This window comes from Papaver somniferum, unplaced genomic scaffold (assembly GCF_003573695.1).
Source record: "Papaver somniferum cultivar HN1 unplaced genomic scaffold, ASM357369v1 unplaced-scaffold_132, whole genome shotgun sequence".
Classification (NCBI taxonomy): domain Eukaryota; kingdom Viridiplantae; phylum Streptophyta; class Magnoliopsida; order Ranunculales; family Papaveraceae; genus Papaver; species Papaver somniferum.
The window spans coordinates 20,045,009-20,152,904 of NW_020622381.1; the positions used below are offsets into that span (position 1 = coordinate 20,045,009).

Below are 107,896 nucleotides of genomic sequence, written 5' to 3' on the forward strand. Positions count from 1 at the left end.
TATAGTGGGATTATCTCATGGATAGAAGGTCGTGATGTAACCGTGAGTTTGTCCAAATGCTTGTTAACAAACGGTGCGTATGATTTTTATGTTTGTCATCGTTACTTTCCTAGCAATTTTAGTCGCCACTCAAAAGAAATTAAGGGTCAACAATAAAACAAAACCCAAACCTAAATTATATTCACCCCTTATGTCGCATATTTTGTAATGGCAAAATTGCTCTTCAACAATCGGGAGATAACTACACATTCGGTAGTTTGAGTAGGATACGGGTGATAAAAATTTTTTTGAGGAATTCTTTTTCATTTTTTGAGCTTTTTTTTTCTTTTTCTTTTGAGTTTTTCGAACTTTGATACAACCATAATTGGTAGTAAAGTGTGTTACTTTAACTTCCGAATGTATATTGGCCCCAAAAGGAGATTTTGTCAAAATCCTTTAATTTTCGAACATTGGTACAACCATAATCGGTAGTAAAGTGAGTTACTTTAACTTCCGAATGTATATTGGCCCCAAAATGAGATTTTGCCAAAATCCTTTAATTTTCGAACTTTGATACCACCATAATCGGTAGTAAATTGTGTTACTTTAACCTCCAAATATATTCAATTTTCGAATTTTAGTACTACCATAATCGGCATTAAATTTAACTTCCGAATGTATATTGGCCCCAAAACGAGATTTTGTCAAAATCCTTTAATTTTCGAACTTTGGTACAACCATAATCGGCAGTAAAATGTGTTACTTTAACTTCCGAATGTATATTGGCCCCAAAATGAGTTTTTGCCAAAATCCTTTAATTTTCGAACTTTGGTACCACCATAATCGGTAGTAAATTGTGTTACTTTAACCTCCGAATATATTCAATTTTTGAATTTGTGGTACTACCATAATCGGTAGTAAATTGGTGTTAATTTAACTTCCGAATATATATTGTCCTTAAAATGAGTTTTTGCCAAAATCCTTCAATTTTCGAATTTTGGTACTGCCATAATCGGTAGTAAATTATGTACACTATCTACCGATTGTGTTTAATTTTAAGTACAGAAAATTTGAAGCAGTAGCAGGAACATAATCGGTAGATAACAAACAATTTACCTACCGATTATGTTCCTGCTACTGCAAATCTTAGAAAATTTTCCGATCAAATTTTTGATTTTAAGCAATCAAATCATAATTTTGGATCACAACTACTATCATTTATCTGTTTTGTTTGTTTAACTCGGTTTTTTTTATATATATGTTCTAAGTTTCAACTTTAAGGTTAATGAATTTTGGGTTTTAATTTTAAACAATCAATCATAAAATTTGTTTGATCGACGATCTTGAGTTTCAATCAAAATTAAAACGATGAAAAAAATAATCAATGGTAGAAAAGAGAAAAAGAAGAGGAATGATATGATTATGAAAATAAAGGATATAGGTTTAGATTTAGTATAAATGTGAAGGATAATATAGACAATTTCTATTTTAAGACACCCCTTAACCTCCTTCAATGGATGGGAATAAAAAGGTGGCCCCTAATTCCTTTTGAGTGGCCCCTAAAAATGGTAGGATTACTTTGGGGTATCCACTGCAGTACAATTTGTATGTATTTCTTGAGTTGTTAATTAGCTATTTGTGTTACAAGGCCTCCGGCCCATGGATGTGCGGCCCAACTAGATTCTTAGGGTTGTATATAAAGGAAACTATGTAATGCTTGTACTCTAATCTCCTAATAAGATTGTTCTTCTACTTCCTCTTATCTTTCTCTGTTTCACCTATAATTTCCATTACAAAACGTTATCATGCACGAAGCTATACCGCTGAGCTATGGGATCGATTGATTTTTTTTCTTTTGCTACATGGATGATTTCCATCAACGGTGGAATCAAACAAGCTAAGTTGAATTTTTTTCTTTTGTTTCATATTTTTGATTTTGACATATATATTGGGTATATTAAATCTGCATCGAAAATTAATTTAATCAGGACTTAGGGATTATTTTGATTATTATTTTGGTATCGTGTATCTACCCACTTCGATTAATCTTTGATTGATTAGAAATAATCAATAATTATTTTGATTTAATCGTTTTGTAATCACAGGAATTACTTTGATTATTATAATATATATAATATATAGTGTATCATAATTTTCGTACTGCGCATGTACTAATGGTCGTTTGTATTTTTTTGGGATTTGTTTGTGCTTGCCAATCAAATCAGATGTAGATTGGTGGAAAACGTGAGGAAGAAAACCCGTCAGGTCGTCTGTGGGAAAAGATGGGAAGGAGGAGACCCGTCACCTGCCCGGACCCGTTAGCCAAATCCGAACTCGTTAGCCCAAACCGAACCTGTCAAGGTCCAACTGCTGTCCTGTTCTATTCCGTTCCGGGTCCAGCTGCTGTCCTGTCCTGTTCCGTTCCGGGTCCAGCTGTTGTCCTGTTCCGTTCTGTTCCGGGTCCAGCTGTTGTCCTGTCCTGTCCCGTTCCAGGTCCAGCTGTTGTCCTGTCCTGTCCCGTTCCAGGTCCAGCTGCTGTCCTTTTTCGTTCTTTTTCATGGGTAGGGACATACATGACCAAGACCGTTCCGGTTTCGCACATGTACAGGGGGAATCAAAGCACGGTTTTGTATATGCACTGTACAATGGGAACTAAAGCTCGGCTTGAGGTACGTGATTAATGTTAATGTGGGTTTTAATATTAAATATTTGTTAGGCTTATTTATTTTTAGAACACGTTTTGTTCTGTTTTTCCTCCTTCCTTAAGATAAGTCCACATCATATAAACGGTCAATTTAAATTATGACTGTTGATCTCGTTTATTAAAATTTTGGTTAATGTTATTCAGTTCTCTTGAGTATGATATTGGCTATATTTGAATGATGTTTTTTTTTGTTCAATTGGTTGTACCAACTTAATTCCAATGTATTCATTTGGGGCTTAGAAGTACTTGAGCATTATTATTGGATACTTGATATTTGTTCCCCGTAAATTTGAATGTTCTGTGAGATGTAATCCACTTGCTAGCATAGAAATATGTGCAGAGGAACATATGTATCATGAGACAAAGATGTACTTTTGTCTTTGGTAGTAATAACGCCAACACACAAGTATAAACCGAAAATGGGATCAGCTAAAATGTAATTCTAGCTCCCATCATAAATGAAAGAGTTGGAAATGCACCTGGTCATAGGTGTTGGTATATACAATGTAATGTGTGTATCATAGTAGCAACCAATTTTCACATTAAATTTAATGGCAACAAGAAATTTTCCTAGCCAATTGACTATCTTATTCAGTTGAACTAGATCCAATGTATGTACTTATGGAATGAAAACACGAGACATAAATTCTCTAAAGAACTTGAGATATATTGGGTGAAACGTAATATATATTCACTCTAAAGTGCTTGAGCTGAATCTCATTTTTGTTACGCAATAAGGCCACACCACTTATTAAAACTCTTAAGACCCAAATGTCTAACTGATAGTTGTTTTCTTCCACTAATTTAAGGAATATACACTAGTTGTTGAACTAATTCCTTATAATGTAACTACGATGAGTGGATCATCGAGCGCAACACTGCTCAAAAGTTTTCTTTTCAAGATAGAACAAGGACGTCACAAAATCTCTATATGTACCGAGAGATAATCACATCTTGTTAAATTTCAAAGAAACCCATGCAAATGGATATCATGTGGTACCTGACTGTGATGATAATGTAATTGATTGCATCTTTTATAGTCACTAATGTATTTGGAAGGAAACATACTTTAAAGAGACTAATGATTCAATTTAGTGAAATGTAAATCACTATAGTATTAATTTGGATTATTGAACCCATATTGACTCCGACGATGAAATGTTGGAAATTGACTCACACAGACTTTGAAATAACCATAAAGGCACTTTGGTTGTGACATGATGTTTCGTTTTGAAAGGACTCATACGTACATCGTTGTGTTTGAGTGGACGAGACAACGGAAAAAAGATTGACAGAATGTGAAGTAACAACATATCTCTCAATAAGTGTTTTCTAAAGTACCAGATAAACAACCCCCTCCTCCCTCCCATTATGCTTTTAAATAAGAGAGCATATCACTCATTTTACAAAGTCTTCAGTAAAACAGGATCGAGACCATCTTAAGATGCAAATGGTAGACAATCCCTATTACAAAGATAACAAGGTGAAATTTAGAAAAATATTCATGCAGAATGCGGACCATTAAAGTGACTTATGGCTCTGGTGAATGTTTTGACATTTTAGACTAGTTATAGTTCCCAAGAAATTTACGTTTAAAAACTCCTAGCACATATTCCAAAATACAAAGTGCAAAGGCTCACCACCCTTATTAATGCTAGAGAATTTACATCAAAAGGACTTGATGAATATTGCATGTTTAATTGGATCAATATAGAGCATCTTATACCCAATGGTCTCGCAGAGGCTATCATCAAAGGTTACAGATGGTGCATAAGGGATACGTTATGCGTCCCAACCTATCTTTTATTTCTTTGGGGATATGCAATATTACACACATCTTACTTAATTTGTTTTTAGAACCCAATATTAGTCAACTTTTTCTGCGTACCAGTTGGTAACTGGATTTAAGCATGACATTCGTGTTCTTATGCATTTTTGGTTGCACTATATATGTGCCATTACGACTCCACAATGTACTATGATGTGTCTTCAAAACTATTAAGTAGTTATGTTGGAAATGAGTTCCCAACAATTATCTTCATTTTAAAACTTTTGGCAGGAGATCTCTTACCGCTAGATTTGCGGGTTATCACTTTAATGAGACAGTCTTCCCATCGTCAGGGGGAGATAAGAAAAAGTATTTTCTAAGGGAACGGCATGAATTGTCGTGTTACGCCAAAATTTGATGGGTGTCGTAGGCTCAAAAAATTAATAATCTTATTTTCACACAATTAGCTGGTAATATAATGGAAGAAAGGATCATTCCCACGAAGAGCAGGGAGTTTAGTTGTCAAAAATGTAACAAATGAGGGTTTTTGTTTTAGATTCAAAAGCTAAATAAATAAAGCAATGAAAAGTAATTAAGATTGCAAGCAATATGGAGAGAGATGTTCGACGAATCCTTCTTCGTAACTAAATATTCATCAAAGTAGTATATTCATCCATTCATCATAGATTATTACTAACCGTAAGATAACAAGTACGCTTAGCTATCTCCAAAATCTCTTAAGCCACTGGACAACAGGTACGCTTAGTCGTCAGAGTCTATCCGTCTGAACCACCTTGAGGTACGCTTACAAGATGTAATTCAGTCGAATGCTTTATGGTCTGTGAATTTAGGTTTAATCCTAGTAGTTAGACTCAGTACGCTCGGTATGCTTTCTAGTGTTGTGTTTACACGCGATTGGTTTACGCAATCCCTCCGCAAGGTCTCACGTTCTGTACTTGTGTAAGAAATTATTCAACAATTACGGATATCCTAACCCTTATTAGCATTAGATCGAGTTAACAAATATATTCAGTCGGCCACCTAAACAATCTATCAATCAATCATATTTATTTTTAATAATAAACACAAACAATAATCATATGAAGAAATCAGAACAGATTCATATACTAAATCAAATCATATATAGTACTTAGAATTCATCCTCAATCAAATAAGTAAATTAGCTAGACATAATGGAGGTTATAGAAAGCAAACTGCTGTTGTAGAAGAACTCTAGCTACTGCTGCCTCTGTTGCAAAAGATCAGCCACTGTCTCCTTGTTGCTATAACCTTTCTGCTACTAGTGCAGATATGAAGTCTTTATGTTTCTGTTCTTCTCTGGAGAATTATATCGAGCAGTTTGTGGGCGTGAAAGTGAGGGTAAGGAGATGAGTTCTGTTGGCTATTGGTGCATCTATTTATAAAGTATTCTTCCTCCAATTTTGAATCTGATAACCGCCAACTTTTACTTAGCGGACTTAACCCTAAAACGCGGCTTAATCTTCACCCTTCATTAGTAAAATCGACGGTGAAAGCAGCTGTTGGTGATTGTTTTGTCACTCCTGAAACCCTATCTTAAACTGAATTATAGCTCAAGTTTTTGGTTTCCACCGATAACCCAATCTCCACAAACGCGTAACAATGATTCATGCTTATCTTAGACGCGGAAATATCCTCTCAAGTCTTCCACAGAGTCCACAAAATTCACGATAGTAACAAGCTAGATTCTCCCCTGTTTTCTAGTTTCTCTCCCAAGTTCAGAGTCGATTCTCAGTTCTGTATCTTGTTTGACTTTGAGAACTCATTATTCGTTACTTCTAACTTCAACAGTACTGCAGACACCCTCTATTCCACTGGCTCAAACCGCTTCTCGTCATTCCTGCCATCGAACCATCTTCCATCAATCACCACTGCCGATAAATAATGGCAGCAGCATCAGTCACCTCTTCTCCATTTCTTCTTCTTGGTTTCATTCAACCTCGAGCAGTTATCATCATCATTATATCACGACCAGTCACCATGATAATCAACACCATTCTCCGTTCTTTGCCGAGCTCTTTCCTCCTTCGGTAATGGCAGCAAAGCAATACTCGTTTCCCTTCGTGTTCTCTCTGTTGTACTTCATCATTTCAACCTCGGCGAGAAGCCATAAAACTCCAGCAAAACTCGAGAACGATTCTGTAAACACCAACCCGTCAGCTGATCATGGTCATCAGCATTCTTTGATCATGATGGCAGCAGTTCTTCTTCCGTTGTTTTGTCTTCATTAACCACTCATTTTGGTCGAGCACCAACACTGCCATCAGTTCATTCCCCATTGCTTCCATCATCTGCAGCTCCGTCAGTACTCCCGTGATCATCAGCAGCAACTCGAGATATCCATGCAAAGGACTTGGTCGTGAAGAAGAGGAAATACGCGCGTGTTTGAATTTGCAGATGGAACCCCGAGTACATCCATCGCCTGTCTTTAACACCATTTGAATTTGAGCTTCCCTCTTTGAATACTGGACTGTGCTTAGCATTTCCCTTGAAGGTGATATCCCCTTAACATAGTGGATGCCCTTTATCATACATTGGGGGTGCCAATAGCACTTTTCCTATAAATTGACCATTTTGCTCTTTTAGCTTTCCAAGTTCTTGTTTTGCTCATAACTTCTTCATACGGGCTCAAAATGGCTCCGTTCTTTCGCCGTTGGCTTTATCTTTTCGTCCTCTTCAAGATAAAAAGTAGAAATCTTGTACTTGAATGAGTATCACTTGGTCTTTGGCCCTTCTCCACTTGTAGCTAGCTTCTTTTAATGCACAATTAAGTGTCAATTCATTTCTTTTGGATGATTCACCTAATAGAACACAAATAAGAGAGAACAAGCGTAATATACAATAATTTGCAAGAAAATCAACAATTACTAGCATGAAATTGACACCAAATATATGTAAAATTATGCACTTATCAGTGTCTCATATTGATTCTTGTACTCTACAGATGTAAATGTGAAGTGATAAAGAATATTCGATTTTCAGAATGTACACTGATGTTGCTAAAGTGATGAGATCACACATACCAGCTGCAAACCTACCTGCAAAGTTACAAATCCTCAACACGGGATATACACCATAGACTGTGTTGCAACTACACTCAGTGGAAGTGTGATTGAGGTCGTGGCTCCATAAAGGAAGTTGGAGAGACCACTTGGTTCGATCAATCCTCACCTAGAAAGGAAGTAGATGAGTAAGGCACAACTTATTTATATCATCAGAAATCATCTCATAAGATTGTCTCTGAATAAGTCCATGAATCAAACGGGAGGACGCTCCAAAGTTTTTAATGATTCTATAGAACAATGAAATCCTGACGAATTATGAGAATGCACATGAGTCAATGGAAGGATCATGCGTGCACAGTGATGATATAATTCATAAATAGTTGCTCCAGAAGTAGAGCACAATGAGATCGAACCATGCTTTATTTTGATTAATTTTAAATAAATAGCATATTCGGCTATAGATGGGAAAAAACGATTTGCTGGTTTTTACGGAATTGAGGAGACGTCCGTGTGGAGACTCCTTGAACCGAGCGAAATGTTGAACCTCAAACAGACGCACTGCAAGAAGGGAGTGTTTTAAGTTCGAGAGATCAATCTGTAGGACTCCGGCCTAAACCAAGAACAATGGCTGTTCCAGAGTAAATTCGGTCACAAGAGAGGATGGGTTGATCTGTAGGAGGGAAGCTGAGAAATGTGTGAGATCAATGGTGATCTAAGATTGTAGGTGTGTTGTGAGTTCAGCGTAAGAACGCTCTGAATAATTGAATTTTGCTCAATTGAGAGTGATTGCTCAGACGATGAGTTCGTGTAGACGAAATATTGTCTGTATGAACTTGCTGAGAAATTCCTTGTTTAGACGAATGTTCGAGTATTCGAATCTTTTCCTTTCAATCATGATTCAGAGGTCTTTTTATATTACTAAATTTAAAACACCACGATTCCATGAAATGTGACAGTTGCTGGAATCAGAGAGTGGGGAAGTGGGAAATCGTGTTAAAACCAGTTGCTCATCGTGCGGAGACTTGGTTAATTTTCCACCCACTACTTTGCTGACTCTTCCAACTGATTGCACGACTTGCTCACATTCACGTCGTGGGTGAACACACGTGTCGTAGATCGCCAGACCAAAACCCTAGTTAGTATCCCCCCATGTGACACGATTGATATCTCGTGATTGTGGAGTCAGTTGCTGACTTTATGGGACGATGAGTCCATGTATTGCTGAGTTGAACATGATTTGCAAATGTCCTGAAACTCATGAATTAAATATGTCTGCTGAGACGAGGTATTATTATGTTGATTACCTAAGACGAGCAAACTGTGTTGCTGGATTATTGAATATTGATAGTTGAACCAATATTCTTGAATCTGAGAAAATATTGCTATTTCGAACAAATATTGCCGGTTTGAGCGAATATTGCTCATTTGATGAATTGTTGGTAGAAGGACCAAATAAAATATTAATTTAAGATACTGACTGATGGGTCGAGTATAATAAATAAAAATGTTGATCATGGAATCAACATAAAATTATCATTTTTTTAATCTGCTCAGAATCATGTTTTTGCAGAGCCCTGGATTCAAAAACCTTAATTTTAATGAAATGATGATTTATTCAAAATCAACCGCCGAGTGAAGCAGGGACCGGCTACATGGGATGATGACTCCACCATGTAACGCCCAGATGCTCGAATGAGAAAAATACCAAAGTCTCTTGAGGACCAGTTGGTGAAAGAATGATTAAATGTTGGTTTAATCATTTATTAAAATAATGCTCGTGTGAGCGACAGATAATAAAACCTAGCCATGAAAAGATGAGGGACCAACCAAGAGGTCATGGGACCGGCTCCTGGTGGCTGTGGGACCAATTGATGGTCGTTTGAGCAAACCCCCAATTGTTTGGAAAGAGTTTGAACCTAATATGAGCAATTGAGAAAATTAGGTTAAAATCATTAAAACGTGTGGGACCGGCTGTTTGCAGGCCTTACAGTCACCCTTGGTCGGTCAAGGGGATTTTACCGTGTCACCACAGTGTCCGTGTCTCAGTCCCGAGAGTTTCAATATTTTCCGATGCGCGTTTGAGCAACATTTTGAGAAAATATGAAGAATTCAGGGTTTTGCTGAAACTAGGAAAAATACATGAGATAATGAAAAATAATTAATAAAATAGGGAATTGCAAGGTGTGGGACCGACCACAGCTAGGGCATGGCCGACCGGCTGACAGTCACGGTCCCACACACTTTTCCCAGTTTTATGTAATTTTATGTATTTTCTCTGAATTGAGGGAAATTCCATGAAACTAGAGAGTTTTATAAAATTAGGTAACTTCCATTAGATGAGGGAAATAAAATAAAATAGGGAATGATGGAGGGTGGGACCGTCAATGGCCAAGGCATGGCCGGCCGGCCAACGGGCACGGTCCTAGGGCACTCTTCCCAATTTTATGTAATTTTCACGATTTTAGGGAATTTTCATAAAATCAAAGAGTTTTGTTGAAACCAAAGTAGTTTGTTGAAATCAGGGAATTTTCATGGAATGAGGAAAACAAAACAAATAATAATAAAATAATAGGCATGTGGGACCGGCTAGGGCATGACCGGCCGGCTAGGGCCCGGTCCCACAAGTTTTCTTAATTTTATAATATTTTCCATGAATTTAGGGAAAATTCATGAAATCATGGAATTTTCATGGTTTTAGGGAAAATTCATGAAATCAGGGAATTTTCATGGTTTGAGAGAAATAATAAAATAATGGGAACGTGAGGTGTGGGACCAGCCACGGCTAGGGCATGGACGGCCAGTTGGTGCTCGGTCCCGTGACACCTTTCCCTAATTTTATTATTTTCTTGACATAAAGAAATATCATGAGATTAGAGAATTTCCTTGAATCAAAGGAGATTTTCTCGAACGAGAGAATTTTCATGGGATCAGGAAAAATAATAAAATATGATAAAATATAAAATTGGGCGTTGGACTGGTCACGGCATGACTGGCCGGCTGGTGAGCCCAGTCCCCTGGCGCCTTTGCTAATATTTTATTATCATTATTATTCCTTCCTATTTTGCATAGGTTCACCGTTCATTCGTATTTTTGAAATGCTCGTTTGCGCATTCAAATGTTGGTTTGTGCATTATTGCTAAGTACACTTGCACCATTTTAATCAGGGCATATTCGATGCTCAAATGCCTGTTTCGTTGAATATTTATCACTAACCCGTGGAATTCTGCTGGGAAAAACCACGAATTGAAGTGACGAAATATAACGAAGAATCGTAGAATATTGCTGGATATTCAGGCGATTAAAGATAATTAACTGATGGCTCTATACTAGTATGGCTTCCTATCTAGGAGCATTAATTATCTGAGATTTGAGCAATATGAACTTGCTGGAGTATCATATTTCTCCTATATAGTCAGGAAAAACCTGGTTGCATCCTGAAGACGTTGTCGCTCTATACTAGCAGGCATGTTTTCTAGGAGCCGTCCAATTTTTCGATTCTATATAGAAATAATTACTGAAATTGCTCAGTATTCATGAGATGTGCCGTGGCCTCAGCTGGAAGACTACACATCTACATATACTCTGAGAGACAGCCTTCTCAGTCATAGGTTTTATGGCATGAGCTTTCACGCTTTGAGAGACATGAGTCTCAATACTCATCCGATTGCAGGATCCGGAGTATGCATAATTAGGGTTTTACAATTTTACTCTTATCTAAAATCCACCATCTACATTAAGTCCCCTGCTTAGTGAGGAACAGTCATGTTCCTCAATCAGCATTGAATGGTGATTTTCCAGGTACAGACGAAAATAAGTAATTGAACTTAGTCATAAGATAAGACATTACCGGATTTCGACCGAATGAGCAAACCATGGTTTGAGCGAAAAACCCAGTGGCATAATAGAGCGTCATCCAGTAAGCATAAATTGGTGTAGAACCGTTGATTCGATGGTGGAACCTTGGTCGGTTTAGGATTCACGGGCCGGGCCCGAAAAGGAAATCCTTATGGAATTAGGTTTTGGAAATAAAATTTGGTATAAAAGGAATTAATTCCTCTTTTTTTTATTTATTTCCGCACGTCCACCATCTCCCTCTCTTCTTCATCTTCTCTCCCAAGCAGGAGCAGGAGAAAAATCGTCGGAAGTCGCCGTCGCCAGTCGTCCGATCACCGTCCGGCCGGCACGTCGGGTACGCAATTTTTTTTAATCTTTTTTCAAAGCTTGTTGTTTGTTCATGAGTTGTTCATCATAAAATAATATAGGTATACACATATTTTGGATGTGAGTTTTATGAAAAACCCTTGTTTTAGGAACGCATGTTCGTTCGATCGTTAATTTAAGAAACTAGCAACAATCCCTAGCTTGAGAGAAATTTTTCTTTGGAAATAGACCTGTGTCCAGTGATAAAATTTTGTTTATGAGTTTTCATGGAAACCAAAACTTTATCTTTAAAAGATGTGAGCTTTCACAAAACCAAAATAAACCTTCGTTGTAAAGAAAAGCACTCGTACGAAGGAAAATATTTTTTTTTTTATCATGAAACCGTGGAACTTCACAAGGATTTTTTTTTTTGATAAACTCACGTGATCCTGAGCTCACGTCAAAATTTTCTTTTTGTATGTGAGTTACTCACGGTTTTCATTATTTCGTAAAATCAAAACATGAATTTTGAGTAACCCTCGAAATTAGACAACTTATTTATGATAAAATATTATCTTGGTGTAAATTTCATAGCCCAGTTGTGAATGTTTATACAATGAAAATTATGTCTATGATTTTATGAAAAATCAGTTTTTAAAAAAGTTTCGTTCGTTATACGGAACGAACTAATTTCGGAGTGTTAACTCTCACAGCACAATCACTACTGTTAGTGGAATCGTAAAGAGGTAAGAGTTAAGAATTACAATTTTTGTATATGCCTCCATAAGTATCCGTCGTCGAATTATATGACCCCATCATGAAGTTTGCGTTTGATGATATAGTGAAGTAGAATGCTTTGTGCACATTACAGCTACTTCGCAAGGATGTCTGATTCTCAGGAAAATGACACTTCCAGTGATACGTGTATGGACGAGACTTCTATTATTGGTGAAGAATAAGAAGAAGAAGCACCTGGAATCAAAAATGTTTCCAATATAGATGATGCATTCTTCGCGGTTCAGCATGACACTGAAAGACGTCTCAGAACTCCAGCATTTCTCCTTTTGATAAATCCCAGAATGATTATTCAAAAGAAGTTGGTGACTCCTCGAGCAGCTATTTGGTTTTGCCTTGAACGAGGACTTTTCCTTGCCTTGATTATAGAATTCAAACTCTCTCGACGACCTTTAGAGAAATTTTCTAGATGGGAAAGACACATGTTGGGATTTCCTCGTGTTAGAGCTATGCTGGATAGAGCACAGGTTACCATAGTTATTCAATCATCCGGAGATTTATATATTTTTCATGATGCACGAGGTATTGTGGCCCTTCTAGATCGCTGGTGCATTCTAACTCATACTTTTATATGCAGCTGGGGAGAGTTTACTATTACCTTGGAAGATGTAGTTGCTTTATTGCATCTTCCAATCACAGGTAACTTTCCTAAAGAGCTTTCGACGGAGGAGAAAGAAATTTCTAACACCTTAACAGTTGAGATTGAGAGAATTAACAAGGCTTCTGGCAAAGGCTGTTATGCTCATTGGTTAACACACTGGTGGCCACGAGATGTCCCTCTCGACGAACCTGACGGTATGTTGTCTATTGCTGCTTTCTTGTGTTTATAGCTGTCCAGGGACGTGTTCGAAGACGCCGGAACTTTGCTAAAGCCGTTTGTAATCCCTTTTTCCATTAAGATGGCTCAAGGTGAACAACTTCCCATAGGTAGCTTATTCTTGGGTTCTTTGTACTCTAACCTGGACTCCTTGGTTATAGACTCCAGTGTTTCGAACGGCTTTATGAAGATTGAATGCTACGCCAATACGATGTTTCTACAGGCCTTGATGTGGGAACGCTTTGCGAAGTATGCACCTATACCCCGTAGTATCTTGCAAGGGTTGAATGCTGCTGATTCTCGACATATTTTCCACGAGAAGGATAACGCTAGGATTATGCGCTGGTCAACAAGATAGCCTCAATCCAAGACGCATTTTATTGATGTTGTAGACGATGAGTCTGAGTTTAACTTCCGTCTCTGGGTGTTGATTCCTCCTCATGTTTCCCAATTGAAAACTTTCAATGCTGGAGAAAGCATGGCTTTGAAATCTGGTGCTGGCTTGAGCGATGGTGAAAGATCCTTCATATTGAGCTGCACTCCAGGTTATTTAATAACAGCAACATATGGAGATTTTTCGGTGGAGGAATACAACATTGACAGAGCAGCCCGTCAGATGGGTATGGATCAGTGTGTTCCAACTTTTCGGAGGAGCAAACCGTCGATGGAACAGATTAAGACTTGTTTAGACCGTACACATGTCGAAGGAAGCTCTTATTGGTTCCCTTGTGCTGACCGAGTTACGTATGTAACTCCAGGTTATATAGATTTCTGGAATCAGCAATTTTAACGCTTACATGATTTCGTAAGGGTTAGTAAATCTTTGGTAAAGAGCCTCCTTCTGCTGATATGATTGCTTCTCGGCCCAGACTGAAACACATCTCCTGCGGCGATAAGCGAAAGACATCTCCAGGATGTTCACCAGTATGTATCTTTTGCACATTCCTCGTAAAATTGAAATAATTGCCTTTGATTATCACCTCAATTTCTTTTGCAGGATGGTCGTGCTGTAAGACCTCGTCTTAAATTGAATTTCTCAGAAGCTGAAACAGTCATTCATGGTGGAGAAGGTAGGAACAAGAATTGTAAGCTGCTACCTAACACCATAAAGTCCCCGGTTGTTTCTTTGGTGAGTTGTCGACACTTTTTCCGTCGTGACTTCTTCTATCCATATTATTAGAATCGTAAAACCAATATTTGTTATTTGGTTACAGAATTTTGCTCCTTCTAGTATTGATGGTCTTCAATTCTCTACTGCTGGGCAGAAAATTTCTGATTCGAGCGTTGAAGAAGAAAATGTTGTGAGTATTCTTCCTCGTAGCCAAATATAATGCTTCATATGAAAATACTAATTGTTTGAGAATATGTCCAGGAGGATGTCGCCATGGAGGTGGAGAGTGCTGATACTCGGTCATCCTCTGAGAATAGAGATGGAGGAAATTCCAAAGGCTCAGAACCGAATGGCAGCAATGAGCCTCTTGATGTTGAAACGGACAACCCCAAATATTTGAACGCTTAGGAGGCTCCCCAAGTAAGCACATATCTTGTAAACTCTTCATAGAAGTATAAAATTGTTTATTTGTGAATGAATGACTGAGAATGCATATGCATATACGAAAAACTTTGTCGAAACTCGTCGTCAGAAAATTCAGAACCCAGTTTTTTAGCAAAAACACCGTAAAACCTTCATCTGGAGTCGGATTTTCATTATCTTCATATGCATCTTTAAGCCCCGAGAATTTCCAAGCTTCAGCAAAGAAGATTTTTAAGTTTTGAACACGTTCGGGGCCTGAAAAGGACGAAACAGTAAACTTCCAGGAGACTTTCAGAACTTTTTCAGACGGTATGTTGCTCAATGTTTTGACTACATCTCCTTGCTCGTACTTTACATGCAGTTCATCAGATGCAATACGATCTCAAAAGACCGAAGAGTCTAAGTTAATTGCCTCGTTAAAACTTCGTCTGGGAAAACCCAAAGGGGCAAAACCTGAACTAAAGAAAAAGAGTACAATATTAAGCAAACTTAGAACATAGTTGGACTCGAATACGTTGTCTCATTAAAACCTTGACAAGGAAAAACCCAGTGGGATAAAACCTTGATGAAGGGAAAATAGTACAACGTGACAGATGCAAGTAAAGTCGATCCGTTGCAGATGATCACTTTGCTCCGTTGAAATTGACTAGTTGCTTCACAACTCTTAGGGCAGAAAATCCCCGTGGGAAAGACAAAATCCTTAGATAGGAAATTCCATTCCCGGTGTTTGTTGTTGTCTCATTAAAAAAACCTTGCCGAGTAAAAAAAACCCTATGGGAAAAAGCAACCTCGGTGAAGGAAAATAGTTCAACAAACCATTAGATGCTCCCCCTGATATCAGACAATTTTCATTAGTCTAATGCAGTCAAAAGAAGTTTATCACACTTTACTGTGGTGAATTGAATGTTTATAAGACCATGTTGTTGATTCAAATATTTTCAGTAATATCAACGGCGATCTTTATGCCTTCAACGTTTAACATACTTGATGTTTTTAGTTTTGTCTCGCTAAAAACCTTGTGAGCAAGTCGTGCAATCAGTTGGAAGAGTCAGCAAAGTAGTGGGTGGAAAATTAACCAAGTCTCTGCACGATGAGCAACTGGTTTTAACACGATTTCCCACTTCCCCACTCTCTGATTCTAGCAACTGTCACACTTCATGGGACCATGGTGTTTTTAGTTTAGTAATATAAAAAGACCTCTGAATCATGATTTAAAGGACAAGATTCGAATACTCGAACATTTGTCTAAACAAGGAATTTCTCAGCAAGTTCATATGGACAATCTTTCGTCTACACGAACTCATCGTCTGAGCAATCACTCTCAATTGAGCAAAATTCAATCATTCAGAGCGTTCTTACGCTGAATTCACAACACACCTACAATCTCAGATCACCATTGATCTCACACATTTCTCAGCTTCCCTCCTACAGATCAACCCATCCTCTCTTGTGACCGAATTGACTATGGCACGACTATTGTTCTTGGTTTAGGCCAGAGTCCTACAGATTGATCTCGCGAAATTAAAGCACTCACTTCTTGCAGTGCATCTGTGTAAGGTTCAACATTTCGCTCGGTTCAAGGAGTCTCCACACAGACGTCTCCTCAATTCCGTAAAAACCAGCAAATCGTTTTTTCCCATCTACAGATTGGAGACCATAGTGGGAGATTAATCTCTCGGTTGCAATCTCACAATTTCACAAGATGGTTGGTCTTAGGTCTGGGTTAGTTACAGGTTCCAACACAAACGACGCTAGTACTAGCAATAACAATGAGGATATCCCGGAAACAATTCCGGCCTCTAACACTGACGGTGGTGATGTTACTCCTCCTCACGCTAACACGGAAGGTCATCCTCTGTTCGACCGATACCCTGAGGAAGTCAGAGGAAACCCACCACCTACCATGGTTGATCTCATCAAAGTGCAAGAAACTTTTGCAAAGAATCAAATTGATATGGCTACAACACAGAAAGAGCTGTTTAATTATCTGAAGACGCTCACTGACAAGATGTCAGAGAAAACTCAAGAAAAAGAAAAGGAAAAGGAGAAATCCTCATATGTTGATCCTGGGGTAGTTCCAATTCATACCAAAATCTATGAATGAATAGTCTCACCTCAGAAATATTATACCAAATGGTTACGCTCAGAGCCTCTCCAAATTGATCATTCTATCAAGAAGTTTATTGCTGAAGATATGGCTAAGCATGACCGACAGTATGCTGAATACTCCCCTCTGCGTGAGTGTCCATATGTACCACAGCCATGGAATTAGCAGAAAATATTCAAGGCGCGAACTACTAAACCGAACAAATTCGAGGAAGGAGATTTGGTTCTCAAGGCAACTAAACGTGATCTTTATTCTGCAAGAAGCTCCAATTGGGAAGAACCATTTATGATTGCTAAATCCATTACCGGAGGATACTACAAATTGATCAACAGAGATGGCAGAACCCCGCCAGTAATTCACGAGAATTGGCTTAAGGCATTTGTCTGAAATTATTGGGCATTTGAGGTACCGGACGTTTGAGCATTCATAACGTCTGGATTTGGCATTTAAGATTTTTGTTCATTGTATTTCAATTCCTCCAAAACGTTTGCAATACTTGCAATCAATATTTGAATTCAGCAATTTATCAAAATTCAATTCATATTTCTAAAAAGAAAATCTCTATCAAATCCAAAAGAAAATCCCCAATCATCTACCAATCCAAAACCAACTAATATCAAAACACAAATAAAAACTTCACATCTCTCAGAAGTTCAGAAGTTCAAGAGATTATGAAAAGGAAATCAAAGAAAATCAGCAAAAAAGGATTTTTGCTCCTCTGCATCCTTCAAGACCTGCAAAGCCACCTTCTCCTTGTTCAGCTTTTCAGTCAGCCTGACAATCTTGTCTTCTTTCTCCATCACAATATCATTGGGAAAGGGTACGTTGGTATAATCTAACCAAAGGTACATTAGTACATATTTTTCTCAATTTTTTTTTTTTGTATCATCTATTGTCTATCAAATATTGATAATATAATGGACGCCAGAAAGGATTACAAACTGGATACTCTGGTGACATCGAACTGCTTTATTATTCACGATCCTGTTTTCCTAGTTTTCTTGCATGTATGCGGTCCCTTATTCAGCCGTCGCAATCATGGTTAGTTGAGTTTTAGGGTTTTCTCTTCTTTTTTTTTTACGTCTTATATGACTCATAAGGGAAATCATGCACTACGGCACTTAACTTTCTGTCTTATACCGTCTCATATGTTCCATGCACTACTGTTGGTCATGCTTTACTACTATTCACGTCTTTACTCCAAGTCCATGTTTGACGTTCTTAATATTGGCTAGTACTGCTTTTGTGAGCACACTATACCGGAAACATTCTCTTTACAAGCCAATTCATGGATTGATTTATTTATTTCATAAGCAAGGTAAGTATGCTGTTGATTCTTTTTAGTACTACACATATTATATCCTCTTGCTTTTATTTTCTTTTGTGTCCGTTATTTTTTTTAATAGAGACCGAAAAATAAAATCCATCAAAAGATGGTTTATAGTTTCTATTCCTTTCATGAAACAGTAATCACCAAAAACTGGTGTTGTCGCAGATTTTATTATCTTTACGGTAATTAATCACGTGCATGATTGAAAAATCTTCGCCCGATTAACTCTGGTATTCTTGTCCTTTAGACAATGATCATGTGGTTTAATTATATATGGTTTCTATATATCTACAAGAAACCATCTTCGACATAAAATGGATTATCCATATACGACTGGCTATTATGCCATTTCTTTTTCTTTTTGTCGATGCAATTTTGGTGTATCGTATATACCAATCGGTATTGGTTTTCTCCATCAATTATGAGGAAGGAGATGTTAAAATTGGTATTCTAAGAAATTTTAGCCACTATTTTTTTTCTCGTAGTTTGACGACAATCATTTAAACAAACCATTACCGATTATGGTTTTATTTTTCTACTAATAAGCCATTGATTTCTATTTCTTACGGGAAAACCATGGATTCCTCAATAACGAAAATGATCTCTTTATTTTCTTAAAAAGAATCATATAAGCCAATTGATTTGGTTTTTCCCTATCGGTCCTAAAAGGAGATATAAAGTATTGTTATTATGATATTCACAATTGCAAACACCTAGAGGAATTGTTGTATTCTTAAGGGATATTGAGCAAATTTTTTTCTCATGGTAAATCTCCAAAATTTTAAAACAATTCCACGTGTAGTTGGAATTGGACACTTAAGATCAAAGGGTGCGCACCGGGTTTGTTAGTCTATCTCATTAGTCTTTGTAATGACTATATCGATCTTAAAACTAATTTATTTTGATCAAATAAAGTGTCCATAGTTTTATTCTTAGGTGAATGGATATCTCGTCGGCCTTATAGGTCATTGGATATTTGGTTGCATATTCTATATTCTTTTTTTTATATCCAATAAAACCCATGGTTCAGTTAAATTTGTATATCAAAAAGACTACAATTCTAATTTTATTTTTAGGACGATTTTTTATGGCTTTTAAAGTCATTATATACAGTCCAACTGGTAGTGTTAAAATCCAGATGTTATTACGAGTATATGTCCTCGATTTAATCGGATAATACTCTGCGAACTTATTTTCGTATATGAGATGATTATATTTCCGTCATAATCATGGAGAGACTATACATTACCAGCCGTTTCTCTCCCATTTTGATCAAATCGAAAAAGCCTGTCTACTAGGCGTGAAAATATCTCATATAGCTTTTATATAAGCTTATGTCGTTTGAAAAAGCAAATTCAATCACATATAGCAAGCAAGTAGCATTTTTATATAGGGTACAAATATGCTCCAACAGAGTCTATGATAATACGTTTCATATTCTCAAAATCCATATCTCCTCATTTTGAATAATAAGAGATTATAACGCCCGTGGGCGCTGGTACCAGTAAACTTTGAATTTTTTAAAGTATGCATACACTGGAGATTGTGTGATATCGTGATAAGCTAATATGATTGTCGAATATTCATTTATGGTAGCTACTAAAATAATAAAGACAGTGGTTGTTACCCCTCTGCAGAGGAAATATCGACATATGTGATTGGTTGGCATACAATCCAATTAGGTTGGATTGATTTCTCGATTGATGCAATTTTGGATCCAAACTTAACACCTTAAACATGCCAAGCATATTAATTACAGGTTGGTGTAGTGATATTGCATTTTCATATGAGAAATTTTTTCGTTGTAAAGATGATTTGAGGGTGTTTTTTTTTTCTCAAACCCTAGGATTGGTTTAATAATTGTTCTCTTTATATGATGCATTTGGCGTGGTAATCTTTGAATGACTCGTATGTATCCAGAGACCATATTCGTATTTGTAATCCTTGTAGGATTCAAATTATATTATGGCAGCCACCTGACTCAATTATCAGGTTTAACAATCCTTTAAGTGTTTTTAGAAATTTGGTACAAAACCAAAAATCCGGATTAATCAGTTGAAGATATCAACTTTATAGATCTCTTGAAGAGTCCTTAAAAACACGAAAAATCCACGTTTTAGCAGCATAAAATCTATTCTCTTTCCTTTCTTAAGTCTGCAGTTAGAATTATGCTAGCATAAACTCGTCTTTAAGATATACTAGAGTTATTATTTTGATGCTTATTTTTTGAAAAACTCATGTAGTTGAGTTAACATCGATAAATACGTCAAAAGTTATTCTCTTTTCCCTTGGTTTAAGGTTTTGTCCCGTGTGGTTTTCTTGACAAGGTTTTAACGAGACAACATCTCGTTGACGTTTAATTTTCTTTCAAAAATGTTGATATTTGTGATCTTTTTCCTTCGTCCAAAATTTTTCCCATTGGGTTTTATTGGCAAGGTTTTAGTGAGGCAATTTAATTTAACATGATGGTCATCCAAGGGGGAGTTGTATCACTTTTGGTTGTTTAGTGGATTCCCACATTTGATTAAAGAAAATTAACTTAATCATCTCCTAAGAATTTGGATTTCCTTTTCACAAATACGACTTTTGTTCACGTATGATAAGGTATTCATATCTTGGCACTTTGTTGAAGAAACTACATCAACTATTTCTGCAAATCATCTCCAAGAAATTAGTAAACCAAGAAGCAAGTCCTCAATGTATTTAAAAGAAGCGTGGAGACTCGAGAACACTACCATTAGAAGACTAACACAAAAGAAGACTTCATCAACTGAGAAATTTCTCACGAAAGCATTAATATCTCCAGCATTCAAGAAATTGGTTTATGGAAATTGGTTCGACTCGAAGAATTGCAAGCCAAGATTCAACTGAAGTACTTATCAGGGGGAGTACCAAATTAGAAGGTATTGTACTGGACTATCACGTTGTACTCTTTTTCCTTCGCCAAGGTTTTGTCCCACTGGGTTTTCCTTGTCAAGGTTTTAACAAGGCAACATATGCATGTCCAACTCTGTTTTAAGTTTTCTCATGATTGTACTCTTTTCCCTTCGATCAGGTTTTGTGCCTTTGGATTTTCCTAACAAGGTTTTAATGAGGCAATATTGCTTAGATACAGTGGTCATCTAGGGGGAGTGTTATAAACGGAAGTTTATTAGGTAGATGCCCACTTTAGCGGGACCCATTACTTGGGCACCAAGTATGTAAACTTAATAAATAGAGTCCCAAACCTTTGTAAACATATATTGATGAATAGAATTTGTCCCTTCTTCTTCTCTCTACTTTGTGTCGTCTTCTTCCATTTTTCTATATCACAAGAAAAGTAAGTTCGGGAGGTGTTTATTTGTTGTATTACCTTTGGTAGCGTTTAACTGCGACCTTGTTACAGCTGGGATGACAGGAACTGATCCAGATTTGGGATGAGACGTGTACAATCTGAATGGTGGAGAGGGGAATGACTCTAATATTAGGATTCGTGGTGGGGTGAAGAATGGAATGATCAAAGATCTGAATTGATTGCCCCATATTTGGCCCATATTAATCATCCCAGCTTTAGCATTTTCAGTTTAACAGTTGGGTTTTCAGACTCTGTAAACAAAATTGCTAGGTTAGGTTTAATTAAATTGGCAAAAGTTACGAGACTCCATAATATAGATATGCTTAACTCGTTTAACTAATCGTAAATTTGGTTGCTAGGCATTGGAAGTTATGTAGCGTTTAATTCACTCACGAAAATGATATGAGCTAAACTCATTGCCCAATTAAGGTTAGTAATATACATAGGTATACCCTGGGATTCCAATGGGGAAACTAATCTACCTATATCTGAAATCATCCTCATTTAGGACGGATAACATAGAATCATAAATGGTAAAAGTCTCACATAGCACGATATTGCATGATATATATTGGGCGGGTTAAAGTGTATCTCGTGTTGTGTCAAAAAAATAGTCGTGTTGTGTCGAGTGTACCTTGTGTTGTGTTGTCCTAAAGAATTAGCCATGTTCTGTTGTGTCGTGCACAATATGACATTTACACGACGACAAATTGTTACTGATGTTCTTTATCCATAAGAATCTCATCCCTAAATCAGTAGATGTTCTTCATTTAAAAAATCGGCAGATAAAATGAAGTATAGCCGCCGGTTCTAGGTCATATAAACTTTTCGAAAATCATACCCAAAATTAGTAGATGCAATAAAAGTATAAATGTCGATTTTGGTATGATTTTCAGAGACCTGCATAACCCAGAATCGGAAATGATTCTATATTGCATTTTCCCATTGTATACAATAGGCCATAAAAATGAAAAATGTATGCCGAATCGGGATTGATGTTCTTCATGAATGAAGAACTTCAAGAACAATCGACCATCGTGTAAGTGTTATACCACCTAATTGTTTCTTTGAACCCACAAAAATTAATGCTAATTAATCAGGGATAATTTAGTCATTAAGTAAAATAGTTGGTTAAGGGGTTGTCCATTTTGTTTCAAAATATATTTTTTTTGTCTTGTAGTTGGAGGCCTCAAATAATATGCCTAGACCTTAAATTAGGAAGGTAAATTAGTTGTACTATAATTATCCCCAACTAATTTTTTTAGCTCCCGCAGTGTTAACATTGGGGGGAAAATATGGCTAGTCTAATTTTGGAACTTTTTATATAAGGAGCCCACCATTAAGATACCATATATTAGAAACCCAAAATTAGTTTTAGAACTATTAGTTTTACTATACTGACCTTTTACTATAGTAATTATCTCCCCTCCTTAAAAAATACTAAGTCATATGAGCTCCCACGTCGGACGGTGAGTATAGCACCTCCCTCAAATTAAATTAGATAAAAGCTTTCACACAAAGCAATTCTGGAGAGGACAAGTGGAGGAACTCTATTGGTCGAAACGTTAAAAACTGGATTACACTCTGTTTACACCCTATATTTAACTGGTCATTAATAACACCGTTAGCAAAAACGTGGGTATACAATACTTATGTGAGGATTTACACCTAACTAAAAACTTACACTTTGTTTACACCAAAAATTTAACTGTACGTTCGTTAAATTGTCATCAGCTAAAACCATTTCTTTTTACTTTCTTCTTCGGTCACGTTTCTTTTATTTTCTTCTCCAGTTCTTCAGTAAAAAAACGGCTGCCATAGTTCCCATCTTTTGAACTCAAAAGAAAGTAGAACTCGATGATTTCAATGGTGAAACAATCATGGACTGAGAGTATTCGAAGCAATAGAAGTTGGACTATCCTCTCTGGTGAGAGTTTCTTCATCTTAATTTACACCGACAATTATTTTCTTTTATTATGGTTTCCAAAAATCAATCTGTTCAATATATATCTGATTTGTTTGTAAAAATCAATCGATTTTTATACTTTTAATCAAACTTCTTTTTCTATTTTGTTAATTTTGGGTATCATCAGGTTTGATTTAACTCTTCCATTACAAATACAGTTATCACAAAAAAGGAAAAAAAAATCTCTCCTCCTAAAAATATCCCTCTGACTTCAATCCCTTTGATTCAGGGTAATCTCTTAATTGTTTGATTAACTTATATCATCCAAATACAGTAGCTTGGCTTCGATGTTTGACTGTGGTGATAAATGGCGCAGATTCTTTGACGGTTGATTTGAGCTCTGTAATGAATTAGGATTCAATATGGTTTTATGTGAATTTTATTGATGCACATGGAAGGAGTTGTACTGCCTCAAAAATCAGAACCAACAGAGTACACGAGCGGTGTTTACTAAAATGCCTAGATGAATTGATTAGTTTTTATGCTACCGTAAGGCTGTTGTTGCTGAATGAGGGGTTTAATGGGTCCAGGTGGTGTTAAATGTTGTCATCAGTTGAAGGACATGGTCCGGGTAGGAGGCGGAGTTGTGTTTGGCAGAGAGAATGCTCACTGAGCATGCAGATGTCATAACTTAACGATCAAACAACCCTAAGTTCAGTTATTTCAACTACATCAAATGATCTTTCAAATTGGTCAAGACTCTCAAGTTTATGGCCGCTTCTGTATGGTACCAGTTGTTGCTTTATTGAATTTGCTTCATTAATAGGCTCGCGTTTCGACTTTGATCGTTATGGCTTGGTACCAAGATCGAGTCCTAGGCAAGCGGACTTAATTTTAACAGCCAGCACAGTAACAATGAAAATGGCCCCCTCTTTAGTAAGATTATATGAGCAAATGCCTGAACCAAAATATGTAATTGCTATTGTACTATTACAGGAGGGATGTTCAATACTGATTCTTATAGTACTGTTCGAGGAGTTGATAAGCTAATTCCTGTGTATGTTTATTTGCCAGGTTGCCCTCCTAAACCGGAGGCAGTTATCGATGCTATAACAAAACTTCGTAAGAAGGTATCTCGAGAAATCTACGAAGATAGATTTGGGTCTCAACAGAATAATCGATGTTTTACTACCACTCACAAGTTTTATGTTGGACGTAGCACGCATACTAGAAATTATGATCAAGGATTACTCTATCAATCGCGATCTACTTCAGAGATACCTTATGAAACATTTTTAAAATACCAAAGTTCAGTATCTTCCCATGAATTAGTGAATTAGGGAGACTGCTTTTCTTTTATGCAGAAGAATAGCAAATACCCTTCACTTCAATTTTCAAAAATTTCGTCGTAAACGTGAACTACTTATACAAATGAAAATCCGGGAGAGATTAAAAAAATGCAGGGTCGTTTGTCTGCTTGGCTAGTCAAGCATGGGTTAGTTCATAGATCTTTAGGCTTCGATTACCAAGGAGTCGAAACTTTACAAATAAAGCCCGAGGATTGGCATTCCATTGCTGTCATTTTATATGTATATGGTTACAATTATCTACGCTCTCAGTGTGCCTATGATGTAGCACCAGGCGGACTCTTAACTAGTGTGTATCATCTTACGAGAATAGAGTATGGTGTGGATCAGCCAGAGTGCATAAAGTATTTGCCCCAAGGATAAATCCCAGAATTCCATCTGTTTTTTGGATTTGGAAAAGTGCGGATTTCCAAGAACGGGAATCTTATGATATGTTGGGAATCTCTTATGATAATCATCCACGCCTGAAACGTATTTTGATGCCTGAAAGTTGGATAGGATGGCCCTTACGTAAGGATTATATTGCTCCAAAATTCTATAAAATACAAGATGCTCATTGAATGGTAAGAACCTAATTTTCTTTTTACGCCGCGAGATATCCAAGGAATTTTTTTACAGTCTCTTCTAGAGTAATAGAACCTTTTTCCTATATATGGATATGGATGCGCAAAAAAATAGGTCCTCATTGAGATTCCCAAATTTGGAAGATATTTTATTTATTTCAGGCGAGCCGGGCTAATAAGATGAATAAAATGAGTTTTGTACCATGAACTTTGTACCGCGCACATCACTTAGATAGGCTCTCGAAAGTCACGTAAGGGGAATAATGAAATGGAATATGAAAAAAAGAAGAAATAAAAGAGGATAGGATTCCACTTGTACTGGATCTTAATTTCACATTGTCTAGTCGGATCTTTCCACACCCCTCGAGACTATATATAGTATTGGGTTTTTAGAAGCAACTAACTTCATATTGTAATTCTTTTTTTCACTATTAATATTTAGAATGTTAGGAGGAACCTGCCATGCCATATAATCAAAAAAAGAACGACGAGATCCATATAATAAAGGCCCACTTCTTATCTTTAGCCTAATTTCTTACTCAACCTGTATTTTTTCTTTTCCCTTATTCTTTTCCTTTTTTTATACAGACTTTAAGAAAAAGGGTAGGATTTTCTCTCTCTAGACATTCGGACGAAAGCATGTATGTATGCTGATTCATATCGAATTTGTATGAGTATCTATTATTAACCTGTGGTTAATAATGGATGCTCAATGGCAGGAACTTAACAGTAGATACTCAATGTCAAGAACCAGATTTGAACTGGTGACACGAGGATTTTCAGTCCTCTTCAACGAATACTAGGCCGTTCGTTGAAGATAAAAGTACATCGAAGCCATATGAAGTCTTACCATGAGCAGACTGTATCCATTGGGAAAATATGGGTTTGATCAAGATTTGTTTCTCTGGAGTACCAAAAGCAAGCATGACATCGTTATGAACATAAAGTCCCAAAGTATGGAACCCCAGAAAAAGGCTGACCCAACTTAAATGGGATTTGATAGCTTCTTTATGGTCTAACATTCTTGCCAATACATTATCTTCATTCTGCTCCGGATTGTAATCTCTAATGAAGAATATCGCTCCATGAGCAAACGCCCCTGTCATTATAAACCCTGTGATGTATTGGTGATGAGTATATAACGCAGCTTGAGTAGTAAAGTCTTGTGCTATGAATGCATACACGGGTAAAGAATACATGTGTTGAGCTACCAAAGAAGTAATAACTCCTAATGAGTCTAGAGCAAGCCCTAATTGAAAATGAATCGAGTTATTGATTGTGTCATAAAGACCCTTATGTCCACGTCCTAATCGACCCCCCGAGGAGTGTGTGCTTCTAAAAGATCTTTCATACTATGCCCAATCCCGAAGTTAGTTCTATACATATGACCAGCAACGAGAAAAAGAAATGCAATAGCTAAATGATGATGAGCCATATCGGTCAGCCACAAACTTTGCGTTTGTGGATGGAATCCCCCGAGAAGAGTTAGAATGGCAGTTCCCTCCCCTTGGGCGGTACCAAATAAATGACTATCAGAATCGGAGTTTTGAGCATAAAGATTCCACTGACCTGTAAAAAGTGGGCCTAACCCTTGAGGATGTGGTAATACATTTAAGTAATTATTCCATCTAACGTACTCCCCCTGGATCCAGGAATAGCGACATGAACTAAATGCCCCGTCCAAGCCAAGGAACTTACTCCGAAGAGTCCTGACAAATGATGATTTAGACGAGATTCGGCATTTTTAAACCACGAAACGCTTGGTTTCCATTTTGGTTGCAGGTATAACCAACCCGCAATTAAGGATATGGCAGAAAGAAATAATAAAAAAAGAGCCCCGGTATAAAGATCTTCATTAGTGTGTAAGCCAGTTGTATACCACCACTGATAAACACCAGAATAGGCAATATTCACTGGTCCGAGAGCACCTTCTCGAGTAAACGCTTCCACCGCCGGTTGACCAAAATGAGGATCCCAAATTGCATGCGCAATCGGTCTTACATGTAAAGGATCTTTTACCCATGACTCAAAATTTCCTTGCCAAGCTACATGAAATAGATTTCCGGAAGTCCAAAGAAAAATTATTGCTAACTGCCGAAGTGAGAAGCAAAAATATTCTGATAAAGACGTTCCTCAGTAATATCATCATGACTCTCAAAGTCATGTGCGGTAGCGATACCAAACCAAATACGACGAGTAGTGGGGTCCTGGGCTAAACCTTGGAAATATTAATGCCATAATGCTTTTCAAATCCTCCTAGCCATTATCCTACTGCAATAATTCTTGCTAAAGAGAACGCCCATGTTGTGGCAATTCCACCCAGAAGGTAATGGGTTACTCCTACAGCACGTCCTTGTACAATGCTCAAGGCTCTAGGCTGAGTAGCAGGAGCAACTTTTAATTTTTTATGAGCCCAAACGATGGATTCAATAAGTTCTTGCCAATAGCCGCGGCCGCTGAATAGAAACATTAAACTGAAAGCCCAGACAAAATGAGCACCTAGGAAAAAAAGATCATATGTAGATAATGAAGAACCATAAGACTGAATTACCTGGGATGCCTGTGCCCATAAAAAGTCACGGAGCCACCCATTAATAGTAATGGAACTCTGCGCAAAGTTTCCTCCCGTGATATGAGTTACCACTCCTTGATCGTTTATACTACCCCAAACATCTGACTGCATTTTCCAACTGAAATGGAATATTACTACTGAAATTGCATTGTACATCCAGAATAGACCTAAGAAGACATGATCCCATGCGGATACTTGACATGTTCCCCATCTTCCAGGTCCGTCACAAGGGAAACAAAAACCCAAATTTTCTTTATCAGGTATCAAACGGGAACTACGAGCAAATAGAACACCTTTCAGTAGTATTAATACCGTTACATGGATCGTAAATGCATGAATGTGATGTACCAAAAAATCCGCGGTTCCTAATGGAATAGGTAACAAAGCTACTTTACCACCTACTGCTACTAAACCACTACCCCCCAAATCAAGCTGGTGCTTGTTGTTGCACCAGGAGCTGTTGCACCAGGTGCTAAAGCGTGAGTGTTTTGTACCCATTGAGCAAAGACAGGTTGTAATTGAATTGCGGTATCTGAAACATATCTTGCGGACGCCCTAAAGCGCTCATGGTATCATTATGAATATACAAACCAAAACTGTGAAAGCCTACAAATATACATGCCTAGTTGAGATGCGATATGATTGCATCGCGGTGCCTAAGGACACAATCTAATAGAACGTTGTATCGAGTAGTTGGATCATAATCTCTTACCATAAAAATGGCTACATGTGCAGCAGCATCAACTATGAGAAATCCACTGATCCACATGTGATGTGTGAACAACGAAAGTATTGTATCATAGTCAGTAACGAGATATGGATAAGGAGGCATGGCATACATATGGTGAGCTACAATAATGGTTAAAGAGCCTAACATAGCTAAATTTAGAGATAATTGAGCATGCCATGACGTTGTTAGCATTTCATATAGCCCTTTATGGCCCTGGCCTGTAAATGGACCTTTATGAGCCTCTAAAATATCTTTCAGACCATGACCAATCCCCCAGTTAGTCCTATACATGTGACCGGCTATCAGGAAAAGAATTGCAATAGCTAAATGATGGTGTGCAATATCGGTCAGCCATAGACTCCCTGTTACTGGATCTAATCCTCCACGAAAAGTAAGAAATTCGGCATATTTTGACCAATTCAAGGTGAAAAACGGGGTTGCTCCCTCGGCAAAACTTGGATAAAGTTGAGCCAAAAGATCCCGATTCAAGATAAATTCATGAGGAAATGGGATCTCCTTAGGATCTACTCCAGCGTCTAGAAATTGGTTAATTGGTAAAGAGACATGTATTTGGTGTCCCGCCCAAGAAAGAGATCCAAGTCCTAATAACCCCGCTAAATGATGATTCAACATGGATTCTACATCTTGGAACTAGGGGTGTAAATAATACCCGAAAATACTCGGCCTGCCTGTATCCGCCCGAACCCGCCTGTACCCGAAGTAGCCCAAAGCCTGTTATGGCCCGTCATGGACCACCCGGCCTGGCCTAGATTAATTTATTGGGCGGTCTCGGGCTTTGCGATTAATTATGATGCCCGGCCTGGTGCCCGGCCTGGTGCCCGGCCTGAAAGCCTTCTATGTGCCATTAATCATTTAATATCCTCTTAAAAAGACTTAAAAGTTACAATTTTATAATTGTCAATTTTGTGTCAAGAAAAATAAAATATATAATTGTTTTTTTACTTATAATTAACCTTTTCAAAACATTAATGGTAATATATTTTCTTATTAGAAAGTTTATTGTACTCTAATTAATTATTTATTATAGGCTAAAATTAAAAATTTGTCAGTGTAATTTAAATATAAAATAATACTATCACTTACGATATGCGATGTTGGAAAGGAAAGGATATTGTATTTAATACCGTTCATTTGAAAATTTAAACTTTAAAAAAAAAATTCAAAATAGTGGCATGTCCGGCCCGATCTGGCCTGCCCGTATAAAAAGCGGGCTTTGGACGGTCTTTGAGTAGCAAATTATCTACTTGTGCCCGGCCTGTCCGGCCTGAATTTGTTTACGGACTCACAAATATTAATCCTGGCCTGCCCGGTCTGTCTTAGTTTTTGGGTCGGGCGGCCCGGCCTGCCCGAATTTACACCCCTACTTGGAACCAAGGTTTGAAAAACGGCTGTTTTTTCCGAAAAAACGTCCGTTATAACGCTCACGCCCATATACCGTGCCCGTGAGGTTCACCAACACGCTTACCTAAATAACACCGATAAATAGGAAAAAATGGCGTTATTTAGACCCGTTATAACCGTTTTCACACCTGTGATTACCGTTTTTCTAAAATTAATATTTCAGTTTTTTTCTTCTAAATAACATTTTAACACACGTTTTTTACACCGTATTTTCCGTTTTCATACCGGTTAAACCCGTTTTTAAGGAAAAAAAATTTGAGTTGGAGAAATTCTTATACAATTTTTAATTTCAAACTTACAACTAAAATTTCATAAATAATCATTAAACACTTCAAATTTTATAAACTTACAATAAGTAACCTAGTGACAGTAGTGCTTGAAATTTTAAACTTAGACAAACCAACTTGTACCGGCATTTTTTTTCGACTTATTCAAGTATTTTCTGTTTCTCGACGATTCTCAGTTGATTCCTCCCCTCTTCCTCCGCCTCATATTGGTTCGCGTAATGCATTTGGCTGTCGTAGTTAACAGTATCGTCATCTTCATAACCATAGTCTTCTTCCTCATTATCATTACGATTATCTACTTCATTATTGATATTAATATTGGAATTATACTCTTCATTAATTCCTCGGGTATCTTCTTCTGGACGATCTTCAGTGTAATGAGAATTGTATATGGGATTTTCATTTTCATGACCTTGTGTATTGTCTCCAAATGTTAGGTTACCAAAGTCATAAACAAAGTTACTCACTGGCAACCTTTGATATGAGATTTCAACTTCTGGATCATGCCATTCGTATGGTGGAGGGAGAGGCTCTGGATTATTAGTTGCTTCCTCTTCCAATTCATTTAACCAATGTTCTTCCTGAGGTAAAACTGGTGTTTCATCATCCCCTGCTATCCAATCAAGCATATTTTCATCTGTCAGCAGGCTATGAACATCGTGGACATCGATGTTATGTCGCTTTGCTTTACCTTGAACTCTTTGCTGCTCCAATCTTAAATTGTACTGAACATATACCAAATCGTTTATTCTTGACGAAACTAAACGGTTGCGTAGTTTGGTGTGAATTCTTTCAAACACACTCCAATTCCTCTCGGATCCAGACGATGTGTTTGTCTGGCTTAGTATCTTTACCGCGATCCTCTGGAGTGATGGAAACTGAGCACCGTATGACAACCACCAGCTTACAGGATCACCTTGCAGAGCAGCCAATCTTGCTGATGGTGATGCAAATTGGCCTTGCATCATTTGCATTCTTCCCGCCTAAAAATATCAAAAACTGTGAATAGAAATTCATATAATTACGAAATTAATTGTTAATAAAAATTCACACCTCTAGCATGCATGTCGCTTGTTCTTGAGGGCTACTAATCATTTTTGATATAACTTCACTGAGACAAATTTGGGCTGAGAAATTTCATTGTTGATGAGATTGGCTGCTGGGTTGTAGATATAATATGGATTCAGAAAATGCGCTGCAGCATGAAGAGGAGAACTCAACTGATCTTTCCATCGTCGGTTAATCACACCTACAATAGAATTATTTCGAGTTTTACCCAAACCCCTTTCTATAGTTTCCACACATGTAGCAAGTGCATGAAAAAATAACCCATGGTAGGTTTATCTGAATCCAAGAAACGGATCATTTTCAATAAAGGACCAACCATCATGCATGCATTTTGGCATGTGTGCCAAAACATCTCATTCAAAATAATGTTTTTCACATCTTTAGCCGTACGAGTTTTTCCTTCTGGCGAGTTCACAAATTCTTGGTCTACAAAAAGACTCTCGATTGCATTACGTTGATCAATGATACTTTTGATTGCGATAAAATTTGTCGCAAACCTTGTTAAGCCAGGGCGCAATAGATTGCGTCCCCCAGAATGTTGTCTGAATCTAGCAAGAACCCAACCATGATTATAAATAAATTTACTGATTTTTCTAGCTTCTGAAATCACACCTTTAACAAAGGGGAACTTTTCAGTATCTTCCAACATTAAATCCAACACATGAGCTGCACAAGGTACCCAAAAAAATGTACCATACTCTATGGCCAATCTCATACCTATTAAAACAAAATGAGAAATGAATTAATAATATATAAAAATAAACAACTGTAATTAAATTAAGTTGTAATAGTTACCTGCGGCTTTGAATTGGGATCCTTGATCAGTTACTATTTGAACAATATTTGTCGGACCAATATCTTCTATAACCGGTCTGAACAAACTCATCAAATACTCTGCTGTCAACCGATTATGCTCGATGTCAACGCTTTTCAAAAATGTTGTCCCATGGCCACTGTAAACTAAGAAGTTTACAATCGTATGGTTATTTTTGTTTTTCCAACCATCTGACATGAGTGTACACCCATACTCTCTCCAATAATTTCGTTGGACCGACACCACATCCTTCTGAATCCTTTGTTTTTCCTGCCTTAATAATGGGTTCGACAACTTATAGGAAGACGGAGCTCTGTATGATTTTCCGAAATTTGCAACTGCATTGAATGCCTCGTGGTACTGAGTTGAGTTGGCCACATTGAAGGGAATATCATTAGCATAGAAAAAACGTCCAACAGAAGAATCAACTTTTTCCCGGCATGTTTTACTTCTCCCAAAATTCGCCATGCTAGGTTGAGAATCCCTATTAGTATTATATTGTCCTCCCATATCTACAGACATCCTAGGTGCTTGGTGTGGTGTACGCATTGAAGAACTAGGTATGTCCATAGAGGCCTGTGGACGCTGTGATGTACCTTCTCCGGCATTAGTATTCTTACTTTTTCGTCCAAAAAGGTTCTTCAACTTCGATAACCCGCCCATTTTCTTTTGTGTTACCGGCGCTTGTTCTTCTTCATCTATATCATGCACAGGGTTCCACGGTTCATTTTCATACATATCTTGAATTTCTGTATCTTCATATTCAGTTTCTGGTACTCGTTGCCGTTTTGCTTTGTTTCTGTCTTGCACCCATACTTTTGCTAAATTTTTAATCTCAGGTGGCACATGCATGCAGGGAGTAATTGTACCTCTTTGTTGTGCCAAATGCATTTTGAAACGCGAAATTCCCGCAGACACTTCTTTTTCACAAAAATTACACTTCAACTTTTTACCATCACTCATTACAGTACAATATGCATGAAAAACATCTCGTTTTGCAGATGTTGATCCTTCCATTATATTCTGTAAGTAGGAAATTTCACATAGCAATAAGTGACATATAAATACAAGTTAAGTGGACATATTCCATCAATATAAAAATGGTTAGAGTAGCATTATAATTAGAAATCACAAGTTGCATTAGTCATTTACTCAACTTGAATATTAAAAGTTGAAATTAAGGATCGTGTAGCCTCTCATTTTTTCATGATTGAGAACAGGAATACAAACATACCATACATCAATTCATCATGCCATTTTTTTTATAAAGAAACAATGATTTTTTACGTGCCAACTGATTCAAGTTGATGGACTATTTAATTATGAATATTAACATTTATTAAAACATTTCTTAAATAAATGATAATAAAATGAACAAAAAATCTATATTTCTTAAAACATTTCTTAGATAAAAATGAAACATTTATTAAGTAAATATACGTTAATAGAATGAAACATTTCTTCACTTAACATTTCTTAAATATTTCTCAAACATCATGAAAGAAAAAAACATCGATATTTCTCAAACATCTATATTCACTACTCTAACATCATGAAAGAAAAAAACGATAATAAATAAATTAATAACGTATTAATAAATTATATCTCTAATTGAATGAAAAATCTACAAAAAATAATTAATATTACCTCTTAAACTTGTATTTGAGAAATTCAAAATGTAAAGCATTCCTTTGAGCAAGAAGCAGAGAACCAGAGAACCAGAGGTATTGATTTCATTTCAATTCTCTTCTTGTCATTTTAAAGCATTCCTTTGGGCAAGAAGACATAATAGCTAGCAAATCGAAATATTCTTGAAACATTTGGAATCTCGTTGCATGCGTATATAAGCACAGGCTAGCTATGTCTTTGATCATGAAACCAACTACTCTTTTTACTTTTTTTTTTGTTTTATTTCTTTAACTTTTGAGTCTGAACTCTAAAGTACAGACCACATGTAGCATATACTGTACACACCTCCAAATGCAAAAGAAAAAGATAAATCGACTCCCTGACTTCCCTCTCTCACTCTATTTTTCTCTAGCTAGTCTCTGACTCTCTTCCTGTTGCATTCCTTGTTGGTTAGTCTTGTAGCAAGTAGCTAAGAGCCTAGGAGTATTATTTGACAACAAAGTTTTGACTGCTTTTGAATCCGAATATGCATTATTGAAATATTGGGGAATGCATTGAACTATTCGAGTGACAACTTGAACATATCAAGTGGATAGTGATAGTATGCGTGTATAAATATTGTCGGTAGACGATAACTACAATGCATTGTTATAAGTCATAGACTTAGGGTTGTGAATTTTACTAGATATCCATAAATTTGTATGTTAAAAACCCATAAACAAATAAATAAAAAATCAAATAAATAAATTAAACCAAAAAAATGAAAAAACGTAGTAACAACGTTATTTAGACCCGTTGTAACCGTTTTCACAGCTGTAATTACCGTTACATAGGAAATTCAGATCACAAATTATTTATTTTTCTTATTTAACCGTTATCACACCCGTTATTTTAAAAAAAACGTCAAAAAAACACGTTTTATTCCTATATAACGCGTTTTTGACCCAAAACGTGCTCACACCCGTCAAAACACGTTATAACGGTCACGCCTAGTACCTGTGACCCGGGCCGTGACCCGTTTTTCGAACCTTGCTTGGAACCAAGCCAACTTTGGAGCAGCCGCTTTTTACTTTCTTCTTCGGTCACGTTTCTTTTATTTTCTTCTTCAGTTCTTCCGTAAGAAAACGGCTGCCATAGTTCCCATCTTTTGAACTCAGAAGAAAGTAGAACTCGATGATTTCAATGGTGAATCAATCATGGACTGAGAGTATTCGAAGCAATAGAAGTTGGACTATCCTCTCTGGTGAGAGTTTCTTCATCTTAATTTACACCGACATTTATTTTCTTTTATTATGGTTTCCAAAAATCAATCTGTTCAATATATATCTTGATTTGTTTGTAAAAATCAATCGATTTTTATACTTTTAATCAAACTTCTTTTTCTATTTTGTTAATTTTGGGTATCATCAGGTTTGATTTAACTCTTCCATTACAAATACAGTTATCACAAAAAAGGAAAAAAAAATCTCTCCTCCGAAAAATATCCCTCTGACTTCAATCCCTTTGATTCAGGGTAATCTCTTAATTGTTTGATTAACTTATATCATCCAAATACAGTAGCTTGGCTTCGATGTTTGACTGTGGTGATAAATGGCGCAGATTCTTTGACGGTTGATTTGAGCTCTGTAATGAATTAGGATTCAATATGGGTTTATGTGAATTTTATTGATGCGCAGGGAAGGAGTTGTAATGCCTCAAAAATCAGAACCAACAGAGTACACGAGCGGTGTTTGCTAAAATGCCTAAATGAATTGATTAGTTTTTATGCTACGGTAAGGCTGTTGTTGCTGAATGAGGGGTTTAATGGGTCCAGGTGGTGTTAAATGTTGTCATCAGTTGAAGGACATGGTCCGGGTAGGAAGCGGAGTTGTGTTTGGCAGAGAGAATGCTCACTGAGCATGCAGATGTCATAACTTTTGATGGCGAGGTACTACTTTACTAGCATCCTTTTTTGTATCAATTTTTATGCAAGCCTTAATTAGTTAAGTTGTGATGAAATCATAGACAAGCCATACTATGTTGGAAAAACAATGGTTTGCATGATTTCTAAAGTGTTTTTTTTCCTTATAATTATAGTATTTGCAACATGAAACACTGTAGCGGGATATACACATTCTGTTTAAGTGTTTAACCTTTCCCATATCTTATATTTGAGGCATTCTTGATTAGTACGTCCACAAATTAAAACCCGGCTTTGTGAATCAGTACATACTATCCCGTGGTCCATGTAAAGATTATTTGTTTGGTAATGGACTAATGGTAGTTGTTCCATATGTTCTGATTGTCATGTTTATCTTATATCTTATTCACATTTTGTTCAAGGTGAACTCGAGGCACTATTGCCTTGGCGTATTGCACCAGAGTTGAGACAGTTGGGTGACTAAAACATTAAGATGTAGTTTATTGATAATAAATTAATGATTTTTTTTTCTGTTGCAGGAAGAAGATTTGAAAGAAATACTACACATCTAGAGTTTGCGGATATTCCTTTGGGAGAGTTCATCAAGCACACCCTAATGCGTTGTATGCTAGACGAGCTAGCAAGAATATGTAATACTCTATTTCGTGCTTTTATTTTTGTACAATAAATTTCATTGGGTAATAAAGTTTTGTCATCAAAAACAGAAATCAGTAGTAAGAAATCTATGAGAAGGTTTAAGTAGGTAATTCAAGTACCTGAAAAGAGTTGGTTTTATGATCCAATTTCATTGAAGTTTATTGGAATATTTAGGAATTCCATCAAAAATTAAGGGAGGATAATAACTGTAGAGGAGATCAATTAGATCCATAGTGGTTTACCGTAATTATGCTGCTAACCCTGGGAAGAATGTGACCCTTAAGGAAAAAATTGGGTGACCCTTGAGGAAAAACTAACTTTTTTGTTTTTTTATATTTTGTTTGAAGCATTCTGTTTATGGATAAGACATCCGTCAAAGTGAAGACCTAACTCTTCTTTGATCAAACTTCCAATGCTTGGACAGTTAATGGCATTAGTGTTTATTTGTGGATGCTTATGGATTGCTGCTCTCGAAGTTGCAGCTGCAATGGCGATTCAGACAGCTCGGGTTAGTTGTGAATCTAAATTATGAGTTCTTGAGATTTCAGTTGAAGACAGAAATTTGCGGCAGTCAGATTGGGGAACGGGGAATGATGTTGATCTGAGTTTGTTGTGGGGTTAGCTAATTAGCTTTGCAATCGGTGGACGGTGGTAGAAATGAGAATTTGTTGGTCAATAGACACAGGTGGTGATGGATTAAATTTGCTGGTGGTAATGGGTTTTATCTACATGATATTTGCAAGCTAATTGAAGACAAATTACTGATACCGAAGGAAGTAATGGTTGTGTTGGCTCGATGGGGTTAGATGAGTGTTTAGAGTTCAGGAAAGCTTTGATGATAGTGGAGATGTTCATAGTTACAAATAAGTATGGGGATCTGATATAGGTATTATCTGGAGTTAGAAGTGGTGAACCGGTGGTGTTTGGATGGGAAATATTTGCAGGAACTGGTGGTTACTGTGGGTTCTTTGCATGAGCCGAAATTGGGTTCATTTGAAAGGAATTAGTTGGTTGCAGGATTCTCAAACTGGTGGTGGTCGTTGGTACAAATTTTGGGGATTTTGGCTCAGTGAAGTGGGTTTGATGTTTGAGAATTATCTCAATAAATCAGACAGGGGAAGAGGTTTATTGACAGAGCTGTTGACATGGGTATGGCTGCATGCAGGGAAGGAGATGTGCCTGAGTCGGAAGAATACAGCAAACTCACCTCCACCAACACATATTCACACCCCATATATGTTTGAAGAAAGTCTCGAAAAAGTTCTCATCTACATCACTGATCTGCATAATACATTCACCAGGTCTGCAACAGACTTTGTTTGATGTATCAAGGAATGAAATTAGCAGCGTCAGTGGAAGGGAGTCCTTATATGGTTAGTGTAATTAATTATAAGTGCTTAAACTTATTTGATCAGGTGCAGTGACAGTGTACAATGATTTAAAATTATTTTATTTTGATTATATCTCCACACAAATCAAAAGTCCAAAAGCTTTACTGTAAACTTATGATAGATACTTAGCACCGAAGCACTAATGCCAAATGCTAATTACTATTCTCCATGTTTACAGGAAAAGATCAGGGGTGGAAAAAAGATAAAAAGATAAAAATAATGCTTGCCGCCTTGGACTTTTTACTTTTCGGACTCTATTTTTATTTAACAAAGATTTTGAAAAAAATAATACCAAATCAAATATTCTAAGCAACGGGGCAAGGCGAAGCCGAATCACACCAAATCAAGTCCTAAGTAACGGGACGGGACAAAGCTCTGCGACACCAAATGAAATGATACATGACAGAGTGAGAGACAACAAGTGACGGCGGAGGAATTGCGGAGCCGCCCGGTGCGTAGCCCGGGCACAAAATCTAATCTTATTTTTATATTAATAATTATCCAGTTTTGGTCTACCGTTAAAAAAATTCAAAACCAAGAATTTAGGAAAACCCAAAAAATCAAGCTCACCTAATTTTTATCGTCCAGCCATATCCTCTAGACGCGCATCATATTCTCTACATCTATTTCTTCTTCTTGTTTCTTCTTTTTTCTTTCATTCTTCTTTCTTCAAGCTAAACTAAAAAAAAAGCCTTCCTTGTTTATTACGTTGTCGTCTTCACTAGCTTTAAATTTTATTCCTCTTGCTTGACGCTGATACAGAGCCGATCGAAAAAATCCTTTGGATTTCTTCTTTTTGAAGAAAAACAGATTATCATCTTGCTAACTTGCCAGTTAGATCTTTTACCCAGAGAAAAAGATCTTTTGTGCTGGGGATACGAGTCCCATCTAATGGAACTCTTAAGGACTGGATTATAAGTCATTTCATGCAGCTGCAATCTGGACAGATCAATGAAGACATAATTTGCAAAATAGCTATTGGAGCTTGGTGCATTTGGTCTCATACATGTGATATTGTATTCAAGGGAGTTTCTTCTTCACCTGAAATTATTATACAAAATTGCAGGAAGTATCTTTCAGATTTCACTGACATGTCTAGGAAAAGACCAACTAACTCAAATAGGCAGAATAGAAATAATTTTCATTGGTCTCCTCCTCTTAGAGGAACTATTACTATTAATTCAGATGGCTCATTTCTAAATAATAATGGTGGTATAGATCTAATCGCCCGTGATTTTGCAGGTACCCACAAAGGAACCAAATGCATCTATTTAGCAGCTTCAACTAGTCCAGAACATGCAGAGTGCAAAGGTCTGTGGGAGGCGGTTATATGGGCAAAGGAAATATTCGGTTTGAATTGGACTCAAAACTGGTGGCTGACGCAGTGAATAATGAGCAGACAACTGTGACTGGAGAATACGCAATTTAATTCGTACCATTAAGCAATTTCTTTTAGATTTTAACTCTTGGCAATGTTCTTATGTGTCTAAAGAGAAGAATAAAATAGTGGACATGTTGCCCAAGCTATTTAGAGTCGATAAATTGAGTTACGTTTGGTCGTCTGTTCCTCCTAGTTTGATTGTTGCTCAATTAGAAGAGGATGCAAACTATGTTCACTCTCAACTCTTCAATATATCTTTTCTTTCAGTTTCAAAAAAAAAAAAAATTGTTAACAAAATAAAAGGAAAACTGTTATAGGGCCTGTGGCCCATGGATGTGCGGTCCATTAGATGAATAGGTCTTCCCTTTCCTGTATATAAGATAACATTATATGTATGTAATAAATTGATGCCTCTTTATCAATACCAAGTTCTTCTCCTTTATTCATCGACTCAGAAAATGAGATCTGCCCCGTTCCTGGTAATCAAGTACGACATCTCAAAACCAGGTATATATCAAAAAATCCCTAAAAGAAAAAGGATTTTTATCATCTTTCATAGTACCATCTGGAAAAATCCATCACACGGTATGGGTACCTCCATTAATTTATTTTACCCCTTTTCAATTAAACACGGAACATAGACTAAGATGTTGCAACTACACTTGGTGGAAGTGTAGTTGAGGCCGTGGCTCCATAAAGGAAGATGGAGAGACCACCAGGTTTGATCAATCCTCACCTAGAAAGGAAGTAGGTGAGTAAGGCACAACTTTTTTATATCATCAGAAATCATCTCATAAGATTGTCTCTGAATATGTCCATGAATCAAACTGGAGGACGTTCCAAAGTTTAATGATTCCAGAGAACAATGACATCCCAAGTGGATTATGAGAATGCGCACGAGTCACTGGAAAGATCATGCGAACATATTGATGATTAATTTCATATACATTTTCTTAAGGAAATAAAGCAAGATGAGATCGAACCAAGCTCCTTGTTGCTTAATTTCAACGAAGAGCGTATTTGGCCTATACAATCCAGGTAGAACTTGGTTCTTTGACAAATATACAGGTATTTGGTGTGGTAGTGCTAACCAACCAAGTGTAAAGCCTATTGGACATACATGATTAATTTGTCACAAAGCATAATGAGAAGAAAGCGGTCTTAAACTATAAAGACTCGCCTTGTGGCGCGAGGTTTCTCACAAAGTCCTGGAATTGTCCTCTTGTAATGAACGTTATATCGTTCCTCTACTTAGTTAGCTTGGTAATTTCAAAAGGACTTGAAATGCAGCATATTTATGTGGTTATTATGTATCTCTGAAAGAATCAAGAGATAGAAGATATTTGCAAAAGTGCATGATGGCCTTTTTCTTCCCAAGTCGAATGACTCTAAACCACGGAATGTGTTTGCAGTTACACTGGAACACTCACTTATTGATTTAAACAATCAGGCGGATGTGGTATACCCGTCTAAGTGACTATTCGATTGGGAAGGGATAAACAAGTAAGGTTTCGTGCCATGCGTATTAAATAAGTTCCTGATTCAGAATTATAGCTATTTATGTCGACGGTATGGACATGATAAGTACTCTTAATGGAATAAGAGATCTTACAAGCTATTTAAAATCTGAATTTGAGATGAAAATCCTGGGAAATCTCGATCTTTTCTATGTTCAGAACTAGAAGACCGAGATGGTGGTATATTATTCCACCAGTTTGCATATGTCCATTGTCAGGCAATTTAACAAAGACATGCAACCTGATAGCACTCCCATGATTAGTCGCTGTTCAAATGTAAGTAAGTGACCATTTCGTTTAAAGGAAGATGACGATGATGTGTTCGGAGATGAAATTCCCATATCTAAGTACAATAGACGCATTTTTGTACTTAGTATAATAATGTACTCGATAAAATTTTGCATCCTCAGGGAACTTGTTAGCTAGATATAGCTCAGCGCCAGCGCAACGTCTTTGGAATGGTACAATGAATGTAATCATGTACTTAAAAGTAACCATTGACATGAGTTTGTTTTATCCCTCCAAAGACATAAAAAAAATGCTAAAGGTACTGCAATCCAAAGGTTGTTGATTATGAAGGAACAATAATCTCTTCTCCAACGAAAGTAATCAGGGGAGATATGGTAGATTATTTTCTAAGTCATTAGCGATATTCAGTTTCGAAAAGTACATGACTAAAGGAACTGTCTGGAACAACTCTGAAAGTAATCAGGGGGAGATGCCGACATCGGGGGGAAGATCCAAGGATATGATGTCGACATAATTTACTTCGAAATTGAAGTTGTGTTATACTCTTTTTCCCTTCGATCGAGAATAGTTTTTCCCAAAGGGTTTTGTTACTCGACAAGGTTTTTAGCAAGACAATATTAAAAGCATCAAGTCTGTTGAACGTTGAAGACATAAAGATCGCATTGATATTATTGAAAATATCCGAATCAAAAAAATGAAACACGATAGTCCGTTAAGCAACGTAACTTCCAGAATCTACAACATGGTTCTATAAACATCCAAGTCACCAAAGTAAAGTGTGATAAACTCCTTTTGACTGCATTAGACTAATGATTGTTTGACATCAGGGGGAGCATCTAATGGTGTGTTGAACTCTTTTCCTTCACCGAGGTTACTTTTTCCCACAGGGTTTTGTTGCTCGGCAAGGTTTTTAATGAGACAACAACAAACACCGGGAAGTAATTTCCCAACTAAGGCTATTGTCTTTCCCAAAAGGATTTTCTGCCTTAGGAGTTGTGAAGCAACTAGGGAACTTCAACGGAACAAAGTGATCATCTGCAACAGATCACCTTTACTTTCATCTGTCACGTTGTACTCTTTTCCCTTCGTCAAGGTTTTATCCCACTGGGTTTTCCTTGTCAAGGTTTTAATGAGGCAACATATTCGAGTTCAACTATGTTCTAAGTTTGCTTAATATTGTACTCTTTTTATTTAGTTCAGGTTTTGTCCCTCTGGGTTTCCCTGGCGAAGTTTTAACGAGGAAATTAATTTAGACTCATCGATCTGTGAAGATCGTATTGCATGTGATGAACTACATGTAAAGTAAGAGACACCATGTAAAGTACTACATGTGAAGAGTTGTACCAAGGTTTTATCCCACTGGGTTTTTCATTGTCAAAGTTTTAGTAAGGCAATTAATTTCGGCACAAGTCATCAAGGAGAGAACGACATTTGAAGAACTACATTTAAAGCACTATATGTGAAGCACTATGTATAAAGCTTTGTTATTGAACCGCACAAGGGGGAGTGTTATAGGGCATGTGGCCCATGAATGTGCGGTCCATTAGATGAATAGGTCTTCCCTTTCCTGTATATAAGATAACATTATATGTATGTAATAGATTGATGCCTCTTTATCAATACCAACTTCTTCTCCTTCTCTATCTCTCGCTTTAACCTAATTATCACTCCAAAAAAAAAAACGGTATTTACTGCATGTGAAAAGTTGAACGGGAAAAGGTTAGTTTAGTCATGTTAAAAGTGTAAAAATATTAATTGAATTTAAAACTATTAATCCTAACCGTAGATCTTATAGTTTGGACTGGATATATATACTATCTTAATGATGGATTAGAAGAGAGAGGATGAAACCTGGGTTTATCAGAAATTTCCAAGTTAATATCGGGGTGAATTTTGTGTGCGGGTCTAACGGTGCTTTAGCTAAATCTGGTGGGGGATATTTGGTTCTTAACACTGACACTGGATGATGTTCTGAAGTTGTTGGATAAATCTATGAGTCCCACCGGACATGTGTCAACTGCGGTTCATGACGGATCATTTTTGAATTTGGCATATGTGGTGTGGCACGCGCACAATACTTAGATGTCTAGCCCTTATCCTTCAGTAGTGGCAGCAGAAATCAAATCCTATGCAAAGTCAAAATCAGATTTGAACCTCAATGGCGTAAATGCATTCCCCCCCTTCTCTCTCCTAAGCAAATTTCAGAAAAATGCAGAAAAAAACCTCCTTTACCAACGAAAATCCTAAATCAACAATCAGAAAGTCATCGAGGCTTGTTCAACGGAAGATTTCTCCAGATCAAGAACCCGAACTTACTAACAGTCAGGTGTGTACTTCTTTATCCAAGAAACGCCGTCTTATTTCTTCCTCTACTCCTAGTTCAGTCAGTAGTAAAGTTAATTTCAAGAAAACCCAGAAAAAAATAAACCCTAGAAATGATTCGGTAAAATTTGTTGATGGTTCATCAAATTCTGATAATGGGTTTAGAAAATCATCCAGAAATATTGATGGGGTCCAGGGACTTCAGAGTTATAGACGATCTCTTAGGTTTACAGGTGAAGAGGTCTCTGTGGTGGATAATAAGAAGAGGGGTTTGGGGGAAATTAAAATTAGGTCTAGGGTTTTAGGGGAAACCGAAGTGGGTGTCAACTCGATGGAGGAAGGAGTAGAGAAGGAGAAGGGTAATGATAATGGGGGTGTTGGAGAAACTCCGCAAAAGAGGAAATGTGTTATGGGTGGTAAGGAAAACTTTGATTCTCCCAAAGTCCAGAAGCGAAATAATGGAACTTGTTTAAGGTCTCCGTTTAGTTCGTTAGAGAACATTTATGAAAAGACAAGTAATGAAGAGAGTGATGAGAAGAAATTAGTTAAGTCTGCGAAATCGAGGACTCAAAGGGTTGATAAGGTTGAGGAATTTCAAAGTATCAGACGGTCCTCCAGGATTTCCAATGTGGAAAGTAAGAGTTCTGAAAAGGTAGAGAAGAAATCCGTTAAGTCTGCCAGGGTTGATGAGGTTGAGAAAGTTCTAGGCAACAGACGGTCATCAAGGATCTCTAGTTTGGATGTATTTGATGAGAGTTCTGAGAAGATAGGTAAGAGAATGGTTAAGTCTGGGAGGACGGAAAGGGTTGATAAGGTAGAAAAAGTTCAAGGTAGCAGACAATCTACAAGAATTTCTAGTTTAGATATTGTGCATGTTTATGCTTCAAATGAATCTTCGGATAGTGAAGTATCCCCAGCTGTGGTGTCGAATGTGGTGACCGAGGATAAGGTAGAGAGAAAATTAGTTAAATCTGTGAAATCGAAGACTGAAAGGGTTGAAGAAGTTCAAGGTATGAGACGATCGTCGAGGATTACTAATTTGGGAAGTACCCATGTGCATGTTTCGAATGAATGTTCAGATACCGATGTTTCCCCAGGTGTGATGCGGAATGTGGACAGCAAAGAGAAGAGAATTGTGGAGGATGGCAGAGTCAATGAGAAGAATCCTCCTGCCGAGGGAAAATTTGATGTACATGGGTGGACGAAAGATCAAACTGCGGCCTTGGAGAGAGCTTATTTTGCTGCAAAGCCCTCAACAAATTTCTGGAAGAAGGTTTCGAAAATGGTATGTGCTACTCGTTTGAAATTTTTACATTGTCACTTTGTTCTCTTGGTTTCATGTTATTATAGTTTCTTTTCAGTTGTCTATATCAAATGAAATGCAGAACATTTATGTTTAGGATTTTTTCTAGAAAAATGCACTATTTATAACTACTTTAGTGTTCGCCAAAGATTCTATAGAATAACTGAAGTATTCTTAACCATAAAGCATAATGCAATATCGAATAAAATTAGAACAAATCAACATAATTCGATGATAGCATGTCAAGAGAATGATTTAAGGTATGGATTCATTCAGCATTTCTGGCTTGATGACGTAATTTCGATTCGTGGCCATTTCAAGTACTTGATCTGAAGCCAAGAAAGATTTGCCACTTGATGATGATTAAAATTAAATTGGCGATGTTCTGGATCAATGCAAAATTAGCCTGATAGGAAACAGTACAGAAGGTTTGTTTGAGTTATATTCACTCAAGTTGCTTGAAACATCATCAAAATTCTTTACTAGATTCTGCAAAAATGTAGGATCAATCGTCTATATACCTTCAGGCAAACTGGTGATCCCAGTTTAAACTCCTCTCGACCATCATCATCAAACTCAATATCTTTAAAATCAAACTTAAAACCTTCAACATCGAACTCAAAATCTTCATCATCGTCAACAACAACAAAATCAAACCCAGATTCAGAATCAAGAAATTCGAAAGTGACATAGTCAGCAGCAGCAGCAGCCTCAACAATTTCCAGTTTATAACATAAACAAAAATGTTTTTACAGATGCAGTATAACCTGGGAGGCTAACTTGATGATGACTGCAAATTCAAATTGGAGATGTTTGGGATGGAAACAAAAATAGCCTGTTTTAGGAAACTGTAGAGAAGGTTTATTTGAGTTATGTTCACCCAGGATATATGAAAGGTCATGAAAATTTTCCTACTTGTTTCTGCCAAAGGTCTAGGATGAATTGTAGCTATTTCCTTCAGGCAAGCTGTTTGTTGCAATTTATACTAACCCTGCTTGAAGACAATTGTGGTTGATATGTTCTAAACGTGCAGAGCATGACGTCGGAGGTTTTTGTTTTTTTCCCTTTTTACAACAACCAGTCATTACTCATGATTACTCGTTATAGTAAACTTGTGGGCCTTTATTTGATTTGTTATTAGCTAAGTTTATGTATTAATATTTTTCTTTTACATCTCCTAAATACTATACTCCTCGATCTACTGATACTACAAACATATAAATAGCAAGCATATATGTCCAGTGTAGATCCAATGTAATAATTAAGTGAAAAGGGAGAGTTTTTGCGCTATTATTGTATGAGAAATCTGATCATGTCAAGCCAGTATCAAGACAATAGCACATGAGTTGCAAACTACATTTACTGGATAGGTTGAAGGTTCGTAGCCTGCAAATCCCAGTCTTATCCTGGTGACCTACGGCCCAATGTGAAGATCCAACAACCTTGATCGTCTGTATGAAAGTAGATGGGCACTTAATGTTACCAAGTCCCTATATGTTAGAAGTAGAACCTTATATATGTAAGGGTAGTTTTGTATCAGCTGTGGAGTGTGGACAAAGGTTCAGAAGACCCAAAAGAGTTACGATCATGATTGTGGTACTGTTAAGATAACAGTGTGTTATTGAATTTGGATTCCTTTTTTGTTCCTGATCAGTATTTGAAAGTTTAGGAGTTTATTCTTTGTGGTATATTCTATTTTACATTCTATTTTATTTCTAGTAAACATTATGAGGTTTATGTGCATTTTATTAAGCTTTACACTTGCCAGTCTTGTTTTACTAAGAAAACTGTTGAGATTCTCATACGGTCAATGTTGGTTTTCAGGTGCCTGGAAAGACTGCTCAGGATTGCTTTAATAAAATTCACTCTGACCTGGTTACTCCACCTCAAGTCCAGCCTCGTTCGAGGGCAAAGAAAGCAATCTCATCTCCCTTGGGTCATTTCTCACTATCTGGAAGTAAGCTTCTTGAACCAACTTTGAATGTTAGGTGGCCAAAGGGCAACAAACAGAAAAAGCTTCGTGCTCAGAAAACCTTAAGGCATTTAGTACAGAAACGTTCAATGGTGGACCAAGGTTACGAAGCAGATTTATTCTCAGTTCTTGAACCCATTACGAATGCACCTAGTCAAGATTTATCGCAAACTGAATTACTCTCAACCCCTGAAAGCAAATCTAATAAAAAGGGCTATATTCAAGAGTGTCATGAGAATTCATCTGTTCAGAAGAAGAAGCCCTTGTCCAGATTTAGAAACTCATGTGAAACAACTCTTGTCAGTCCCCCAGTTTTGAAGCAGGTAAAAAACAGGGCATTGCACGAAAAGTATATCGATCGATTACACTGTAGAGGCGCTAGGAGAACAGCAGGGCCTACAAAGTGCAAAGTTGCCAAAGAAGATAGGAAGGAAAGCCCTGCAAAGAAAATGGATGACATAGCTGTTGCAAGGAATGCACTATTTTTTGAAGCAAATGATATGATAAGCAAATTTAAAGAGGCACAAGCTAACGTTGTGAGTGATAATGACGATTCCCAGGACGATGGTGCCTGTGATGGTGAAGATGATGAAGATTGCGAAGGTGAGGATGTTTTTAGTGTAGCGTTTTGATCCATCCTTTTGTAGCAGAGCCAATTGTGAATTTCTGATTCATCAATTCATAGCAGAGGCTTGTGACGTAGGAATTTCACATTTGTGTGAAGGAGGAAAGGAGGAGGATTCATTTTGTCTTCTTGAATTACATTAGCTATTTGGGGTTTTAGCTAGCAACTCATTTCTCAGAAATAGTAGTTGATGTTGACAACGATGTAAATATATTGAATTCAGTAAGATAAATGAAAACTCTGTTGTTTCTCAGTTCTCTGAGGTTATCACTTGCTTGAGTAGAACTATTATTTCATTCTTTTGAGTTTTGTCAGCATACTTATGTTTAAAAAAAATGCAATCGTAATTGAACAGGTGTTTTCAGTTACAGGTACTAAAAGTGGAAAAGATAGCACCATGAATGTCTCTCCAAAATGTTAATAGCGCAGGTATGAAGAAATCGCCTTATTGAAACTTCTTTAGACAAATAACACCAAGGTTTGTTGCTGACTATTATCTACCCTAATGCATAAATTGGTAATCAGATAGCTGCTTATTCCAATAAACGATTATCATAACCTCGATACAGGCGTACTTGCCAATACACTCTCCTAACCACATTTTCCTCCATAGCCTGCATTTCTAATCAAAATTTGCTTTATCTCTCCAGCGCTTAACATCGGTCCGTGCTCCAGTACCTAAATAAAAGTGATTATCAGTGGTCCTGAAAATACTGCAGCCGAAGGATTGAACAATGGGCGAATACACAGTTAGACAATAGGTAATTAAATCTAATACCTCTGAACAAGAAGCTTGCATTGAAAAATCATTGAAACTACTTATAACACACTGTTGAATCTCCAGTCCTAGTGTTTCGATGGCTGTTACTGTCGAAAGCAGCAATCCTGGCTTGCCTGCACAGCAGACCTCGACCCTGGTATCGTTTCTTCTTCGTTCTACATCGAACTGCGGTAACTTTGATTTAGAAGTCTAGAAATGTTAACCAGAATTCCATATGATGGTTTAAGAGCTAGTTAAATACAAAGAAAACAGCAAGTATACCTTTGGCGAGTTTATCATTTCATTTTGTTTTAGGTCCTTGAATATCCCCATTCGGCTCAACTGATCTGAACCTACTTGAGTCTCATTCTGCAGATTCTTGATTTTCTCCAGGAGCTCTTTCATATACTCAATTGTGTCTCCAACAATAGATGTTCTGTCCATCTATTGACAACCCCATTGTGATAAAAAAAAAAGTGTTCATGAGAATGGAAAACGAAGAAACAAACATTCAAGATAGAATAAATATTCTCCACATGAACATGTCACCACTCATTAAAAACTCACATAGCAATAAAATGAAGCTCATACAATGATTGTTTACCTTGCTTATCTTAGGAACTACTGACCGGAGCATCGAGAGACGGTCATTCAACCGCTTTCTTCTTCGTCTTTCTGCCATTAGATTCTTAGACGGTTGTCCCTCAATCTTCTTCACACGGCTCTTTCTCTCTTTACATAAATTCCTATTGAGCTTGGTCGGAATTTCAGTTGGTGGGAATAGTTCCACTTTACTTTGCTTCTCACCCAATATATTCCGGAGATCATCTGGAAACAGTTCAGATTCCACATTGCCTGTTACTAGTCCATTATCTTCTGTACTTAGAAAAGGTAATGCTCCGTGTTTCACATACGATGTATCAACAACCGTCGACTGCGTTGATAATTCCTCTTCAAATGGGTAGTAACCTCCATTGAATCCATAACTAAAACCAGGTTCTTCCGTTGGCATTGGAAATCCTTTGATAGAAGAAATAGGTTGAATTGCTGAACTTGGGTACTCACTAAAATAACTGAAACTAGCAGACCCATCATGTGTAAACTGATGACTATCATTTATTCCAGCAGGAAAAGTTTGCAATGTCTCCCTTCTTAGCTCCAGGAACTCCTCCAGGAACCCATGCTCATTTAGCTCCATCACTCTCTCTCTCTCTCTCTGAAGACTATCAAAGTTAGCTGATGAAGTTAAGTGTAAGTGAGTGTATAAGAAAATAGAGAGAGTTCAGTTCAACATAGTTATGCATTATGGGGTTTCCCATACTAGTATCTGGATGAGCTTGAAAATGGAATCCATATCTACTGTATCTCTGTCCACTGTGGGTCTGTGTGTGGTTTTCAGGTCATTTTCACAGAAACTTGAAATCCAACTAATATTTGAAATATTATAGTTGTCACTTCTCAGAGGAATTTGACCAGCAAATGAAAATGTGTTGATTGAAAGAGATGGAGTTTAGCTTCATAGACTTGTCAGGTTCTTTCTTTGAACGTTTGTTTTCATCTCTGCCATATTAATTAATTGTCAACACAAAAACACAAAAAAGAAAGAAAACGTCTCTTTCCTTTTATCAATTTGTGTGGGGCTTGGAAATGCTGAATTGGGTTGCGTTCTTCGATGCCTTTTAACTGTTGGTACTTCTTTTTTACTAACTTCGGATTCAATCATTCTAGACTCTAGTAAAAAATCCATTCAACCATTTAACTTTTGAAGGAACATTTTTATACAAGGCAAAAAAATCTTTTTTCATTTCATGGTAAAAATTTAGGTGGAGATGCGGGGTATCGATCCCCGTACCTCTCGCATGCTAAGCGAGCGCTCTACCATCTGAGCTACATCCCCATTTGGCACTGTTCTATGAAAGCTTTCTATATATCCATTTATCAAAAACCAGACTCCGCCATCATATGCCTAATCTATAAATAAATTGTTCACAACATTATTCAGTGTTCCGGATTCTTGTAATAGCATTCTAGACTCAGAATCTGCCCCCTCGTCAAATGTTTACAACATTTATTTGGTGTTCTGGGTTCTTGTACTAATAGCAGTTTTTTCGTCTGCATGGCTTATGAGGTGTTGATTTTTCTCATCAATCCGAATTTTTGAAGCCATTTCATTTTAACCTCGACTTTGGTGAAAGAGTAATTTATTCTTATGATCCTAGAAATTACGGGTTTGATTCTCCTTTATTTAATAAAATTTGTGTTATAACTATTGTTTATTTACTAAGATATAGTTCGTTTTTAAGTTTAGGGTTTACATATCTTAGACACCAAGTCTTCTATCTTTATAAATAAAGGCTTAAACATTGTATTCTACACATATCTAATGAAAATTCTCTCTCTTTGTCTTTCTATTTTGTGCATTCGTTTAGATTCACAAGACGTTATCACGCGCGTTGCTCTAATCACTGAGCATGTAATCGATTTTTTCTTTTGGATTCAAAAACACAATTGATTGATTTTTTTCCTTTTTCTTTTTCGTATAAACATAATCTTATTTTATGATTAGGGTTAGTCTATATATTTTTTGAGTTTTACATCTTATTTATACGAACTAACTTAACTTTTTAGTTGGTCCATGTATAAATTGTTTGATGTACAAGAAAATAGTTTTCTTCTTTTTAACGTGTCTTAATGCATTGATTATCGTGTAGATTTTGATAACCAATACACAGATTATTATTTATTTATTTATTTATTGAAGATGTGCTATACTATCAGATCTATATAAGTTGTTGTAGAAATTATCGTCCCATATTAGAGCGTCCATAGTGGGAGAGTAAACCCAAATATTTGGTCTTTTGAACAGACGTAGTGGAACGTACTATCGATCAAATTTTGATCAACGACTAAAACCCAGAGTATATTTGGTCTGGGACCAAGACTAAACCCAGATATAGTCGAGCGTTGATATACTTCATGCCCCACTACCAGGCGGACATATAGTGCACGTCCCACATCAGGCGTTGGTATAGTCTACGCCCCACACCAGGCGTTCGTATAGTTTACGCTCCACATGGGGCGTACGTAAAGTCTATGCCCCATTTTTTTTTTTTTTAATTATTTTGTATGGGGCGGGCATTATACCCCCGCCCTATTCTTTGTTTTCAAATTCATTTTAGTGGGGCGGGCTTTATACCTCCGCCCCACTTCTTTCAATTTTTTTTTTTTAGTGCACGTCCCAATCAGGCGTTGGTATAGTCTACGCTCCACACCAGGCGAACGTATAATGTACGTCTGACCAAATTTAGTCTTTCCACCGTAGCGTCACACACCATACTAAACTCAAAGTTTGATCTTTTTTTCCCTCTTTGGTCTTTGGTTATACTCGCACCACTGCAGTTGCTCTTAGGCACTTAAATTATATCATCCGTTCATATATATATACTTAGAATGGTTATGTATGATGTGTTTATGTGCTCTATGGTTCTATTAGTACTCATGGCTATTTTATCTTCTACGCAGCTTAATTATGGGATTGGTCCAAAACAATATTATAACTACGATGATCCATCCCGGCTGAAATTAAAGCATCTATCACCTAACCGATACACGAGCCTATAGGATGGGCGATTGAAAGTGGTGGCAATCAATTATTGCACACTAATTTTTTATTTACAGTTCTTATTCGTTGTTTATATTAAGTTGTACTCCGTATGGGTGATCAATTTTTTTTTATTTCCTTTCTTCTCTGATATTTTTCATGTAGAGAAAGAAAATCCATCGGAAGATGGTTTACAGTTTCTATTCCTTTCATGAAATTGTAATCACCAAAAAAATTGGTGTTATCGCAATCTAATTACTTTTACGACAACCAATCACGTGCATGGTTGAAAAACCTCCGGCCAATTAATATTGGTATCTTTGTCCGTTGGACAATGATCATGTGATTCGTATTTGGTTTCTGTTCTTACAGAAATCATTCTTTTACCATACAATGGATACCATGCATAATAAACGACATTTTTTTCTCGTCGTCGATACGATTTTGGTATATAATTTTACCAATTGACATTAATTTTCTCCATAAATTCTCTATAATGAGAAGTAAAATTGGCATTTTAAGTATTTATAGCCAATTTTGGTTTTTGATTTCTATTCCTCTAGAGAAATCTTCATCAACCAATTGGAATTTGTATTCAATCAGTATTACGAGGATTGGATATTGTTATTATGGTATTGATAGTTGCAAATACCAATAAAACGAGGAGTTGCGGCATTCTTATTGGATATTTTTGCAATTTTAATTTTCCTCGTTGTAATCATCTCCAAATTTTGTGATTGTTCCAATTGAAATTAGAATATAATTGGACACTCAAGCTCAATGGGTACGCACCCGGCTTGTTAGGCCATATAATTAGTCCTTGTAGTGACTATATAGATCTTCATATAATTTTCTTTGACAAAGAATGTGTCCATAATTTGATTTTAAATCATTATCTTGTTCACCTTAGAGGTCACAAAATTATTTGGAGATTTATGGATGTAACCAATAAAATCCATGGTTGATGTTCAATTTGGTATGTCAAGTAGACTACAATACTATTTTATTTTTGGACATTTTTTTTATGGCTCTTGAAGTCAATCGTCCAAAAATTATTATAAGTATATGTCTCGAATTAATCGGATAATACTTTACGAAACTTGAAGTTTTCTTATATGAGATGAAAAGATTTTTCGCCATAATCAGTGAGAGACTATACACTATCAGAAGCTTGTGTAATTAACTTAAATATTATATCAATTTCTCTCCCATTTTGATCAAATCGAAAAAGATTGTCTACTAGGCGTGAAAATCTCATATAGCTTTTATATAAGCTTATGCCGTTTGAAAAAAACAAATTCAATCACATATAGCAAGAAAGTAGCATTTTTATATAGGCTACAGATAGCTCCAACAGAGTCTATCATAATACGATTCACATTCTTAAAATTTGTATCTCCTTATTTGAATAGTAGGAGATTATCATGCCCGTGGGAGCTGGTACCAATAAATTTTGAATTTTTCAAAGTATGCATACACTGGAAGTTATGTGAGATCATGATAAGCTAATGATTGTCGAATATTCATTTATGGTAGCTACTAAAATAATAAAGACGGTGGTTGTTAACCCCTCTGCAGAGGAATATCGACATATGTGATTGGTTGGAATATAATCCAATTAGGTTGGATTAATTTCTCGATAGATGCAATTTTGGATCCAAACTTAACACCTTAAACATGCCAATCCTATTAATTACAGGTTGGTGTAGTGATATTGCGTCTTCATATGAGAAATGTTTTCGTTGTAAAAACGATTTGAGGGTTTTATTTTATTTTTCTCAAAACCCGGGATTGGTTTAATAATTGTTATCTTTATATGATGCATTTGGCGTGGTAGCTTTGAATGGCTGATATGTATCCAGAGACTATATTCGTATTTGTAATCCTCGTAGGATTCAAATTATATTCTGGCAGCCACCTGACTCAATTACCAGGTTTAACAATCCTTTAAGTGTTTTTAGAAATTTGGTATGAAACGAAAAATCCGGATTAATCAGTTGAAGATATCAACTTTATAGGTCTCTTGAAGGGTCCTTAAAAAACCCACGTTTTAACAACATATATTCTATTTTCTTTCCTTTCTTAAATCTGCAGTTAGAATTATGCTAGCATAAACTCGTCTTTAAGATAGACTAGAGTTATTATTTTGATGCTTATTTTTTGAAAAACTCATGTAGTTGAGTTAGCATCCATATTTACGTCAAAAGTTGCACTATTTTCCCTTTGTTTCAGGTTTTGTCCCAAGTGGTTTTCCTGAAAAAGGTTTTAATGAGGCAACATCTCATTGACGTTTAATTTTCTTTCAAAATGTTGATATTTATGCTCTTTTTCCTTCGCCCAAATTTTTTCTCATCGGGTTTTACTGGCAAGGTTTTAGTAAGGAAATTTAATTCAACATGATGGTCATCCAAGGGGGAGTTGTATCAATTTTGGTTGTTTAGTGGATACCCACATTTGATTAAACCAAATCAACTTAATCATCTCCCAAGAATTTGGATTTCCTTCTCACAAATACGATTTTTGTTCACGTATGATAAGGTATTAATATCTTGGCACTTTGTTGAAGAAACTACATCAACAACTTCTGCAAATCATCTCGGGAAGCTAGCAATCCATGACACAATGTGTTGAAGAAGAATATAGACTCTGCAAAAGTATTAATCGAAGACAATACTGTTGGTGCAACCCAAAAGAAGACTTCATCAACTATCCGACATCTTCATGAAAGCACAGTAATCTTCTGCATTCAAGAAATTCGTTCTTCAAAATTGGAAAGTCTCGACTCAAAGATTTGCACGTCAAGATTTGACCGAAGTATTCATCAGGGGGGGTGCCATCATCAAAGGTGCATTTACTGGACTTATCGCGTTGTACTCTTTTTCCTTCGTCAAGGTTTTGTCCACTGGGTTTTACTTGTCAAGGTTTTAACGAGGCAACATATGCGTGTCCAACACTGTCTAAGTCTTTACATGCTTATGCAATTTCAGGTTTTTCTCTTTTGAGTTTTCATGATATCTCTGTATCGACTTAGCCACGGTGGTCATCAGGGGGGTGTTATAAACTATTGTTTATTTACTAAGATGCCCTTCGTATCTAAGTTTAGGGTGTACATATCTTGGACACCAAGTCTTCTATCTATATAAATGGAGGCTTAAACATTGTATTCTACACACATAACTAATGGAAATTCTCTCTCTTTGTATCTCTATTTTGTGCCTTCGTTTAGATGCACAAGAATTTGCAAATTATTCCAGTGGCCCTGGAATATTATAGGAAATAGGATTAACAAAATAACTGGTGTGCATGTAACATGCACATAAAATCAGTGTGCATATTGCCTGCACACTAATAAAATATGAAGAAAATTTAAAAAATTGTTTACAAAAATCTGTGTGCATATTTCCTGCATACTATAAAATATGAAGAAAAATCAAAAAATTATGTACAGAACTCAGTGTGCATATTTCCTACACATAAAATCAGTGTGCATATTGTCTGCACACTATAAAATATGAAGAAAATTTAAAAAATTATTTAAGGAATAAAAAACTTATATGAAATGAAAATTGGATAGTTGTATTTACGCTCGTTGTGTAGATCTTTCAAAAAGTTTTCCAAATATATAAAATTTGTCGAGTTCTTACGTATGATTCGTGAGACATGTTATGTTTAAGTTGGCATGACGATTATAACCTTAGAGCATCCACAGTGGGCGAGGAAGACTAAAAATTTGGGTTGATTTTCTAACGCAGCGGGACGGAGTAAAGATCAAAACCCAGCCCACGATCAAAACCCAGACCATATTTAGTCGCGACCAAATCCCAAATCCTAATATACTCGGGCGTAAATTTAAAATCCGTTTGTTGTCAGGCGTAAACTTAAATTGCGTTTGTTAACGGGCGTAAACCAAATTTACGTATGTTGGTGGGGCGGAATTTAAATTTACGTTTGTTGCGGGCGTAACATAAATTTACGCCTGATGAGACGGACAGCAGAATTCCGCGCGTTGCCAGGCAGACACCAAAATTCCGCCTCTCTGGGGCGGACACCAAAATTCCGCCCCTCTCAAACGGACTTTTTTTTACGCCCAGTAACTGTTATCAGAAAAATTATGAAACATGAAATGAAAATTTTCGAACGTTAGAATGATAAATTTTTCGAACGTTGGCGTTGGAGATTGCGTAGCAGATTTTTGACCGTTGGTAAGATATTTATCTTTTTCGAACGTTTGAAATTGAATGTTAATAACGGGTTTATTTTATACCTATATATACCAGATGAATTCCTTTAACATTTTCATATCATTCGTTGTATTCGGCAAGAAAAAAATAGTATCAGGAAGAAAAAATAGTTTTCCATATTTCAAATCATTTTGAAAATTTTCATCGAATCGTTTTTAATGGCACCACCACGAATAGCAAGAGGTCCAAATTTTACGACAATCGAAGATGTCACGATGTGTAAAATTCATTTATCAATATCTCAAGATCCCGGTGTTGGAGCCGATCAATCAGAGATTGCGTTGTGGACTCGTATCAAGGATGATATTGAAGCTCATTTACCGGATAAACCAGAGCGGTCTTGGAGTTCCTGGAAAAAACGATTTCAGGGAATAAGTAAAGAAGTTGCGTTGTTTTCGGCAAAACAGGCGGAAGTGGAAGGTGAATATCATACGGGATGGGGTCCGGAAATGACCGTGAGTATTCTCTCTGTTTTGAAACAATTATTTTCTAATATTGAGATGCCCATGAACCTAATTGTTTTTAAAAACATTAACAGCTCGAAGAAGTAAACAAACGGTTTAAGGAATGCAATCATGGAAGAAAATTTAGGCACGAAGAGTGCTACCCAATTGTCATAGAAAATATAAAATATAATCGTCGATCGACTTTTGTTTTTGATACGACGCACGATTTGGATAGTAGCGTGAATACCGAGGAAGATGGCACTCAAGTCGAGTCCGGTAACGACACAGATAAAGGAGACATAGAGAATACATACCTTCGTCAGATGGGAAAAAAAGCAGCTAAACGACTGAAGAAAACCGGGCGAGAGAAATCCAACCGCCAAGAGGAATTGATGGGAATAATTATTACACAGCAAGAAAATTTCAATTCTCATTACCGGGAACAATCAAGATTCAAGATGGAACAAAAAAAGGCCGAGTTTGCACAAAAACAAGCTGAGCATGCGGCTAAAATAGGCAAGGAGGTCGCAGACGATGAATTTCGCATCATGATGATGGATCTTTCCAAATTGGATCATGTACAAAAGGAGTACTTCGAACTTCGAAAGGCTTTAATAGTACGGGACAAAAGGAGCCAATTATAATCGTCAAAACGGGATAGTTCGAACCTTAAGTATTAAGTCTAATAATAAGTGATAATAGTTTTAGTAGTTTATTTACGTTTTAATATGTATTAATTTTGTCATTAGTCGTATTATTATGTAATATTTGGGATTTAATTTTATCTTCATTTAATTTAATCAACTTTAACTTATTTTGTAACATCTTACTTTAATTTACCAAGTGATGAGTATATGAAATAGAGTTAATACATTTCAATAAAATTATTCGTTAAAATAAAATCACATAATTTTTTCATATGGGAAACAACATTTAATTCCAATATTTTGTCCTCGTCTCCAACCTTTTAATTCCCATATTCTGCCCATATATGTTCGATTAAGTCATCGCGCAAGCGAATATGCCTATCTTTGCTGCGCATATGACGTCGGCGTTGCTCAGCTCGAAGACCTGCATACAATCTCGAAAAGGCACTACCGCCCCAGTCAAGGTCGGGTATTTTATCAATTTCTTCGAAAGCAGCTAACCATCCAGCATCAATATAGTTCTTTGCATTAGAAAAGAAAAATTGACCCAAAACATACATAAAAAAGGCAATTGCTATTCTATGGGCGAGGAGAGAATCTTCATTAGCCGCCACCAACTTATCTTCTTTGAAGTATGAGCTTAAATATGTAATTGTAATTGAGTTTGATACCCACGACGCGCCTCTTGTTCCCTGTGTGATATCCGAAAAAATCTTCTCACGGACATAGTCAAATTGGTATAGGCTCGAATCATACGGAACTACATAACCATCACCGATACTCAGTCCAGTTAACATGACCCAATCTAATGGCGTGAACCCCATCTCACCAAATGGAAAATGGAACGTGTTGGTTGTATCCCAAAACCTCTCAACAATATAATCAACAACGGCATGTTGGGTAGCGCTACACTCTATGTTCAACAATTTTTCCCACCCCGCTTTTTCAATCAAATATTTAACTCTAGGACAATGTATTGAAATAAATTTATAATGAATTACCGATGCCAGACATCCACGATGTTTAAACTTAAATGTTGGTGCGTCTGAAAATGTAATGTCTTCAGTAGCGTGCGGCTTATCATCTTCCACTATAGGAAACCTCCCTAACCCGGGAACATCGACCTCCTCAATTTGACCGGTAGAGATTAAGTTGTAATCAGCTTCGGTAGATTTTTGTCTCTTGTTGGTCTTTTGGCGACCACTAAACCTCGATATAAACTTGTTCATTCTACGCACAAACATGTTAAATACAATTTCATAATTAAAAGACCAATCCACGAACCATAATAGACATAAATTTAACCGAACAAAATTTCAACATCATAAAATTCCATAAACATAAATTTAACCAAAAAAAAATCCAATTAACTATATTTATAACTATTTATAATTAACAAAAATTCAATTAAATTACGAAACTAAATTAACAAAATAAATTAATTAAATCACGTAACTAAATTAACAAAAATAATTATCCAATTAACTATATTTATAACTATTTATAATTAACAAAAAATAATTAAATTACGAAATTAATTAACAAAAAAATATATTAAATTAAATCACGTAACTAAATTAACAAAAATAATTATCCAATTATTAATATTTATAACTATTAAATAAAACATAAAATTAAATTAAATTCCGAAACAGTAACAAAGTAATAACATTAACATTAACATACTATTGGATTAAGATGTGATTAACCCAATTTTAATAAGATTTGATTAACCCAATATGAATATCCAATTAGTAATAAAGTCTGATTCAATTTTCAACGTAAAAACCCTAAATAAATTCGAACAAAAAATACAATACATGATATTATTATTACACAATTGAATAAAGAAAGTAGAAAATACATACCTTATAATGGAGTTTTTAGGGTTTTTGGGAGTTTTTAGGGTTTTGTGCGGTTGGTAGATGGGAACGGAGAAGAAGAATATGAACTGAAGAGGGGCGGTGAAGAAGAAGAATATGAACTGTGGAAGAATATGAACTGAGAAAGAAGAAGGCTCGTGTAGAAGAGATGGGTTGTTTGGTTGTGGTGGGAAGGAGAGGCGGTATTTGTGGAAGGGGCGGTTGCTTAAGAGTACGCCCGATTTCATCAGACGGACAGGAAGAGTACGCCCTAATGAAAACCTAATGGGCGGAAATTTTGGATACGCCCGTTCAGACGTAAAAAATTTTACGCCTGACAAATTCATCACGCGGACAGCAGATGTCCGTCCGTACAATTCATCACGCGGACACCAGATGTTCGCCCGTCTGATCTCACACGTGCTGTGTGACCATGTTTAACTCGGGCGGAATTTATTTTTACGTTTCTTCGAGCGGTCATGTGGAATCCGTCTGATCAACGGGCGGAATTTAAGATTCCGCCCCATACGAAACGTAATTTATATTTACGCTCGATAACAGACGTGATTTATATTTACGCCCGTTTGAAACGTAATTTATAATTCCGCGCAGAAATGAAACGTAACTAATACTTCCGCCCGTCTTCATGCGTAAAATTGTTTTACGCGCGACCAAATTTGGTCTTCTCCCCATAACGTCACAATACAGATTAAACTCATATTTAGTCTTTTTTTTTGGTCTTTGATCTTTGAGTTTAGTCGTACCATTGCAGTCGCTCTTAAAGGATATAGTTTATTTGATAACATCTTCATCAAACATCTTTATCCAAATGACCCTCCTTTTTTAAGGTCATTTCAACAAAATGGGTTAGCTTTTTAAAAAATGAATTTTAAGTCAAAAACCATTTACAAGGACAAATCAGTGGTTTCAGTTCTACAGTTCAAGGGTCCAAATCGGTTTATCTTTTTCTGCTGTGTTTGTTCATGTATCCTTTGGGGCATCGTATTGGATTGAATAGAAAAAACGTCTGCATAGACAAGTCTCGGCTTTTCATCTCCAACCAAAGAAAAATTTGGCAGCTGTATATAAGCCCAGTAGCAGCAGTATTTTCTATTTCCACTGCAGGCACTGACAAGCTCTCAAATTCAAAAATTACTTCATTTTAGACCTTTTAAATACCAATATTTTGCTCGCTTAAAGCAGGACTAGCATCCAAGAAGTAGTGGAATACAACGAGACAGCACAACTACATGGAACCATGCTTCCGCAAATTATCTTTTCCACTCAGGTGGCAAAACACCCAGCAGCAGCTGTACATTAGCAGTTTTGTGCCTTAAGAAAGACACGGGCAATGAAACCAAGAGGGCTGATCCAGCATGGTCAGTACAATATATTACCAAAATCCGTTGAGGCGTACCATAAGGTAAAGCTTTCGTCAATCTTTTAAGAGCAAGGGCTATGGGTAGTCTTCATTTGGAGACTAACTCTTTCATACGAAGGAGAACAAGTTCAATTGAAGGAGTGAAGCCACTATGGGCAAAATGGAAATGGAACACTAGACCGGTATAACAATCTCCCATTTACTAAAAAAATTCAGAATTTTATAACAAAGTAAGAATGGAGGGAAGCTTAAATGTTCAAATGTTCTTTTTCTTCATGGAAGCTTAAATTTATGGTTCAAAAGACGGACAGATTTTAATTTGCACAAAAGGAACTGTAATGTCATCTTAGTTGACTTGATGCAAGTAATGTACTTGTAATCCCTGTTACACATCCCAGAAAATGCGCAGAAACCAAACAGACTGTTGGAGACTGCATTTACAGACAGACAGTCAGGTTCATACAACAAGGTGGTACCTCTTTGCTTAAAAAATAAATGCGGATAACCATATTAGAGAAGTTATTGTGGTAGTTCAATATCCAGATGTTTAGGTTCAGAACAGCCTGCAGCCGATTTTTTGGTTCAATATCCAGATATTTGAATTGTAAGGTTTTATGCCTTTTACCTGGGTAAAGGGAGCCCTTCCACGAATCCTCAACAGCCTAAGGCTTAGAACCTAAGACTGAGAAAGAGGATTGGAAATAGTTTTGGCCAGCAAATAATATGCCCACTTTTAACCTCACTGGCAGCGCCATTGCCCCAAGTGCAAAGATGCATTTCTCCTACTTACTATCCATAGAAGGTTCTCAGACATAATCAATTCCGCCACTAAAAAAATTGCAATTGAAGAAACATGATCTATAACACGAAAGACAGAATGAAACACAATAGCAAATTTTCAGGCGTATAAAAAGATAAACACGTCAAACTCGTATGAACTTTCCGTGTAAGAGTGCTTCCCTTCACATTATAAATACACAGCTTTGACATGTTTTTTCGTTCAATTCCTACCCAGACAAGCTATCTTTAAGATTTGTGAAGTAACTTTAGGTAAACAAAAGAAATGTGGTAAAATCAAATAATAAAAATCAAACCTAACACTATAATACACATCCTTTATTTTTATAAAAGAATAAGTGCTTCATTTTCTCTTAGTTTGTATACGTAACTGTTTATGCTATCTCTGCAAACATAAAAGTTTTAATTTCATTTTGGTTTAAACTACATCCATTGTGACTCTAGTCACTCTTTTGTGGTGGGAATAATCATTGGGTTGAGCCTAGAAAAAAAACAGACATACCTGTCAGAGAGCTAACCTCCCTTCTGGGCTTGAGATTCCCACAACTTTGATCCACAGCACTGTTAACACAAAATTGAAATTGGGATGATTAGCTGCAGAAAGCTAACCTCCCTTCTCTGTTTATGAATTTGCCATCAGAGTTAATAACATGCGATCCAATGATGAACTCATATCTCCAATCTTCTCTACTGGCTAAATCAATTTATAAGTACAGCCTCTTCCAAGTTTCAACAGCATCAATGGCAACATCTTATTCATTGTAAGGGTGTTAAGCATAACTAGAACCACCAACAATCTAAACTTAAGAAGCATTGGATTAAAGTTTGGTGAAGAAATTCGTAATAGTTGATTGCTTGGACCCATTAGTAGGTTGCATAGTTGTGCTTGGCTTCCCTTTCTTCTTCTTGGGACTGCTTTGAACGCCAATGGCCGAAACTTTTTTCTTAGGAGAAATTGTGCTCTTACTAGAATCCTTTTTCTGGGGAGAAGTAGTGCTTTTAATCGAACCCTTTCTCTTGGGAAAAAGGGTGCTCCTGAGGGAACCCCTTTTCATTGGAGAGCCAACACTCTTAACTACATCCACTCTTTTCTTCACCGTCTCTTGACTCGAACTGCTTTTCACACTTCCATTAGAACTTACTTTTTCAGAAACCAACTTAGGCACAAGAATAATTGGCTCTTTTATCTGAGACAAAACAATCCCACTCTTCACAGATGCAGCATTCGCTCTGAAAGCAATAACTTGATCATGATATTCAGTTTCACGTTCGTAAAAATCAGAAACAGCTTCAACTACGTTCCCAGATGACCTGGTAAGCAAGTCTAACACTTGATCTTGGGAGACCCAGATTGGCAAACAATCTTGGAGTTCCTTTACCAATTCCTCGTTATATTTCTCATTCACCACGTTTAAATTCTCTAAACCAGGTTCCGCATTAATATGGTTTCTGAAATGTTATCCGATAAACTATCCAAAATGATATCTTTCTCCTTGTCTAGTTCCTGGTTAGGGGAACTGTTGGTATTTTTTTCCTCCATTTTTTAGGGCAATAGTCACATTCATATATGTGAGTCTTGAATCAAGAAAAAATCGTTTCTTTCCCAATTACTTATCATTATCAGTACAAAACAACTGAATGCAGCGATCAAATAGTACATAATTTCATTGAATTAAAGAACCCAAACCATCATATTTAAACATACCTCAATCCGTATTCTTGAACAATATGATTCAGATTGAGGGATATGAGTCGGGAGTAACGGCAGAGTGATTGATGAGAGAGCTCTGGATTAAGATGTCGAAATAAAATTAGGGTTAGGGTTATGTTGGTGGAGGAAGAGAGAAGGTCTAGTGTATTTCTCGATGGACATTTGATTCGGAGGGTCGCTGGATGGGGGTCATGGGACTGAAATATTAAGAAGCCAATTACGGCAATTCCTATGGAGTGTACAAACCAAAAATATGTTCATTTTTCTTGCATTATGGACTTAACAAACATGGAAAATGAGTGAGTAAAAAATGAGTAAATAGATAATTTTATTGATTTGTTGACTACGAACGAACTACAACCGCGCGCGTTTAAATTTAATCCACGCGGACGAAGCAAATCAATAAGCGGGTCTACATAACTCGCGCGGCTAAAGATAATCTGCCAATGGCCTGAAAAAATCTGCCGGCGGTGTTACTTAACCCGTAAATGGCAACATCTCAATTTGATCATCCAACGACTCTAACTCTTTTCATTATAAATTTTGCTCATTTCAAACTTAAAATTCACACCTTTACACATACCTCTAAATTTTTCAATTTCATACCATCTTAATACTCATTTTTCCATGTTTTTCTCGCACAACTACTCATACCATCCCAATTTATTAGAAAAAATTTCAATAATCCATTTTTCTAACAAATATGATATCTCTCTCGCAACAATCACAACAAGAAACCCAACAATCGGAACAACAAACCCATAAAGATGCGGTAGGGTTCGTGGTGTCAAGTATAGGATGGATGAAGACGAAACAATTTGTAGGAGTTGTGTATTCTTTACAGTAAATCAAATCAATGGTTGCCAACAAGAAAATAATATGTTTTATGGAAAGATTTTTTAAAGATTTCATGAAGAATTCGGTAACATCAATGGTCGTGATCCTGACGGTTTGTCTCATCATTTCCATGCAATTAGCAAAGACGTTAGTGAATAGCTTTGATCATGCAAACGTGGGGCTCCAAAAAAAGTGGTGAAGTTGAACAGGATGTGGAACGAAGATGCCGGGAAGAATGACAAAGGTCCCACAAATTTGGTTTTCAACACGAATCTTGTTACAACATTCTGAAGGTGCTTAACAAGTTTAATCCATACTGTTGGAAGGTAATCAAATGCCAACAAGATCATCGTATGGTCCAATCTCGTAGAATTTTTATAATGGTGTGCCTGCTTCCTTACCGGGAGGTAATGGATCTCCATATACAGGGTCTCCAGGAAGTCAACAGAAAAATAGGAAGCAGTCAGAAAGCTGGAAAAGCAGCGAGAGACGCATCCCAGAGAGCAGCAGAAGAGGATTCAGACGAGTTCAACTATTTTGAGTTCAAGAAATTCGAACAGAAGGTAGAACAAGATAGAAGCAGGGACCGAGGATTGGCAATAAAGCAAATTCGAAAAAGTCGGCTTTCGCGAGTACAACATTACAAGGATTTTAATAGGAACAAGTTACTCTTTATGAACATTTCAATGATGAATTCACGACCCATGTTGTATTAGGCGAGGCGAGGCGTCAAGCCCGTCGCCTAGCGTCTTGTCGCCTAGGCGCGCCTAAGGCGACCTAGGCGACCACTTGCATGATGGACTATTTTTTAGGCCTACATCGCAGATTTTAACACCACTTGATTATAATCGCCTGAAAGAACCCAGTCACCGTTGAAATCTTTCAACTTGAAAAGTAACTAACTAAAAGGAAAAGGTAAAAAGGACAACAAAACTGATCATCCATTTTTCGCACAACTTTGTTTTTTGTGAATCATAGTTAGAATCTTTCTATCCTTATGTTATTCATTGTTTGTGGAGGAGTAGATATGGAAAATAAAAGAGGAGAGGAGAAGAGAAGAGTATATATATGTAAATCTTTTTGAAAAACTAGGAAACATGAATCTAAAGAAGAAGGATTTCTCACAACTTAGTTTTTTTGCGAATCATAGTTAAAACTATCCCCGTATTATTCATATTGCTTGTGGAGGAGTAGATAGAGAAAGTAAAAGAGGAGAGGAGAAGAAAAAAGTATATATATGTAAATCTTTTTGAAAAACTACGAAACATGAATTTAAAGAAGAAGGAAATAGCGTATTTTTTGGTCTTTAACAACCAAGAATTAGAACGAGATTTACAACATTATCTGGTGGGTAAATTTTTTGGCACAAAGATAACTCTTATCTCCGTATATAGGATGATATTAAGATATATCAAAATTTATTTTACATTAATCACGTTATTTTCTTGATTTTTATTTCTATAATTCACGTCATTGACTATATTGATTAATCTTTTTATAGTATAATTCTTCTAAATTTACATCAATCAATGAAACAAATTACTATAATTATATTAGGTAGTATCACGTTGGCAGATTGATAGTATAACACTGAAAAAGAAAACAAATAATATTTGCATTTTTGAATTAAGTTTCATTATACTTAAAGAAAACAACTCCACCAACCTTTGATGAATAAACACATACCCATGGCGTCTTTGGAGCTTAGTCTAGCACCTAAAACTTCCGCGAGGTGCCTAAAGCGCCATATTCGCTCGCTTAAGGCGCTAGTGTGGGAAGTAGTATAAAATTTGATTCATCAGGCGCCAGACCTGCGCTTAGTGGGCCTTTGGCGCCTAGGCGCTCCGGGGGCTCTCCTTTTACAACATAGTTTACGACAACTTGTTATATAGATTAGGGAAGTGGATAAGGAGGAACAACAGCTGGATGAACAACAATACCCACAACGTGCCCAATATGAGAATAAGGAAGATGATGTTAATGCCTCGAAAGAAGATATGAATACCGCCTTGATTAGTTAGATGGCTAATTTTAACTTTCATATAGTAGTTAAGTTTAATTTAAATGTATTGGTTTAGTTAAAATTACTTTTAACGTATTTTTCTTTAACTTATCAATTAATTTAAATAGTCTCATTGAATTACATCTAATTAAAATAAACGACATTTAATTGAGAAAAACATCTATATTCTCCGATTTTGACGACCCTGGTTTTGACGACCCCGCATATCGGCTCTTGCACCTTTTGTAGCCCAAACGTGCTTAGTTAGATCTTTCCTTACCTGTCCATAGAGGCCCCAATTTTGAATTCTGTCAGTGGCCAGTCGGTATTCTCTTGTAGGACGACCATGGTGCATAACAAGCCTCAAACTCAAATCTTCATCTGCGTAACTAGTTCAGGTGGGGTCATGTCGGGTTTCCTCAATGACCATGTTATGCAGAATTACGCAAGTTAGCATAATTATTTTTTTCATTTTTTAAAGATCAAAAAGCGCTCCAGCCAGCTATGATGGCGAACTTCCTTTGCAAAATTCCAAAAGTGCGTTCAACGTCCTTTGTCGTACCCATTTGTTGGTCGTTAAAATACTTTATATCCTTCGCAGTTGTCGGTCCAAACCTTGTCTGACTATAAGCTTGAACCAAATATGATCATTCTGGATAGATCCCGTCTGCAAGATAATACCCCTGAGTGTAGTCATTACCATTGATGGTGCAATTATAGTGCGGCGCGATCCCATGCTTAAGGTCTTCAAACAATGGTGACTTATGCAAAATGTTGACATCGTTATTTGAATCCGGGAGTCCAAAAAAAGCATGCCAAAACCAACCATCATAAGTAGCTGATGCTTTCCAAAATTCCAGTTATAATGGCCCTTATACAGACCCGTCCATTCAACCGGACACATACTAACCTTTAGTTTATACGATTTCAACCAAGAAATCTCGGTTTGCGTCAAGGAGACATAAGACACAAGCATCTCCTACAATTCCACATCCTCTCTCCCCACAAAAAAATTACCATTAAGCACAATTTCACAAGAACTCTCCTCCATTAAATGTCATTCCCGAAAGAACGACATGAGCGACCTTTATTCTAATCACAAGAGAAGGATTTTCTTGAACATTCAATTTACTCTCCAGCTACGAACAAAATAAATTTGTATCCAATATTTTTCTCTTTTCTTGCCAGTTACGAACAAAGAATTTAAAATTTTCGATCTTAGTGTTAGAGGCATTAAGATACAAGATTTTCGTGAGAAAAATCATCAACACAAACTATTCTCTACGCCAGTTACAAATAAGAGAACAACTAGTGCGATATGACTCAACATAAGAATTATAACTTCTCTAGCCATCTACGAACATAGAGATTAAAGTTCACCACTTATTCTCTGGTAGCGACACAATTAAAGAAATAAGTCGATTCCTAAAGCACATCTTACGAAATCCTGTAACAGTTTATTCACAAAAGTGTAGTTGTCGAGAGATCAAAAACTGCAATTCTCAAAATAGTTTACTCCTCTTTTGCAAGAGTGAAAGAGCTAAACCTATGAGAAAATATGAGATATGAAAAAGTGGGGGTCTAACAACCTCACCCAATATTCCGCTTAGAAATCTGTGTGGACTAACTCCAATATACTTTTAAGAGAATCAACTAGACAGTCAGACTCAATCTTAAGAAAAGTATACCGAGGAGTTATATCTCAATTTCTCGATTCAATACTTACTCAAGCAAATAACAATCAGCGAGTATAATTGAATACAAGAGAAATTAACTTGAACAGTACCAAAGACCAATGTTCAAGGATCAATCAATTTCAATCAACAACCAAAGGTTGGATTTAACAATTGATCGATTCAACGCACAACCTGTGATATTTCAATTATATAACAAAATCTAATGAGGAAAAGAAATAACACAGACACCAGAAGTTTTGTTAACGAGGAAACCGCAAATGCAGAAAAACCCCTTGACCTAGTCCAGATTGAACACACACTGTATTAAGCCGCTACAAACACTAGCCTACTACAAACTAACTTCGGTCTGGACTGTAGTTGAACCCCAATCAATCTCACACTGATCCAAGGTACAGTTGCGCTCCTTACGTCTTTGATCCCAACAGGATACTACACACTTGATTCCCTTAGCTGATCTCACCCACAACTAAGAGTTGCTACGACCCAAAGTCGAAGACTTTAATAAACAAATCTGTATCACACAGAAAAGTCTACATGAATAGATAAATATTTCTCCCACATAAATACCTACAAGTTTTGTTCCGTCTTTTGATAAATCAAGGTGAACAAGAACCAATTGATATATCAGACTTATATTCCCGAAGAACAGCCTAGAAACATCAATCACCTCACAATAATCTTAATCGACTGCAAAACAAGATATTGTGGAATCACAAACGATGAGACGAAGATGTTTGTGACTACTTTTCTATCTTGCCTATCAGAGAAATTAATCTCAAGCCAATCTTACGATTGCACTCAAGATAGAAACAACAAGATCAGATCACGATATAAACAACAACATAAGATCACGCAACTACAGAGAAAATAGTTGGGTCTGGCTTCACAATCCTAATGAAGTCTTCAAATCAGGGTTTGCAATCAATGCTACCTTGGTAAAAAAGCATTTAATATTCACCGTTAGATAAAAAACTGATTAGATTCAAGCTAATATCTTTCAACCGTTAGATCGAATCTTAGCTTGTTATACACAAATGAAATGCACGTTCATTTAGGTTTGTGTAACCTGAAAAAGCGGGGGTCTAACAACCACACCTAATATTTCGATTAGCAATCTGTATGGACTAACTCACATATACTTTTAAGAGAATAAACTAGACAGTCACACTCAATCTTAATAAAAAGTATATCAAGAAGTTAATATCTCTATCTCTCGATTTGATCTATACTCAAGCAAATAGAAATCTGCGAGTCTTTATCAAATACAAGAGATATATAAACTTGGATGATACCAAAGATCAATATCCAATCAACAACCAAAGGTTGGATTTCACTATTGATCGATACAATGCACAACCTGTATTATTTCAATTATATAACAAAATATAATGCGGAATAGAAATAACACAGACACCAGAAATTTTGTTAACGAGGAAATCACAAATACAGAAAAACCCCGGGACCTAGTCCAGATTGAACACCACATTGTATTAAGCCGCTACAAACACTAGCCTACTACAAACTAACTTCGGTCTGGACTGTAGTTGAACCTTAATCAATATCACACTGATTCAAGGTATAGTAGCGCTCCATACATCTCTGATCCCAGCAGGATACTACGCACTTGATTCCCTTAGCTGATCTCACCCACAACCAAGAGTTGCTACGACCCAAAGTCGAATACTTTAATAAACAAATCTGTATCACACAGACAAGTCTACGATAATAGATAAATCTGTTTCCCACAAATAAACCTACAAGTTTTGTTCTGTCTTTTGATAAAATCAAGGTGAACAGGAACCAATTGATAAACCAGACTTATATTCCCGAATAACAACCTAGTATTATCAATCACCTCACAATAATCTAAATCGTATGGTAGCGAAACTAGATATTACGGAATCACAAACGATGAGACGAAGATGTTTGTGATTTCTTTTTTATCTTGACCTATCGGAGATATAATCTCAAGCCAATCTTACAATTGAACTCGTACGATAGAAAATCACAAGCTCAGATCGCTCAACTACAAGAGAAGTAGTTTCGTCTGGCTTCACAATCCCAATGAAGTCTTTAAGTCGTTAACAGACAGGGTTTCGAGAAGAAACCTACGATTAAAGGAGAATCGAATCTAGCAAAAACAACTAGTATCACGCAGGAGGTGTGGGAATTAGTTTTTCCAGTTGCTAGACGTCTCATTTATATAGTTTTCAAATCAGGGTTTGCAATCCAAGTTACTTTGCTAACAAAGCATTCAATATTCACCATTAGATGAAAAACCTGATTTATCCAAGCTAATATCTTTCAACCGTTAGATCGAAACTTAGCTTGTCACACACACAAATGAAATGTATTTATTTAGGTTTGAGTAACTGTACCTAAACGTGTACACTTAGTTGGTTCACAAATAGTTAACCAATGGGTAGCCATATGAGCACTTTCATATTAACCGTATTCATCTTTCTCATAACTAGTTCAAATGACTCATAAGAACTAGTTCAAGAGTTGTTCAATTGCTTAGATCTTTATACATAAACACAATTGAAACAAAATCGGTTTGATTCACTTGAATCAATTCATGAACAATATAGCCACGGTTTGCAAAGATTGCATTCCTTATTGATTTATTGTTTAATTTCATGAAACTAGCGATTTGAGAAACATAACCAGCCTAGGTACGCGTACGGGTATGCGTACCTTAGCTACCGAATTTGAGTTGGTTTTGGTTTCCAAACTCAGCACAACTTTTCGGGTAGAAAAGTTTCGCCAGTACGCGTACCTAAGGTGACTGGTTTATGAGTTCGTAAACTCCAAACTCAGCAGAATTTTCCGGGAGGAAAAGTTCCGCCAGTACGCGTACGGGGACACGTACTCAACCTGTCTCCTTCATCGATACCGCATGCACACATATGCACGCACTTGGTTTCCGGCACATGGATTTATACACTAATGTGCGAACACACTATATATACTTATATCCATAGTTGGTTACGTTGGTTACGTAATTTCAACTCTACATTTCAATCATTGAAACATTCTTCTATGATGTTATAATAGTCGTTAGATATAAAGAATCGACTATCGTCATCAAAGCTATTTTCAAGATTGAAACGTCATCATGACTTTCGTCACGGGTAAAGATGAAAATGGTTAAAGCAAAATCTTACCAACACATATTTCGAGAAAAAGATAGGCGAGTAAACTCGGCTTGAAATATCAAATGTGTATGTATGAAAACTATCATACTTATACGACTTTTGTCTCAAGAGTAGGAGATAGAGTAGATATACTTTTGAGTGACCGATGAGTTCAAGTCTCTACATACATTTTGGTCGGATGAAGTTCCACTGGTTCCGTGAGTAGTTCTTCGTCTTCGTAAGATAATCGTCATGGAGTCTGGAGCTCAACTATTCCTAACTATCCTAGACCGAGACTTAGTCATAAGTAAACTAGAAATCAAGACATATAGTTTTGATCACTAACATTGACAAACATGCTTGAGATAGCAACGCATGCGAGTTCGACCGAGCAATGATATAACAATCTCCCCCTTTGTCAATTTTAGTGACAAAACTATCAATACATATGGATTACAAAATAAATAAAACTTTGTAGCTTCTCGTCCACATGCTTGATCTCCTTGGTGCTTCAACATTACTCGAAAACTTCGTCTTTTCCAAGTACTCCCATGATTCCATAGATGTTCAATTCAGCATCATAGTTGTTGAAGTTCCGTATCCACAACAATGAGAAAAAAAAAGCTCTCAATCATTGTTATACAATGTCATAGTATTATTACAAAACATCAAAAGTTCTTATATCACAACTTCGACAACAATATTATGGTGATATGTATCACTCCCCCTTAGCCAATACTTTTGTCTCAACATGAAAACCACTCCCCCTTACATAACGACCCGTAAAATACGTAAATCATATGTATTTGTAGTGTGAACTACATATTAATTCTCCCCCTTGTTGTCAATAAAATTGGCAAAGGTACGGAAACGAGATCCTAATGAAATTTCCACGAAGACGCTTCAAGACCAAAGAAAAGTACATATCAACTTATTTAGATGCAATCATAAAGCCGAAGCTAAATGCATTCATCAAGGAGTTTATAAAGATACAAGATAACCCCTAAATAATTCCACAGCCGTAGTCCCCACAAAGATATGGAAATTAAGCGCAAGTTCAAAAGAACTCTCCCCCATTTGATGTCATTTCCGAGAGAACAACAAGAGTGACCTTACTTTTACAAGAAAAGAAGGATTTTATTGGACACCAAAAACCATAATGAAATGATTTTCTATATCCAAAATTCTCAATTAAACTAATCACAAGTAAACTCATGATCAATTTAATCGGATTACACAATCAAATAAAACACAAAAGTGATCAATTTAATTGAACATGCTCAACATAAGAGAACTTACGGAGCTACGACTATGTTAACCATAAAAGAATGATCAACTCAATTGTTTTATGCTCAACACAAGAAAACTTTATGGAGCATTGCAGTATACACATAAGATATGGATCAGGGAAAGATCAATACTGCGACATATACAAAGATTCATTTTATTCTCATCACTATTTGCATAACGACATATAATAGACATAATCTTTGCAAACAAAATATTTTAACCTATCTTCCATTGACATAATAGGCTTAAATTTTGTTTGTCAAAAGTTCATCGATCTTGTATCAATATTTGCATATCGACATATAAAAGAGATAATTTTTGACATCGTATGGGATAATAATAGTTCATGGACGTAAACACTCATATCCCATAATATATTGCAATATATAAAACCATAAAGATTAAAATTGCAATCATCATCTTCCAAATTAAACTTTAGAATTTAAAAAAATGAATCTAAAAACATGAAGATGAAAAACATTGGACATAGCTGTGTGTACTCACAATAATGGCTATTCCAAACTCTAGTTATTCTTCTAAACAAAACAAGAAAATATAAGATTTACTAGACAAAAATAACATTTCACTTACTTTCAGAATTCTTCTCGTATTCTCTATAATCTCCAAGCTCATCTTCAATCAGATCAATCCTTGATTCGAGGTTTTCAATCTTTTCTTCCAATCTTTTGGAAGATAGAATCAGTTCGTTTTTCAGAGCACTCACTTGTTCCAAAACGAGATTCATGGTTAAAGAGAGCTTCTCAAACTGGGATACAGACGGATTTCCATCAAAATAACCATCACGTTTGTCGGAGCACAACTCATTATCAGATGAGTCGAAACGAATCTTCTTGGATGGAAATAGAACAGTCCACACATCACTTTCTTTGCTTGAAAGACTGGATGAAGACATGATAGAAGAGAGAAATTAAATGCTCAGTCTTTGAAAGAGACTTCTTAAAAAGAGAAAAGATATTCCAAGAAAGTCTTTTGACTGAAACCCTAGACCAAGGGTAGGTAAGAGATAACGGTTTTTAAAGGAGAAACCATTTATGAACACTCATCAGAAGAGACTAATAATCAAACCTAATAGACTAAGACTAGATATACAACCCTCTCAGTTGGATATGGTCCTTGTTTTAAAAGGAGGGTACAAGAACCATCTCTTATTCTTATTACAGAATAAGTTCCTTCCAATCCAGACCAGGATCGAAAGGTCTCCATCTCAAAGATGTACTTTGATTTTGTTCTGCCTTTGAGAGACCAGAATTGAGAGTTTTATCCATTCTTCTTAGAACTGTTTGGAGTGTTCTGTTTGTTGATTTTAGTGGGCTATGAGTAGCCTTGGAAATCTCTTATGTACTATTAATAGTACCAATGAAAGATTTCTTTTTCCTCTTTGACAAGCGTTTTTTGATAGAGGAAACAATTTCTTGATTTTTTTGTGCTCAGATAATCGGTATGATCTTGTTTTTCACACAAGGCATCAAATTTTTTTGAAACAGTCTTGTGGTTTTCTATATCATTCCTTTCGTTGGATATAGAGTCAGGAGTAATTTGCTGAGAAGAAATAATCGAGTGATGGTATTTCTTGTGTGAATCACTATTGCGAGTTGCAATTTCTTGTCTTAGAACAACCAGTTGATCTTCCAAAAATTCAATCCTTTTCATTAGACTTTCTTTCTTTGAAGTGACAGGATTGAGTGATTTGGAGAGAAGTAGACTGTTTGGAGGACATGGGTGATTGTCAGCAAAGAGGTTAATGGAACTTATACAGACTTCTTCCTCTGGACAATAATCAAGAGTAGCCATTCAAGCCTTTGTTAACTCATTAACCTTCTCATCAGAAATTTTTGAAGTATGAACACTTCTGTAGCACTTTAAACAAGATTTATTTTTATGATTCTTTTGATCTTTATTATTCTCCTTATTGATTGAGTTATTTTTCTCATGAGACTTTATTTTACTATGTCTGAGTGTCTTTTTCAACTGTTGTATGAACAATGAAAGAGATGAATTAAAGTTATTCTCATTTTCTTCAATCATTTTTGAGCGACGAGATTTCTTATCAGTTGTGGTAACAGAGTTTACTACCAATTGATGTTTCTCTCGCTGTTGTAATTCAAGATAAAAAATCTTTAAGTTTCCAACCAGAGTATTTCTGGAGAGAGTATCAAGGTTATTTCCCTCAACGATGGCATGTTTCTTAGAATCGTATCTAGATGGCAGCGATCTGAGAATTTTCATCACATCCTTTTCAAGAATAGTCTTACCCAATGCAAAAGATGCATTAACAATTTCAGACACTTTGTGATTAAACTCATCAAATGAATCTTCATCTGCCATACGAAGGTTTTCCCAGTCGGAATTAAGGTTTTGAAGCCTAGCTTCCTTTTCACTGGTATTTCCTTCGAATACGGTTTCTAAGATATCCCACGCATCTTTAGACCTAGTGCAATTTGACACATGGTGCTGAAGATTTGGGGTAATGGCATGTATGATGGCATTCAAACCGTCGGAGTTTTTCTTCGCAGCAAGTATTTCAGCAGCATCGTATTTTCCAATATTTTTTGGAACATTAACGTTCCCTACTGCAACAACGGGAGCATCATATCCATTAACAACATATACCCATGATTGAAAATCACGCGCTTGAAGAAAAGCTCGCATATCAATTTTCCACCATAAGTAATTAGAGCCATCGAAGACTGGTGGTACGTTAATAGAGATAACACCTCTGTCCATAGAGTCAGATCGCTACAAACACAAACTGATAAGGTCTTTAAACGTGTTTGCCTGCTCTGATACCAATTGAAAAAGCGGGGGTCTAACAACCACACTCAATATTTCGATTAGCAATCTGTATGGACTAACTCGAATATATTTTTAAGAGAATCAACTAGAAAGTAAGACTCAATCTTAATAAAAAGTATATCAAGAAGGTAATATCTCTATCTCTCGATTTGATCTATACTCAAGCAAATAGAAATATGCGAGTCTTTATCAAATACAAGAGAGATATAAACTTGGATGGTACCAAAGACCAATATCCAAGGATCAATCAATATCCAATCAACAACCAAAGGTTGGATTTCACTATTGATCGATACAACGCACAACCTATATTATTTCAATTATATAACAAAATATAATGCGGAATAGAAATAACACAAACACCAGAAATTTTGTTAACGAGGAAACCGCAAATACAGAAAAACCCCGGGACCTAGTCCAGATTGAACACCATACTGTATTAAGCCACTACAGATAATGGCCTACTACAAACTAACTTCGGTCTGGACTGTAGTTGAACCCTAATCAATATCACACTGATTCAAGGTATAGTTGTGCTCCTTACGTATCTGATCCTAGCAGGATACTACGCACTTGATTCCCTTAGATGATCTCACCCACAACCAAGAGTTGTTACGACCCAAAGTCGAAGACATTAATAAACAAATTTGTATCACACAGAAAAGTCTACGATAATAGATAAATCTGTCTCCCACAGATAAACCTACAAGTTTTGTTCCATCTTTTGATAAAATCAAGGTGAACAGGAACCAATTGATAAAACGGACTTATATTCCCAAAGAACAACCTAGTGTTTTCAATCACCTCACAATAATCTAAATCGTATGGTAGCGAAACTAGATATTGCGGAATCACAAACGATGAGATGAAGATGTTTGTGATTTCTTTCTATCTTGCCCTATCGGAGATATAATCTCAAGCCAATCTTACAATTGAACTCGTACGATTGAAAATGGCAAGATCAGATTGCTCAACTACAAGAGAAGTAGTTTCTCCTGGCTTCACAATCCCAATGAAGTCTTTAAGTCGTTAACCGACAGGGTCTTGAGAAGAAACTTACGGTTAAATGAGAATCGACTCTAGCAAAACCAACTAGCATCACACATGAGGTGTGGGGATTAGTTTTTCCAGTTGCTAGACATCTCCTTTTATATAGTTTTCAAATCAGGGTTTGCAATCCAAGTTACCTTGGTAACAAAGCATTCAATATTCACCGTTAGATGAAAAACCTGATTTATCCAAGCTAATATCTTTCAACCGTTAGATCGAAACTTAGCTTGTCACACACACAAATGATATGTATTCATTTAGGTTTGAGTAACCGTACCTAAACGTGTACACTTAGTTGGTTCACAAATGAGTGTCCAAATCGAAGTGTGGAGGTTTTTATCACTTTGTTAATGAATGTCCAAATCGAAGATAATACACTGGCAACAAGAGTCTTGCTACAACTCTTAATGAAACTACTGATTATGATTCAAAAGATGAAGAAATTCCAAGCTTAGCACTTCTGGATGAAACATCTATTCTTGATGAGAGCAGTGATACTTACATCAATATTAACAAGTTGTTTGAAGATCCCTTATCCATAACTTTTGAGGATTTAATGGATTTTTCTCCTTCGGAAAAACTCATTATGGATCTTCCAGAAACATCTCTGATGTGTCTGACACTGGGAGTGTCCTGATCCTTTTATCAACCGATCTTGTCCTTATTGTGCTACAGAGGGTCATGAACTTCAACAATGCTTCAAGTACAAGCAGAAAGTAAGGTATGTCAATAAACTGCAACGGAGGGCGAGTTGTTTGACAAGTGTGCTAAAACTCTTCGTAATAACAGTCTACTAGAAGTTCAACAGTCTCAATAGATAGAATGATGGTATGGTGAGTAAGTAGAATGGTTCAGTCTTCACATACCCGATACAAAATTTCTCCAAATGTCTTCATCGATCCTCAGTTTTCAAAGGTGATCTCTGATACTCAACTACAATTCTAACCTAGTCCGAGACTTGACTTAGTAGACTAGAAATCAAGATATAGTTTTGATCACCTAAGATTGACGACAATCTTGAGATAGCAAAACTTGTGTGTTCAACCGAGCAATGCTCTAACACCTTCACACTTTTATTCTCTCACTATCTCACACTTTAGGTGTTTTTTGTGTGAATAAAAACCAAATGGTATCGGATTTGAAGCTAATATTTTGAGGATATGTTCCTCTTGCAAGGGTCCATATACCTACCAAAAATGAGTACATTCCAAGATGTATAACACCATCATCTATTGCTTTGAAAATGAGTCGTTGAAAATCAATGAACTTTTAACCATTGAAATTAAAATTGGTAGATAGCGAGGCTTAGTAATTCAGAATACGCTCATTTTTGATGGTAATGTGAAACTTCGTAAGAGGAACATATCCCCAAAATATTAGTTTCAAATCCATTATTGTTTTATTTTTATTCACAGAAATGACATATAACGTGTGAGATAGTGTGAAAATAACCATGTAAAAGAACCCTCCCTTTTTCTTTATGAAAATGCTTAACGAACCAAACGCTTTGACAAAGCAAAAACCGACTCAATACTAAGGGTCATGTTCACCTATATACCCGTATATTGGATAAGCATTTATTAGTTGTCATTATTTTTTATTATTTTCACAAATTTCTTCTAGGAACTGTAACAATATGATTTTTTTAAAACTCCTCGTTAATTACAAGAAAATTTCCGTAAATATCCTTATTTATAATCTCTGAGCTCCCTGAGAATATTGCTTTCTGCAGTTCCGCCATTAAATATCCTTATTTTACGGAAACTCAAGAAAATTTTCGTAAATATCCTTGGATTCTACAGATTCTTTGTTTGACCTATCTTACCTCTTCTTCTTCCTCTCGTTTTTGTCACAAACTTACAGTCTATGAAACTCTGTTAAATTTAGTCAATGAAGAAAATAAAAATCAGTCTATTTGAAAGAAAATCCTCCTTAACCCAGACCCCAAAATCAAAACTCAGCGTATGACCGATTTCCAATCGACACCGATCCAATCACGTTTGTTCAAAGCCATAGATTTATCCTGATAGGACCCTAAAAAAACATCTCAAATAATTACTAACATCAATCCTTTTTAATCTTCTTCCACCAGTGTCTTTCTATTTGCTCACTTACCTTGATTTTCAGCATAATCGATCGCCTCCGTTGAGAAAAATAAAACACCTAATCTTGGGAGAAAATCATGGCAATCAACTGTTTTGCAACGATGGTTATGAGTCTAATCTTATTCATTCATTTTGCATAACGATTAGAGGATTTACTGAAAAAGAAAAAGAAATAAAAGAACAAAAAATGGTGTAGTTATTTGGGTTTTTGAGTTTCTTCTGAGATCTATCAATGGCGGAATTGCAGAAAGCAGTATTCTCAGGGAGCTCAGAGATTATAGATAAGGATATTTACGAAAATTTTCCTGTAATTAACGAGGAGTTTTAAGAAAATCATACTGTTCCAGTTCCGAGAAGAAATTTGTGAAAATAATAAAAAATAAGGACAACTAAGAAATGCTTATCCTGTAGTGGTAATTATATAATTGAGCTTGTTTTGATGGGCTACACAAATACCCTTATCATGCAATAAAAATACCCTCTCCATCAATAAACCCATCAGGGGTCCATTAACATTAATTTTGTTTCCATATTAACCCTTCCTCTTTTTATTTTGTTTCCATATCAACCTTTTCTTTTTTTAATACGGTTTTAAAGAAAAAGATTTTTTATTTTCAGATCCAATTTTTTTTCCTTCTCTTTCTAGAACACCACCTCCATCTCCACCGAAACTTCTGTAACTACCACCACCAGCTCCGTCGCCGCCATCTCACCACCACGTCCTCCACTATTAACTACAGATCTATCGTTATAATTGGTTTCGATTTATCCCTGATAGATTCTATTTTTTTTATTTTATTTTAGATCTCAAAATCAAATCATCCACCATCATCTTCATTGCAGTCACCATATGTATCTCTGACGCCATTAATTACCACCACCACCATCAACATTACCACCATCAGCATCTCTATCTCCACGTTTTTGTTTATTTTTTTCCTAGTGAGATTCAAGAGAGAGGTTTGAGTACTTTGAGTGAGATCATCAATAACAACTATCCATCACCAATTCACAACAATTCGTTTGAGCCAATAAACTTCAGATTTAGATTTGATAATTTCGATTTTATTAATTTTTAGATCTGGGAAATTAGTGATATGGTAAGAAAATTGATTATTGAAGATAGATAGGTGTGATCTTAATACCAATGGAGATGAAGATTAAATGGAAAGGTAAACAATCAATTTTAGTTTTAAACTAGTTTAAATTTCTTGTGATTTTGATTCAATAAAATTCAACGAAATCAATAATTTCTATATGATTGTGTTTTAATTGTTTACTGGTAAAGATTTAGGTGATTTGTGTTTATTTGGTGTTGTACTGGTGGTAGTGGATGTTGTTGTAGTGGTGGTGGTGGTGATTGTGGCAAGTGTAGTTGTATCAGTCTTCAGTTTTTATGGATCAACTATAGTTGTTGATCCCATTTACGGGATCAACTACAGTTGTTGATCCCATTTATGGGATCAACTCCTATTCGTTAAAAACATTTCCTTGAATTAGTATAGTCATGCTTGTAGTTTAAATCATGTTCGGCACAAAAAAATTGTGTATGCGGTTAGATTTTTAGGTTGTTGGTAGATCATTTTGATGTTTTGTTTCATGGTCGAAAAATCTCCGAACTTCAGTTTTTATGGGATCAACTACTGTTGTTGATCCATTTATGGGGATCAACTCTTGTTGTTGACATCATTTTTTATGGGATCAACTACTGACGCCTATTGTTGATAGAATTTCTTTGGATTAGTATAGTCATGCTTGTAGTTTAAATCATGTTAAAAAAATTAGTTTAATTTCTTGCTAGTTTGTGTATTGTTATTCGACTAATGGTAGTGGTAGTGTTGTTAGATTTTATAGTTGTAAAGTTCTTCAAATGTTGAATTTGTGGTGCAATGGTAGCACGACTGACTCCACGTCAGATGATGCGTGTTCGACTCACGCCAAGTTCACTCGTTCATATATGTCTTTTTTTTTTGTCAAACTTTGGTTGTTGCAGAGATTTTTGATTCACTGCTCTAGCACGAAAGGGATTGATGTGTTGAAGTTGATTCACTACAACTTTTTTTTGCATCTATTTTAGGTTTCATACTAGTTGGATGTTTCTCTTTTTATGCTTTCTAGTTTGTACTTGTCACGTTTGTATGAATGTTATTCTTGTGTTTCTTAAGGATATGTCAGTTTGCAGGCAGGTTTATTGGTTTTTACAGGAAACAGACTCATATAAATGATGTCAACTCCAACTGTTGATCCCATTTTTTATGGATCAACTTTGGTTGTTGACACTATAATCTGGAAACATTGTTCCTGAGTTCCAGATTTTTGGGTCAACTTCCATTGTTGACACAACTAAACTGAGATATTTTCTAGTTATTTGTTCTGAATTTTGATGCCGGCGGCGGTGACGACGACAGTGGTGACGGCATCAACGATGACATCATCGACAATTGTAGTGGTGATGGAATATTAATGGCGGTGGTGGTGGTGGAATGGTGATGGTCGTGGTGGAGTGGTGGTGGCGGCGGTGCTGGTAGTGGTGAAATTTATCAATCCCATATGCTGGCCTCTTTTAATTTTATCGTTTCATCCCTCGTTCGCGTGAGCCGGTTCTGATCAGTGATCACTAATAACAATCACATGACTTTTTCCGATTCAAACTCACGTATTATTATCCCTGACCGAACTTACCCCGGAAATATAAACTTCAGCCAGTGCTTTAAAAAAAAGGAAAAGAAAATCTGCAGAAAAAAAACAAATCATTTCCTTAACAAAAGGTGTCCCAAAAGGACCTGTCTTGTCATTTTCCTCCAACATAGTTATTACGTCACTTGTTCCAAGCTGCTTGCCCCAAAATCAAATGTGAACAGGTTTGAACCCTGTATCTTGGAACGTAGGTCCCATTAAAAATTGTGTGATTCAGATTTCAAGTTTAAACTTTTAAATTTCAACTTCTGTAAAACCAATAACATTGACGAAGCTGCTACGTACCCCCACAATCACTCCCCCACTTTCTCCCCTACCAGGTGGCTTCATCACTCACCATTAATTTTCTTTCTGATGGGCTGCTGGAGTTAGCAGGGGGCCTTTATGTTTGTGATGTGAGTGTGGGGGAGGGCTGGGAGAGGGCCAGCGGGGGGCGTTTAGCATTTTCGTAACATTGATAACCGAACGCGAAGCAAACTGAACTTTTTAACCTGTTAGTCAAAGAAGGCAGAATTATGGCCAACTTCGCTGGAGCCTTGGGGCTTGGACTTGGACAGCTAGTTTACCTGGTAGTCAAAGGTACTGAGTATAATATAACTTGAGAATTTGGGCAATTATACCTCTCATATAATATCATTTTTGTAAACAACAGTTACAATTGCCCACCATTGACCACCCCCTTCGAAGGGTCAGGTAACGTCTAACCTGACATAGCGTATACCACGTGGAGGGAAATGCAATCGGTAAATTCGAACAATTAAAATATTCCACCCGGATTCGTCGAAGATGCTCAATTACGTTTCCTAGTTTTTAATTTCAAGCAATCGAGCCAACCAAAATAAATAATAAAAAAATAAAAATTTAAGCAAACGACGCGAACGTCTAGGTTCGTAGAACCTGATAAAAACCATTATTTTAAGAGAAGAAATATCTAATGAACAGCCTAATAATATACCGACCGACGTACTCATTAGATTTGGGCCACCACGTCATCTGCCAGCACCACCGTTATGATGATGAGCAGTTTTTGTGGAAGTAGTCATGGTATTATTTCGAGTAACCGTACACAATTCCTCCCCTTCCCTCTAATATAACCACCAGAATTAAAGAGGAGCATTCGAATACGAAAATCACATTCTCCACCGTCTTACTCCGCATTTCATACGCCTCTTCTCTGCTTCTCTTCTCCATCTCCATCTCCATCTTCATCTTCATCTGCTAATAATACAGGTAACGCAATACACTAACTCTCTCTCAAACCCTGGATTTTTTATGCATCCTCATAGATTTTTTTTTTAATCTTTCTGCTATAAGGTTGTTGAACTTATTAGAAGGTTTTTCTTAATTTTTGGTATTGGATGTGATTTTGGGACCTGTGGACGCATATATGTTTAGGTTAATTCTGTAACGAAGCTAGTATTTGAAATGGTGTCTACAGATTTGTAAATTGAGGATTAAATCCGTAGGATATGACATTTGGGGATTCACCGTTCAATTTTGCTGGTTTTTTCCTAATATTCGAGTAATTTTGGAAATATGTTAAATAGATGGACACCACTGTAGTTTGATTATGCTGGTACTTTAAATTTTTAATCACTCGTAAAGTGATGTTTAAAGTAAGGTTCCCTGTAAAAAGTGACTTTTGATCTTGCATATTCACCTAGCTTTATTATTTTTAGACCTGCTCTCTTGGAGCTTCGGTATTATATTTTGACCCATAAGTTTCTGCTTTGATGTTTCGGCAGATATGGACAGCTCGGCAACTACAACTCTATTTCCATTGCATCGTACCAAGACTTTGCATCTGGTATTGAATTTTTGAATTGGGTCTTTCATATATTCCGAGTTTCTAGTTGTTGCGTATCTGTATGGACTCTTTGTTTATTTATTTTGGTTCTTCTCGACTTATTTATCAGGTGAGACATGCACAAGGGTTTCACAATGTAGAAGGAGAGAAGAATCATGATGCATACTTATCTGAAGAACTATTCGATGCTCAACTTACCCCTCTGGGATGGCAGCAGGTAATGCTTCTTTTCCCCTGTGTTATATGAAGCATTTATGCTGAAACGAGTTCGAGGGTTGTAACATTTACAGTTTGTATCATACTTCTGGGTAGTCTTCACATGTATCTTAGCAGCTCTCCTATTGATTAAACAGGTGGATAACTTGCGTAAGCATATTACTGAATGTGGTATTGATAAGAAGGTTGAATTAGTCATCGTATCTCCGTTACTAAGGTACTCTTCTAGATGGTAGTCATTTTTTCTCTGAATTCTAAATGTAAACTCAGTGAGATTACTGTTTATGGATCATTAGAGCAGATACTTTGTGTTTAGTTAGTATTCCCTTATTAAGTTATGGCTATTTGCACTTGTATTTCAGGACAATGCAAACAGCAGTTGGAGCATTTGGTGGTGGAGATTATGCGGATGGGATGGATGTCACACCACTAATGGTGGCAAATGGAGGGAATAGTAACCGCTCGGCAGTATCAAGCTTAAATACTCCACCATTCGTAGCAGAGGAGCTTTGTCGAGAACATTTGGTATGTCTTGTAAGATAAAGCCTTTTTATTTTCCAGTAGCAACCAACATGTATAGTATAGTGGCACGTTCTAGATAATCCTTCTGCTCCAGGAAATGCTCTTTTGTTGTTTGTTTTACGTTTATTTCTTGACCGTTTTACTTTTCCGAGTATATAAAGTCGTGGTTGCTAGATCATCAAGCGTGTATTTAGAAAGGGCGAGGAGATCCTCCTTATTGGAGGAAGAAACAAACTTATTGACGCAGATTCTTCTTCTTAATTAATCTTTCATTTAAGATTTGATGGCTTGATTTCTAATTTGAAAACTAACATTTTACTACAGGGTGTTCACCCATGTGATAGGAGGAGAGGTGTTGGTGAATATCGGACCATTTTTCCTGCAATCGATTTCTCACTGGCAAGTGTCTGCTGATGTTCTGTAGGATTCATTGACACAACATAGAAGAAAAACATCGATATGATAGTAGTTTTTGCAGCTGAATTAAATTTGAGGTTTGATCTAAGTGTCAGTTTTGAGTGATGTGTTTTCTGCAGATAGAAAACGAAGAGGACGTTTTGTGGAAAGCTGATGTGAGAGAGGCAGATGAGTCCCTTGCTGCCAGGGGAATGAAGTTTATCAATTGGTGAGTTTTTCCCCCTTTAAATGAGGATTGTTGAGAGTGGTATAATTATGAAGTACATTGATTGCTAACATATCGTAAAATGTGATGCCTTGATTAGGTTGTGGACACGTAAAGAGAAAGAGATTGCAGTCGTCACCCATAGTGGTTTCTTGTTTCACACCCTCAGTGCATTTGGAAAGGACTGTCACCCGACGGTGCAGCAAGAAATCTGCAAACAGTAAGTGTTGGATTTCCCTATTATATTTGTTAGTGAATGTATCATCACAAGGACTCTAAGTCCCTGTTATGATAACATTGTGTGTTGCTTGTGGCTCTAAGATTTCCAGAATTGCGTAAAATAGGGAAATGTGACTAATTTCGAAATTTAATCGTGTTCGGATTGTATAATGCTTTAACACTGGCTTAGTATGTGCCTTTAGATTCAATGATTTATCATTGACATTTTTGTGGTTTTACTCTTTGTCTGCAGTTTTGCGAATTGCGAGCTTCGTTCAGTTGTTATCGTCGATAGAGGGTAAGCACGTTTTCTCCTCTGTTGTACTTAGTCTGGCTTATAGTTACCATATGTTACTGGGGTGTCAATGGTTATGTATTACTCGGGAATCTACCTACATTTTTTCTTTCTCTCAATCTTGTTTCCATCAAATATACCCACTTCTAGTCCCGGAGTACCTTGATAACACACTTAATTGAAATATCATTTTTCTTCATCTTGGCCCTCTTTTGACATCTCATTGTTCATTACTTTTTTACACTTTTTGTATATTGTTAAACTAGGCCACCAAAGTACCCAAGAACTGGTCAAACCAGAATTGATTATCTGTTTGATTCCACCTACAAGAGACATGAATAACTAAAGGCAGCAGACCTGTTATGTCCAGAAGTGATTACTGTTCATGATGCTGAATCATTTTTTTTTCCCTTTCTGAAATTGTAGTATGATGGGTTCGGACTCCTCAACCACCAACTATCCTGGGAAAATACCTACTGGGCTTGATCTTCCTAGTGATGCTGGGGCACCAAATTCCTCGGCCTAGATTGGTTATATTGATCATGTTCTACGCAATACTGTTATTCTTTTGAAGCGGGTTGTTTTGGTCATCGCTTCATATTCATGAGGAAGTTTTAGTACATTTTTTTGGCAGTCAGGGTGATTACTATTAGGCAGGTACTCATCATTTTTTCGGAGGTGAAGATGGCAACAAACAAGTATTGATTGAACTTTTAACTAATGTTTTATCGGAGGCATTTTATGTTCTTATGTTGTTGAAAATTGGAAATATATTTGCTTCTGCTACTACCACACAGTTTGTACTCTAATTTTACTGCAACATTGGAATATCAATTGAATCTCTTTGAAACATCCACAATTTTATGTGCTAATATAGTATAGCCCAACTTAACTTTGGCGTCCCGTTTAGCATACAAGAGACTGAATCACAACGGAAAGTACCACATATGACAAGCGAAGTTTAAAACTTCTTTTCATGAATTGTCTTCCTGAAAAGTACTCCCTCCGTTCCTTTTTAATAGGCTGGTTTTGTTTTTTAGAGAAAATTAAGGAAATTAAGAGAATTAATCATTGAAAGTGGTTCTCATAACACTTGTCAATAAAAGAAGTGAAGTGAAATGGTCCCCATGACACTTGTCAGCAAAAGAAGTATAGTGAAATGGTACACTTGTCATCAAAAGAAGTTCAGAGAAAAGTGATCCCAGAAAACTAAAGTAACATTTGACTTTTCCAATTAAGAAACCAGCCTATTTTTTTTGAAACATTTATTTTAGGAAACCATACCATTAACAGAGGGAGTATGAAACTAGGCGATGTTTAAAACCTTTCTTAAGAGTTGTGTTTTAATTTCCGCCTAGAGAAACCAGTTTGAATAGCATAAAGTTACAAACACGATTGCTTCCCTACGGGTGGGCGTAGAAGAAATAGAAACCCAGGGATTATATTCTTTTTTGTCTTGGAAAAAAAAAAAAAATCTTTTTTGAAGCATACCCACGAATATAGAATTTCAGATCCAAATTTCAGAATTTGAATGTTTAAATAAAAATGAGTGGGTTCTCTTGAATGATTATTTTTCTCAAACCTTCTCAGTATCATTCTTCTGCTTCATTACAATTTCAACCCAATTTCTTCAATTTAAATTTAACCTCATAATAAAGAAAATTGTCAATAACCGTAATGCGTTTTATTCTTACCGTAACTCTATGCTTCAGCAACAACAGAAACTTCTTCAAGTGTGCTCTAGAGCTCGATATCTCTACAGCGTGTTTCCACGAAAGTGCTCACGAATTGGTCAGGCTTTAACTATCTGAACCCAGACATTTTGATATCCATTTATGCAAATCTGGGGTGAATTAGCAGTATCTCTGCAAGTGTTTGATAAGATGCCCGAAAGAAATATCATGTCAGCATGTGCATCTTTGGATGGCTATCTCTGCACTTGCACTTTAAGACAATGCAAACAGCAGTTGGAGCAATTGGTTGCTCTAGGAAAGTGCGTGGAATAGTAATCTTTCTGCAATATCAAGCTTACGTACACCACCAGCAGTGGAGGTTCGCTGAAAACATTTTCTATGTCTTCTTTCAAAATCTTTTTATGTTATCCCTCTTTACAGCCATCATATCATTCCAAATCTTTCAAAACTGAGAAACGAAGCTAACCAAACTACTTAATTAATTAATGAACTAATAAATTATTCTGACATAATAGACTTTTCCGACCATCACCATGATGCTGATCCGTTATCGCGGAAGCACTGATAGTATATAATTTTTCTGACATGATGATGACCGGTAATTGGGGAAGAACTCATAATATTTAGTCATTCGTACGCCTGTTGTTACTTCTTCTTCATCTTCTCGGCATACAGTTAGCTTATACACTCTCTAAAACCCAAGGTTTTAGCTAAATCTCTTTGTTTTAAGAGGTTGTTCTTAAACAGTCAGTTTTATCATCTTAGTGTCTGATTTATCATAGATTTTCTTCTTATTCTATCTAGTTTTGATATCCAGAGGTGTGAATAAAAGTATATCTAGGCTATGTTTGTGAGGATACTGGTTGTTATTTTTTTGATATGGGAATGAAAGAATCCATATATGATAGTATCGTTAGAATCCTCTGTTCATTTTGGTTGGTTCTTATAAGTTTGTGTACTAGTGAAAAAAAAAAGTCAATTAGATGGACACAATTACTTGGTCATGTTGATATTTCAGAATAAAAAACATACAAAGATATTTCAGAAATTTTTTCCACTCATCAAAAAGTGATGACCGGAAAGAGATATCCCATAGATGAGAATCCACCATGCACTTACACACTTAAATGAAACTGGGGAAACAAGTGGGTGAGGCTCAAAACACGGGGGTGTGGAGACGAAGTAGCACCCATATGTTTAATCTCATCCGTTGTTTGTCAAACTACGGGTATATGGAATTGTACAAATAGCCTTCTGATAGTCTGCGGCAAAACTACTTAATACAGTATTTTGCAGTTAATTGTTCTACTCCTAATTTTTTTTTTGTCTTTCACACACGGTTCAGCTAGAATTTTCTTTCGAGATTGCTGTCTTTGAACTTCATTGTTTAGTTTTGAGCCATAAGTTTTTGCTTGATACTTTGGCAGATATGGAAGGTTCGGGAAGTACAACTCTCTTCCCCTTGCATCGCACCAAAACTTTGCATCTGGTATTGAATTTTGAATTGATCATTTATCTTATATGAGCAAATTACTTACTTTCGAGTTTCTTCTTGTTGCTTATCTATACAGGTGAACTCAAATTTCTTCTACTTATAAAAATTTCTCCACTTGATATCAAATTTATATACACATCAGGTGAGGCATGCACATGGAGCTCACCAACTCGAAGTAGAAGATCGCGATGCACTCAAATCTGAAGAACTATTTGATGCCCAACTTAGTCTTCAGGGGTGGCAGCAGGTATTAACTGCTTCTCCTCTGTGTTTTAATTATGCTGTATTATCTACAGGTTGTAATGTATCCCTACATAGTTGTTATGTGCATCTTACTTTTCCAGTAACCTAACAGGTTGATAACTTGAATAAGCATATTAATGAATGTGGACTTGCCAAGAAGGTTGAATTAGTCATTGTTTCTCCTTTACTGAGGTACTCATCTGCAATTGCCTTCTTTCTAATTAAGAGGCTTAGACTTGTTTTAACATTATGTGGCACATTACATACTGTATTACTCATTTGTTCTCCGTTCAACTTCACATGGTACTGGTATTAATATGAGCACCAGTCATGTCCTTTTCTCCTGTATGTATTATGTAATATTAGCCAGCATTAGATGGAATAAAGTTTCACAAATTACATCAAAATTTGTTTCCGTCGGAGTCGGAGTCTTCTTCTCCAGCGCTCGTTAAAATCCTTGCTAACTGCTCCGTAGCATATGTCTATAAGGTATTGTAGAAACAATTAATATATGAATAGTACATGGTGGAAGCATAAAGGTTTTGGGAGTCGATCTTGTTTTTCTCTATTATAATATGTAAAAGTTGTGATATTACAACTTCATGAATTTCATTAGTAATATCCTAATTATGACTGTTGCAATTGCATTTCAGAACGATGCAAACAGCAGTAGGAGCATTTGGCGGTGTTGGAGACTATGCAGATGGGACGGATGTAACTCCACTAATGGTGGAAAATGCAGGGAATAGTAATCGTTCTGCAACATCAAACATAAACACCCCACCATTCCTAGCAGTGGAGCTTTGTCGAGAACGTTTGGTATGTTTTGTTTTTTTTGGCGTAAAAGTCTTAAGGTATAGGAACCAGCATATATATTCCGGGTTCATACACTCTTCTGCTCCAGCAAATGGTCCTTTGCCATTTCTTTTCTGTTTCTCTGGTTTTTCATTTTCATATTTTTCGTGTTTCTGCAACTTGCTTCAGAGTATTCCTTAATATATGTCAGAAACGCTATATCAATAGTATGCTACTCATCTGTAATTGGCTTTTTTTCTTCTCCAGAGAATAGTAGGGTGACTATTTATTTTTACGGTTAACTTTAAGTCAACATTTCCTGGTTAAACTTTAAGAATACCTGGCCAGTTCCTAGCAATTAGAACATCATGACAATACCATCTTTTAGCCCTTGGACCCCGAAAAGGGTGTTGATCCTCATTGAATGAATATAAGAACGCACTGATGGGTGTTTCTTTTTTCTAATCTTTTGTTAACATTTGAACACTTGATATCTAACCCGAATACTCAATTCTACAGGGTGTTTACTATTGTAATAGGAGGAGAGCCACTAGTGAATATCGGACCATTTTCCCTGCTATCGATTTCTCATTGGCAAGTATTTGATGATGCTCTAAAACCCATTGACAAATGCTGTTAACGAATATATTTATGCTATTAGTTTTATGTTGTTGAATTACCTTTCTGGTTACAATTTGTAAAAGAGTTATTTTTGGATGCTGTGTTTTGTTCAGATAGAAAACGAAGAGGATGTTTTGTGGAAGGCTGATGCAAGAGAATCATATGAGTCCCTTGCTGTCAGGGGAATGCAATTTATTGATTGGTGATTATTTTTTTTCCCGTGAAATAAAGATTTTGAAAAATGAGAACAGCACTGAAGTTAAAGTACATAAATTACTAATACGCGCCATCTTATCTAGGTTGTGGACACGGAAAGAGAAAGAGATTGCAGTTGTCACCCATAGTTGTTTCTTGTTTCACACCCTCGGTGCACATGGAAAGGACTACCAACCAACGGTGCAGCAAGAAATGTGCACACGGTAAGTGTTGGATTTCCTATCATATCTGTTAGTGTTCTTTTGTAAAGAACAGCAAAAATAATACTACATAAAATACTATTTTGAAACAAACCTTGTTTCCGGCTATAAAATACTATCATGTCTGTTAGTGATTTTGGAGTATTAGTTTCCTGCTTACTTTCTTCCTGTTTTGTTTAACCATTTATTCTTCGATACATAAAATACTATTTTCAAGACCTTGTTCAACGTCCTTGTGAGGATATTTTCAAAACAAAAGCTGCACCTTGTTTCTGTAATATTTCCGTTTTATGACAATTCTTTTGTTCCTCAGAGATTAAATTCTGAGGGCTTTATTCGGGTTGCAATAGTTGAATCTTCGCCCTTGCATAAGAAAGAAAGCAAGGAAATGCAACTAATGTCGGATTTTAATGTTTCATAGTTGACATTTTTGATGGTTTATATGCTTTGTCTGCAGCTTTGCAAATTGTGAGCTTCGTTCTGTGGTTATTGCTGATCGAGGGTAAGCGGTTTTCTTATGTATGTTTAACTTTTATGGCTTATTTTTATCATCACTTAAAGGGTTTCAGTGGTCAAGTGATCCATAACTAGTAGACACATCCAGTCCTGGCTAATTGCTATCACATGGAACTGACTCAAAAACATAAGTTGCTTTCTCTTTGTTCTCCTTCAACAATCTCTATTGTTCGTTATGTTTTTACATTTAATCGACCAAAATACCTAAGAACCGGTGTGAGCAGAATTGATAATTTGTCTGGTTCCACAATAAGGACATGGATAACAGAAGGTAAGAAATCTGTTGACTCCCATAGCTTATTATCCATGAAGCTGTTTGTTTTTCTTTTTTCTTATGAATTTGTAGTTTGATAGGTTCAGGCTCCGGGACCACTAACTATCCTGGAAAGGTCCCTGACGGGATAAATTTTACTAGTAATGCTGCACTTTGATAAGCACCCACGGGAAGGGGTACCTGATACGTCGTCAAACTAGATTGGCTGTCTTGAATTCTAATCTACACAACAATTATTCTTCTGAAAGTAGGTTATTTTGGTGTATTCTGTCTAGTACTGTAATCTGATTTGCTGCAATCTTAAGATCAACAGAATCTCCTCTTTTTTTTTCTGTACTTCTCTTCTTCTTATTATTTGAACCATAGACAGAGTGGAGAAAAATATAGGTTACGAATTTGCTACGGCTACTCATAGATCCCAGTACAAAAATAAACAAGATAAATTTTTTACAAGTTATACTTTTCCTCACCACTTGGTAAAAAATCCTTGCTATCTCATATAGTCACTTTTAAGACCCATTGGATTATCTTGGGATTTTGCCATTATAAACACAAGTGACATAACCAGACATGGCAATGCCAATTTTCGCGGGAGAATTCCTAGGGCCTTGTCGAAAAGTTAACGGCCACTAAAACAGCGTCATAGTTGTTAGAAAGTGCCTGTATATATAAGAAATTTAGACGACAAAAAAAACATTTTCCGATAGAAAACAGTTTCCGAAAATTAATGACAGAGAGGGGTTCCTTGAATGGTTATATTTGCTAGAAACCTTCTCTTCAAAAGAAGAAGAATTCTTCTGCTTAGTCGCACTTTCAACCAAAACCCTCGTGTTCTGCCCTCGTTATTATATAATGGAGAGTCCAAGATTCAACTCATACAGAAACAATATGATCACCATAATGCATTTGATACTTGCTCTAACTCTCTGTATCAGCAACAGAAGAAGCTTCTTCAAGCGTGCTCGGGAGCTCGATATCTCGATCATGCTTCGACAAAATTGCTTCATGCACTGTCCATCACAATGGACTGGTCTTGCTCTGATTATCAGGATCCACCCATTTTGACATCCATTAATAATAGTCTTATTACAGCATATGCATCTCAGGGTGAATTATCAATGTCCATGAAAGTGTTCGATACGATGCCTGAAAGAAATGTCGTTTTATATAACTCGATTATTTCGGCTTACAGCCGGAACGGACATGATCACGAGGAGAGAAGAGGAGATACTTGTGGAAGAGCTTGGCAGATTTTTAATCAAATGAGGGGCTTAGGAATTAATCCCACACAGTTTACTTTTGGTAGTTTGTTAACTTCTTCATCCTTAAATCTTATTCAAGGCTTACAGTTACTTCCATTGACTTTAAAGACTGGGTTGCTTTGTAGTGATGCTTTCTCGGGCACTGCATTGTTGGGTTTGTTTGGGAGGCTTGGAAGAATGGATGAAGCATATAGTTTGTTCCAAGAAATGCCCAAGCGTAACTTGATCACATGGAATTCCATAATTTCGATATTTGGATGACATGGATTTGTTGAAGAATCTATCGTTTTGTTCTGCGAACTTCTAAGAACACAGGAGGGATGTCATCCATCAGAATCATCTTGTGTTGGAGTGTTATCTGGTTTTGGTTTAGGGAGAATTGGACAAGGTTCACAGCACTTGAGCTCAATAGGCGGACAGATACATGGGCTGGTGAAAAAAATCGGTTTAGAGTCTTATACTGCTATTGCAAACTCTCTTTTGAATATGTATGCCAAATTCTCATTAGGAGCTTATTCTACTGAGGTTTTGTTCGAGGAGATGACTCGTGTTCGGGATGTGGTTTCATGGAATATTATTATTGGAGCATTTGCAAGGAGTGACAAACCATGGAAAGCTGTTGACCACTTCTTGACTATGTCACAGTCAGGTTTCTCGACTAACCAGACTACATTTGCTAATGTCATTAGTGCCTGCACCAGTCTGCAGATTTCAAAATACGGTGAAATCATACACGCAAAAACAATCATGAATGGCCTTAATTCTGATGTTTTTGTAGGCAGTGCACTGGTTGATTTCTATGCCAAATGTGATAAAGTAGAAGAAGCACATCTTGTCTTTTCCAAGCTTGACCAAAGGAGTGTTGTTTCTTGGAATGCTTTGATTGCTGGTTACTCAACTAAGGGTTCTCATTTTTCAACTTGTCTGCTACAGCAAATGCTTCACTTAGGTTATCGGCCTAACGAGTTCTCATTCTCCGCTGCTCTTAAATCATCCCTGGTTGATGAGGTACAACAACTTCATTGTCTGATAGTAAAAATGGGTTACCACCAAAATGAGCATGTCTTCAGTTCACTTATTGCTTCATATGCCATGAATGGCCTTATATCTGATGCATTGAGCTTTGTTACATCCTTGGACTCCCCACTATCCCCATCCTCTTCTAATGTCATTGGTGGAACATACAATAGAATTGGCCAATTCCAAGAAACACAAAAGCTTCTTTTTCAAGTTGGAGAACACGACATTATATCTTGGAACATATTGATTGAAGCTTGTGGCCGCAATGGGGATTACTTGGAAGTATTTGCACTGTTCAAAAGCATGCAAATGGCTCACATGTTACCTGATAATCACACTTTTATGAGCCTGTTAAGTATCAGTGGTAAGCTCTGCAACCTGTCTTTGGGAAGTTCTCTTCATGGGCTTATCATAAAGATGGATTTCAAGTGCTGTGACGTACTTGTGTGTAACGTATTGTTGGACATGTACGCCAAATGTGGAAGCCTCGAGAGTTCTGTTAAAATCTTCAGTGAAATGACAGATAGAAGAAATCTGATCTCGTGGACGTCTCTGGTTTCAGCTCTAGGACTTCATGGTTATGCATTTGAGGCACTGAAACGGTTCAGAGAATTAGAATCATCAGGATTGAAGCTAGATAGAGTTTGTTTCATTGCAGTTCTATCAGCCTGCAGACATGGGGGACTAGTTGAAGAAGGAATGAAGTTGTTTTCAAGCATGAAAGTAAAATATGGAATTGAACCAGATATGGATCACTATGTTTGCATGGTGGACTTGTTATCTAGATCTGGGCATCTTAGAGAAGCAGAGAGACTGATAAATAACATGCCGTCCCAGCCAACTGCCCTAATTTGGCGAATTTTTCTTGCAGGCTGCAAGAGGTGCAACAAGAACGAGGAGCAAGCAGTCGGATAGGCACTTCTTCTTTGAGATTCAGGGTCCCTGAACTTGGATCGATTGAGATAATTGAATGATTATACTCCTCCATTTACTTGGGGAAGTGGTGGCTGGGCCTCAAATAATTCACATAGGGCTCAAACTAGCCCGGTTTCAAATGTATAATGAGAAATTAGACACGAAAAATACTATAACCCCCTACTATATGAGATCAATATATAGAAGCTCCACAAAATGGATCCTTCATTGTCAACTCCATACTTTAGGAAGATGCTATTACCAGGCTCTAAATATCAAATTTTCTTCAGATTTGGTCCATAATTAATTATTACGAATTTTAATAATGACAACACTACTCTTTTGAATATATACAAGAGGTAAATCATGAGAGCTTTTCATTTTTAGATTTTCTTTCTCTCTCCATCCTTCTTCAGCTACTTTCAGAGATCTCAAAACTTCAATTACCAGCAACTGAGTCAACAACACAAACCTAAATCGAGATCGACACATAGCTAATCAATCGTTCAAACAACAAATCCCGTGAAAAACACATCAAATTCTCACTAGATCTTGAATTTTAATGGAGTTTTTGTGCCTGTAATGGAGAATAATTGAGCAAATTCGTCATCAACGAAGAACTCCGAAGATTTAATCAACAAAGACTAAATAAAAGATAAGTTTCTTTTGCGGTATCCATTTCATTTTTTCCATGTTTTAGTTTTGAAAATTTTGATTAAGATTTCGAAACCTGAAACTTCGATTTCAATTCAGTTTGATTATCTTATTTATGATTAGCATTCAAATCTACTTTCGCCTTCTATATCTCTTCATTTTGAGTTAGAAACTTCGATAAAAAAATTGAAAAAAACTTTCCAAAACTTTTAGGGTTCTTCGTCGAGAATCCGTTGATCTATTCTATCATTCAACTGATTGAAACAGATTTGTAATCCTCATGTGTGAATATGTGTTACCCATTTAATATTTTCGTAAACGAAGTAGTTTAATTTTTTTCTACCTGATCTAATTTGTTGATTTTATAGATTTCTTTGTGTTGGAATTGAAAATAGGAGTCAACTGTGAAGATGTTGCTTCTGTTCGGTTAATTCAAGTTGTAAGGACGAAGGTGAATTCATTTACAGTTGTGAGAATACGGATATACTTATGTTGGATGAGTAGATATGAAATGTTTTTGATCATTAATTGTTGTTGTCCAATTTGTTTGAGCATATATGAAGCTGTAACAATTTCAAAACCAGATGAAATTGTGAATAAGAATCACAAATCAAAGAATTTTGTTATGTGATTATTATGCACAACATGTGTAACTTTCGTCTACACATTCGATTAGCTAGTGTAAATTTTCTCTACACATTCAGATAGCTTGTATAACTTTCCTATACACATCAAATTAGCATGATAAAGAAATATCCTCATAATAATTATTGAAAACCACATTCTAGATCTGAATTACATGCCTTAGATAAGCTGATTGTGCATCCATTTTATGTTAATTGTTGGCTTACACTACTGGTTTTGTGTAGGGAAAAGGAATGCACAAAGTTTTGTGTTGTTTTGTGCAGAGCAGAGGAATGCAAAGATGTATGTCTTGAAGTTCTTCCTTCAACAAACTCGAGTGTTGAAGTTTTAGCAACAATCTTGGTCAAATAGATAAGATGATTTTCATTTACTTAAAGTCAATGTAAACTTATGTATCTTCTAAGATGGATACCCTAACTCTTAACATAGGAGGATTTGAAGTCAGTGGTAAGTAAGCTGATTCATGCTTTCTTATACGACATAACTTGTTTTATTTTTAACATTTTTTATGAATAGGTGTATTCTGTGTACACATATATGTAATATGACATGTTATGTGTTGTTTCATTAATGTGTATGGGTAATTTGAAACTTAAAAATTACTCTGCAAGGGTGTGAATCTTGGAATTTTGATGTTGTGTTGGTAAAATTATTAATATGAAAGATATTCTCTGGTTCATAAGAGGCGGTTCTAATGGTGGTATTGTAGTTGGAGGTAGTGTGATTGGTGGAGGATTACATAGAAGAGTCAGATTAGGTGGTAGTGGTGGAATTGCCGAGTATTGTATCTACTCTGTTGAGTCTGTAACTTTGTATAACATTGAGTAACATATATGGGAGTGTTGGCGAGGATATTGGTCAAATTAAGCATCTGTAACTTTCAGTTACATTAGGAAAATGCGTGAGTAATTCTTAGTTACACTAGGAAAATGCATGTGTAACTTCCAATTACACTAGGAAGGTGATGATGATTTTGCTAGATTCAGTGTGAAATCTAATGAGACTGTGGTTGAAAAGGAAGAAATCTAATGAGACTTTTAGTTACATTACTCATCTATATGTTACGAATTCCATATACTTTGACTAAATTGATCAATTTTGTGTATTTTACTTCTGATTCTATGTAATTTTTTGTTGCTCTGTCAATGAATTCGAATTTTTAACACTAATTTTGTTTATTGGAAATTAATGGTCATGATGGTTGGTTGTGGAACTAAAATTGCAGGTTGATTTTTGAATTAAATTTCTGGAGCTTAAACAAGGAGGTGTGATGTTGTTGATGAAATTTACAGAAGAAAGGAGCTGAGATGTGGTGGTGACTGAGATGTAAATACAGGGTAACATTGGATGTTTATGGATATGTTAGTGTGAGTTATAGATGAAGATGGAAATTGGTTTGATAATGGTTAAATCTTCAAGAAATTTTGTTAACTCAATAGCCTGTCAGCTTACTATGAGCTTTTAGATGATTAAATTAAAATGATTTTGGCACATGGAGAAGTGTGTTCTCCTAGTAGAAACACTTGGTGAAAATTATTGAGCGCCAAGTAACTACATTTTTTTTGGTGTTATCTTGCTATAAATACATCGGTTTTGCGGCATGTTTTTTATGAATACATGACAAACGTTTATAGATGTGTAACTCCTAGTTACTTTCATATGCGTAGGAGGTATTAAAGATGTAGGTGGATGCAAGGAGGTCCATTTAGGTGTCTACGTCAACCAGTACAAGACTATTCCTCACTTTGAGAGGGTAAGCAATCGAGTTAATTATTTTTTTCTATTGTTAATTATTGGGGTTCTCTGAATTTTTATTTGGCTCCATCCTATGATAGATTATTTGTGGATGTGTAACTGCCGAGTACACAAGATATATGCATATGTAACTCCTGATTACACAATATATGCGCATGTGTAACTCTTGGTTACACTAGTCAGATGCATGTGTAATTGCTGGTTATACACGTGCATTTTGTATATGTGTCGGCATATTACACATGCATTTTGTATGCGTATCGGCAGGTTTTGGTAATCACAGTGTTGTTGGAGTATGTGTTTCATTTTTTTTGTTAGTGATTGAAATATTACAGAGTTAACATAGTGTACATGCCAGGTACACTAGTCATATGCATGTGTAACTCCAGCTACACTAGACAGATGCATATGTAACTCCTAGTTACACTAGACTGGTAACTTTTAATTACACATGCTAAGATGAGTTATTTAGATGCTTTTCTATGATCTTTGTTATTCGCCTTTAAATTGTTCTATGATTTAGTTTCTTTCTTTTTGTTCATCCAATCTAATCCTACAAATGTTTATTTTGTTGCAGATATGCAAGCATTTTGGTATCTAGGAAGGAAAGAATGGATGAGAACAGTTCTATTATAAGATGTGGTGGATCATTTCTAGAATTTTGTTTTTCATATCAAGTGTTTTAACTTGTGTATTGTTATCAATAACAACTGATTACTATCATTGATAGACAGAGAAATTATTGTAAATAAATATCAAGGTTAATACATGTAACTTTTGTATGTTTATTTGATGTACAACTGTTACGACATGTGTAACTGTGGACTACACATGACATATGCATGTGTAACTTCTGCGTACACATGTGTAACTACTGAGTACACATATATATGATAGTGTAACTTTGCATTACACATATCATACGAATGTGTAACTTCTGGATACACATGTCATATGCATGTGTAACTTATGTGTACACATCCGTATGGTGGTGGTGGTCGGCAGTGGTGGCGGGAGGTGGTGGGTGGCGGCGACGGTTGTCAATGGCGGTGGGCGGCGACGGTGGTCGGAGGTGGTTGGCAATGGTGATTGTCGGCGGCGACGGTGGTCGGAGGTGGCTGTGGTGGTCGGAACATCATCACACTATATTTTAATATCCTGGGCCTAAATTTAATCTTATTTAATTATGGGCTTGACAATATGCATAAGGGTAACATCTTTATATATTTCGGGGCCTAGATTTAAACTTTTTTTAATTAAGGGCTTGATATTATGGGTAACCCATGGGTCGTACCTTAGCCTAATTTTACCACAAGACAAGGGTCCCATCCATGGGTTACCCATAATATCAAATACTTAATTAAAAGAGTTTAAGTATAGGTCCCAAGCTATTAAAAGACTTTCATATCCTTATGTATATTATCAAGCCCTTAATTAAACAAAATTTCAATTTAAGCCCAAAATTAATAAAATATGGTAAAATGATGTCCCTACCACGAACCATCTCTGACCACGACCGCGCACAACCACTACCTCCTCCAACCACTGCCACCGCTCGCCACCACCAACCAATTCTGACCACCACCGCATACAACCACTACCATCCACCACCACCTACCACCGCCTCCGACCACTACCACCGCTCGCCACCACCACCAACCACCACCATCACTACCGACCACCTCCGCCGCTGACCACCATCATTGCTGACCACCACCACCAACATATGGATGTGTACTTATCAGTTACATATCCGTATGGCATGGAACATATATGCATGTGTACTCAAAAGTTACACATACGTAGGGAATGTGTAATGAGAAGTTACACACATGTGTATCTACAAGTTATACATTTATATGGTGTTACACATCTATATGGCATGTGTCATGAGAAGTTACACATGCATATGGTGATGTTACACATGCATATCGCATGTGTATCTACAAGTTACACATCCATATGACATGTGTATCCAGAAGTTACATATCAGAAAGAAACATACAAAAATACATGTTGCTTTTTTTACAAAAAATTCTCCATTTATCAGTTATAGTAGTTGGTTGTTATTGAACACAATAAACGAGTTAAAATACCAGATACATAAAATGAAATCCTAGAAATAAGCAACGACATCTTCTAATAAAAATGTTCTCTTCCCTTCTTATCTTCCTCGATTCCAAAATGCTTACGTATCTGCAGCAAAATAAACATCCACGGGTTAGGATGTTTCCGACCCCAGAGTAGTAAATTGAATTTATAAAAATGTTCAACATTCATCCTACGTCACCATCTCCATCTCTAACCATACATGTCATTTTGTCTAATCATCTAAGTTACTAAATTGAATTCATAGTAGTAAATTGGTTTGTAAGTTTCAAAGTAGTATTATAACATGATCAATGATGGAACTCTGAGTTCCAGTTTATCTCAATATTGTTATCATCCTTTACATACTTTCTAATTTTAGTATTAGAATTTAAAACTAAAATAAATTTTTACAAGTCCTAGTGACGAACTTTATTTTACCACTATTCTACAACCATCAATTTTTTGTGTCGTCGACGTGGACTTATTTTTAGATTTAGTTTTTATTTTCTAATAGTAGTTTTATTTTTAGGTTTGTATTCTTTTGTTATATTTTACTATGGGTATTTTTCTATTTGCTATAGGTTTTGAATTGAAAGGATAGCTGAGCCAAAGATTTTGGTGATCGATTAAAGACCTGGAGTAAAAGAGAAAGCGAAAAGAATGGAAAAAAAAATAAGTCAAAGATTTTATCTTTAAGATTTTATTTACTTTTCTATTTTTAGAAAATGTATTAGGGTTTTTAATTTTTGTAGTTTTTCTTTTATTTCTAGACACTTTTTGGACTTTATTTTTGGACTTTGGACTTTAATATTTTTTAAACCTTACAGATGGGTAGTGTTAACTACCAATTGCACAGGGAAGGACGGCAATTACGATATTGTCTCAGCCCTTTGGATTCGCATACTGACACAGGTGTCAGTGGACCGAATCTGACTTCAGCGGTTTATCGTCCGTCTGGAGCAAAGGTAAGACTCTAACTGAAAACGGGGGTACCAAAATACACCGCCAACTTTTTCTTAGGAAATTTGTATGGACAAAGTCAATACAACTCTGAGAGTTAAACTCAATCAAGGAATAGTATCTAGAGTTATCTCTATCTCTCTCTCTCTCTCTCTTGCGATTAGAACGTTTACAAAATCAAATCCGTGAACCTAATCACAAAGAGATTACTTGGACAGTACCAAAGACCAATGTCCAAGAATCAATCAAGTCGTATCCAACAATCTAGGTAGGATGTGTCTACTATGATTAATCAACGCACAACCTATGATATTTCAATTATGATAAAAATAAATAATATAATACGAAAAAAAAATAACACAGACACCAGAAGTTTTGTTAATGAGGAAACCGCAAATGCAGAAAAACCCCGGGACCTAGTCCGGATTGAACACCAAACTGTATTAAGCCGCTAAAGACACTAGCCTACTACCAATTAACTTCGGACTGGAATGTAGTTGAGATCTAACGAGTCTCCTACTGATTAAGGTACAGTCGCGCTCCTTACGTCTCTTGAATCACAACAAGATTCCGTGCAATTGGTTCCCTTAGTTGACGTCACACCCACTAAGAGTTGCTTCAACTCAATTGAAGAATTTAAACCAACCTTCCTCCCACATATTAAGCCTATATATGATTTCCTTTTACAATCAAAATGTTTGATCAAAGGTGATGGAAATCGATAGCAGTAGAAAAAGTCTAGCTGACCTTAAAATCCAGACTTATGCAACCCGAAGTGCAGCCTAGATTATTATTCACCTCACAAGTATAAAACTTGTTGAATCAACAAAGTTTGAGACGAATAGAACTTTGATGATTTCTATATATCTTGAACGAGTGAGAAGCTCAATAATCGATCAAGATCAGGATACTCGAGTTATCAAGAAAAGATAACAGGACCTGGCTTCACGAATCCCTATGAAGTCTTTGTAGTCGTTAAACCCTAAAAGGGTTAGAAAGAGGACGATTATAGTTACAACTAGGACACACCAAAAAGTAGTGACGGGATTCAAAAATCCTAGTTGCTTGAAGTTCCCCTTTTATAGGAATTCAAAGCATAGGTTTCTTTAGGTTTAAGCTAAGATAGATTTGAACCAAGCAAACAATAATCACCGTTAGATGAATCTTTGGATATGATTTTCATAAACAAGATATACACTCTGGTTAGGTGAAACCGTAACCGAACCGTGTACAAAGACTATTTCAAGGTGGTTAGCCGAAACTAACCGATTTGAACTAAAAAGATTAATATTCATTTTCATGAACACTCAAGACATTAAACTTGAATCACAATCACGTGATCAAATAAGTCTAGTATTTTAGAGAATTAATCAATTGCTAATCATCTTATAGAAATATTGATCGCACTTGAGGATAATCAACATGGACATAAAGTACAAATACCATAGTCGTATGTGACTCAAGTTAATCAGAGTACGTGTACCGGTTTGTAAACATTTAACAAAACCAAGTTCCGGAGTCAACAGAACTATTTAGGTATGCGTACCGGTTTGTAAACCTTAAGACTATGACCGTTTCCGGAGTCCATAGAACTATTTTGGTTTACGCACCAGTTTGGGTACTAAACAAAGTTCGGGAACACATAACTATTTTGGTACATGTATCAGTTTGGATATTTCCCGGTTCCGTGATCACAGTTCCTAAATGGTTTGCATACGAGTATGCTTACCGATCTGGTTCACGAGTTGAACAGATTTTTCACATGATATACATAAGAATATGCGTACCAGAAATCTGCAAGTCGAAATATAGCTACTTTGTCTTGTAACGGAATCTATAGTAGTTATATATTTATCTCTAAATCGATTCGAAACATTCCCGAATAACATCAATGACACGTGCCACTGTTCCAAGCTATTTTCGAATGGTAAAACTTGAGTCATGATTTTGATTCCGAACAATAAATTGTCCTTAACCGAGATTCGTCAAGTATGAACAAATGTTCATTAAACTTATTCATTATATTTCAAGGACTAATTATCAAGATAAACTTGACTCGAAATTCTTGTCTATGCATAGTAGTCTAATTAGTTATGCGACATCGTCTCAATGACAGAAAAATGAATATAACTTGAGATATAGGTGGTTCATTCTTCACTTACCTTTTGTTGATGAATTTCTCCAAAAGATCCGGTTCATCTTCGCCTTTAAACAGTAGAACGATGACTGTCTTGATCCACTGTTTCCCAATTACATTTGTATCCTAGTCCGAGACTTAACTAATTATAGACTGAAAATCAAGATATAGTTTTGACAACTAAATTTGAAAACAAGCTTGAGATAACAACACTTGTGAGTTCGACCGAGAAATTCTCTAACACTAACCACCCATAAATCCCATGTCAGTGGGTTTTATGGACTCTTTCGTGTTCATATATGTTGAGGACCTAAAAACGAATTTACTTTTCTAGTAAAGGGCAAGGACTGGCCATACAAGATAAGGATTCAGATTTCATCGTCGTTCTCTTCTTGCCCTCTTTAAGAACTGTATATGGTGGATTTTCAACAAAGGTCAAAACCGTAAAATCATGATACTGCATGTTTCTGACACGTCTTTCAGGCATGTGACGATTCATATTTTACGAGCCATGATGAATATGTTTTTCGAAAAGTCTCCACTAGCTGAGCGTTCGATACCTTGCACTTCATCACGACCTCTATGTAGAATAACATAATTGGGCGGTTCTCTGTATGATTGAGGACTTAACGCCTTCAGGATGTCGGTGATACTCACTGTTCCATGACTACATGAGAGAGACGCACCTTTACATAGAAGAACGATTGAGCGGTTCTCCGTAAGATTGAGAGCAATAACGCCTTCAGGACGTTGGTGATACTCACTGTTCCCTGACTATGTAGAGAGACCGTGTATAGATCCAGGCGGTTCTCCGTAAGATTGAGAGCATTAACGTCTTCAGGACTTCGGAAACACTCGATTTTTCCTGACTATGCACCTTCAGAACGGGTATGACGCTTTAACTGGTAATATCCCTTCTGCAATAGATTAATTCTACCATGACATTCACCACTGAATTCCTAGAGGATAATCTATTTTATCTCATTACTCCGATTTCATGATCGAATCTACAATGATCTCATGAACGGTAACAGATAATCTCATTACTCCGATTTCATGATCAAATCCACGACTGATCTCATGGAATGGTAATAGTTAATTACTCTGATTCCGTGGTCGAATCCACGATCCCATAAGATGGTAATGCTCATTTTATTATTCTGAATCCATGGTCGAATTCACGGCTGGTCCTATGGATTGATAATAAACAACTACTCATTTTTATTACTCAGTTTCATGAATCATTCTCTACTGAATTTCATAAATTAGTAATAAATACTCAACAACCGTGCATCTGGAACATCACTGAGTAAGCCGCATAAAATGGTGCAAGTGTACTCAATAATGATGCACGGACGAGCACCCAAATGTACGAACGAGCATTCGAAAATACGGACAAGCGAGGAATCCTACACAAAACAGGAGAGAGAAAATAATAACATTAAAATAATAAAGAGGTGCCCATGGGCCGGGCCCACCGGCTGGCCGGCCGCACCCTAGCCGTGGCCGGTCCCATGCCTCTTTCATTATTTTTCCTTATTTTGTTATTTTCATGAACTCATGAAAAATTCCTTCATTCTCGCAACTTTCCTTGTTTGAGCAAAACTCACGGTTTCTCCATATTTTCATTGTTTCATGAAAAATAATAATATAAAATAGGGAAAGGTGTTGCGGGACCGGACAACCTAGCCGTCCGGCCATGCCCTAGCCGTGGCCGGTCCCACACCTTACAATCCCTAATTTTTCATAATTATTATTTCTCTCATCTCATGAAACTCCTCAGTTTGAGCAAAAATCATGGTTTCCTCATACTTTCTCAAATATTGCTCAAACCATGAAAATCCAAAAAGTCAAATGGTCACATGACCGACTAGGTTACTCACGTCAAATATTAAAATATCATTATTTTAATATTTTCCGAATTTTTGATCAAACGAGCGAAGTTCTACTTGCTCATTCGAGCAAAATCAAGAATTTCAGTCAAAGATCAAACTCTTCTGAAAATCCGAGTTATTGCTCAAACGTACATCAGAAAATGCCGAAACTATCAAGACTGAGACATGTACATTATGGTGACACGGGTATGTTTCCTTGACCGACCAAGGCCGGCCCTAAGGCTTGCAAGGAGCCGGTCCCACACTTTTTCATAATTTTGACTTAAGTTGCTCAATTGCTCATATTGGGTCCAAACTCTTTCCAACCGACTTGGAATTTGCTCAAACGACCATCTGCTGGTCCCACGACCACCAAGGGCCGGTTTTATGTCCTCTTGTTCGGTCCTCACTTTTCCATAATTAGGTTTTATCACCTAATGCTCAATCGAGCACTATTTCAATAAATGATGAAACTGGCATTTAATCATCATTCTTTCACCGACTGGTCAACTCAGGACCCTGGTGCATGCTCACTTGAGCACTTGGACACCACATGGACGTCCATCATCCCATGTGGTCTGTCCCTCTATCACTCATGAACTGTTTTCAGCAATTCATCAATTGACGAACAATTGATCAAAAATTAGGGTTTCGAACAAACGCTCAACAAACATCATTCTAAGCAAGTTCAAACATTAAATAAATTTATGTTGATCCAGTAAACAACACACAGATTAATCATATAATATTTGGTAATCTACTAATGTTTTATTGGGTCACGCCACCAATAAATAATTCGTCGAATTGAGCAATACTTGCTCAGTTGCTTGAATATTATCCAACTATCAATATTTAGTAATTTATTCGTCGAATTGAGCAATATTTGCTCAATTGCTCGAATATTGATCCAGCTATAAATATCCAGTAATTCGTCGAGCAATGCTCAGTTGCTCGAATTTACAATATTCGAGCATTGTCTAACATGTTTCATTGAGCATTTGATCACTCATGCTCGATTCAACAAAACCTAGACACATTGTCTAAACAGTCAACAACTGACTAATTAAATACATGCCTGTCATACAGACTCCACGATTAGTGAGACATCAATCACGTCACATGGGGGATATCAATTAGGGTTTTGGTCTTGTTGCCTACTACACGTGGATTCATCCACGATGAGAAATGTGAGTAAGTCGTGCAATAGTTGAAGGAGTTATCAAAGTAGTGGGTGGACGATCAACCAAGTCTCCGAACGACACAAAATTGGTTTTACCATGATCTCCCACTTTCCCACTCTTCCACTCATGAAACCGTCACACTTACTGGGATCAATGTGTTCGATATTCTGACAATATAAATAAGTCTCTAGATCCACGATTGGAAACAACAATTTCTTCGAGCAATCACTCTCAAAAATTCCATCAATCTCCCAAAACTTATTCGAACTTCACAGTTCATCAATTTGCAGAAACCTTCAACACATCCACAATCCTTGATCATCATTGATCTCGCACGATTCTCAGCTTCCCTCCTAAAGATCAACCCATCTTCCTCTTTGTGACCGAATTGACTCTGGAACGACCATTGACTTGGTTTAGGCCGGAGCCCCACAGATTGATCTCTCGAATCTAAGCACTCGCTTTGCAGTGCATATGTGTGAGGTTAAGAAGTTTGCTCGGTTGAGGAGTCTCGTCCGTACGCTCGACTCTCCACTTTCCTAAAAAAACCAACAAATCGTTTTTCCCTATCTACATATTGGCGACCACAGTGGGAGATTAATCTCTCGGTTGCAATCGCATTTTCACAAATTGGTTGGTCTTAGGTCTAACTCAACTACTTCGAATTCCAGTCAGAATCTTTCGAATGGAAATGTTCCTCCTTCCAACACTCCATCCAATGGAATAGTCGACCCGGAAATCCCGACCTTGATCGAGTTGGCACAAGTACAGGAGATTCATACAAGGAACATGGACCTGATGAAAGAAACGTTGAACAACATATTGAATTTCCTCGTCAGACTGACATCGAATTTGTGTGGCGCCCCTGCTCAGGAAATCCCGACGCTGATGACCAATCCTTCAACCGATGATCATCCTCGAGCCAAAAGCTTCACCACTTATGAAAAGCCGGTGGAACAAGAGGTCACACATTTAATCGGGAATCTATGTGAGCTCCTGCATTTCTCCAGAGATCAGCGTACGAAGACTTTTGCTACACTCAACAAAATATCATCTGACGCGCGAATAGTTCCATCATCTCTGGTGGTTGAACAAGTGTCCATGGTATCCGAACCTTCGGTCAACAACATCACCTTAAGACCGAATGGCGGAGGAAGGACATAACCGAGCGCTGTTCGTAACTGCTTCTATTAAGGACTCCGAATTCAGGAGAGTTCTCATAGATACAGGTGCTTCTACAAATCTCATCACTATGAAGACTCTCAAGGAGTCCAAAGTTCCGAAAAGCAAGGTCGTTCATCATCCCATATTGATGACGGGTGTTGAAGGAAGCCAGAGTCACACATACGGGTATGCCTATGTGGATCTGAAAGTAGGGCCTATTCTATCCACTATCAAGTTTCATGTGATCGAGAAAGACCCTGATTATCATATGTGTAGATGGGGAAGACGATTTGCTGGTTTTTACAGAATTGAGGAGACGTCCGTGTGGAGACTCCTTGAACTGAGCGAAATGTTGAACCTCACACAGATGCACTGCAAGAAGGGAGTGCTTTAAGTTCGAGAGATCAATCTGTAGGACTCCGGCCTAAACCAAGAACAATGGCCGTTCCAGAGTCAATTCGGTCACACGAGAGGATGGGTTGATCTGTAGGAGGGAAGCTGAGAAATGTGTGGGATCAATGGTGATCTGAGATTGTAGGTGATAGACGCATTTATGTGTCTATTTTGTTCTCAATATTCTGTATTGTTAGACTCGATTAAGTACTTATTGTGTTATTTTGTGTTTTTGTAGATGTTTTTAGAGAAATAAGCCTTTGCGGCGAAATGAGCTCGAAAAGTATTGTTTTACACCCCAAGATAATGTACCGGAGGCACCTCAGAAATGCACTGGAAGTGTCCCAGAAATGTACCGGAGGAACCCAGAAAAAATACTATTTCCACCCCAATTGCTAAAGGGACACCCGTACAGGATTAGGGGGAGGACACTTTTCTTCTCATAATTCAAATTTTGGAAAAAGGCGGGGAATTTCTAAACAGTTCTGGCAGAATTTCGATCGTCAAAATGAAGGGGTTATGGGTCGATTCAATGGCTGAAATTTGGTATAGAGATGTGATATAGGTTAAGGAACATAGTATGGGTGACATGATCGATCAAATTTGGCTGGAATTTGCGGTATGATTCACACACCCAAAACAGAGCACGTGTACTGTAACACGAGCAAAATTGAAGTTCTTGTGTGCATGGGGGAGTTCGGCTGGCGTTGGAAGAGTGTTGAGGCGTGAATAAGTCGAATGGGAGCGTGCAGGATCAAAGTTAACGCGTGCATGGGATTAAAAATGGAAATTTTCGTTATTATTGGCAGCCGAGAATATTTGGATTAAATGGAGAATATATGCAATCAAAGGTCGGATTTTTGGCTCCAATTCACTATAAATACAAGGAAAAACAGTTTGGGAGAGAGTCTTTGGGAGAGTTTAGGGGCCGAGAAGAATCGAAAGAAAGTCACGCAGGAGAAAAGCTTGCTGCTGGTGCAAGGAAGAACACGAAGAACATAATACCCTCAGGGACAGTCGTTGATTAGTGTCGCTTAATTGCGACAATACTCAATTCCTTTCCCCGTCTTCGGAACAACAACACCTCTGTTGTATCGTTCTTTTTGAACGCTCTATATGTGTCGCAAACATTGTTGTAAACCGTTTTTCTCCATTTTCTCTTGATTGTAAACAACTTTTGAGTATCAATGAATCAATTTGAGAGGTTTTTCATCATGAGTAGCTAAACCCAATCCCAGGGGTGACGGAGGAAGCCATTCTTCCAAAAGTTATGTGGTAAAATTTATTTAAATTTATTTATGCAACCCTTTTATGATTAATTGCACCGAATAAAAATGGAGTAAATGATTTTTATTAATCAATTGTGTTTTCTATTGATGGAGTATGCTTAGTAAATTGCTTTTGATACTTCATGCTCGCGATTAACAGTGGATGTTTTCAAAATCTAATTTAGGCAATGATTAGAATCACAATTTCCTTTGATTGGAGTTATATTGTCTAGAATTGCATGATAAGAATTGTTATTGAATCACATAAATTTTGGTGAATGGTGGAATCCTGATCCCCGGTAAAAATTCTCTCCCATATTTTGTTAATATTGTGCATATAAAATTATTTATTTATTTTTATTAAGTCAAAAAAAAAATTATCCTTCACAAATCCGAGAGTTTGAACCTTCACTACTACAACCACGAAAAATCTATTAATCATTTTGGCGCCGCCGACGCAGATTTGTGCTTAGGTAGAATTTTTAGGTTTTTATTATTTTTTTTACTATTATTTGTTCCTTTTTACGTTTCTTTTTGTG

General features: G+C 36.6%; 5 protein-coding genes, 1 long non-coding RNA gene, 1 other non-coding gene and 1 pseudogene across 12 annotated transcripts; 5 read left to right on the forward strand and 3 right to left on the reverse strand.

Annotated features, from left to right (window-relative positions):
* Positions 1–35,002: 35,002 nt before the first annotated feature.
* LOC113332750 lies at positions 35,003–37,934 on the forward strand. Of its 5 annotated transcripts, none has more exons than XR_003351707.1 (4): positions 35,003–35,153; positions 35,587–35,837; positions 36,350–36,460; positions 36,815–37,934. It is a non-coding gene; the product is annotated as an uncharacterized LOC113332750 (long non-coding RNA). The 5 variants fall into 5 exon arrangements; XR_003351708.1 differs by having other exon boundaries at positions 36,892–37,934; XR_003351709.1 differs by lacking the exon at positions 36,815–37,934 and adding an exon at positions 35,352–35,423 and having other exon boundaries at positions 36,350–36,587.
* Positions 37,935–43,151: 5,217 nt separating this feature from the next.
* LOC113333174 lies at positions 43,152–47,486 on the forward strand. The gene is made up of 2 exons (XM_026579688.1): positions 43,152–44,612; positions 46,455–47,486. The coding sequence occupies exons 1-2, from the start codon at positions 43,215–43,217 to the stop codon at positions 47,232–47,234; spliced, it is 2,178 nt and encodes a 725-aa protein (XP_026435473.1). The 5' UTR covers positions 43,152–43,214; the 3' UTR covers positions 47,235–47,486.
* A 72-nt stretch (positions 47,487–47,558) lies between these two features.
* Positions 47,559–49,328, reverse strand: LOC113333176 (transcription factor bHLH93-like). Its single transcript, XM_026579689.1, has 4 exons — positions 48,592–49,328; positions 48,270–48,431; positions 48,006–48,173; positions 47,559–47,905 (listed from the first exon to the last, which is right to left on the reverse strand). The coding sequence occupies exons 1-4, from the start codon at positions 49,183–49,185 to the stop codon at positions 47,819–47,821; spliced, it is 1,011 nt and encodes a 336-aa protein (XP_026435474.1). The 5' UTR covers positions 49,186–49,328; the 3' UTR covers positions 47,559–47,818.
* Positions 49,329–49,811: 483 nt separating this feature from the next.
* On the reverse strand, positions 49,812–49,884 carry TRNAA-AGC. Its single transcript has one exon. It is a non-coding gene; the product is annotated as a tRNA-Ala (tRNA).
* Positions 49,885–60,602: 10,718 nt separating this feature from the next.
* On the reverse strand, positions 60,603–62,414 carry LOC113332891 (DNA ligase 6-like; the record flags this gene model as incomplete). The annotated part of the gene is made up of 1 exon (XM_026579391.1): positions 60,603–62,414. A coding segment is annotated over one exon (633 nt), but the record flags the coding sequence as incomplete, so codon positions are not given.
* Positions 62,415–81,292: 18,878 nt separating this feature from the next.
* Positions 81,293–84,840, forward strand: LOC113332611 (phosphoglycerate mutase-like protein 1). The gene is made up of 10 exons (XM_026579135.1): positions 81,293–81,533; positions 82,049–82,110; positions 82,220–82,327; positions 82,464–82,543; positions 82,689–82,851; positions 83,173–83,247; positions 83,385–83,473; positions 83,571–83,690; positions 83,943–83,987; positions 84,411–84,840. The coding sequence occupies exons 2-10, from the start codon at positions 82,051–82,053 to the stop codon at positions 84,508–84,510; spliced, it is 840 nt and encodes a 279-aa protein (XP_026434920.1). The 5' UTR covers positions 81,293–81,533; positions 82,049–82,050; the 3' UTR covers positions 84,511–84,840.
* Positions 84,841–85,541: 701 nt separating this feature from the next.
* Positions 85,542–90,454, forward strand: LOC113333316 (phosphoglycerate mutase-like protein 1). Of its 2 annotated transcripts, XM_026579824.1 has the most exons (9): positions 85,542–86,036; positions 87,106–87,167; positions 87,316–87,420; positions 87,529–87,608; positions 88,070–88,235; positions 88,731–88,805; positions 88,946–89,034; positions 89,132–89,251; positions 89,706–90,454. In XM_026579824.1, the coding sequence occupies exons 2-9, from the start codon at positions 87,108–87,110 to the stop codon at positions 89,752–89,754; spliced, it is 744 nt and encodes a 247-aa protein (XP_026435609.1). In that variant the 5' UTR covers positions 85,542–86,036; positions 87,106–87,107; the 3' UTR covers positions 89,755–90,454. The 2 variants fall into 2 exon arrangements, with proteins under 2 accessions (XP_026435609.1, XP_026435610.1); XM_026579825.1 differs by lacking the exon at positions 85,542–86,036 and having other exon boundaries at positions 87,066–87,167.
* Positions 90,455–90,692: 238 nt separating this feature from the next.
* LOC113332608 lies at positions 90,693–93,408 on the forward strand (annotated as a pseudogene).
* The last annotated feature ends 14,488 nt before the right edge of the window (positions 93,409–107,896 follow it).

Excerpts from the sequence above, each read along its gene's own strand:
- LOC113332611 (XM_026579135.1), top strand. The coding sequence starts at position 82,051 with ATGGACAGCTCGGCAACTACAACTCTATTTCCATTGCATCGTACCAAG. Across the intron at positions 82,328-82,463 it reads CCCCTCTGGGATGGCAGCAG|GTGGATAACTTGCGTAAGCA; the intron begins GTAATGCTTCTT and ends TTGATTAAACAG. Across the intron at positions 82,852-83,172 it reads AGCTTTGTCGAGAACATTTG|GGTGTTCACCCATGTGATAG; the intron begins GTATGTCTTGTA and ends ATTTTACTACAG.
- LOC113333316 (XM_026579824.1), top strand. The coding sequence starts at position 87,108 with ATGGAAGGTTCGGGAAGTACAACTCTCTTCCCCTTGCATCGCACCAAA. Across the intron at positions 87,421-87,528 it reads GTCTTCAGGGGTGGCAGCAG|GTTGATAACTTGAATAAGCA; the intron begins GTATTAACTGCT and ends GTAACCTAACAG. Across the intron at positions 88,806-88,945 it reads CTGCTATCGATTTCTCATTG|ATAGAAAACGAAGAGGATGT; the intron begins GCAAGTATTTGA and ends TGTTTTGTTCAG.
- LOC113333174 (XM_026579688.1), top strand. The coding sequence starts at position 43,215 with ATGCAGAAAAAAACCTCCTTTACCAACGAAAATCCTAAATCAACAATC. Across the intron at positions 44,613-46,454 it reads GGAAGAAGGTTTCGAAAATG|GTGCCTGGAAAGACTGCTCA; the intron begins GTATGTGCTACT and ends GTTGGTTTTCAG.
- LOC113333176 (XM_026579689.1), bottom strand. The coding sequence starts at position 49,185 with ATGGAGCTAAATGAGCATGGGTTCCTGGAGGAGTTCCTGGAGCTAAGA. Across the intron at positions 48,174-48,269 it reads AAATGATAAACTCGCCAAAG|TTCGATGTAGAACGAAGAAG; the intron begins GTATACTTGCTG and ends AAGTTACCGCAG. Across the intron at positions 47,906-48,005 it reads TGCAAGCTTCTTGTTCAGAG|GTACTGGAGCACGGACCGAT; the intron begins GTATTAGATTTA and ends ACTTTTATTTAG.